Source organism: Microtus pennsylvanicus, chromosome 1 (assembly GCF_037038515.1).
Source record: "Microtus pennsylvanicus isolate mMicPen1 chromosome 1, mMicPen1.hap1, whole genome shotgun sequence".
In the NCBI taxonomy this organism is placed as follows: domain Eukaryota; kingdom Metazoa; phylum Chordata; class Mammalia; order Rodentia; family Cricetidae; genus Microtus; species Microtus pennsylvanicus.
This window is the reverse complement of record NC_134579.1, coordinates 85,880,653-86,007,373: the sequence shown is the minus strand read 5'-3', so window position 1 is coordinate 86,007,373 and position 126,721 is coordinate 85,880,653. Positions and strand designations below refer to the sequence as shown.

The window sequence follows — 126,721 nt, the reverse complement described above, 5'->3', positions numbered from 1 at the left end:
AGAAAGTGAGAGGCAGAATTCAACGCCATCGCTCTATTAGCTAGTCGCTTGAAGAGCAAGTATGGGGGCGGGGCAGGATCATTTGTGCCTTATATACTCTTCTGGGTTTCCGCCCTGAGGACTAACTCCACACACCAGAAATAGAAGCTCTTCTTCTCTTTGCTTTGTTTCACCAGCACGTGCAAGATAAAAGGAGCAGGCAGGAGAGTGAGTGGCCTGGGTCTTTTCTGAGTTCTTTTGCCAAATTGAAAACCCTTGTGCACAGACAGACTCTTGGAGTGTTGTTGGACCTGTTATGATAGGTTGTGGGTCTGGGATGGGATGTGTCCGCTAACTACAGATGTTCGCAGCCATGTACAGACACCTTTGTCGGGGTGGTACGTTGTGCGCTCTGAAGCAAGGGCGTGTTCACTTCTCCAACCGAATTAATCATTCACACAGGCAAGTGGGAGTGTTAAAATTTAAAAGAGAAACACCTTGGGGGTTCATTTTTCAAGAGGAAAGCAGACTGCCGCCTGCACGCAGCGTGGATGCACCTGGAATCTTGACGCTGGGCCTCCACCATCCTGGAGCTGCCTTGAGGTTCCCGCAGAAGAGTGCAGCTACTCACACACCTTGGGCCAAAGAGGAGTTCTCTGTCTATTCTCTTTGACCCAGTGTGCAGCTTTAGGAGTGGTGAGGGAGAAAGGGGACACCTCCTAGCCAGCCAGATCAACTCCAATCAGTGGGTGACAGGTGCTGCCTCACAGCCAAGATCTGTTCTTATCAAGCAAGTCAGGCTGTTTTTACCTTATTTGACCAAGAAAAATAAAATTCTTCCTTCCGGACACTCGAGAGACTTAACTACCTGCAGGGAGAGTCCCGTTTTGGCAGGCAGGGATGGATGCAATCACCGTTACTTGTCGAATGGAACATGGCTAGGATAAGGTGAGAAAGAAGTTACACCAAGCCACAAAAATCAAGATTCTGTATTTAAGTCCATGAGTCAAAGGAGAAATAGCACACAGGGAATTTCTTGCCAATCTGCAATGGTGCAGGGCTCTAAGATAGGTACAGGTGCCTTTTGGCTGCGCTGTGTCAGGAAAAAGAGTAGCGTTGAAAGGAAGCCAATCGAGAGGAATAAAGCTTGGCAATGCATGCACATCTTCAACCTCCGGGGCGAAGTTACTAGGCCAGGTGCAGTGGCACATGCCTGTAATCCCTACACTTGGATGGTAGAAGCAGGAGAAGCAAGAGTTCAAGGTTATCCTTAACTGCAGAGTTCTAAACCAGCCCCAGCTATATGAGGTCCCATCTCAAATATAAACCAATATAAAGATTTGTGCAAAAAGATGTGCTCTTTGTGCAACTCGGCTCACAGTGCTCAGTGTGAGTGCTGATACATATAAGATTATGATGCTCAGAGCAGTGGCGGTGTCGATAATGGGGCTGCTTTGAAGAATGAAGAGTTGATAGTGGGGCAGCGGTGGCGCACGCCTTTCATCCCAGCACTCAGGAGGCAGAGCCAGGCGGATCTCTAGAGTCCGAGGCCAGCCTGGTCTACAGCATGAGTTCCAGGACAGCCAAGGCTACACAGAGAAACCCTGCCTCAAAAACACAAGGGAAAAAAAAAGGAAGACTCTAGGGGCCCTTAGATGGCGTAGTGGTTTAAGAGTTCTTGCCGCTCTGGCAGAGGATCTGGGTTTGGTTCCCAGCTCCCAGGACTTCGTGCATGGTACACAAGCATGGTACCAACTGAGCTACATTCCCCACCACACGTTTGTTCTTGAAGAGACTCCAAACTCCCCGGGGGCAGAGTAGTGTGTTGTGGGAAGGGGGCTGAGGGGTGCATCAGGAATGGTGAGCAGGGCACAATGATGGGGTAGAGATGTCCCTTTGCTGGGAAAGAAATGGCAGTGGGAGGCTCAGTCCACTGTGGATGACCACACCTACAATCAGGAAACAAGCAGACATTCAGAAGTGGGGACAGGGCTCAAGACCCCACCTTGATCAAGTTCCTACAGTGAACTTCCACCTCCTAAAGATTCTGCAGCCTTCCCAAACAGCACCTGCGGAGGCATTTCATACGCAAATCACAGCATTGCAGATTGCCATGAAATTCATCATAACAAAATCAATATAGTCAAACTTTTATGACTTCCAATTCATCTGTATGGTTTGTATAATGAAACTGCCTATTAACCTTCAATTTAAAATGTGTTTTCCCTAACAAATTGTATTAGTCTGTTTTTGTTAATAATCAAAATACCTCTCCCACACATATGTATGTGTGTCTGTCTGTAAGTATAGTGGGATAATCTTTTTGTACACTGTAAAGATGTGCTTCTGCCTAAGGTACCTTCTGATTGGTTTAATAAAGAGCTGAATGTCCAATAGCTAAGCAGGAGAGAATAGGCAGGACTTCCAGGAAAAGAACTCAGGGAGAGGAATCTAGGCACACAGATTTTCCCGGCAGACTCGGAGCAAGTCAGATGGACGTGCCACACTAAGAAAAGGCAAAGAGCTCTGTGGCAGAATGCAGACTAAAAATATGGGTTAGTTAAGTTCTAAGAGCTAGTTGGGAAAAAGCCTAAGCTAAAGGTCCAATTTTCCTAATTAATAGTAACTCTCTGTGTTATTATTTGGGGGCTGGTGGTCACATAGAGAAAAGTCTGACCACACACACACACACACACACACACACACACACACTATACACACACACATATGAAAGAAGAGGTGTGTTTATGAGATGGCTCAGTGGGTAAAAAGCATTTGTTAACCTTGGCTTTGTTTTGCCTTTTCAGTTTTGTTTAATTTTTTTGAGTCAGGGTCCCTCCCTGTAGCCCAGGCTGGCCTCACACTCACTACATAGCCCAGGCTGGCCTTGAACTTACTGTTCCCCACCTGCCTCAGCCCCCAGACTGCTAGCACACCTGGCAAGACCTTGTGTCCGGAATTCTATGATGAAGGGCTGGCCTAGTAGGCTTTCTATTGATACGGTGAACACCATGACCAAAAGCGACTTGGGGAAGAAAGGGTTTATTTCATATTAGTGCTACAGTCTATCCAAAAGGGAAGTCAAGGCAGGAACTCCAGGTGGGGAGCTGGAAGCAGGAACTGAAGCAGAGGTCACAGAGGAACGCTGCCACTGGCTTGCTCCCCGTGGCTCACACAGCTGAGTTTTTCTATACCCCACAATCACCTTGCCAGTAATGGCACTGTCCACACTGGGCACTCAGGCACACACGCATACACATAGAATAAAACAAATCTTTTTAAAGGGCATGTCTGTTTTACTATTTTGCACATAATTCCAAATACTTTCCGTTGCACAAGATTACCAAGCATATTCTGCGTAACTCGGGTTTTAGCTGTAACGTGCAAAGGGTTATCTTTACCCTCTGCCTGTTTCAATGACATTGCTCTTATGGCCCTATTTTCAGTATTATCTTAAAAGGCATTCTGTAGCTGGGCAGCGGTGGCACACACCTTTAATCCCAGCACTTGGGAGGCAGAAGCAGGAGGATCTTGGTGAGTTCAAGGCCAGCCTGGTCTAGAGAGTGAGTTCCAGGACAGTCCGAGCTACACAGACAAACCCTGTCTCTGGGAATAAAAACAAAACAAAATAAAACACATCCATTATGCATGCGCCCTGTGGATGGTAAGCTGCACTGACATCATAAACTTTTCCAAAAGAATGTTGTATCATAGGTGAATGAGCCAGCCGCCCTCTCTCATCAGCCAGCCCTGGAAGTTTCCTGAGTTTATTCATTCACAGAGCTAATGCCTGTGGAATTCCTCCCACGAACAGGCACTCTGAAAAAGTGTTAGCAGCCGTCCAAAGGTCGTCCATGGCAACACTGTAAAGTCGGCTGCCTGCTGGGGTAAGAGATGGAAAGATGCAGTGTAGAGCTGGCGGGTGACTTGGTGGTAGAAGACTTCGCGGCTGTAGGCTTGATGCCCTGCAGCAAAAAAGGTAGCATCGTCAGATAACGAGCGAAATTACAAGTAGATGCGAAGGGAAGCTGGTGGCCCAGGGACTAGAGAGGTCAGCTAGCTTTGATGGAGTCTGACTCACCTCCATCATTTTCAGCTCTAAAGTGAGCATCCTCCCTCATCCACTCAGCAACCGTGTCCACTTTGTCCTAGGTACACGCCACTGCCATTTACTTGGGCTCATTTAAAAAAAATCCTTACCCCAGCACTCTAAGGCTTCAGAGGGTGTGTAGGAGTGCCGAGGGTCTCTTTGCATGGGCAGGAAATCCCCAGGGAATAACCACGATAAACTAAAGCCAACAAGACACAAGGAATGTGGACAAGCCTTTATTTCAAACAGCCCTGAAAGATTATACCATGAAGAAGCTTATTTCCTTCCTTCCTTCTTCTCTCCTTCCCTTCCTCCCTCCTTCCCTCCCTTTCTTCCTCCCTCCTTCCCTCCCTTTCTTCTTTCTTTCTTTCTTTCTTTCTTTCTTTCTTTCTTTCTTTCTTTCTTTCTTTCTTTCTTTCTTTCTTTCTTTCTTTCTTATTTGCCAGTTCCTCCCAGAGTAATCTAGAAGAAGTCTGTTCCCCTGTTGGAGTCTGGGCTGGTGTCTGTAGCTGGCTGGCCCAACCTTGTTGTCATGCCAACATGGTGCTTTTTTTTTTTTTCAACTGCTTGTGGAGAAGGGTGACCCCCTGTCCCCTGCTTCAAGCCACTTGCCATACCTTTGACCCTCACCCAATGGCCACCCCAAAGCAAGAACAGGGAGAAGCTGTGACCAGCTTGGAAAGACCCCCAACCACAACTGAGAACAGACTGACCTGAAAAACAAATTTCTATCAAAGCACTCACGGGCTGAGGACAGACTCGGCTCCTCCGGAGACCGGAGAGCAGGGGAGTAAATAAATTGTGAAAACAAGCATCGAGCATCCGTGTGCAGAGAGCTGGAATCCTGGAGACGTGAATTTATTTTCTTTGCCACTCAGGGGAGCCAGAGACTCATGAACATCACGCACAAGCTGCCAAAGAGGCGGGTGGGGAGAAGCAGTGTTTCGCTTTGGACTTAGTCACAGGCGATAAAGAAAAAATAAAAAAACAAAAAACCAAGCAAGCAAAGAAACAAAACAAAGCAAAATACAACACTAGCAATAACAACAACAAAAACCATAACGATAGAAAAGAAAGGCATTAATCCACATGCCAGGAACTCCCAGGGAGCTTATGGTTTATTCTCGGTCTTGGCTATCCAGGGGCTCAGGGCTTGCTCGGCTCTCTCTGTGTCCACTTCTTCTCTGAGGTCTGCTTTTCTGGATTCATTCCCAAGATCTCCAGAGTAATACTCTTATAGCCTGGAAGACAGGACCAAGCAGGTGTCATCTGCCTCCCTCATGTGTCCTTCCAGTCAGCTCCCAAATAATGACCCAGAGACTTCTTATTCATTATGAAAGCTCAGCCTGTATCTTAGGCTTGTTCTTAACTAGCTCTTATAACTTAAATTAACCAATTTATATTAATCTACATTCTAACATGTGACTTTTTAACCTCTCTTCCATCTTGCACCTCCTGTTTCCTCTCCGTGTCTCCTGGTGTCCCTGCCTTTCTTCTTCCCAGAGTCCTCTCTGTCTCTGAAAGTCCCGCCTAACCTCTTCCTACCTCTGTAATGGCCTTTCAGCTTTTTATTATACCAGTCACAGGAAGCACATCTTCACACAATGTACAAATATTCCACGACAGGCAGGGGCACTGGGCCTCTACCGGTGCAGGAGTGTTAACCCCAGAGGGCCTCAGGACTCCTGAAGAATGGGCAGGAGTGTTGTCACCGATGTAAAGAATAAAGCCCTGGGTGACTGACGTGAGAGAAACGGTAGCTTCCCAGCCCACTGCTGGGTACCAAGCCTGCGTTTTTGGATATCCTTTCAGGAGCCCTCATAGACAGATGCCTGCCATGCTCAACTCTGTTTTACACCTGAGAGTGAAGAGCTTCAGAAATGCCGGCAAGAGGTTGGGTCAAGTTTGAACTCCTTGCTTGATCAAAGGGGAGCGACAGAGAGTGGATGAGGACTGGGGCAGGCAGGTGTGGGGAGTGAGAGGAAGTGCCTTTGAGGAATGGTTACCCTGTCTTTAGGCACACTTAAGCCCCCCAGGCCCCCCCCTTCCAGACAGGTAAATTCAGAAGGACGTGGCACTTAGGTTTGCATTAGCATCAGAAAGTAGTGGGGCTGATGATATAGGACAAAACTTTGAGTCTAGGTGGGGTCTCACCACAGAACAAAAGGTGGCTCATCCTGCAGACAGCCCTAGAGTAGCCTGGAGGCAGCTATTAGAAGATAAGTCCAAATCCCAGGAGGCTCCTTATCCACTGGGGGCTTTAGTCTCATTCCTCATTCTCCCTGTTAATTAGACCAAGTTAGTAACCCTTACAGGGGGATTGTACAGAGCCCCGTGGGGGACAGGGGCTTAGCACAGATGTCTTAGAAGGCAGCTGGGATGGAGGAGCCGGATTAGCCAGGAGGAAAGCAGTTCACTGTTCTTAGTGTTTGATTAGAAGCAATGAGCTAAAGGGCCCTGGCAAACGAGGGACTGCAACAAGAAAGCTGGTGTCCCAGTTTCTCCGTGAACGGAGGAGAATGTTCCAGGGCACCTGTGCGTGGGAAATGAGATAACCGTGAGCCTGTGCGACCTGGAGACAGACAGAAGCTGCAGCCAGAGGAACCCTGGCCTCACTCATAAAAATTTAATCAATTTCTGACTTGACTCTAGTTCTTGCCGGACCATAGCCTGGCTCCATGGTAATTGCTTTTATGCTGTTCGTATGCCTTAGCTGTCTTTGGATTTTGCTTAAGAATTGTGAAATAGCAAATACTGTTTCAGCTGTTATAAAGAGAGTACAAAGAAAAGGTGGCTGAATGACTTTTATAAATTGTATGGGGTTGATGGCTTTTCGGTGGCACCGAGCACCCCAGAGGCCAGCCTTGGGACAGCCACCTCTATTAGTTTCCATAGAGCGCAAAGTCAGGCACTAGCACTCCATTCTGTGAGACTGTTACTTTGGATTGCAGAGTGGATGTCTTGTATGGCAGTCGAGGGGGTCCTAACTAGGTTAGCAGCTTCTTGCCCTTGTGTCTGCAAGCGTTTACCGCTCTCCTGTCAGCATACCACAGTCATTGAGTGTCCAGCAAGTGCCTGCTCAGAGCCAAGCATTGTTGATGAACTGGCTCTCTAGTGGTAAACAGTGTAGACAAAATGTTTGCCCCTTGTGAATATTACAGGAAAATGAAGGAACAGCTTATGGTAAGTGTCATGAAGAAACTAAAGTGGAATAATGGGGAGCTGTATGTGTGCGCGCGTGTGTGTGTGTGTGTGTGTGCGTGTGTGTGTGCGTGTGTGTGTGTGTGTGTGTGTGTGTGCATGGGCGCATGCGCGCGCACTCGCACCTTGTGTATCACTGTGTGCACTCCCTGCTTTAAATAAGCAGGTACCAAATGAGCAGAGACCTGAGGAAGTGAGGGATGATGCCCTGGTATCTAAAGAAAGGAAGTCTTAGCATTAAGGAACCACTCAAAGTCCCAGATGTTGTGGTGTTTCCCCACTAGCAAGGTCAGTCTACTCTGCATAGAAAGGCTACCACACTGGTGATTGGGATGGGTTAGAGAGGCATCTAGGATCATCTAAGCCACTGGAGGCCCGAAGGGCCCCACAATAAGATACTTTATTGCCTGTGAGTAAAATACCAAGCCATTGGAGGGCCTAAACAGAAGCATGACATGACATGATTCTCAAAGGCTCCAATCCTACATGATGTCTTTGGTTTGTTTGTTTGTCCTTGGTTTTTGAGACAGGGTTTCACTCTGTGGAACTGGCTGGCCTGGAACTCATGCTGTAGACCGAGCTGACCTGAGAGTGTCACTAGCCTCTGCCCCTCAATACTGGGATTAAAGGTGGGTGCCATCTATGCATACCACCATGCCTGGCTTGCATGAAGTCTTGAGGAACAATGGCTGATGGAAACATAATTTGAGGCTCAGGGAGATGGCTCAGTCGGTAAAGGGCTTGCTGCATAAGTGTGGGACTTGAGTTCAAGTCCCCAACACTTGCATGAAAAGATAGGTGTAGTGGCTCAAGCCTGCAGTCCCAGCACTGGGGAGGTAGAGGCAGGAGGATCCCTGGGCTTGCTGGGCTCAAGACCACCCAACTCAGTGAGCTCCAGCTTCAGTGAGAGATCCTGCCTCAAAAGATAATGCATGGGGCAATGGATGAAGACCTTTGCTGTTAACCTCTGGCCTCCCAATGTAAGATAAAGTACACACATACTTTATCTCAGTTCCTTTTTTATTGCTGTGCTAGGACACCATGATCAAGGCAACTCATAGAGGAGTTTATTGGAAGCTTATACTTTCAGTGGGTTAGAGTAACAACTCAAAGCAATGTAAGTTATTATAGTATGAGTTTGTATATTGTTTTAAATACATGGCATTCTTGAAACCTGTGTATTTTTGTCTTGTAGAGCATCGTAAGTGTTCTGTGTGGCTTATAGATGGTACAGGTCCACACTTTAGGGGGAGGGTGGAAGTGAGGTCAGCGGGGAGAATGTTCTCAGAAGTGTTTAGAATGACAAGGCAAGGCAAGGCTAGGGCAGAAGTAGCACGGGGAGGGCTGACCCGGAATCATGGTGTCTGCCTGCTAATGTCCAGTGTGGAATTGTGGACTCACTTCAGCTTCTTGAGGGAATGGAAACCTCAATGGAGAATTATTCCAGGCTCCACAGGACAGCTGCTTGGAAGAAAATAATCCGGATGGAAATCTCTTCCTGGCTTTGCTAGTGCTTAAAACTGTCCTTATCAGGTCCCCACCCAGTGCCCAGAAAGCTCCGCCAGCATCCAGGAGCCTTCCCTAGCATCCTCAAGTTTTCTCCAGCATCCAGGAGCCTTCCCTAGCCTCCTCAAGGTTTCTCCAGCATCCAGGAGCCTTCCCTAGCATCCTCAAGGTTTCTCCAGCATCCAGGAGCCTTCCCTTGCACCAAACAGGTTTCCCCAACACCTGGGAGCCTTCCCTGACATCCTACAGGTTTCCCTAGCACCTAGGGAACCACTCCCCCGCGCCCCCCGCCCCCCGGCAGAACCTAGGAGCTTCTCAACATTTGGGAAACTAGATCAGAACCCTGGGGCTTCCTGAGACACTTAGGAGGGCCCCTGAGCACCCAGAAGCCTCCTCCACCTCTCTACCCCAGATTCTTATGTAAAACTTGGCTATCCTTACCAATGCTCTTGCCCAGGGTTCCTGGGGTGGGGGCCTGAGGGAGCACCATCTGTCCCCGGAAGCCAGAGTTTTCTCTGTTCTGGCCTTGAAAGTGCGTTTCTGGTGATTAGGAAAAGTCAACCATTTTTCCTTTGCCTTTCCGAGGGGAAGTTAAAGACTGAATGCCCTTTAAAAGCATGTGGCGAGACTTTAGGGCCTTAGCTACCCCTGCCTCCATAGACCCTTCCTCTCACCACACAAAGAACAGCAATAAAATAAACGTTCACACATATTCACACATGTATGTAGGCCAAAGATGAATATATTAATAGCATATTTAATGCTTTTCTTCAACAAAGTTTCCCCCTGATTTTGAGGAAATACCAAACAATGTCATAAGCCTCCTAAAAAGTACTGTGAACCCTGTTGGGTTTAATGGGGAACTCGGCCCTTGCTCCATTACAGGATTATTGTATCTACCCTTTCTCCCTCTTCAATCAGTAAGACGGTTGTCTGAGCCTCCCAGAGCTTCTGTGAACGTTAGATGTGTCTCCACAGGCCTCCAAGAAAGGACATTCATCATAACACTAAATGTCATACTCCGCAGTAGGCTGCGCGTCACCAGTGATGTCTTTCAAAACCCAACCAAGTGGAGGATGGCAGGTTTGGTAGTTTAGATGAGCAGTGTCCCCCAGACACTCAGGTATTTGGATGTTTTGTCCCCAGCTGGTGATGCTGTTTGGGAAGAGGCCTTGCTGGACAAAGTGTGTCATTGGCAGTGAGCTTTGAGTATTTATAGCCTCGCCCCGCTTCTATTTCACTCTGTAGTTGAAGGTGATCTCTCGGCTTCCTTTTCCAGCCGCCTGCTGCTGTGTGTCCCCCCCAATTGTTATGGAATCTCTCTCGGAGATCATAAATCCAATGAACACTTCCTTCCGTATGCTTCCTTGGTTGTGGCATTTTACCCCAGCAATAGAAAGGTAACTACTTTACATTGATACATAAAATTCTGAGACTCTATGAAATGGCTCCTTTCACGTATTTGCTTCCTTTTCTTTTTGTGTACACACTCACTCTGGGCAGAGCAGTGTCAGGTGCCTGGTAGATCCTGGATCGTTTATTCCTGAGGTGGCTGCCCCTTCACCTTATGCAACACGTCGAAAATCTTGGCTAACTTTCCTGTAAATTGGTAGATAGAGCATTTGCTTTTTAATTTGTGCATTACTCCATGACCTGCTTTAGAGAGCACAGAATGAAAGTGGAAGTATTTTGTGTCTCCTCATGGCAAAAGTCTTGAAGACACTGGGTATGCACCTTTCTTTACTCTGCCTGCTGTGGGTCCCTTAGGTCAGAGATGGTAGATGGTAGAGCCTGTGTCTATGAGGGTGTTGGAACAGCGCCTCCTAATGGCCCGAAAGGATAATTACCAGGAGCAAAATGGGCCTGCCAGCTCCCTTGCTTCCTTTCTTTCCTCTCCCTTCCTCCTTCTCTCCCTCTCTCCCTCTCTCCTTCTCTCCCTCCTTTTCTTTATCATTTTAAGGGTTATCTCATAAACGGGCATTGCCTACTGCTACATGTTCTTGTTGCATTTCTTCAGGTTCAGGTAACTCTCACGTTTCACTTTTCTAAGTTCTTGGAGGTCAAACTGAAACCTAAGGCTGGAACAGAATGAGCCAGATTCTAATATTGTTTATTCATGGTAGGGGCCCTGTTTGTTTCCACCTAGAAGATGCAACAGCCACCCACCCCCTCAGCTTTGGTTTGAATGTGTCCCCTAAAAGCTCCTATCTGAGAAACTAAGTCCCAGCACTCGGGAGGCAGAGGCAGGCGGATCTCTGTGAGTTCGAGACCAGCCTGGTCTACAGAGCTAGTTCCAGGACAGGCTCCAAAGCCACAGAGAAACCCTGTCTCGAAAAAAAAAAAAGAAAAGAGTGTGAATGTGAAGTGGCCTCTGTAGAACACTTGGCCACCAGTTGGTGGCGCCTTTTGAGAGGCTATGGGTGGCACTGGAGGCAGCAGAAGTGAGTCACTGGGAGCAGGCCCTAAGGTGGTATCTTCTGGGGTTCCCAAGCAAGCTGTCTGGTACTCCTGGACCTGTAAAGATGTGGTCAAGTGTCTTAAGAGAGACTTGAGGCTGCAAGATCACGCTGTCGTACCATGCGACGCCCTCTGCCGTGTTAATCGTGGAGCAGCAGGAAGACTTGTCATGGCTGAGCTAGACACTGTCATCACACACTCGGATCCCCGGCTTCCGGAAATGTGAGGAAAGAAGTCTAGATAAAAAACAAACCAAACAACAGGTTACTCACTAAGCTGAATTCTGCTGCAACGCTGGGATGAAAGACTCTTTCTGCTGAACTTATACTTGGTTGTGCAAATGATTTGAACAGTGAAATTGTTTGAAAATGGTGTGTGGTGGTTCTGGGGTTCTTCCCTCTCCAGGACAAGTTTTAAAGTCCCAGGAAGAGGCTTCTCTGGCATTCTAATGGGTCTGAGAGTGAAGAGCTACATTCTTAACACATATACCCTGGAAGACAGAAACAAACCCTTATTATGGGAGTCCCTGAGCACTTAGGGATCATTTATCATCGCAGCATAGTGTAGACAGATACATTGCACAGCTTCAAGTCCACATGATTTCAAAGTCCCAAATAAACCCCAGAATCAAAGATCACTATTAAAGGAGGAAACACATCGTTAGACCTTTGTATCGTCTAGATTCCTCTCCCTTCAGTGGGTGGAATGTGTTAGCCCATCTGTTTCTCACTCATTCATTTTTATCAAGACTGATTAGCCTCAAGAACTCTGCTGACCCAGGCCCTGCTGCCTGTCTAAGAGGTCGGAACCAACAGGGGGAGCACCCTCTTTTCACTTCCCACAATCCACTGCTAAGGACGCCTATCGCTCCTCGCTGTTTGCTGTTTGTAGGCAGGTGCATGGGCGCTGCCCTCTATAGTCAGCGTGCTCAGACCTGGAAGGAAGAAGCAGAAAGCAAGAGGCCATCCTTAAGAGCCAATGGTACTTCCGCAACGTCCTAGATGAGCATTGTGGGTAGTTAGTAGTATACCGGCTTCTGTCCCTGTCTGTAGATGCATGACATTTAGGAATATATCCTATAAGGAAGGACGGACGAGTGGTTTCATTTTCTGAAAACCCTTCGAGCCTCATCTCATAGGAGAGTTCAGACATCCCCTCTGAAGTTTCAATCTTTTTTTATTAGCTAACTAGACAGCTTCACCGGAGAAATAAGAACTAGTTACGCACACTATGCTGGATGGTTTTATTTCAACTTGACACAAACTAGAGCATCAGAGAAGAGGGAGCCTCAACTGAGAATATTACTCCATAAGATCAGGCTGTAGGGCATTTTCTCAATGAGTGATCAATGCCGGAGGGCCCGAGTCCATGGTGGGCGGGGCCATCTCTGGGCTGGGGGTCCCGGGTTCTGTAAGAAAGCAGGCTGAGCGAGCCTTGGGGAGCAAGCCAGAAAGCAGCACTTCTCCATGGTCTCCGCATCAGCTCCTGCCTCCAGGTTCCTGACTTCTTTCAGTGATGGACTGTGATGTGGAAGTGTAAATAATAAATAAACTGAAAAAATAAACAAGCTGAAGAAGCCCTTTCCTTCCCAACTTGCTTTTAGTCTTGGTGTTTCATCAGAGCTAAAGAAATTCTGACTAGGACACCCAAGAACCATTTAATACACAAAAAGTCAAAGGGGGAACCAAAAGGATGAAGCCTACATACTCTCTTCCTAGGCGACAGAGAAGGGTGGGGCCCGCTGGTGATTTAGAGCAACAGTTCTCAACCTGTGGGTCGCCATCTCTTTGGGGGTCATGTACCAGATATCCTGCATATCAGATATCTACATTACTATTAACGGAACAGTAGCAAAATTAAAGCCATGAAATAGCAAGGAAAATCATTTTGTGGTTGGGGGTCAGCACAACATGAGGAACTGTATGAAAGGGTGGCAGCATCAGGAAGGTCGAGAGCCATGGCTGCGGAGGGATGGGACACGATTTGAGGATGAATGAGTCTGGAGACCACACAATGGCCTGAGGGAAAGGTCCCTCGGGCTCCAGTGTCATGTCGGATTTTCAGTCTCTTCTTCAGTGAGATGAATTTAATCTTCCTCCATTAATGAAATTTCAGCCAGAAGATTGAAACAGCAATCGGGGCTCTCCTGAGTGTATCTGGTCTTTAGATAGATAAGAGAACCCAGAGGAGGCTTCCTCTGCATCTGCTCATCCCCGGACCCTTCCTTTTATGTCCACGTCATTGCTTCTTTGGAGCGTTGCTTTCTGAGCCATAAGGCTTTAAGCACATTTAATCTGTCCATCCACTTCCACCAAAGCAAAGAGGCTTCTGGACTGCAGCCCCTGTACCTACCCAGGTTGTCTTCCTCCGCTAGACTGTGGCAGAAACTCAAAGCTGTCCTCGGGAGCAAGTAATCGGGAAAACAACACTAAGAATTAAACACTAGGTCAAGACCCTTGGCAGATCTTGTCCAAACTAGTTTTGCTTTCAAATTTAAAGGGCTACGTTTGAGAAACCTAGGAGGGAGATGAAACTGACGAAATTACAAAGCTTCACACAGAGTAAGCACAGAGTGCCCCTCCACCAGCGGTCGCACCAGCACCACACCCTAACATCGTGACACTGTGAGCAGGCAGATACGGGCACAGTTAGAGCACACGCCCAGCTAATTATTGACATAATGCATTCACCCCCATAGTTCTGCCACCAACCAAACAACTTCAGCAAGTACAGGGGACGTTGCAGGGGACCTCAACACGCAGTACTTTTTAGAGATTCTATTTTCTGTAGAATTGCACAGCTGGATAGTTCTCATAAGCGAAACCACTGAGCCTTGAATGGCCAAACTGAATAGAATTTTCTGAATTGTGAGCATTTAAAGTATATTTCTATTGTTCTCCCTGCCCTGCTTCGAGACCTCTACACATAACTGGGCTTTTGGCTTGTTTGGGGGAAATACTTTCAAGTGTAGAAATGAATGGCCCAGTCTTAAACGAATATGTCAAATATGTTGTTTGGAAAAATGGTATCTCCCTATTTTAATCTTAGAACCTTAGATTGTCTATTATTAGAACCTCTATTTGAACCTCGACTATAACCTTAGGTTGTGGATAGAGTTTGTAATTCATTTGTGCCTTTGTGAGTCAAACTGAGACTAAAAGAGAAAAAGAGGAACGGGTGAGCATGGAGAGATTAATGTCATTAACTTGACTTTGAAACTTCATTTCCTCAGATGAGGCAGCCCAGAACACCGAGTCCCGAGTCCCTCCTTACTGAGAAAAATCACAGGAACTTGAAGCCATATATATAAAACCCATAAGCTGGTTTTATGTGAAAGCATGTTCCGGAGCAGCAGAGGTGGTTCTGCAGTTAAACACACTCCCTACTCTTCCAGAGGACCCAGGTTTGATTCCAAGCACCCACATGGCAGCTCACAACCACCTGTAACTCCAGTTTCAGGGGACCCAATGCCCTCTTCTGGCCTCCTTGAGCACTGCACTCACGTGGTGCACATACAGGCATGCAGACAAAATACTAGTGCACATAAAAAGTCTCTAAAAACACTGTGTGCTAGGCAGTCAGATACAAAGACAAATTAGTGTACTGACACAGGAATATCCCGGTTGTGAGCGATGCCGCAAACATGACAGATAGATACAGAGTGAGTGTACCTAGCTTCAGGCAGAAAAAAAAAATAGAATTCTTTATACTATTTGCCAGGCATTCTTTTTCTGTGTGCTTTAACATATAGACAATTAATACAACAATATATTTATGATATGTGACTAGATATAAGTAGATATTGTCCATATCCAACAGTCTAGAGCAGTAGTTCTCAACCATTCCAATGCTGTGACCCTTAAATACAGTTTCTTATGTTGTGGTGTTGAAAAATTATTTTTGTTGCGACTTCGTAAATGCAATTTTGCTACTGCTATGATTCATAATGTAGATATCTGTGCTTCCCAATGACTTTAGGTGACCCCTGTGAGAGGGTTGTTCGACCCCCAAAGGAGTTGCAACCCACATTTTGAGAATGGCTAGTCTAAAGAGTATTGCCGAATGGTACCAGAAACCATAACATAGTGATGCCCCATACTAGTGAGAAGATCAATTACCTGACTTCAACACTTCAAGCCCATTAAGTGGAAACTTCCAGAAAAACAGTTAATGCTACATTGCATACCACTCTGAGATTATGATGAAGGATCTACCACTGTGTTCTGTCCCACCTGGATGTGAAGCACCCTTTTGTCCAACACATGCACACTATACGGGCCACTGACGTCATGATCAGTTCATAGCCCATCTCCATGACATAGCAGACTTACATCTGAGTAAAACATAATTTACTGTAAAATGTCTCCAAAGTATCACACCACAGTAGTGATGCTCACGATTTTTTTCTCTTTTCCTATTTTTCTCCCGGCCTATTTTGTTTGAGATGGTGTCTCACCATGTATGCCAGACTGTCTTTGAACTTACCATATAGCCCAGGATGATCTCAGTCTTATGATCTCCTTACCTTAGCCTCAAGTACTGAAATCACAGGCATATGCAACTATACCCAGCATAGCAGCTATTTTCTTAACATTGTATCATTATGCTCATCTATTTTATTGTTAGTTATGCTAATATCTTTATTACCTATTTTTCATATGTAATAGAGTAGATGAACAACATACTACATAGGGATTAGTATTACACAGGGTTTTAGGTACCTCTTGGGGGGTGACTTTGGACTGTATTCCCCACGGACAAAGGGCTACATGGCAAAAATAGAAACCCTGCACTATTTCTCTCATGGGCAAGAGAGACTGACACATGTGTGCCCAGAGAGTCCTGAAGCCCTGGTGGGGCACGTGAAGGACAAAAGAGGCAGAGATAAAGGGGGTGAGGAATTTGGCTTGCCACACACATTTTATGCCACTGGGTGGGGCAGGGGGAGGGGGCTGCAGAAGAACATGGTGGGCTTGTGGCTTACTGTAGCTCTCCACTGTCATTTGTCCAATACTTAGAGGAGTTCTTCTGTCTGTTAGAGCAAGAACAAAGAATTAACAGTAAGACAGCCCTCTCGTTTTAAAAAGATTTTTAATTTTTTTTGTTGCTGTTTTTGTTTTTTCCAGGACAGGGTTTCTCTATGTGGCCTTGATTGTCGTAGATCTGGCTCTGTAGACCAGGCTGGCCTCAGACTCACAGAGTTCTGCCTGCCTCTGTCCTCTTCCCCCGAGTTCTGGGGTTCAAGGTGTATGCTACTACACCCAGCTATTTTTAAATTTTACATGCATGGGTATTTTGCTTGCATGTGTGTGCACCATGGACATGCAGTGCCTGAGAAGGCCAGAAGAGGGAGTCATATCCCCTGGAACTGTTATTACAGATGACATTGAGCTATCACATGGGTGCTGGGACCTGAGCCCAAGTCCTCTGCAAGAGCAGCCAGTGCTCTTAACTACCGACCGAGCCATCCCTCCAGTCCCAGGTCCTCACAATTTTAAATAAATCATTTGTAAATAGCCTTTCTGCACCTGCTATCAAATCTTTAGTGTTGCTTGGAGCAGCCTTAATTTCAGACATGTGATTAGACAGGTTTTGAATTGGCTTTCCTTCCTACTCCAGGTATGAATTTATTCCAGCTGCTGGACACCTGCCTAAAGTCACAACTAAACAAACTGCCAAAGCAAATGCTCCACTGAGCAGTACTGCTCTTCCCATGATTGACAGCCTGGACAATAGAAATGACTGGCTGCTTTACGCAGGAAAGAAAATGAAAGCTCTGACCCAGTTCTGATCATCTGGGGCAGTAGGCACCGAGTTTGGCCAACTGGAACCCAGAAAACTAAGAAAAAACCTACAAATTACTGTAGGGATGGACCCAGGGGCTCTTCTGCCAGCCCTTCAGGTTGGAGCATACGTGGTTGGAGGCACCTGTTCCTGCTGTCATCACTTGGGGGTGGGGTGTACCCTGTAGCATCCTTTGCTTCTCACTCAGAACCAGAGCATTTGCGCTGATTACTAAAGTCTCTGCCCCTGCTGCTTGGTTGCAGGTGGGGCTGGGAAAGTTATCAGCTTCTGCCTAACAAGACGAGGAATTCTCTAAACTAGCAACGGGTCTCAGATATTGAGGTCCAAAGAGAAAGTCAAAATGCGCTCCTCTGAGCGGCTTTCGCCACGTTCCCATGACACTGCTGGTCCTGGCTCCCTGCACCACTCTGCTGCTTGCTTTTCTCCTGGCTTCTTTTTCTAGCTAGAATAGTACCTGGGACAACACAGAATGGTATTTAGGCTGCGTTTCTCATTCCTAGTGCAGCGCTCCCTCCCCAAATCCTTGGAAATTCTGGAGTGATATTGGTCTTGAGAGCCCATTTGGTTCTAATGAGGCCATTTGTGGTGGGCCCCTGAGTAGCTTCAGGATGAAGGCTGGTAAACCAGGAAGGCCAGGCTCGATTAAAAGCTTAGGCCTTGCAGCCTGTCCCCACTCCCTCTGACGAGGGGAGAAGGAGGATAGATGAGTTCACCATCAGTGACCAATTATTTAATCAACTCTGCCTAAGGCGTGATTAAAGGATGGGGTTTGGAGAGCGTCTGAGTTGGCAAACACATGCACGCACTGTGTAAAACTTGCTTGTGTCAAGATGGAGTTGCTTGTGTCAACATTTATTAAATAAATAAAGCCAATAAATTTTTAAAGGAGGCCTTTTGTGCATGGTTGCCTGATAGTAACTGTCACAACAGGCCACCAGCAACACGGACCCGCCGAGCATGAAAGCCCCAGCAACCTTGTCCAGAAAAAGCCTCCGAGAGTGCTTCTTTACCACCTGCCTGCTCAACCTCGGCCTGACATCAATCTTGGATGAACTACTGTGACGGGAGCTTGTTTCAAAATCCACTGCATAGGTGCGGTGCTGGTGATTCAGGGAGTGGCGTGCACAGCTACCTTCCAAAGTACGTGTCTGATTCTTCCTTTTCTCTCTAAAGACTTCCCCTGGTCTCCATGTCTTTGAAGGCACCCACAGTTCACCACAGCATCTATGTTCTTGTGGTGATGCCCTGCGTTCCCGCTGCCGTGCTGTTACCAAATAAATCTAGATTTCTCTGGCTTCGGCTCGAATTTCTTTGTGTTTTTCTTGATTGGCAGCCGGGAGGACAGCATATGCCGACTCGATGGGGACATTGTTTCTCTGCTCAGGACTCTGCTGGATCCCATTCTGTGCACTGTTTGCCCTGGCGGTTCATGGTAAAACAATAAGCACACATCATAGCCCCTGCCTGAGCCCCCGAGGCATTCTTTAAAATTATTGAACCAGAGGAGAGGGTGATGGGAATTCCCAAGTTATAGCCCCTGTGAGAACTGCAGGTGACCTGGGACTTAGGAAGGGCACTAATGTAGGACTGAGCTGTGTCATCTGTGGGATCTGATGGCGTCAGGATTACTCTGGATCGTTAAATACCCAGTTCATGTCAGAGAGTTGGAGAAATCATGGAATAAATATCAAATATTAGTTGTAAAAAGGAAAACAAAACCGAACAAAGTCCATCCGTCCCAACACTCTTGCAACTTTTTTCTTTCCCCTAATCTGGCATTCTGTCTTTCCCTAACTCCTCTTCCTCTACCTCCCCGCTTAAAACAATAGTTTATTTTTACTTACGTGTATGTATTAGTTTAAGAGCACCACTTGCATTCAGTACCTGCAGAGGCCAGAGGAGGCACCAGATTCCCTGGAGCCGGGGTTACGGGCAGCTGTGAGCCACCTGCCTGGGTGCTGGGATCTGAACCCAGGTCCTCTGGAAGAGCAGCCAATGCTCTTAACCGCTGAGTTAATTCTCCAGCCCTGCACCATTCTCTTTTAATCCCCACTGTTTGCCATAGTTTCTTTTCCTGTTCTTTCATGGGTAATGTCAAACCTGCGATCCATTTACTCTTCTGCATGCTGCGGTCCTAAGTTACCCCAATTCCTGAACACTTAACACCCAGACGCCCCACCTTCACTCCAAATGCAGTTGTCCAACACAGAAAGGCAGACCATTTCAAGTGTGTGAGCCACTTCCCTTATATAGCTAATCTTGTGGCTTGGCCATTCAGATGCCAAGGCGGACAGCTGCCTCTTAGTCCTTCCTGGTTAATCCTGTGTGATATCATTGATCTTTGCCTTGAATGTGTTTCTCTAATGCTGTATGCACCTCTCTAGTTCAGCTCCTTGTTGGCTTATGCAACTTTTCGGGCTGTTGCAATAGTCATAGGCCAGGCTAACAGGCTTCTGACTAGACTTTTCCCTGGCGCGATCTGCACTCTGCCTCAGAGTCTTCATGAAGGCATGCTTTTGTGAGTGTTCTGCTCTCAAAGCATGGTGGCAGTCAGCTTTCCATCGCTGTAACAAGTGGCGGAGATGATCCCCTTACCGTCGAGGCTTACTTGGGCTCAAGTGTTGGAAATTACAATCCACATTCCACTGGCCTCGCTGCTCTGTGCTGAGGCCATGCACGAAGGACAACCTCAGGGCATGGTGGAGCAAAACCGCTCATCTCACGGACAAGATGAAGAGGAGGAAATCTCAGGGTTCTCCAATCCCCTTGGAGAGCACGCTCCCAGAGATCCAATTTCCTTCGCTTAGGCTTGTCCTCCCAAGGGTTCTACCACAGCTCAATGTGCCACAGTCTGGGGACTGTACCTGGAACACTTGGGCCTTTGGGGGACATTCCAGATCCAAGTGACAGTGATATGGGAGGTGGTACAATCTTGTAAGCCTGCCTGCAAGACCTTGAGAATCTGCCCTGGTTCCCTTGTTTGTACCTATTGTGTCAAATACTTAAACAAAAGGGGATTGTGTTGTGTGCACCATAGATGGTGATGTGTTGATTCCAGCCCTTTGAAAGGTCTTTAAATCCTGCTGCTGGGAGCTCTCCCTGGCAGTCTCATCCTGTCTATGCTCACACCCCTATTTGGGCCTTTTTCTTTGCTTTTGTCTTAACATTGCTACATTTATTTATTTATGTATTACTTTCACACACACACACACACACACACACACACACACACACACACACGCATGTGGACAGCAGACAAATTGTGGAAGATGGTTTTCTCTTTCCACCACATGGGTCCTGGAGATCAATCTCAGATAGTCAAGCTTGGTGGCAAGTACCATCGCCCCTGAGCCATCTCGCCAGACCGGCTTCTTTCTTTTTGTTATTGGCCCCACACCCTTCAATAAATTGTGGTGGCTTTCCCAAATGGACATATCATATGTGCCCCAACATTCAGGTTTTCCTTTCTCCTTTCTCCTCTGCTCTTCCAAAGACAGATACTAATGCACAAAGCAGGCACACACAGTTGAGGACATGCCCACTCCCACTTGAGATCTAACACACAACAATTTGATTTAAGCAAGATGCTTCCAACATCTGCTTGACTTAATGCTTAGAAAATGCTATTTCTGAAAATGATGTTTTTGTTTGTGTAAGACTATTATGCCACAGCTATTTTATTGTTATTGAAGTTGAGGAATTATGAAGAAAATACATTTTTAGGAAAAGGGGGAAAAAAAGAGACATAAAGCAAGCTTTGGCTTGAGTTTTCAATTAAAATAAACGATGCCCGTATCTCTCATCCTAATGTTTCTCTTGTGGACAAATAAGTGGCTGTCAGATCCCTGTGGCTGCCATCTCTCTGGTCTACTTGTTTGCATGCTGTTCCTCTGGCTGGGATGTGGGGCCTCCCCAGGCTGATGTCTTCTATCCCCAGCGTCACCCCTGAGTACAAGCAGAGCTTTCCTGGCGTGACTAATTGCAGCCACACTGGTCTAGCCACAGGCTCACGAATCTCTCTCCCCTCAGCGCCTGTAATGTCTCGTCATTCTTCTCTGCCGGTCTGGATGCTCCCGGCATGTGATGACCTCTGTTCTGAGGCCATGCTCTCCTCGGAACTGTCCTGCTAGGTCTAGAGGTTTCTTTCTCCTGTGACCACCCAGGGCTGCTCTGGTCACCTGGAGTCCTAGTCCTGCTTTGTCGACAGCCGTCTGTGTGTTTTCCAGGTAGACAGTTCACAAAGTAGTATTCTATCTTCTTAAGTGTTTTCGGGTTCCTGAAGGCTACATTCCCAATCTTGTTTTATTTCCCAAGATTTATTTAGCATGGTATCTTTTCAGAGAGACGATCATTTTCAATTGTACTCTTAGGGCTTTGCTCTTGATTAGTTTACTTTGGTTTTGGTGCCAGGGATGCTATCCAGGGCCTTACCCACAATCACCAGGCAAGTGCTTGCCCACTGAACTACAACCACAGCCCCTGCACGTTAAGTGTAGCCCAAAAGCCCGTATGTGAAAGGTTTGACTCCCAGCATGCAGCCACTGGAAGGCGGTCGAGTCTTTAAGAGGTAGAAGGAAGTTAGGTCACCGGCGGCATGCTCCTGAAGGAGGTTGTAAGAGCCAACCCAGTCTGTCAGTCCATCTGTCTGTCTATCTTTCCATGTGAAATGGGGCACAGTGAGATATGGACTGGAGCCTCAGAAAACTGTGAGCCCAATGAGCTTTCATCTTTGCAGTTGATTGCCTCGGGGATCTCATGAGAGCGAAGGAACACTGACTTAGCTGCTTGGCAGGGAGAGAAGACATGGGCGTTTGGCAGTGTCGTGTTTACCAGCAGCAGGCTTCCCCATGCGACTCTGGGCTATTGGCAGCGCCTTCTCATTCTTCAAGACAACGGAGTCTGAAGTGACTATGGCATTCTCACTGGTAGCTTTTGATTGTTGAGGCTTGGCTCTTCAGTATCTCTTTCCATGCTGCAGTGATGGCAAAAGACGCAGCTGACATGGCTGTCAGCCTGGTCCCTAACAACAGGTGATGGTTGGCTAGAAGGTCACCATGGCAGCCGACTTAGCATTACTGAGACAGCTTCTGTTATGTGGGATTGTTATCTCGGTATAACTTTGCCCATTTAACAGTTTGCTGTTATCTTAACTCTGTAGTGACTGGGACTTTAACTGAGTGGCCATGAGCCAAAGTAAGTTTGTGGGAACCACGTCCCTCAAACACAACAGATCTGAAACTGAGTCTGGTGTAGCCCAGTTCCACGAGGGAGAGAAAGGACTTGGAGTGGATCTAGATCCACTTCATCAACTTCTAAACTATGCCTCCTGAATTGGCCCTTCCAGATAAAGAAGGTTTTCATCTCAAAACCCTCTTTATATTCTGAAACAAACAAACAAACAAACAAACCTGAGGATCCTAAAGGGAGTTTGCTTAAGTGTTCTGTTTCTGGGAATATTTACTGTTAGATGCAAACTCAGAAATTTAAATATGTTCATCAAATCACCCAAAGTTAAATGAACAAATGCATCGTATAAGTACATTTTATTTTTATGAAAAATAGTCTTTCATAAAGAGGTAAAGTTAGTGAGATAGTGTAGTGTGAATTCTAATTGGTCTTAGTAATAAGAACCAGGAGTCAGATATTAGGGGTGAAAGTTGAAAGATTACAGAGTAGCCAGCTACTAGTTCTTACCTCTACAAAATCCTCAGACCAAAAAGGGGCCAAGCTCCTGTCTTCTCCCACCTATATTCCCCTCTCTGCCCAGTATATCACTTCCTGTCTCCTCCTCCCTAGTGCTGGGATTAAAGGCAAGTACTTCCCAAGTACTGGGATCAAAGGCATGAGATCCCAAGTGCTGGCATCAAAGGTGTGTGCCACCACTGCCTGGCCTCTATGGTTATGTCGGTTATGGTTATGGCTAGTTCTACTGTCTGATCATCAGGCAAGCTTTATTTGTTAGAGTACAAACAAGATATCACCACAAGAAAGTCCATTGATTTACAGTTTGTAACTCTCTTCAGTGTCTGATTTACTAGACATTCTCAAGCTGGTCTTTCACCTGCTGAGCTATATTATTTTAGATGAAGTAAATGAAGAAAAAGTCCTGCTTTATGCAGACATGCAGTTGAGAGAAGTTGAACATGTTTTATCAATCTTTTCTATGGTGATGAGTATCCTTTGATTTGACATCCAAACTTGAGACAATTGAAAATTTCAGGCTTATTACAATGTATAGTATGAAACTGTTATTATTTCTTGTTGTTTATCTTACAGTCCATTTATCTCTCTTATAACTGAATCTAAATCTTATCTGTGCATGCTTTTATAGCTCATTTGGATATTAGCATCTCAACAAGTGTTGTGAGAAATTTCCCCTGAGAAACTTTCCATTTTAGAGGGAATCTTGTAAAGTCTGGGAAGTAGACAACTTAAAGGTTTCAGGAAGTTCCTGAAACTGACCAGATTCACAGGGCTCCTCCACAAGTCCATATAAGCAGTACGTACTGCTGCAGAGACACTCTTAGACCAGCAGAGGGCTACCTAGAAAACCCTTAGATAAGCCAGACTGCCTAGAGCAGTGGTTCTCAACCTGTGAGTCACACTCCCTTTGGGGGGTTGAATGACCCTTTCACAAGGGTCTCCTAAGACCACAGAAAACACAGCTATTAGGGGGCTGGAGAGATGACTCAGAGGTTCAGAGCATTGGCTATTTTTTTCAGAGAACCTGGGTTCAGTTCCCAGCATTCATATGGCAGTTCACAATTATCTCTAACTCCAGTTCCAGGGGATCTGACACCCTCATACAGACACACATGAAAGCAAAACACCTATGCACATAAAATAAGAATAAATAAATCATTAAAATGCTTTTTAAAAAGAAAACAGATATTTATGATTCATAACAGTAGCAAAATTGCAGTTATGACGTAGCAACAAAAATAATTGAATTAGTTGGGGTCACCTCAACATGAGGAACTGTATAAAAGGGTCACAGCCTTAGGAAGGATGACAATTACTGGCCTAGCAGCTCAGATCAGCAGAATTAACGGAAAGGGACAGAGACCAGTCAAGCAGCCTGCAAGAGCCTCAGGCCACCTGAGCCACCTGAAAGAGACGTCCCCACCCAAGGAGCTGCCTGCAGGCTGTGCAGTGCTCTCCAGGTTTCCTGTTGTTATCTGTCCTTGGCTGGGCTCTGGTGATACAGCTGTCTTGAGCTGTTTCTGTTCCTGTAAGGAACACCTCACCTGTATCCTGTAAGTAACCCCAATAAAACTCATTGGTTCACCGAGTTGGGCTTTGGTGGTATGGGTACTTTGATTTGCCATGAGTTTCCTATATGGGGTGAGTAGGTGTGTGTTCACACCTCCCTAGGAGCAGAGTCACACAGCGCTGAAGCATGGTGTTTGTTCAGACGTTGATGCTTTTCACAGTGAAGAGTTCAGTTGGTTTTTGTTGTTTTTTTTTTTTTTTTTTTTAACTCAGCCACTGGTCCCATTACAAGGTCTTTAAGGATTGGGAAGGTGTTGCATTCTCAGCAGCAGATATACAAGTTTCTCAGAACTCTAATTTTGCACCAAGACTTGTGTTTTATCACTGGCAACAAATTTTACCAAGAGTTTTCCTTGCAATGACAGGCTCGCTTTATTTGCTGAGCATGTAAATGTTTGGCTAGGCCCTAAGCCCAAGCAACTTCTGTTTTTGGCCTTTCTCTCAGTCATACCCAACTTTCCCAGAAATAAGCAGCTAGCTGAGCTTGTAATTCAAGGAGGTGTGCAAGTGTTTCTTCAAGGGACCTCATGTTATCTGTGACATGCGAGGACTTTCATGTTTACCTCTCAACTTGTCGCACAAACTACAAGGGAAAAAATGTGTATTCCAGGGTGTAATTTAATAAACCAGGTAGTTTCCACTGCTTGTCAAGGACCTACAACTTGGCTCCCCAGCCCTTTCATGGTCCAGCCTGGTGTCACTCTGGTCAAAATGCTTTCATTTGTGGTGGCTTCTGTGCCGTTACTAGGAAAGTCTGCATAGAACAAGCTAACATTTTTGCATTGATATAAAAAAAAATAGTTTGCACTTTGCAAACCCAGATACTCTGAGGTGATTTCAGGAATCCCCTTAGGAAATTATTCAATCATCCCAGGTGTGTTTCTGTTGCTGTGATAAAACACCCTGACAAAAAGCAGCTTAGGAAGAAAGTTTATTTGGCTGACAGGTTATGGTCCACCACTGTGGGGAGGTCAAGCAGGACTGTGGTATTACAACCACAGTCAAAAGAAGAGAGAACGTACGCATGCATACTAGCGTTTAAAGCCCCTTCCTGTTCTTACACAGTCCATGACCCACACTCTGAGGATGGTGCTGCCCACAGAGAACTGGGTCCCCACCTCAATTAATGTAATCAAGGCAGTCACTTGCTGTTGGTTGTTTTTACTCTTTACCCTTTGGCGGTCTGCCACCCAGCTCCCAAATAATTACATGGAGTCTTATTCTTAGTTATCATTGCCCAGCCTTAGTTTGACTTGTTTCTAGCCAGCTTTTCTTAAATTATTTCATCTCTCTTTTGTCTCTGGGCTTTTACCTTTCTCTATTTCTGCCTATCTTTATTTCTTTCTAACTCCGTTGCTGGCTGTGTAGCTGGGTGGCCAGCCCCTGATGTCCACCTCTCCTTCTCCTTTTCTTGCTCCTTACCTCCTCCCAAATTTCTCTGCCCGACAGCCCTGCCTGTCCTTTCTCCTGCCTTGCTTTTGGCTCTTCAGCTCTTCATTAGACCATCAGGTGTTTTAGACAGGCAAAGTAACACAACTTCACAGAGCTAAACAAAAGCAATTTTATAAAACGCAATATATCTTTGCATCATTAAACACATGTTCCATGACATAAACAAATGTAAAGCATTTAAAATAATATTCCACAACAGTAACGCGCAGGCTTGTCCACAGGCTAGCCTGAGCTGCATACTTCCTCAGAGACTCTCCTCCCTGGTGAGTCTGGATTTCTTTAACAATGAAAACCAACCACCACACTACCCACCTTAGACAACCTGACAATAGTAATAAAACTGTTTGGAGAATTGAATGGCAGCTTAGTAAAAGAACACATAACACGATTAGGCTGCTGCCTGGCATAGAGAAGCCCCCAGAGCATCACCATACACCAACTGGTGCTGGGAAGGCATCCTGTTCGTGTGCTGGTGTTGACTGTAACCTTTCACTCTTCTCCATAAACTCATCCTTCTGGCAGATACCCACTTTAATTAATTGCTCCGTCGGTCCCCTTCTGTGTGCTCTTTCTTAGCGCCAGCCAGTATCCACTCACAAGTACAATTGGTCTGACCTCTGTCACACTGTCAGTGATGTCTTCCTTCCATTTCACAGTTGCAGTCACAGGCAGCTTTGGCTTCTGTTGTTAGACCCTCTTGAGATTCATTTACTAATCTAGAGAATGGACGTCTGTCTGAGGTAGATGGACTGAGAGTTCCCAGGAGGCCTGGGACACATACATAATAAGACCCCATCTCAAAGGAAAACTTGAGAAAAAAAAAGAATAATCATTTTATGTCTTTGGGATTTTCATTGGAGGAGGTAAAGGTTAAATGAAATAATATACTTAAAAGCAACTTCCAGAGTGCTTACCTGTGGCATATATTTCTCATATGTATCAGGCTTTTTTTCTCTTCAGCTCTGTCTCGTCCCCCATAACATCACCACTGAATTGATTTTCTCATGTATTGTTCATTCACATGGGCATCATCTGTGACTTCATCACCTCATGAAATATTTAGTCATCGCTTCTCTGAGAGAGGCTGTACTTAGGACACAAGACAGACATCAAGAACTATGGACCAGCCGGGCGGTGGTGGCGCACTCCTGTAATCCCAGCACTTGGGAGGCAGAGACAGGCAGATCTCTGTGAGTTCGAGGCCAGCCTGGTCTACCAAGGGAGTTCCAGGACAGGCTCCAAAGCTACAGAGAAACCCTGTCTCGAAAAACCAAAAAAAAAAAAAAGAAAAGAAAAGAAAAAAGAACTATGGACCCACGTTGGAAGCTGTGTTCTTGTTGGCAGCCAATACAGCTTCTCTGACAGCCTCCTTGCCCTTCCATGAAGGTCAGCCTCCTTGGCAAGGCAGCCAGGATGTGGCCCTAGCCAGCTTCCCTTTGATGTTCCTTATGAGATCACTCAACTCCTGTCTCTGGATGGTTCCAGTGTCCAGCATACAGCCAATGCCTGCCTGTCCCCTCTGTTTGGAATGCCTTTCTTTATCTGCCACAGCTTGCTGGTAACTGTGCCATCCATGAAAGCCCTTCCCCGACCCTTGCTCCATTACTTCCCTTCTCTCTTGCCCTTCCATCTCATTCTGTGTCCAGGCTTCTCAAAAGATGTGTGCTCAAACATGAGCTCATGGTCACTCTGTGTGTCTTGGTCCTCCTGATAGGGTATGATACACCAGGACAGAACTTCCCCTCCCACTGTCATGCCATAGAAGAGTCTGGAATATGTAGTTCCTCCATGAGTGTTTGTCTCTGGATGCGTGGAAATACTTCCCACTAATTTTGGCCAGATTATTTAGTCAAAATCCTACATCTGCAAGCAGTTGATATAAATGACCAGCTAGTTTCTAGCAATAGCATAGAATTTCACACTGACTGTGCAATAAGTGGACCACACACCTCACTTGCTGATGCTCCTGCCTTTCATGATAGATTCTTGGTCTTTATATTCATGGGAATGGGGAGGAGGTCTGACTCTGGGAAGGAGAACAACATAGCAAAGTGGGTCATTTAAGTGATCATGAGAAGGCCTAGGAGGTAGCTCCTCTGTGGACAGACAACTTTATACTTCTGGGACATCAAGAGACTAGAGAATCAGATGTCAAATAACTTCATATTTCTGGGGCTTGTTTGGGATGTCTCTAGAGGTAAGATGGTGACCTGGGTTGTATTTCTTGGCTCTGGGTTTGGAGTTGGTAGGCTGTGAATATACTTTGGTGAAACCTCTTTGGGTGAAACTCTTGGCTGAGTGTTTGGTTTGGCAGAAGGTGTCTGCCTATGAATTTTAAATGATGTTTGAAATAAAGTGAGACAAGACTCTTGTGCTTGCAGACATCATTTAGGTCATCCAAGTAATTTTCATGAGCACTTGCTGTGGGCTGTGCTCACAGGATGAAACATTTTGTTGGCAAAGTTAGCCACTAGGCAAGAAATTGCCCTTGCCTTGACTGCTGACAGTATGTTGTACAAACTAGACAAACAGGACACAAAAGAAGGTGACTGCCAAACTTTGCCAAGACAAGGTCAGATAGTCCTTCAAAATTCCTGCTTCACAGAAAAGTTTGTCAGATATTCTAGGCCTGTAGGCTGAAGATAGATGCCCCAACAATGCAGAAGAGCCTTGGGTGACTGTCCAGGCAGCTAGGTGTTTCTGTCATTTCTGTCAGTTTTGGAAATTTCTTGCTCTGCACTTTCTGTTTACTGAGACAATATTATCTCGTTCTTGGGTCTTTGTGGGGTTGAAGACCAGATAGTTATAGTTACAGTTTTCCTTGTTACCAAATTCAGTAAAGAAACTCACAAAAGAGGTAAAGTTTATAAGGTTGAGAGACATAAAAGCTTAAGTTGTTTATTTAAGAAAATGTTTTAAGTTCTAAAAAGATATTTTTAGGATGGTAATACAAGTTATGATAAAAAATGGCTTAGGTATTAGTTTAGGTATAAAACTTTAGACTCATCAAGATAGGATAGATAATAAGGTAACTTCTCTAAATTTGTCAAATACAAATGAACCAGACATTGTGAATATAATTCTTACTTGATAATTGTTCTTATTGTATATAGTGTTGCTGTGTTAGAGTTCAAACCGTTTCTTTTTATTTAGTCAAAAGGGGAAAACTGTATATTTTTGTACATATTTGTACACTGCATGAAGATGCATTGCTGTGATTGGTGTAATACAAAGCTGAAAGCCAAAGCTAGGCAGGAGGGATGGGCGGGACTTCCGGGCAGAGAGAGAACTCTGGGAAGAAGAAAGGCGGAGTCACCAGCCAGACATGAAGAGGAAACAGGAGGTGCAAGATGGAAGAGAGATAATGAACCCCATGGCAGAATGTAGATTAGTATAAATGGGTCAATTTAAGCTATAAGAGCTCATGGAGACATGTCTAAGCTAAAGGCCAAACTTTCACAATTATCAATGTCTCCACATCATTATCTGAGGGCTGGCAGTTCCGGTGGAAAGTACTGCACTGGTCAGTGGTTAAGGTATTACAGTATGGGTCTGACTTAATGATCTGAAGTCCTAAAGAACTACTTCTTGCCTTTCCAGTCCTCCGTCAGATTCCAGGCCTGGTTTTAGTTTGGGAAACACCCCCTCATAATTCAGAAAGGCACTTCCTGGTCTGGGAAAGGAATGGACCTCCTGGAATGTGCTGGTTACTAATTTGTTGCAGGCCTGAAACTAGGTCTGGAGGGAACAGCAAGAATCTGAACCTGTCCAGTAACCTTCACCAAACAGGAATGGGAGGCCAGAGGGCCCATCAGATTCATGGGAGAGAGAGGCAGCACTGGAGGGAGCCCAGCAGGAAGTCTTTCCCCTCGTCCATCATATGGCTGTTGATTGATCAGCCACATGCATGCCATACCTCTGCCTAGGACCAAATCCCCCAGTCCCTCGGCTTGGAGACTTGCTATTTATCCTTTAAGAAGTTACTCAAAAGTCATTTCTGCTTTTATGATCAGTTCCAAAGGGCTTGATAGATGTCATCTACTCCTTTGTGTTCCAGCATGTTCCTGCCATCTGCCTGGGCTGCAGCATCTCCTGCATGGCAGGTTACGGACATTCTGTCTCCCTAACTGGACTAGGGAGTGCTTGGGCTCAGTGCCAAGTACATGTCTCAGGGCTTAGCAAAGGCCCATCAGCCAATAGTACACTGTCATTTGAACGAAGAGTATTGCCTTAGGAGCCTGGCATTGCTCTGAGATCAACCATCCAGAGAGAATCAGTAATTTACAGTTTAATTAAACTTTGGTTACCAATGACTTTATGAATATGTATTTACATTCTTTTCCTTAGGTATTTATACAGGTTGCTTTAAATTACTTCAATTTTAATGATTTTACAAACCATCATTCTTTTCCAATCATGTGTCTGTAGGGTCCTCGAGAAGAGATGGCCTGTGCTAGCTTGTGTTTCTCAGCCTGTCCTCCAACAAGGGCAGCGGGACAATCCCAGAAGCCAGCATGGAGGTGACAGCAGAAGGAGGTGAGAGAATCCCAAGCCAACAGAGCTATGGCCCGCTCTTCTCCAGGTCACTATATTGGAGTTCAGGAGATTTATTTTTTTTCCCTGTGGAGAACTGTCCCTTCACAGTGTCTCATCATGTGTCTGTTGGTACCACTGTGAGCAGGTTTCCTCTGGGAGTCTTTCTGTTAGTGATCAGGAGACAACTTCCAGGGAGTCTATTTATCACATGACCAGAGTCTCTGAAAGGTAATCCTTTTCCAAACGTGAGTTATGGAGCTGTGCAACAGGCCATTTATCATTGTCCTCTGTGAGGAGGCAGAAGATGGGCAAGTTCATGTCTTAAAGGATGTTCTCTTGTTCTCAGGGCCCAATTCCCCAAGCTTGTCCTGGAATGCAATAATGTTGTATCACAATTAGGTTTTTAAATTAAAATTCTGCATTTTCTTGATTTTAGTTACACGTACCTGTGTAAGTCTGTCGGCATGTGTGTATGAGCTTGCTGGTGGAGCCAGAGGTATCAGATCATCCCGGAGTTTGACTGACAGGCAGTTAGGAGCCAACAGATGTGGGTGTTGGGAAGAGAACTCAGGTACTCTGGGAGAGTAGTACATGCTCTTAAACACTGGGCCACGTTATGAGATACTTGTTTACGGTGTGGAGCTATATTGCTGTGACCGGTATCATAAAAGCTGAACGGCCACTAGATAGAAAGACATTAGGTGGAAATTCTGGGGGCAGAGAGGACTCTGGGAAGAAGGGTGGAGTGGCCAAGTTGATGGAGAAGTAACAGGAGGTGCAAGATGAAAGAGGCACGTGACAGAACGGAGATGACTATAAATGGTTAATTTAAGTTATAGGAGCTAGTTGAGACAAACCTAAGCTAAAAGCCCAACTTTCATAATTAACAGGAAGTCTCCATGTGGCTGGCTGTGCGAGAGGAAGTCCATCCACAGATCAATCTCCCCAGCCTCTCAGGTTCAGTTTCGATGGCCACTCTGATCCACTAAGCTCCCAAAGTTGTCTGCCACCAAAGCAGAGTCGAGTTACTCAGCTGCTAGACTCTTTCTCAATTTACATCTTCTTTATATCATGTGGTGTCTAACATAGGGATGGAATATTTGCTGTGGAGAAAGCCAGACGACTTTGGAAATGGGAAACAATCTAGACGTTTTAGAACTTTCCAGGAAGGGTCAAGGAGTCAAAACAAGTCAGTCAAGAATTTAGAAAAAAAGTCTACTGCTGGTCTTCATTAAATGTAAGCTCTCAGTCAAGAGATTGGCATTGGGCACCAAGAGTTGAGTTGCAGACACTTCGAAACTAAAAAAATGTGCTGTTAAAGTCCTTATGAGGAGGCGTCCTCTGAGACTCTACCTGTGATTCGACGAGAATGTCCATTGGTCATCTGTCCTATGACCAGACTCTGAAAGGCCATCCTAGCCTGCCTCCAGACCTGCACGGTCTAAACTTAAGCCGGGGAGGCGCACTGGGTCGTATTCACGTCCTTAGACACTCAAGGGAAAAGCTGTGTTTCTGGGAAGGGTTCGACCTTCTTCAGTCCAGTACAATGTGATTGGCTAAGCCTGTAACGCAGCAACACTTCCTACGTGGGAAGGAGACTCTTCATGGTTCTGTGCTAGAAGGGACTCTGTCTAGGGAGCCTTTCCCACATCGCTACACTCCTGTATTTTTAATTGACTTATTTTCATCAGGTATTTTGAATCAAAGTGTACCCCCCTTTCCATCATGGTGAACACTCAAAATTACATTTATAAAAAATTACCTTTACATCAACATCTATTAAGAACAAAACTCCGAGCCAAAGCTATTGATCAAATAAGTAAATTAGTTGAGCTGATTAAAAACACCTTCATCAAAGTGGAACATCGGTGCCAACGATATTAAGAGTTGAATTATCGATTTTGCTTTTTATAAAAACAGATTATAGTCCATTAACAGGGAGGACAAACGATCCTTCCTCCTTCACTTTGGGCACAATAAGGGAAGTGAGAGATCTGTTGCTGGGGATGGGGAAGGAAGTACGGGGGAGGGAAGTGTATGAAGGCAGAAAGGAGGCCCCAGGTCAGAAGCCCAGAGGAGGGCGCGGTCCAGCTGGGCAGCAGGACCACCTACAACCACAGCTGCTGCGAGCGCACACTGGGGCGCTCCCGCTCCCGGCCGCCAGAGGGCGCAGCCCGAGCCGGCGCGGTGCCGGGAAGGAGGAGGGGAGCGCAAGAAGGGTCAGGCGCGCAGGGCGTCCGCGCAGCTCTGCTCCGGGAAGGGCGCGCAGCCTCCACCGCCGGGATGCGGCCGCCCGCGCTGCTGGCGCTGCTCAGCTGCTCCGCGGGTAAGTAGCGCGCGGTCGGGGCGCGGCGTGGGGAGGGAGTCCGGGGCTGCCGGCCGCCCCCGCGCAGTTCCGGCTGCCGCCCGCCCCGTCCCGCCCCGTCCCGCCCCGTCCCGGCCGCAGCGCCCTCTAGCGGCGCCACCCCTGGCCCGCGCCCTCTCCGTCTCCGCCTTCTTCCGCCGGGCCAAGCGGGCTGGTGGGGAGGGCGCGGCCGGGTCGGGAGGCTGCTTCGCGCAACTGCTAGAAACTTTGCAAGAGGTCGCGCGGTGCCCGCCCCTGCCCGCTTCCCGCACGCCTTGCCGTGCACACCCTGCGCCCCACTGTGTGCACCCCGCCCCGTGCGTCCCCACCGCCCCGGCGTGTGCACCGCGCGTCCCTCTGAGTGCAGCACTCCGCACCCCACCGTATCTACCTTGAGCTCCACCGCTTGCATGCCACAGCCCGCTGTGGGCACTCTGCGCCCCACTACGTGCACCTACTCCTCACTTTGTGCGCCCCATTCTCTACCTTGTGCACCTCCCGTTCCTCACAGCTATTCACTCATGGGCCCTACAATGTGCACCACATCCTCCTTGATGTGCACCCCTTCGCTCAACCACATCCCGTGTATTCCTGGTACCCCGCCGTGCATATCCCGGGTCCTACCTTGTTCTACCCCTCCCGATCCTATGCATCCCGCCCCCCCCCCCCCGCCAACGCCTCATGGTGCACACCCCGCATTCCACTGTGTGCACCTTGTTCACCCCCTGCGTCCGGCCCTGTGCACCCCGTTCCTCCGGTTGTGTGCAACCTGAGCACGGCCACGGGCATCCCCCTTCCCATGTTCAACTGTGTGCACCCTGGATTCCCAGCTGTGCTTGACCTGTGTCCCACTCTGTTCCTACCAAGTCCCCAGCCATCACATTCTGTCCTGCCTTGAGTACCCCACACGCCCCGCCGTGTGTTCCTTGCGACCCCACCCAACCTTATACAACCTTCATCCAGCCCTTAGCACACTCTGTACCCTACTGTGACCCCTGTGTCCCTGTTCCCCCCATCCTATACCCCTAATACCCCTAGCCCTTTTAATTTCCTGGGACTCCACCCCCCCTCCCCGCCACCGGCCTTCTTTCTAATACATTTGGGCGAGGAGGGGAGGGGAGAGCCCTGCTGGGGAGAGCCCTGCTGAGCCTCGGGGCTTGGGGAGGATTCCCTGGGAAAATCAGAGAACTGATCTGAGGCAGTCCCGCTGCTGCCCATTCCTTCTTTCCCGTTTTCCTGAAGGCGTCCCCCCCCCCCCCCCCCCCGTTAGCTCAGATGATGTGAGAAAAAGTTAAAAAGTCACTGGGAATGACTTTTTATGATATTTGTTCAAGTTTGAAAGCGTGGGTAAAAAAGAAAAAGCACTCCTCAGCTTGTCATTATAATACTTTCTCTAACCCTGACTTGCCTGTGCTTCCCCTTTCTGAAAAGGCAGAATTTCAGAGTTTTAGAAATGGCAGAACAGTGCCGTTTAGGGAAAGACGGTCCACGAGAGCCTTGGCAGCTTGTTTTTATTTGGATTTTTGCTTTCCGAATAGGGACATTTTTTTATTTTGCTTCTGAATACCCCTGGCATTTCTTCAGGTGCTCACTAAGTGTGCGAAAATTGAGCTAGATTAGCTCATAATTAATTGTTCACTCACATGATTAACTTGGCAACACTGTAATTTAAAATGCTGGGGCACCTTGGACCCAGAAAGTGACAATTGACCATGGGGAATTTGGCCAGAGATCATTAACTGAAGAAAGTATTGTGGAGCCTGGCAGAGGGCAGGCAGGAGGGTGGGAAGCTGGGTGACTGTGGCTGTCTGCCTTATCGCCTGAAGGTTTCACAGCTAACGGAATGGGTGGGTGGTGACTGAAATTAGCCTTCTATTTGCGGCATGTATTTAATAGTAATATTTGTATCTCACAGATGCAGTATATAGGCTGAAAGCTGGGCTAGTTATTTTTGCATCTACTTTTTAATACCTGTAAGGGGAGATTTGGTTTGATAATACAGGAAAGGATATTTCAAATGAACTAAAATGTCAACACATTTTTAGAGATGCCGCCGAACCTCGTGAAGTTGTTAGATAAGCACAGTAAAGGAAACAGAAAATTCCTTAAAAGGTTTCTATGGGAGGCTGGAGAGATGGCTCAGTGGTTAGAGCACTGGCTGCTCCAGCAGACGACTTGAGTTCAGTTCTCAGACCCACGTGGCAGCTCACCACCGTCTGTAACTCCAGTTCCTGGCTTTCTGATGCCTTTTTCTGGCCTCCATGGGTACCAGACACACATGCGATACCCTTACATACTACATGCGGGCAAATTATTTATATATGTGTAATAAAAATAAAGTAACCTTAAAACAATCCCCGTGAGACTCTTGGGTCTTGTGAGCTGGCTCCTGTGAGCTGGTACAGGAACGAGAATTCTTTCTTTCAGGCCTGGTGTTTATTGTTTGATTCTTTGATATCAGGGGAGGGACATCGAAATGTCTAAAGATGTGCCCCCACCCCAGTTAGGAATCTATTGAAAGAGAAAATGTGACATGCGCCTGGAGTCATTGAATAATTCTGGTGGTTTAGAAGTATATTGTATCCCACCCCCACCCCTTTTTGATTTTCTTGATTGGGTTTCTCTGTATAATACTTGCTGTCCTGGAACTCCCTGTATAGACCATGCTGGCCTCGAACACAGAGAGACCCGCCTGCCTCTGCCTCCTGAGTGCTGTGATTAAAGGTGTGCGCCACCACCTTCCGGTTTACACACCCCCTTTTAGAAGTGGTCCGACAGGCAGTTTTCTCGCACACTACCAGAGTTTTTTCTTTTTGAGGAAAGTCCATACAGAGATTTTGTTTTCATCCTCTGTGTATGCAGACAGTTCACGGCTGATTCAGTTCTAGGGTCTGGAATGAGTTCCAGAGTGAGATTTACAACCTCTTGGTTGCCATTCATTAGCTGTATGGCTTTTAGTGGCTTTGAACCTTCATTATTTTATATAGAACTTGAGTCACGGACTTGGCAGACCCCTGGAAATTTTGCTGTCTCCTACAGTTTGAACATACAGAATCCATCATAGAAGAGGCGACTGTCTACCTTGTAGACGTTGGCTCATCTTTCTCTAGCCAGGTTTATTTGTATTACAAAGGATTTAAAAGGATGGCGGGGAGGGGGTGGTGATGATGTTGCTATGAGATATTTCTTAGTGGCTTTTGTAAATGGGGTGATCAAGGAGCTATCTGTGAGGATTATGGGGATATTCACTTAAAGTGGCCGGGGAAGCCAGGGTATAGCGCTTTGGGGCTTGTATTTTTTTTGTCTTTCTCATTGATTTTTTTTTTTTTTTTGTTTTTCGAGACAGGGTTTCTCCGTAGCTTTTGGTTCCTGTCCTGGAACTAGCTCTTGTAGACCAGGCTGGCCTCGAGCTCACAGAGATCCCGCCTGCCTCTGCCTCCCGAGTGCTGGGATTAAAGGCGTGCGCCACCACCGCCCAGCGTTTCTCATTGATTTTGAGTGGACCTGATGGCTTGAACTCTGAAGGTCACGTTGTGGCCATGAGGTTACCTTGAAAATGGGGGACAGGTAGAGGGAAGGAAGCAGCTGGATACCAGATGGATGCAGAGCGCTACGCCGGCCCTGTCTGTCACCTACTTGCGGCCTTGTATCGCTGGAGATTATATGCAGCCAAGCCCACTCTTAATTGATACCTCTGCGGAGAAGACGATCTGAACCAATGGTGAAATAATAGCTATTAGCGTTTTTCTTTCACATCCCTGTCTGTTCTCTGAGTGAGCCAAGATTCTATTTCTTAGCACCTGCCAAATTGGAATGATTTCTTTTTCTTCTGAGCCAAGTCTTGCTCAGATTCTTCTCATTATGGTGAGTCAGAAATTTTAAGACAGAGTCAAACCTAACTCTGAGTTGTTTTCTGTTGGGCTTTTTTTTTTCTTTTTGATTTTGCAAATTCCCCTGTTGTTTCTTAAAGCCGCGTGTAGCTATTGATGACAGTGGTTTTAATTCTCCAGATAGATTTGTTGTCATTTGGGACCCACCCCTAGCAAGTTGGCATAATCTACTTGGTCATGAACTTGACCCTGTAGCTCAGTCAAATCCTATAACCATGACGTCAAAGTTCTTCCCAGCCCCCCAACGAAACCACATTCACTGGAGGAATACATTTGAATTGCTAGATAGAGTTGATTTCAAAATCATTAAAAAAATTATTAAACTGAAAGACTATTTGGATTCATTATTCAAAGGCAACTTTTGAGGACCTACTATGTGTTGGGTACTGAGCTGTCCCAGGAACAAGACCGCTAGCTCCACCCTTGTGGAGGTGGCTGTGTAGGAGGGAAAGCAACATTCAGTAATTAAACCAGAACCCAGCTGCATCCTGCTAAGTTCTGGACACTTTGAGAAGGTGTGGCAGGGAGGTCCTTGCCTCTGTCTGCTCAGGTACAGCAACACTTGTTAAAGATGCCACTGGGTCACCCATGTAGCATTGATAGCCAGGGATATTGTGAAGTAGTGGTTCTCAAACTTTCTAATGCTGTGACCCTTTAATACAGTTCCTCATGTGTGGTGACCACCCCCCCCCCACACCATAAAGTTATTTTAGTTGCTACTTCATAGCTGTAATTTGCTTCTCTTGCGAATCGTAACGTGTGTGTGTGTGTGTGTTCTGATGCTCTTAGGTGATGCCTGTGAAGGGGTCTTTCGACCCCTGGGGGTCGCCACCACGGGCTGAACACTACTTTTATAAAGCATCCTACAAGCCATAGACATAGGACCGCCCTGCTGCCATTAGACAGCTTAGTTATCGGGCTCCAAATGTCAGTAGTGTTGCGCTTTGAGAAACTGGTAGATCCATGAAGGCTTCCTGGAGAAAGTGGTGGCCGCTGTAAGCTCAACCCTGAAGGGGAAGTAGAAAGCAGACAACTGGGAGGGAGGAGCAAGCATGCCAGTGGGGGGGGGGGATTCAAGTAGAGAAATAGCAACCTGGAGAGTTTAAGAAAAGAGGCAGAAAGGTGTTGGGGCCAGGTGAGGTGGGCCCTGCATATAAGGTCGCAGACTCCTGAGTGGCCTTGTGGAAGGGCTTGTGCGTGATGCTCGTTCTGGCTGTTCTGTGAGACAGGGATATGAAGGTTCACGTAGACCTGGGGAAAAGTAAGCAGAGAGCGGGGTAATGACCCATGGGTATGAAGACACCATAATGAGACACATTGCTTCGTACAGTAATTTTAAAAACTCTTTTTAAACAACGAGAGAAGCTTCCAGACTCCATGATTGATTGGGACCGTGGGCTGAGAGTGGAGCGGGGTAAGAACGAATCATTGTTTCATCTTTTTGTTTTTGTTTTTCACCGGGAGATGAGACCCGGGGGTCTTCACACTGGAGAGATGGCTCAGGGTTTAAGAGCACTTGCTGCTCTTCCAGAGGACCAGAGTGCGGTTCCCAGCACCCACGTCAGCCAGCTCACTACCATCTGTAACTCCAGCCTCCCCACCTCCAATCTTTTCAAACAAAAATCCAGGGTCTTTGTGCACAGTAGGCGTGTGCGCTGTCGCTGAGCTACACCCATGCTCTGAAATAAATACCGCTCTCTGTAAGAAACGGGCCAGAGGCTAGTGTCTGGGTTCTGATGTGGGTGTTTAGAGGAGGGCCAGAATTAATTTTTTTTATTATGGTTAAGTATGTATGATAGAAAATCCATTAAGTATATTTTGAGTATATATATATATATAGCACCTATATATATATATGTTTATATATCTATGTACACACACACACACACACACACACACATATATACCTATTGAGGTATATAGTTCTGTGGGGTTACATAGCTTGACTTTTAATTTTCAGGGGGCTGGGAGGTGAGGGTGATGAGTTCTGGACAAGTTGAATTTAGGGTGCATGTAAATTGTTCAGATCTGGTTAGAAATCTGGGTCAGAGCAGGGCATGGTGGCACATGCCTTTAATCCCAGCACTCTGGAGGCAGAGGCAGGTGGTCTCTGTGAGTTCCAGGACAGCCAGGGCTGAAACCCCATCTCCAAACAAACAAACAATAAACACAAATGTAAATTAAAAAATAATTTGGGTCAGGAGCTTACCTACTTGACAAACTTGAGGGGCTGTTTTTGTAGGTGGCATTTTGAGCAGTTTGTGCATATATATATATGTTATATATATTACTTTTTTAAGGAAGAAAGGCTTTGGCAAAATAATTCTTTTGTGCTTCGCTTCAACTGTATGCATGCTAGAGACGTTTCGACTTTTGGGAAGACAGCCGTCTTTGTAAATATGAAACTGTGGGTTTAGGTGAAAGAGTAGAAGTCTCATTAGAGGGAATTTGCATATATCAGATATGACAGCACCGGTTTCTCCGAGGGGTGTGGCTTATCTGCACTTCTAATAGAATCTGCTGGCAAAGGGAAAAGGTGATCTATTGCTGTTTGCATTATTGCTTGCTGTGAGAAGCTCAAGGCTTCTCATACTTCACGTTGAATTTATCTTCTGCAGATCCTTGAGGGTGGTTATGCACGAGTTTGTGTATCGTTTATGAAATGAATGAAGGGAAGAGTTTGAAAAGGACAAGGTCGTTATGGAAATCCCCCATGTAGCTCGCTAGCTCCCTTGAGTTCTTGGGTAGCTGTCTGTCCCGATGTGTGTCAGGCTTTAGTATACGTGATAGTCATACCAACATTCCCAAACGCCTCCGTCTGTTCAAATGGAGATTCCAGGTAACTTAGTCTGTAGGATAATGCAGTCTACATGAAGCTGGGGTAAAGACAGCTCTCGAAGCTGAACAATGGTGGCGGGTGGTGGGTGTGGCAGGAGTGCGCACAGGCGTGTACGGAAGGGGCACACGGGGTTGCCTGTTATGTCACAACCCAGATCCAGTACCTAGAGGCCTGGGCTGCTTCCAAGTGAGGAGTACTGACCCCTTCTTCGGGGTCAGTGCCTCCTGACTGACCATCTCTCACTAGGCCTCGCCAGTCTTCAGTGCTCGAGTATAAGCAACTGTACACTGTTGTAGGAGAGGCTGCTTGTTCATCCTGGCTGCCCGGCTAGCTTAGCCCCGAAATAACCACACAGAAATTGTATTAATTAAAACACTGTTTGGCCCATTGGCTTTAGCCTCTTATTGGCTAACTCTCACATCTTGATTTAACCCGTTTCTATTAATTTGTATATTGCCACATGGCAGTGGCTTACTGGGAGAGATTCCAACCGGCATCTGTCTCAGGCAGAAGATCCATGGCTTCTCTGACTCTGCCGTTCTTCCTCCCAGCATTCAGTTCTGTTTTCTCCGCCTACCTATGTTCCACCCTATCAACTAGGCCAAGGCAGTTTCTTTATTCATCAACCAATGAAAGCAACACACAAACAGAAGGACCTCCTACACCAGTACATGCTAGTAGTTTTTTGTCCACCTGACACAAGCCAAGTCATTTGGGAGGAGGGAGCCTTGGTTAAGAAAGGGCCCCCAGCAGATGAGTTTATGAGCAAGCCTGTGGGGCATTTTCTAGGTGATGGATGTGGGAGGGCTCAGGTGACTGTGGGTGGTGCCACCCTGGGCGCTGTAAGAAAGCAGGCCAAGCAAGCCACGAGGAACAAGCCAGTAAGCAGTGTTCCTCCATGGCCTCTGCATCAGCTCCTGGTTGATGTACTATAAGCTGAAATAAACCCTTTCCTCCCCAAGTTGCTTTTGGTCATGGGTGTTTTATTACAGCAGTAGAAACCGAACGGGCAGCAACCAAACCTCCAGTGTATTAGCCTTGGAGGCCAACCTTCTCCAAACTTCCCTTCTAGAAAGCTGATTTTTTGAGCTCTATTTCAAGTGAGGCTTGCATATGTGTATTTTTAACAAGGGGCCCAGGTTATCTGTGTGCACAACCAGGTATGGGAATGCCGTGGATCAGTCCTTTTCTACACTAGGAATATGTCTTACTCTCCTTGGTTAATAAAAAGCTACCGGTAGCTGAACAGGAAGTTAGTTGGGAAAGCCAAACTGAGGATGAGAAGGAGGGCAGAGTCAGAAGAGGCACCACTCAGCCACCCCAGGAGCCAGACATGCTAGAGGACAGGTAAAGCCAAGAGTCATGTGGCGATACATAGATGAATAGAAATGGGTTAATTTAAGTGTAAGAGATAGCCCGAGCTATCAGCCAAGCATTTATAATTCATATAAACCTCTGTGTGGTAATTTGGGAAGCAGCTGCTGGGTATTTGGGAACGGGTGGTCAGAGAAAGTGTCCATTTACATGGGAGCTCTTCCTGGTCCATTTAGGCTCAGGTATCAACTGTGACCATTACTGGGTGACTTTCATGAACATCTGTAAAATGTAGAGATGTCTCGGAACTGCCCTGCCTTGAAGATGAGCTGGGTAAATTTTATGGAACAGAACCCCAGCTCGTATCGGTCAAGGGGGTTTCTCTACTAAGGAAAGAAGTAGAAACCCCAGAACTCAGACCAAGAAGTCTTCTCTGGTTCCAGCACCATGTCCTAGTTGGCTTCCTATTGCCATGATAAGCACCATGACCAAAATCAACTTGGGGAGGAGAGGGTTTGGCTCACAGGTTATTGTCCATTATGGAGTCGGGGCAGGAACTCAAGGCAGGAACTGCAGCAGGAAGCATGAAGGAATGCTGCTTACAGACTTGCTCTGTGTGGCTTGCTCAGCCTGCTCTCTTATACCACCCAGGACTGCCTGCCTGGGGTGGCCCCACCCACAGTGAGCCGGGCCCTCCTACATCAGTCATAGCCCCATTAGCTGACCGGATGGAGGCATTTTCTCATTTGAGGTTCCTTCTTCCCAAATGACTCCAGCTCGGGTCAAGCAGACAGAAATATAACCAGTGTATATAATTTGGCAGATTTTTGTATCCTTCTGAAGAGACTGCCATGATTTTAAAAAGCACTAGAGCCGTGAGTTGTTCTAGCGAAGCCTTGTAGAGCAGGCACAAGGAAGTCTCTGGGCTTAGACTCTCTCAGATTGCATACAGCATGGATTGCTGCTGGTGGGGACTTTCCATCTGCTTTTTCTTGTGAGGGACAAGCTGCCCGTCAGTTAATTGCCCATTGTGTTTTTCTAGAGTAAGCCTGGCAGTTATCATTCAACAATATGATTGCTATTTAAAGGTGTTTTTACGAAGAGCTAATTTCCTGTGTTTGCATATTTGCTCTGTGTTCTACTGCAGTGTGTTTTGGAGAGGGCTGTGTGAGCAGGGATTTTTTTTTCCGATTCTGTTTCAGACCATGGAACATCCTTATAAAGATAGGTTTTGAATCTCAAACCATTGGAGTGAAATTTTTGCTTTTCCCCCCCATCTTGACTGACTTCTTTAATCAAGATGTAAATCAGAGAGGCGAATTCTCTTGCTTTGTAAATGTATGTGGTTATTCCCATTTCTGTCCCATGTGCTGTGCTTGTAAATTTAATTATCTTCCAGCTCACAGGGTCTCTGGGCCAGGCTGTCTTTCTTCCTTGTCTCATGCTTCTTTTTATAGTCACGCAATGCTGGGGCCTCAGGTCTCCTCCACCACAGCTCCTTTCTCTTGTCAATTTGAAGGACATGGATCTTTTAAAGAACTCTGTAAAAATTTCTCTTAAAGGGTACGAGAGAGGTGGCTCCATGGTTAAGAGTACTTACTGCTCTTGCAGAGGACCTGAGTTCAATTCTCGGCATCCATGTCCAGAGACCCACAATTGCCTGTAACATCAACTCAAGGGATTCTGATGCCCTCTTTGGGTCTCCTTGGGCACTACGTGTGCATGTGCGTGCGTGCGTGCGTGTGTGTTTCAGGGGTTGCCTGGAAGGGACCAGAGTCTTGACCGCATGTCCAGTACTGAGTGGGCAGGCTGTGGCTTCAGTCTCCTTGCACTATGGAGACCCCGGCAGTGCCGGTCTCTCTGACTCCACGCTGTGTACTGTTCCATGCAGAGGAAGCTGCTTTTGGAGTCTTGTGCTTAATTCGTTCAGTGTCCAGGAGCTGGCTTCCCTCATATCTGCTCACCCCATGGCCTATTCTTCCTGCCAAGTCCCGAAGGTGGGGTCATGTGCTCTGTTCTTCTGCACGGCCTTTTGACTTGTCCCTCCCAACTGTAGCAGCTTGCATATCTGCCTCTAAGGTTATCTTTGACGGATATCTTCTGTCCCCTCAGCCTGACAGCCTAAGGTGCTGCCTTGCAGTTCCCCTATCCTGACTGAGGCCCAGAGATAGTCTTGGGCCAGTAGCCTCCCAGCTGGCACGTGTGTGCCCGTTCTTATCCCCTGAACACTCGTTCCGTTCACTGTCTTGAGAAGTCTATCTAGAAAACATAGCTCCATATTGCATTTCCTTCCTCAAGATGCTTTCATGCCCAAGGTGGGGGGGGGGGAAATGGGGGGGTGGGGGAGGAGACTAGGTTCTTAAGGCTCCCCTTCATTGTATTCACCTGCCCCATAACTCCTGCCCTCCAGGTGCTCCCCCATCAGACTTCACTCTTCCCAGCCATTAACCCCTAAGTGCCCCTACTCCATCAACTCTACCCTCTCAGGTATGCCCACCCCAGCCATCCTCCCAGGTGTCTCTGCCTTGGCATCCCCCTTAAGCCAAGTGTCCCCTCTCCAGCTAATGCCTAGTCACCCCCTAGGTGTTTCCACCTCAATCACACCCCAAGTTCCTCACCCAGTCAGTTCCCCTGCATAGGTGATTCCTCCGCAGTCACCAGGTATCCCCAACACAGGTACTTCCCCTACCAGTCACCCCCTCTCACAAGTTTGTTTCAGCTGCTGTTACCCCTTCCCCTCGGTGTCCTAGCCCTCTCATTCCCTCCCTCAGTGCCCCTGCCCAGCCTCTCTCCTGCACTTTCTGTCATCCCTTGGGTGTCCAGGCACTAGGCGTCTGGGCCTGTGTGTGTGGGAAGTCTGTTTCTAGGCCACTGTGGTACCTTACCACATGCCCTCTGGGCGGGGGCCACCTCCAAGCTTCAGGACTCTTGACAGACTCTGCTGGAGACTGTGGGCTCTTCTGGGAGACAGGGCCTTCATCTTTAGCATAACCTGGCACAGACAGACAGACTTCTTGTCTTTTGAACAAAGGAAAATCTGAGCGAGTGAGGTTGAAGAAGATGGTTGCTAACACCTGCACACATGCCAGGGCCTCTTGCAGAAGACGACCGCCTCGGTCCCTCAGGGACCACTGGTTCAGGCCCTTCACCCTGTGGGTTGGCAGTGCCGGCTAGAGCTGCTTCCCAATGTGTCAGCGACTGGGGTTGATGCGTCTGTCCAGGGAGGGTAAGGAAGAGGAGGGTTCTGTTGTGCCTACGGCCTTTCCCTGGGCCGAGTCTGCTGGACTCGGGATTGCTTTTGCTTCTCTGCCCTCAGTGGAGTGGGTTACCCTCAAAGCTTTCATTAGAACAAACCGCAAAGGGGCCTTGAGCTGTGGTCCTGTGGTGAAAGGCTCCCTCCCACCTGGGACCCGCAGGGAAATTCAGAAAGCTCAGGGGAAGGAAGGGTCAGCCTCTAGAGGCCAGAGCTGCCCGGGGAAAGGAAATGTTTGGTAAGTAGGGGCACAGGGAAGAAAGAAAGAAAGCCACAAGGCTTTTTCTACCACAGGGTGGTAGAAGCCAACAACCCAGGTGGGTTGGTGACTGCATCAGATTTTCTGCCTCCCTCCTGGCTTCTGGGCAGGACTTGCACCCACCCGACAGATAGATGGACAGTCTGCGTTGTCTTGATTAGTGACACAACTTGCACGTTGCAGGATGTTTTTGTTTGTGTTGTTTTGGAGACCGCGTCTCTGTAGCCCAAGCTAACCTTGAACACATGACCTTCCTGCCTCCAGCGCCCGAGTGCTGCGATTACGGGTGTGTGCCACCACGTTTAGCTTCCCTGAGGTGGGAAACTGGATGCAGAGCATGTTACTGTTTTCTGTGGTTTTCAGTTTTGTTTGGTTTCTCTGATGGACGTTTCTGGAAAACTTGGGAATTAGGAGGCACGAGCACGTTCCCTGCATGGAGGCAGGGTCCTCCATCCACTCCCAGAACCCAGACCAGCCAGGTGGTGCATACTACACACACTGCAGTTAACTCCTTCGGGTTTCTTAAGCATTGGGGCTTCATCTAGCCCATAAAACTGCATCCCAGGCTACTTGTAAGATCTCGATTTTTCTTTCCGCTATAGGTGTGCTCACACATCAGTTGGCCTGAATTATTTAACGTTATCGTGGAAAAGGCCTGATTTCTATCGCCTGCCCTGATTTGCACTTTAAATATAGTTCCCTGTCTCAGTTCACCAGAACTCGTGTTGAAAATAGAAGAGAGAAAATGACTCTTAAACAGCAGTTTGGCATGTAAAAGCGTGATTTACCTTGGAATACTTCTCCTACTCCACGTTAAGGCACTAACGCCACATTTTCAGAAATGCTTTCCCCTGCCAAACCTAGGAGTCATGACGCCTGAAAGGAAAACAGTGGCCAGTGAGCCCCAGGTGGCCATTCCCGGCGCCCCTTTGGCTGGCAGGGTATGTGTTGGAGAGGGTCCCTCATCTCCTTCTCCCTCTCATTCCTCCCCACCTCTGAGATCGCCAGACCTTAATATTAAATCAAAAGCAACTCAACCATGAACATTAGAAATACAGGACATCTCATGTAGATCCAAAGCCCGACGGCAACTTGGGGGACTTTGCGTCAGTACAGCACACTCCGCGTGCAGTGCACAGAGCCCGTCATTTTCCACTGAGAATTATTCGGCCTCTGTTTATATTTGTGTTTTCTATATTCTGCTTGCTCCTCTGATTAGCATACCCCAAATCTGCAGTGCGTCAAAATGCTGAAATTAAAAATAAAAAAGAAAAGGAAAAACAAAAGCAAACATTGACCTGTCTCCTCTCACTTGTGAAAATGAGATGCTGGGTTCTATTAATATCGAGATCTAATTTAAGACAAAAAGTAGTTTAAGAGTTTTACACTTAAGCTATTGGGAAATTATCTTTGCTTCGGTAATACAAAGTCAGTGTTTGTTAGAACTGCTGGAGTAAATGGACAGATTTTTAAGCCTTATTTACTCTGTTTTCTCGCTCTTTTAACCCATTTACACCCCTCTTTCATCATCTTTTCCCAAGAAAGCTGGGTTTTGTTGGGAGGAATTCTGCAAATGACTCATCATTCTTTGCTTTGATTTATTATGTGCCTATGGAATACATTTGGTGCCTGCATGGTTTTGTTTGTTCGGTTTAGGTGATAGAAGACAATCAGGATGAGGGAGAGATGGAGAGCGATGGCCATACTCACGGTGTCGCTTTAAATATTATGTCATCTTTGCTGTGGAAAAAAGATTTTAATTTCACAGTAGAGTGATGGAGACGATGACAGGGTTTTTATTTTTAAAGGATTTTTTTTTAAAAAAAATGTCTAGATCTGTGTATTTTGGGATAGAGATAGACACAAGCAGTAAGCCTTGTCTGCATGAAGGCCTGGCATCTCCTTCTCAGCAGACAGCATCTGTGGGGCTCGCTTGACTTATTGGCGGTGTGTTCCTTGGTGTGTAGATCTTCTTTACACAGCGACACTGGGAAGTAGTAGCTGCCTTTTAAAAGGAGAGGCTGCACCTTGGTGCCTCCTGGAGCCCATGCAGAAAGGGACCGTCCCTCAGTCTGCTCCCCCTTCTTAGCAGGCACAGCCCCACGAGTCATAGCCCTTCGGCTTTGCAGGCAAGTCAGCTGAAAGAAAATTCCAGATGTTAGATGGTGCCATTGGACCTTTTAAATGAGAAAGGTACTTTATTTAATAACAGAGGAAATGATAACCAAGAGACCTTAGATGATCTAGGTTTGAAATAAGAACTGACTGGAAGGAAGGGAGTTTTTTTTTTTCTTCCAGTGCTGGGGATCAGCCGAGTTCTGCATGTTAGGCAAATATTCTGCCACTGAGCTCCATCCTTGGCAAGATGGATCTCTGAATGGAAAAGCGCCTTGGCATTGCTCCTCGGATGTGAGGCCATACTGCTCACCATGCAGCTGAAAGCCCAGGAGACAGACATTCATGGGTGGAAACAGGCTTGTTCAAAACCCATCCTAAAGAAGACAGAGGCAACTCTCAGCCTCAGATGTCCATCTCTAGGTGTTTAAGGGGGCAGAGAGCTTTTATGGGGTGAAGACAGGGAGTTATGAATAGATAGTGAGTAAGAGAGCTTGTGTGCTGGCTAGTGTCTAGTGTCTTTTCTCTTCTTTGGGATGACTTTTCTTCCTTCCACAAAAGGATTAAGGGGAGGGAAGGTAAAAGAAGAAGAGGAGCACTGGATTATTTATTAATTTTTAAAGATTATTTTGTTTTATGTGTATGAGTGTTTGTCTTCATGTATGTATGTGCTCCATTTGTGTGCAGTACCTGAAGAGGCCAGAAGAGGGCGATGGATCACCCTGTAATTGGAGTTACAGATGATTGTAAACTGCCAAGTGGGTGCTGGGAACTCAACCTGGGTCCTCTGCAAGAGCAGCCAGTGCTATTAACTGCTGAGCTAGCTTTCCACCTCTCCCATACTATATGTCAGTCCGTCCATCCATCCATCCATCCATCCATCCATCCAGGATCTCCCTATGTAGCCCTGGTTGGCCTAGAACTCTATATAGATCATATTGACCTCAATCTGCCGAGATCTACCTTACTCTTCTCCTTGAATCCTGAGATCAAAGGTGTATGTCATCATACCCCAGCAAAGGACAATTTAAAATAAACTGCTATAGCTTGACCACAGTTTTTCTAGCCTGTAAGTTCTCAGCATGTTTATTTTCCAGAAGCCAGTGCTGCCAACTGATGTTAACATGTCACCATGATGTTTATTTCTTCCCTATTTTAGGTTAAACTCATAACTTTGCACATGCAAAACACATCCTCTCCACTGTGCTGTAATCCCAGCATCTATATTTAATTAGTAATTCTGGTTTTGGTATCTCCTTGAGAGTTTAATTAATTAATTAAACTATTTAATTTTTCTTCTAATTATGTGTATATGTTTGTGTCTGTGTGTGGGTTTGTGCCAGTGGGGACCAGAAGAGGGCGTCAGATCCCTTGAAGCCGAGTAACAGGTGGTTGTGAGCCCTCTGACAGGGGTGCTGGGAATTGTGTCCTCTTTAGGAACAGTAAATGCTCTTAACTGATGAGCCATCTCTCCAGTCTCCTCCCTGACTTTCTAATGTCTCTTGGGAGCAAATGAAGTAAGACAAACCCCAAATATTAAGTACCCAGAAACAGGACTGAATGACATTTGGGTTAAATGTCTGATTTATTAATGATTTGAGCCTTGATGTGTGTGTGTGTGTGTGTGTGTGTGTATGTGTGAAGCATGGAAACATAGATCATATCATGGTGAAAATAGTTGGGCATGGGCAATAGGCTCTCTTCTGCTGGATTAGATGGGTGTTGCTGGTAAGGGAAGCCTTTCAGTGAGGGGACCCCATGGCCGACACATACCTCAGTGTGCTGTTCGCATCCTAGTTAGCCAATAAAATTATATTTCTGTGTGTGAAGCTTGTAATAAGAGTCTTTTAGTAGTGGTCCCCAAATACGTATTTCCAGCTGGTGCCGAGTTCTCTAATGAATGGGCGGGCCGAGTGGGGAGGACTGAGGCGGGTGTACCGTCTAGGTAGTCGCGGGACCTCGTTCGCTGTTTGCTCTTATCTAAATTCCACATCCCGAGGTTCCTTTGGCTCGCGCTTCAGTTTCAACCCTGCCGTTTGAAATGTCATTCTGGAAATGGAAACGATGAAACCGTGGTAGTCATTTACTTTTTAGTGTGGACAAGTTGTAGAGGACTTCTTATGGGCAAATGTTAATGGGTGATGTGAGGCAGTGGATGTCTGGGGGTGTACTGGGGGAGGGGACGGGCTAGACGGGGGTGGGGATGTAGTGGGGGGAGACCCGAATGGTTGGGTTGTTTCCTGCTTGTCAGTGGCATTCTCCAAGGACCCTCCCATGATGCTTCTTAAACGTCATTATTGTCTTGGTGTCCTAGAACACTCTATGCCATGTGCCTGCCCTGGTGCAGTGCCCACTTCCTCTGGGAATGCTGCCTGGAGGACCCGAGTCCCCAGCCTGCAATGCTGTTCTCCTTTAACTCCTTCGGAGAAACTCATTGTGCAGTTAGTGCTTATGTCCCTTGCCCTTCCTGACACGTTGTCTTTAGCATTTTGCTTCATATTTTCAGTGCTGTCTTGCATTGTCGTTGTTATTATTTTTAATGCTCAGCCTAAGTGTGCCTCTAAGGAGATCTTTGCCTATTTATGACTTGAACTGAAACGTTCCGTCGTTCTGAATGGAGGGTGATTTCTCATTCCTTCAGTCTCCCGCCCTAGAATTTCAGTAGGATCCGCGTCTTCTCCCTCTGGCTTGTCAACAGCAGCATCTGCGATTCTAACCCTGAAGCCCCGAACAACAAATGCACCCCAAAGATAGTTCTGTTGCTTTGGCAGGGAAGATGGAGGTAGGAATTCATACCACCAACCCCTGCATTCTCAGGATTTTTTTCCATGTTAAGAAGGTATCTAAATCAAGAGTTTAAGGAGATATCTTTCTACATTTTTTGGTTGTTTGTAAAGGTTTTAATTACTCTGTTTTTTTCTTCTTTGCTTGGTAACCCGATCTCATTAACTTTACAGAGATAGTAATTTCAGGTCTAAGATAGAGAAAACCTGGGATCCTTGTTTGTAGTGATACGGCTGTTTAAAAATGAGCAAATGTGTCTCGTTAGAATATTCCTCCCCCCTATTTTCAGCAGAATTATTAAGTGTGCGAATGAACCCAGATTGCTAATCTTAATGGAACCATGTTTCTCTTTTCCCTCCTAGCTTTTGCCGTGGTGTCTGAGGAGATAAAAGAAAAGGCCACGCCTTCCCAGGTACAGTCTGACCACTCTCCTGACATTCTTTTAGATTTAATGAGAAGTGTAAAGATTTTGTCCTTAACAGTTAACTTTATTTTTTGCTGTTGTATGAGCAATTGTTCAATATCTGTTTCTGTTTCTGTATGTGTATGCTTGTGTGGGGGTACTTGTGTAAGTGTTGTGAGTGTGAAGGCAGAGGTGAGCTTTGTCTGTTGTTCCTCAGGCTCAGCCTGTGTGTGTGTGTGTGTGTGTGTGTGTTTGGATGTATTCCCCGTATATGCATGAGGAAGCCAGCAGAGGACATCAGGTGTCCTGCGCTGTCACCCCCCACCTTATTCCTTGGAGGCAGGGTCTCTCTCTGAACCTGGGGCCTGGTGGGCAGCCGGCAAGCCCCAGCCGTCCTTCTGTTTCTGCCCCCTGGCAGCTCTAAGGTTACAGGCACACATCCCTACACCTGGATTTGTAGATAGCTTCTGGAGATTTGAACTCAGGTCCTCACGCTTGGGTGACTAGTGCTTTACCAACGGAGCCATCTCTCTGGCTATCAATATGAATTTCGATGCCCTAACAACCTGTGAATAAATTTGATTGTTTTTGTTGTGTGGGGGCGCATGTGTGTTGTATGAATGCTCACATGTATGTGTGTACGTGTGTGCGTGTGTTCCTCCATGACTCTCCACCGTTTGTACCGAGGCAGGGTCTCTTACTGTTTCAGCGAGTCTGGCTAGTCAGCTTGCCCTGGGGATGGTTTATCTTTTCCTCTCCATGCTGCACCCCCAGCTTTTCTGGTCTCTGGCCATCTGTGCTCTGTAAGCCCCATGCTTGTGCTTTTGCCCACTGAGTCGTGTCCTCAGCCCCAGATTTGTTCTGAAAAGTATGATTTAATAGTTCCAACCATTTTAGGACAAAGGGTTTTTGATACAGAGATAGATCTCTGAGAAGCCCTACCTGGGTAGCTTTGTTTTGCCCCAGTCTCCGACTATCCTCCCCTTGGCTTCATCTTCCAGTCTGTGGAAGGATTCTTGGGGAGAGGGCAAAACCTGATCACTGTTGCCTTGAAGATGGAGCCTTGTGGGGAACATCCTGAGGACAGGATGAAGGGCTCCACAGGTGTCCAGGCTGCTGGGTTCCTTGGACACTCAGAACCCGAAACCAAGCCCGGGGGCTGGGCAGAGTAGGTCATACTTTTCCAAAATCTCTGAGCCACCTCCATTTTTGATCACTGATGATGTTGGAGAATTTCATATATATATATATCTCCACTTGAGCTTTGCCTGGGCTTAGTTTAACAGGTGAGCAAGAACAGTGTTTAAAAACTGCGACTCATTTTGCCATGGTAATTAGGGCTCCATTGAGCCGACATTTTACTCTACAATTGGTGTAAAGTCTTTTGAATAGAATATTTCTTTGATCAACAGAGCATTATCTAACTGTGCCCTGGGATCCCTCCAAAGGGGAAATGATGCTAATCATTTCTTATCACGTTAGGACTCTTTAGGCCTAATAAAAGCAGTTGAACACATTTTATTTAATTTGATCTTCTCAGTGGCGCTGGTATTGCTAAGCAAAAAAAAAAAAAATATTCCCAGTTAAACAGAGGAAATTCAGCCTGAAAGAAATTATGTGATTTTACCAAGGACATAGGATTATTAGAAGTCCAAGTTAAATGTTCTAAAGTCTGTATTTTCAGCCTGTACTCCATTTTAATTATAATGTGTGTGTTGGGCAGGATTGAGGCCTGCTCCTAAAGAGTTTAATGTGCTGCGCAACGGTTATTAGCAGAGAATTAGAATTTTGTTTAATGAATTTAGAAATTATGCATACTTAAAAATGTTAAGATGATTTTTAAATTTTATTTTTATGTGTATGAATGTTTTGCCTATATGTATGTATTTTCACCACATGTGTGCAGGTGCCCGTAGAGGCCAGAGGAGGGTGTCCGATACCCTGGAATTACAGATGATTGGGAGCTGCCGTGTGGGTGCTGGGAACTAAAGTCAGGTCCTCTGCAAGAGCACCCAGGGCTCTTCACTGCTGAGCCTCTCCTATGTGAAAAATTTGCAAACTAAGCATTGCAAATTTGAATTGTCACTGTTCAAACCTCTGTGGCATAAGACAATGGAGCCCAGGTAGAAAGGCCGACTTGGTCTTGTCGGCATGTCTGAGTTGGGGATAGATGCGCTAATAACAGGTCTCTTTCTTGTCTGGTGGTCGGTGTGCAACCTTCACAGCAGCATGTTTTTGATTACTAAGAATAGTGGCAGAAACCTGTAGCATCAGAGATCATAAACAAGCCCTGAGCCTTCCTCCTCGGAAAAGCGGAAGGCAGGGTTTTCAGTGTTCTGTCGTTCCTTCATTTAGCCCAGTTTTCTTTCTCAAAGGGGAAATTACTCAGGACTGTGTTGGTTCCTTGGGCATTTTATTTTTTACAGTTTACCAGTTGGGTTGTTTGAGAAAGCTAATCATTTCCCTAGCTTTGTGTCAGCCAGTCTGAGCTACAGGGCTTAATACCAAATAAGAGGATCCGTGATCCGGGTCGGTCTTCTTTGATGTCGCGAAGATGCGTGGTTGCAAGTGCAGCAGGTGTCCAGGGCTGTTGAAATGACGCTGACTGGAGGCCCTGGGTCTGGCTGGTTTTCATCTTTCCCTGTGTGGGAGGTGATTCCAGTTATGCATAAATGTGTGTTGTATTGATTGTTTTTCTGAAGACCTGCAGGCTGGTGCTGCGGGGAAGAAAGGACTAAGAAGACCCAGACCTACATCCCGGGTTCATGGCCAAGGATTATTGAACCCTGGGAAGTTCCTTTTTGTGTCCTGAGAGGAATGGTTGTCTCATTTGGAAGAGGGGAACATTGGCTGTAATCATCTCTGATGTTTCTTCATCTAAATGTTCTGTTTTCCCATGAACCACACAGCAGCTGGTTTGGTGGCTTAAGGAGAAGGATCAGGTACCTCAGGTACCTTAGGTAGGGGACAGGGAGCAGCCCTGGTGGGACCCATTGGTGGCCTTGTGCCCGGCACAGCTGCACTGTGGGCGGGTCCCCTGATCAGGTGCAGCCTCTTAATGTCTGCGCAGGCCAGCTTGGCGTGCTGACCCGGCTTGAAAGAACACCTTCAGAGGAGGAGTCAAGCTTTCCAGTCTTAGAGGTTTCTTCCAAAGTTAATTGCTTCATCAGGATTTAATGGTTGTTTGTCCCAGGGACCAACAGAGCAGTGTCCAGCGGTGGCATAGTCTCTACTCAAGCGGCCTTTCTGCTCTAGGGGCAAGGACAGTTTCATAAGATGCAACCCATCAAGTCACAGCCCTGCCTTCAGCTCTGTCACTGCCTCGTCTCACGGACCCTTTGGCATCCTTTGAGGACCTTCCTCTTGTGGCTTTGTCTGAGCTTTGTTGGTAAAGGCTCACAACTGTGTTTTTTATTTCAGCCCGTAGGAAAATCGAAGGCTATTGGTGGTGGCTAATTGCTGTAATTATAGTGTAGAGCTACCAGAAATGAAAAACGAGCGCTTAGGAAGAAAACATTGTCCTCGTCTGAAGGGAAGGTCTTGGAGGTGGCAGGTTGAGCTGTTGACCCAACGAATTGCCAGAGAAGCCGTGAGTCTCCAGTGAGTTACCCAGACTCTGAATCAAGTTATCTCTGTGCCTGTGTCTGGATCTGTGTGGTGGGGCTCACCAGCCCTGAGGCGCCCTTTTGTGCCCAAGAGTTCTAGTGACTGCATGTTACTGTAACAAAATGCCTGAGACTGGGTGGGTGCTTTATAAATAACTGGCATTTATTTCCTATAGTTCTAGAGTCTGGGAGTCCAAGGTATAAGAGTGGAGGCCTTTTGTACGGGATCATTCTGGAGCAGAAAGCAGAAGGGCATGGCGGATGTGCCAGACAGAAAGAGAGGGCTGGACTTGGATTTATAATAGATCCATGCTTGATAGTGAACTCACTGCCCCAATAGCCCGGTGCATCTGTTACCTCGTGAGGGTTGCACCTCAACATTGTGGAGTTGGGGATGATATTTCCTCCCTTCCCTTCCCTCCCCTCCCCTTCCCTTCCCTTCCTCCCTTCCTCTCTCTTTCTTTCTTTCCTTCTTTCATTCATGTGTATGAATGTTGTCTGTATGTATGTGTGGTGTGTGGTGGCAGTGCCCATGATGTCCAGAAGAGGACATCAAGTCCCTTGAAACTGGACTGAACAGATGGTTGTGAGCTGCCATGTGGGTACTGGAAACTGAACCTGGGTCCTCTGCAAGAATATTATATTCTCTTAATAAGTGAATCACCTCTCTAGACTCAGGGATGGCCTTTTCTTTTCTTTCTTTTCTTTTTCTCCTCCCTGAGATAGGGTTTCTCTGTATAGCCCTAGCAGTCCTGGGACTCACTCCATAGACTAGGCTATCTTTGAATTCAGAGATCTGTCTGCCTCTGCCTCCCTAGTGCTGGGTCTGAAGTTTGTGTGCCACCACGCCTGGCTTGGGATGTCATTTTCAACACATTTTGAGAGACATGTTCAAGCTGTAGCAGTTGCCATCTGCCCTCCAAGGCTCTTTGGGGACCTTAGGGGTGCTTCTCAGACAAGAAAGACATGTTAATGGTCTTTTAAAGATGACATTTTAATTCATTGTGCATTGGTATTTTGCCTGGAAGTATGTCTGTGTGAGCTGGCGTTACAGACAGCTGTGAGCTGCCATGTGGGTGCTGGGAATTGAACCTGGGTCTTCTGGAAGAAGAACCAGTGTGCCTAACCACTGAGTCATCTCCAGCCCCATGTATTAACATTCTTTATGACATTGTGTCTTAGATACTTCTCTATGTGATGACAAAACACCATGATCAAGGCATCTTATGAAGGAAAGCATTTTATTTGGGGCTCACGGTCCAGAGTCTGTGACCATCGTGGTGGCGAGCATAGCAGCAGTCAGGCTGGCGTCGTGGTGGAGCAGTAGCTATGAGTTCACATCTGTTCCACAAGCACAAGTCAGAGAGACATAGGAAGGATTTTTGAAACCTGCAAGGTCATCCACAGTGACACACCTCTTCCAACAAGGCCACCTCTCGTGATCTTCCCAGCAGTTCCACCAACTGGGGGCCAAGCTTTCAAATATGTGAGCCTATGATGACCATTCTCATTCCAGCCTCCATACATGATGTCTGAGCTTCACAGATAAAGATGATAGCTGGGGGGCTGGAGAGATGGCTCAGGGGCTAAGAGCACTGGCTGCTCTTCCAGAAGACCTGGGTTCAATTCTCAGCACCCATTAAAAAAAAAAGATAATAGCTGGGAGCCCTTTCCATCCTGAGGCGAGTCCTTCCAGCATCTGGACTACGTCTGGTATTCATAAAGCATTTTAGAGTTGACAAGGTCTTTAGAATCAACTTTTCACAAAATGTAATTTTATACAGGAGGAATAAGTTTTTTAATCCAAATAAATGACTTGCCTAAAATCACATGCAAAGGACACAACTCATGCTGGAGAGATGGCTCAGGGGCTAAGAGCACTGGCTGCTCTTGCAGAGAATCTGGCTTTGATTCTCAGCACTTGCATGGTAGGTCGTGAACATCTGTAATTCAATTCTAGGGGATCTCATGCCCTCTGCTGGGCACAGTGGGTACTGCACACACATGGTGCACATACCTACGTGCAAGCACTCACACATAAAATAAAGAGAAAGCAATCAAAGGCACAACCTTGTTGCAGATTCTAGAGCAATGCAGGCGCTCATGGTTCCTGCTTTGCCCCCTTTCGACCTAGCCTCCTTACTATAGGGAAGCATTTAGCTCCATCCTCAAGTCTGGTCACCACGTGTTAATCCATATTATTCATCTTTATTCACTGTGTTGCTAGTTCAGTTGAATGATGGAATTCATCTTTGCCTCTTTCATTTTAAACACAGGATTCGGAGCAGAGTAGTCTATCAAGGAAGCGTGACATAGGTAAGTGATGAACTTTTGTTCCTTTTACATCCGTGTGGTATGGCGAGTGTGCATATGTATATTTGCATGTGTATGGGTGCACGTGTGTATGCACATGGATGTGTGTGTGCAAGGGATGGAGGCCATCTCGTGTCTTTCTCATTTGCTCTCCTTTTTATGCACTGGAACAGGGTTTCTCCCTGAACTGGTAGCTCCACCGATTTGGCAAGCCTACTTGTCTATCTTGCCCCAGGCTTTTCTGTCTCTGCCTAATGAGTCTCGTTTTTAAGTGGGTTCTGGGGATCCAGACTCAAGCCCTGTACTTGCTCAGCCCACCCTTAATCCTCTGAATCATCACTAAGAAAGATTTTTTTTTATTAGCCAGAGGCCATACTTTATTAGCTCCTGAGCTTTAGTTCCCCTTCTCCCGTACAGTTTTGGTTCCGTATTGTCATCTAGTCTGGCCAGCAGCAACAAGACCCACTTTGCCCCCAGCAGGGCTATCTCTATGGAGAGTGGAGGGTTTGCCAATGTGCTGGCAGTTCACACCTCTGAGGGCTGCACCACAGGATTCATGGCCACATCCCGTACTTGTGGCCAGAAGTTCCTCTTGGCCTTGTACTTGTCGTAGTAGGCACGGCCAGCCTTTAAGAGAGGTTTGTCAGCCCTGTGCACTCTTTGCTGCCGAAAACTAGATCTCTGGAGTGTGTTGGAACCAAGGAGCACGTCAATAATCTGCCATTCAGTATTCTCCCTCAGCTCTACCACCCAGACCCAGATAACTCCACCAAACGGATCCTGTCCCCAGGACAGTTCCTATAGTCCCCTCTGTGGAAAGGCCATGATGCCTCAGGTTTTATTTGACTCCTAGTACCATTTACACTTTGAAGGCAGTTAGTCCATAGTCTAAGCATCTGGGCACTATATGTCTTTTTACAGAATGTTTCTTCTATGGGGAAGCTACAGAGATACGGTTGACTGTGGGCTCTAGGGTAACCCCACTTCTTCCTCGACTACTGTATACAGGGGTATACCGTGATCTAGTGTTGAAAGCTGCAGCCCTTCCAAAAAAATCCAGCAGATCCTCTGTGAGCAGCCCCACTGCCTGCCCTGTTCCCACATCACCCCATGGTCGCCTCTGACTCTCTGTCCAGTTCGGTGTTCCCAGGTCCTGGCACTGGACTGGGCTCTGATGCGTCCACACTGCCTCTGAGCAGGTTACTGACGATGTCTGCAGATGGAGTGTGTAGCCTACATGATTGTAGTGCACAGACAAGGAAGGGCCAGTATGATCCCAGCTATGTGAAGAAGCAAGGGGCGAACATGATTAACACGATGAAGATGCCTGAGAGGGGAAGAGTTTACTTTTGTTTTCCTCCAGTAGTCTCTTCCCTGCATTGAGGATCTGTTGTCTTAGTGAGAAGATCAATGGGAGCTTTGCTGCACCAGCAGAGGCAGCAGGTCTTGCTTGCTATGGTGAGCAGAGGATTAGCCTTTTGACAGGTGGATTCCTGCAATAAAGAGTTCATCAGGAAATGATCTGGATTTAGGAGATGCTATAAGGGTTAACGCAAAGAACGCCTGTGTATCCACAGCCCAGGTTAAGAAGTAAAACATTACTGAGAGTCCATATCACGAGTTATGTTTATTGCTCATGGAAGCTTTGACACTTTTAAGGGACATATGCATAGTGTGTATACTGTGTTGGGGACCAGCCTTGACAAAATATCACTTGCCAGGGTAGGGGTATGGGGATCAGAAAAATTAGTAAAGAATATGAAAATGTGAGTAAAAATAATAAGACAGAAACATAGGATAGTATTGGGAGGGCATTCCAGTGAATACCCAAGTTGCCTGTGTTTAATTTTCCTTACACTTTTATACTCCTGTACCAAAGGGGGAAGAGGGCAACAAAAGACTTCTTTAACATGATACAAAGGACAGCTCGAACAGTTAATTAGTTCAACACTTTGAGACATCAAGTCATTAGCATTCTGTTGTTTAGGCAGTGAAGCCACACTAGACACTGAAGGCAGCCAGGTTAAACTTCCTGTTAACAAAAGAAGGAGCAGAAGTACACGTATCCTGACCGTCTGTCAGGGTGGAGTGGATCTCCCTGTGTGTGCCATCTGAATGTCAGAAGAACCAAGTGACCACGTCCTGGGTCAGGATGTGTATGTAGCCCTGGTTGGTGTCAACAATTTTGAACAACCCCAAACTCTTTGACCTTCAGACAAGGTGGACATAGGCTCATATTTTTGGGCCTCCACAATACTGGGTAGTTTTTATTGTAAACTTTGCACAAACTAGAGATGTCTAGAGAGAATAAACATCAGTTGAAGAATTGCCTTCATCAGCTGGGCTCATGGGCACATCTGCAGGGCTTTTTCTTGACTACTAACTAATGGAGAAATGCCTTGCCCACTGTGGGCAGTGCCATACTTAGGCAGGTGGATCTGGACTGTATAAGAAACCAGCTTGAGCAAGCCAGGGAGAGCAAGCCACTAAGCAGCATCCCTCCGTGGTCTCTTCATCAGTTCCTGCTTCAGGCTCCTGCCTTGAATTCCTGCCTTGGCTTCCCTGGACGCTGGTCTGTAACCAAATCAACCCTTTCCTCTGTAGGCTGTCTTTAGTCATGGTGTTTATCACAGTAACAGAATAAATCAGAGCAATATTATCTACTCAATGGATATTTCTGCTTATGTTTTGTAAATTACTGATTTATACAGTTTTTTTCCTTCTCTTTTTGTGTCTTGTCAGTATTACAGCATTCTACCCATGAGATTTATCTAGAGTATCTTGATTTAGACATGTTGTCTTAGCTACTGTTTTAATTAATTAGTCGTAGTTAATTTAAACCATGCTAATCAATTTTTATTGCTGTATAGTATTCTGATTTATTTATATTGCTGGTGAATAGTCTGGTTGCTTCCATTTTTTTTCTTTCCATGTGCTTTCTTAAGGGTGACTAAAAGGGTAGGATTCTGGGTCACTAAGAAAAATACATCTTTACAGGAAGTGATGGCATACTCTTTTAATCCCAGCACTTGGGAGGCAGAGGCAGGTGGAGCTCTGAGTTTAAGGCAAGCCTGGTCTACAAGAGCTAGTTCCAGGATAGGCACCACAGCTACAGAGAAACTTTGTCTTGAAAAACAACAACAAAAACAAAAAGAGAAGAAGAAGACATCTTCAATTTAGTTAAAATTTGAAAGCATATCAATCCCCTAAGCTTATTTATTCCATTTCCTGTTTTAGTATTTTTAAAGTATTTATTTTATGTTAATGAATGTTTTGCCTGCCTCTATATTTGTTTACCATGTATGTTCTGGGGCCAAATCCCTCACAACTAGAGTTACAGATATTTTTGAGCTTCTGTGTGGGTGCTGAGAACTAAACCCTAGCTGTGCAAGAGTAATAAGTGCTCTTAACCGCTGAGCCATCTCTAGCTTCTATTTCATGTTTAACAAAAGCCACCTTTACAACTTGGCTTTGCTATGTTGGTTTCTATCAGTGATTCTCAACCTGTGGGTCGCGATCCCTCAGGGGCAAATGACCCTTTCACAAGGATCTCATAGCAGATACCCTTCATGTTAGATAATTACATTGCAATTCACAACAGCAGCAAATTATAATTATAAAGTGGCAAAGAGGTAATTTTATGGTTGGGACTCAGCACAGCATGGACTAAGGGTCGCGGCCTCAGGGAGGTTGAGAAGCACTGGTTTATATCAATGTTTCAGGGGGAGCCGCTCACAGGTAGTGTTTGCCTGAGATGGGAAATGCCCCTTAAGCCCTACTCCGTGCTCAGTGTATGGAGCCAGGAAACCAGCTTAAAATAGAGTATATCCGTGGACCATTCCCGTTCATACCGACCGGGAAATGAGGTTGGCCATATTCAGTAGGTTGCCCAGAATTTCCTTTTAAAATTTTTATTGAGTTTTATTTAGCCAAAGAGCATTTCTGGTTATTTTTAGGCCCTAGATGGCTCACTGTGGAACTATCAGTTGCGTGACTATTTAGACAAATAAATGAATGGAACTCCAGAACCAAATGGAACAATAAAACATAATAGAATACAATTAAAGTCCAATTAGCATCCTTGAGCTGAAATGTCGAAGATGGAGGCTTCTGGTGGGAGGAAGGCCCTCATGTCGATTTGCCATAAACCAGGCTGAAGGCCACAAGTGACATCTCGTCGTACCCTGGCACTGTTGTTTCGACTCTGTTTATTTCATTGTAAGTTCAGAATCTGAGGCGGTCTTATCCGCCTCTGCGACACATGACCTGAGCAGCCCCATTGGTTTTGGGGGTTTTCCGGAGATAGTTGGAGGCTTGCTCCCTGCTCACTGTTGTAAAGCTGAGCGTACTGAGGCAAGTCCTGCCGTCAGCGTGGCGTGTGCCGTCAGCGTGCCGTGCGTGTGCCGTGCGTGCACCGTGCTCAGCGTGCCGTGTACCATGCGCTGTGCACTCTTGTGCGCTGCTTGCTACCAGCCCGATTCTGTGGGATGGTCATGGCTGGTTTCCTGGAGATAGCACCCAATCTTGGCTAGGTGCCTTGCGAATGAGGGTAGGGATTATTGCCTTGATTATTTGAAAATCCTTGTGACCTCACGGGATGTAGACCGCCACTTTTAAGTACCACAGTAAAAGGCCGCCTGGAACATTCTTGCATATTGCTTATTAGTTTGCCAAGGTTGCTGTAGTTTAAATATGACGTGTTCTCGCAAAAGCTGTATGTTGAAGGCTTGGTCGCTAGCCCACAGCACCACCTGGAATTGTGACACATTGAAGAGGGGAGAAGCTAGGTGACTGGGGCAAGGTCCTTGAAGGGGACATTGGGATCCTGGCTTCTTCCTGGCTTTCTGTTTCCTGGGCTTCAGTGAGGTAAATAGGCCCAGTGTTTGTTGTTTTGTGCCCCTGTGACCACAGTCCCTGGCAGAGATGGCTTATAGGAGGGAAGGTTTATCTGGGCTCCCGATTTCAGAGCGTTTCAGTCAGTGGGGAAGTCCGTAGTACTGGGACTGTGCAGGTCACAGCCAATCTGGAAGCAGAGTGTGAGCCAGGAACCAGGGATGGGGTTAACTGCCAAAGGCTCTCCCTAGTAACCTACTTCTGCAGGAGGCTCCACATGGTCATGAAGGTTCCACAGCCTCTCACAGTAGCAGTGGCAGGTGGGCCCAAGCTTTCAGAATGAGCCTGGGAGGGACATTCCAAATTTGAATCCCAACGGGCACCACACACTCCGCATTCCCTTCCACGACACGCCGTGTTGCGGTCTCAAAATCAAGACCATGTGAGCATGTGTGGGGACCACCAAAACTTGAGCCAAAGGAAACTTCTGCTTTCTATAAATTTGCCTGTGTCCGTCTTTTGTTATCTCAGAATTTTGGAGGCTAAAATCCGCAGTGAAGCTGTCTGCGTGGTTGGCTCCCGAGGGCTGTGGTTCTTTCTTGGCTTACAGATAACCATGCCTGTGTTTTCACACCATCTTTCCCCTGCGGTGTGAGTGTCCCTTCCCCCTCTCTGTAAGGACAGAGTCATACCAGGTAAGGAGCCTCAGTTTGGCCTGATGACTCTTGAACACCCAACGCCAAATGGGATCGTCTTGTGAAGTCTAGAACTCAGAACGTGCCTTTTGGAGGGGACACAGTTCACGCCATAGCACAGTGTAGGGTTATGTTGGGACCATTGGAAGGTCCCTGGGTGGTGTGGCAGGTTTGTTTTGCAGATCCAGAGTTGTCGTTTGTTCCCCAAGGCTCCATCTAATGCAGTGAGCTTGTTTGTTTGACACTTCTAGGAAGGAAGTTTTGGACGTTGCTTTAAGAGCGGAGGAGATTTTGGTTCTAGAGTTATATAAATGAAAGATTTCCAGGACTGGGGGAATGACTCACTGGCTGCCCTTGCAGAAGACCTGGGTTCAGTTCCCAGTACCCACGGGGCAGCTCACAGCTGCTGTAATTCCAGTTTCAGGGTATCTGATGCCCCCTTCTGGCCTCTATGGGCACTGCATGCATGCACATGGTGCACATACACACATGTAGGCAAAACACCTCTACAGGTAAAAATTTAAAAAGTGTAGAATTTTCCCATCAGAGTTGATTGCTTGTATGCTTGCTTTAAAACTGCACTCTTACACTTACGTTCAAGTTCATTTTAATCAAGGTTGAAAAAAAAATAACTTGCGAACTTTTTGTTTGTTTGTTTTAGATTTAAAAGAAATTGTGTTTGTCATCCAGAGTCAAAGTAATTCTTTTCACGCCAAGAGAGCAGAAGAGCTGAAAAGGAGCATCTTAAAGCAGGCTGCAAATCTGACACAGGTATGCAGAGAAGATCCGGGGTATGTAGGGGTCATTATGTATGCATTGAGATAGTTATGTTTTCCTAAATCTGTAGAAAATCAATTTTATTTAGATGAGAACAACTCTTTGGACTCATTGTACTAATTTCATGTTGAATATTGCTGAAAATGTTCTCTCATGGTATGTGTATACTTAATTACAAGAGTTCTGTAATTCTATGGGACTACCATGGCTTTGTCATGGAAGAAATAGCATTTTTTTTTTAAAGAAATAGAGATAATTAACATGCAAACTTTTGGCAATAAGTTCTAAGGCAATTTTCATGTTGAAATAACATTTTCATTAATCTTACTGTAGCACTCCCTCTATGAGTCTCTTCCTCTGTGGTTTTTAATTGGATGCTATTAATTGAACCTTTGATCTGATTTATAGTGTAATACCCCAGGATTATGGAGAGAAAAATATACACACGCAGCTCCATTTTAATGACATTTAAAAGAAGTGTGAACTGAATCTCAGGTTCTTCTGAATAATGTAGGTGTTTTGAACAAACTCTACCTTCTTGTAGGTCATTTCCTTTGTTTGATGAGGACACAGTTCAAGCCTCCTAGTGGATATCTGAAGCCACAGACGGACCCAGATTATTCTATTTTCCATGTTTTACACACACACACACACACACACACACACACACACACACACACAAGAATACACACATACACACTCACACCCCTTTGTTACCTAAGGTAAAATTAATTTATAAACTAAGCACAATAAGAGATTAGCAGTACCTAAAAGCAGGGTGGTTAGAACAGTATGTTCTCAGCCCATTGCCGACGATGCTTTGGACGAGGACCAGGGGGCACTTGAATGACAGTAGTCAGCTCTGTATCACGTGACTGACTGTCACCAGGGGGTGAGCATAAACTGTGAGGATGTGCTGGATGCCTGATGGGTGTCTGGCAGGGTATTGAGACAGCACAGTATTTTACTGTATGTATCAGAATATCACACAGTTTTAAGGCTGACAGTTATGTATGGTATTTTTCATGTATTTTTCAACCACAGTTGACCCTGGGGAGCCGAGACTGAAGATAAGGAAGTCTGCTGTCCTGTCTCTGGACGCTTTCTTCTTTCTCTCTCTCCTCTTCTTTCCCTTGTCCCTTTCCCACTTCCTTCTCTTCCTCTCCTTCTTCCTTCCCTTCTTCCTCCATCTCCCACCTCATCCCCTTCTTCTCCCTTCTCCATTTCCCTCTCTTCCTTCTTCTCTTCCTCCTTCTATCTTTTCTCCTTCTTCTTGCTTTGAGACAGGGTCTCACTATGTAGCCATGGCTGACTTGGAACTTGTTATGTAGATCAGGCTGGTCTTGAACTCACAGAAATCTGCACGCCTCTGCCTCCCGACTCTGGGATTAAAAACAGGTACCAACATGTCTGGCAGACATTTTCTTCTTTAAGAAGCCCAGAAACACACATGCATGCCCGCACGCACACACCCCTCCAAGTCCTCTGTCTGCATGGTTGCCTTGGCCCTCAAGTCTGCCCATCTGTGCTCTCTCTTGCTTCTTATCGTGTTCTGCTCCACTCTGCTGCACTGGAGAAGCTGCTGAGATGCAGTGTAGGGTACCACAGGGAGAAGGGGACACTAGTGGCCTGAATGATCACTCTTGGGTTCAGGCAACCATGGCCTGAATGAACTCCCCCAGTGAGACCTTGTGTAGTTAGTGATGACTTCAGACACACCGAGACTGGATCGCTTACTCTCGTGGGAACCACGGGCACACTTTACCTTCCCCTTCATAGAAGCAGTTTCCTGTGTTTATGTGATCATTCTCTGTTTAAACGGTGCTATGGTTCTTGTCAATCATGTGGCTGTCAAACATTAGTCTGTGCCAGCCAAGCCTAGGTGGTTGAATTCACTCTGTATTTTCTCTTCTGTACGTTCACCCCACCCTTTTGTTCTTTCTCTTCATGTCCTGATGTGTGTGTGTGTGTACGTGGATGCATGTGTGTATGTGCACACATGTGCATCCGGCAGTCTCCTTGGCACTTTGGCAGTGCTCCTCGGACTGGGCTCATAGTGGTGATGAGACCTCTGGGTATTTGTTGATGGGAAGCAATAGGAATTGTAAAATTTCCTCCTTTATACCATACACACACACACACACACACACACACACACACACACACACACACATATATGGAAGTGCTGTTTGGGAGTGGCTGTGCCTGTTTCCTTTGGGGTCTTGGTTACTGGATACTTAACATTGATTCTAGGCTCTGGGAGAGGGTGGCTTGAGGTTCCCACCAAAGCGAGACCCAGTAGTTGTGATTAGGAATAGAGAATGTGTGCCCCTTTTTGTCTCCAGTAGTTTCGTTTTGTTTCTGGGAGTTGAGTGTTAGCTTCCTGCACACGGGACACATACCTGCTCTACTGCTGAGCTTCACTCCCAGCTCCTCCAAAGAGAGGGAGTGGCTCCAGCAAAACAGTGGTGACCTTCAATAGTTCCTGTGTGTGTGCGAGTGAGTGTGTATGTGTATATGTATGTATATATGTTTGTGTGTACATATGTGTGCATATATGTTTGTGTTTATATGTGTATGTACATATAGGTGTGTATACATGTGTGTATATGTTTGTGTGTATATATGTGTGTATATGATTATGTATATATGTGTTTGTATATATAGGTGTGTGTAAATATGTGTATGTCTATATATATTATGTAAATGGAGACTGTGCTTTCATTTCCTGGCCACCCAGACCTGAATAATCACACAAAACTATATTAATTACAACTGTTTGGTCAACGGCTCAAGTGTATTCCTAGCTAGCTCTTATATCTTAAATTAACCCATTTCTATTATTTTAAATTTTACCACGAGGCTCATGGTTTGTTGTCTCACATCTTGCTTCTTGGGCAGTTGGTCTGACTCTGCCTTCTTTCTCCCTGCATTCAATTTAGTTTTCCTGCCTAGTTAGATTTTGCCCTGCCATAAGCCAAAGCAGCTTCTTATTTATTTATTTATTTATTACCATTGGGTAATAAAACATGTTCATACCATATAGAGGGGAATCCCACATCATATATGTGTATGTATATGTGTCCATATGTGTAGGTGTGTGTATATGTGTGTGTATGTGTGTGCATGCATATACATATGGGCCTGTGCATGTGTGTATGCCAGTAGACAACCTTGGTGCAGTTCTTAAGCAAGCTTCCCTCCCACCCTGCTTTCTTCTCTCCTTCCCTCCCAATCTCCCTTCCTCCCTCCTTCCCTCCCTTCTTTCCTTTCTTTTTTGAGACAGAATCACTCACTGGCCTGGAACTTATCCAATAGGCCCAAGAAGGCTAAACTAACTGCCTTAGCCTCAGAATCCACTCATTCCTAGCCTTCTTCCTGGCCTTGGGGTTTTAGATGCATCCTGCCATACATGCCCAGCTTTTATTTGGGTGCTGTGGACCCGAAGTCAGGTCCTCCTGCTTGAATAACAAGCATTTTTAAACAGCTCCAGCTTCAGGGGGATCTGATGCTATCTTCTGGCCTCAGAGGGTGACTGTGCTAGCGTGCACATAATCCACATATGTGCACACATTGGTGGTATGGTGATCCTGTGATTACGAGCAGGAGCCACCATGCCTGGATTCTCTGTACCAGCCTGACCCACAGCGTAAGTCACTCCTTGCTGGCCCCACATCTGTGTCATGTACAAACCCATTGTATTCTTTCCAGTGTGTGCTATTGCTTGTTACCTAGTTATCTTTCACTCCCACAGACTTTGAAAGCAGAGAACAGGTTGAATCACATTAACTTTTGATTACTCAGAACCAAGCGGTTCTCTGGGTTACTCTGACTTCCCCAGATTCATTCCCTTCTTTGAGTTGTGTTCTTTTTGTTGTAATAAATGTTTCTTTTCTTTTCAAAGCAATTGTAAAAGGATTCATTTACTTTATTTTAGGTGTATGAATATTTTGTCTACATGTCTGCCTGTGCACCACTTACACACAATGAAGAGGCCAGAAAAGGGTGTCAGGTCCCTGGAAACTGGAGTTACAGATGGTAGTGAGCCCCCATTTGGGTGCTGGGAACCAAACCCGGGTCTTCTGCAAGAGCAGCCAATGTACTTAATGGCCGAGCCATCTCTCCAGCCCACAAATGAACGTCCCAAGGGCACAGTTCAGTATATTTCTGTTGGCAGTATATCTCCAGAGACCCTTTATTCCACAAAACCAATACTGTGAACTCTAAACATCTTCCTGCTCCCCTCTCCTGCAGCCCCCAGTAACCTTCATTTAACTTCTAGTCTCTGAATGCGAATGGTATGGCTGTCCTAGAAGGGGTGGGGGGAGTCTTGGAGGAATAGTCCTTTAGGAGGGACAAGCTTGTTTCGCTTACTCGTGTTTTTAAGGCTCCTTTTTCCCCCCAAGAAGAATGGCTGGGAGCTGGAGAGATGTCTCAGTGGTTAGAGCACTGACTGCTCTTCCAGAGGACCTGGGTCTGGTTCCCCACCCACATGGAGGCTCACAGCCACCTGAAACTCTGTTCTCAGGAGGTTCTGACACCTACTTCTGGCCTCTGTGGACACTACATGTACGTGATTCATAGATACAAGGCAGGAAAACCACACATATACATCCGAATAAATGAAAAAAACAGCTGTCAGTGTTTGCTGAGGCTAGTGCCTTCAGTCCGGTGCGATGGAGATTTTCATCTGTAGATGCTTTGTTCCTGCTGTCTGACTGGCATCCCGCCAAGGCCTCTTCATGGTACCTCTTGTCCTGGTGTCTCTCTGTCCTCTGTTCAGATACAGGGTAAGGCAGGACCCACCTCTACTTTTCTTGTGTGTATCCCCCCACCACCCCACACCTACTGGCATGCCAAATACAATATTAGAGACCACGTTCCCATTGATGTTTGTCTCAGCTTTTAAATCTTGGAAGCAGACCCATTTGTTTGAAGCGTTAGACTCTTTTAGCTCTTTGCTTCTCTTTAGTTATAAAATTTGTATTTAATTTTTATTGTCTTTTCATTTACATCCTCAGTGAGTTAGGACACTGGTTGCCACTAGGTGGCGATATTGGTTTTACATTTAAAGAGGTGTAATTAAGTAATGCCCATTAAGTACCCCCGGCCCCCAGCGTTTAATTTCTGTGGTAGTAAAATAGAATCTAAAGTGATAAAGAGATCCCCCCTCCTAATTATAAGATCAATTGTTACTGTTACCCTGACATTACATCCCCGGGTAATGTAGAGAGGACAGATTTGTGATGCTCAGATTTAATTTGCCGAGGAGCACTGGAGTGTGCTGTATGTGCCTTAGGCAGGTTCAAATGCGGATTAACAAGGCTTTTGTTAGTCAAAAGATTGCAGAATTTGCAGCTATGCTCAGTCCTGGATCCTTTCCTCTTTATGCAGCTTTTTATCTCTCATATGGGATTAAAACTTTGGTTCAATTCCATGAATGGCACTTTGGAGATTTTCAAATAGTTGACAGCTAGTACCTGATCTGTAGACAGCTCTCGGGGTGGAGCCGGGTACAGTGATGAGATACTTAGCTTTGGGACTCTATGAGCACTTGAGAAAGGTCATTTTCTGAGAATTAATTGTCAAGCTGTACCAACCAAGCAAGGAAACCACGTCTTCCAAAGCAGGAATGCTCCCTAGTCGCAGTCAAACTGGAAAACAGTGTCAAGGAATTGACATACGTTTGGGAACATGTTGACAGCTCAGCCTGCCTCAGAGCTGGGATGGGAAGTGGGACGTGCAAGGGCCGCAGATACGGGGGCCATGGCGACCACAGTGTGTGCGGGACAGTGATGGATGCTGTGATGGACAGGTTGGGGGCACTCTCCCAGGACCTGAGCATGAAGCAATCCTTCAGCTTACAATAACCAGTCTCTCAGAATGCCTTCTGAGATCATTCCTGAAAGTCCTCCTGGGAGGGGCAATCAGCGGTTAACTTTTTATCACTTGAATATTTATCTGATAGCTCGAAATACCTGTGCCTCCCACGGCAGCAGATCCCCAGAACTGCTGTTTGTTTATTCCTCATTCCTGTCAGGTGGCAGGCACGCTGCACTGCAGCCTGCCAAAGAATCGAGGCGCAGCAATGGAATCAGCTCTGTGATTACACTCTCCCTCCAGCTGCTCTCTTTGAGTAGGCGGGGCCATTACCTGGGCCGGCTTTGCCTCAAGGTGCTGAAACATGGTCTTATTAAAACCACAGACATTTCTCGTTATTACAGTGTGACTAAGAACTAGGCGCCTGCACTAACTCTGTGAAATTTAGTAGTGTGCTCCTACTGGTTGCTGGAGTGACGAGACTATTTTCCTCGTGTTCTAGAATATTCCTGCTTGAAGCATGGCGAGCAGTTTATAGTCGCTTTGACATTTCTAATATATATATATATATATATATATATATATATATATATATATATATAATTTTATTTGGTTTTTTGAGACAGGGTTTCTCTGTGGCTTTGGAGTCTGTCCTGGAACTAGCTCTGTAGACCAGGCTGGTCTCAAACTCACAGAGATCCGCCTGCCTCTGCCTCCCTCCCGAGTGCTGGGATTAAAGACATGCGCCACCATTGCCCGGCATTCTAATATATATATTTTTTATTTTGTTTTGTTTTGTTTTTTTGAGACAGGGTTTCTTTGTGGAGCCCTGGCTGTCCTGAAACTCGCTCTGTAGAGGAGACTGGCCTCGAACTCACAGAGATCCACCTGCCTCTGCCTCCTGAGTGCTGGGGTTAAAGGCGTGGGCTACCACCATCCAGCTGAAGTTTATAACTTTTAGCATCTTTTTTGTTTTTTTTTTCGGTCTAATCAATGAATTACCAGGTTTTGCCCACTGCTGATTGCAGCTGTAGGTTGCTCTGGTGTGGAAGGTTACAGAGGAGTCTTATAAAAGGGGCATTCTGATTTTTGACTTACGTTTAAGGCAGGTGGTAACTGTTTCCTACTGTGCATGATGTCATTAGGTAGAGATTGGGCGTACAGAGCACACATGCTACTCTACCTGTGTAGTGGGCATCTGTAGCTTCATTAGGTCTGCCTGTCTGTATGGAAAGGAGATGTTAGCCCACCCACGGGCTTGGGGAAACCGTGATGCCAGGGCCCGGTGTAGAGAGTGAGATGGTTTGTACCAGTTTTGCATTTGGGGCTGGAGCCGATGGAGGGGCGAGAGTCTGTGAAATTAGGTGGCAGACGGAAAAGCAGCCGAAGGATGTGGATTTAGATCGCAGATCTGGGAGGTAACCACGTGGATTTGCACAAAGCTATCCTCTGGGCTGCCTCGCGGGTTCTGGCATTTGTACAGCCATCCGCGGGATGGAGCAGGCACGTGCTGGGGGCAAAATCAGTTCCTTTCAGGTTAGAATGGAGGGAGGAGGATGCCAGGGCAGTGGGGACCATGGCTGATGAAATATGAAGTCCCCAACTTTGAGGGAGACGGATGCAGATTCCGAAGGAATGCCATTTCCCCTACAGACTTCTCTCTTTTTTCTTTCCCTGCTCTACAGCTGGAGAAGGGATGTGAAATGGTAAGATTGTTGTCTCTCTCAAGAGGCATGCAGAGCTAAGTGAGGAAGGGCCCTGGGGAAGCACTTCTTTGGTGCCTTCCCAATAAATCAGGACCGGAGATGGAGATGACTTCTGTTTAAATACACGTTAGGTCCGCGGCATCTGGCGCCAATTATGATTTGAATTTTGGTTCTTTACCCCAGCACAATTCCTTCTCAAAGGAATTGCTTGTGCGAGGCTCCTTTTCGTGTTTGTTACAGCTATGTTGGGACACAGAAAAAGGCTGTCACCTGAGTCCCCCATTTTTGGTAACCTTCCCGAATGTGGCATCTAGTTACCAAGTGGAGCTGCCTAAGATGACGGGGACTGAAGGGTTTGTTTCACTGTAAGAACAAAGGAAAGGAGACGTGAAGCTTACTGACATCGTGTGTTGTCCAGGCGTCCTGGAAGGCGCTGTGATGAGAATGTCCGTTATGTGTAGCGTAATGAAAAAGTCACTGTAGGTGGGGGTCAAGGAAGAAAGTGATTGTAAGAGGACTGGGTAGGTGGGGGTGGGGGAGCAGAGACAAAGTCTAGAATGATGCCACTGGCTAAAGAACGGTTGAGCGGTGGACAAAGTAGACTTTCCTTTCTCCAGGCAATCTACCAGTAGAGAAAACACACTGCAAGCAAGAGATGCTTGATTTGGGTCCGGGCAGATCATTCTGCTTCGGGCCACAGCTGGTCTGTGCCAGCTCTGTTAGAACCCTCTCCCCTGCTCCACTTCTACCCATATAGCTTCTAATTTCACTGCCTTTATTGTGAGGAAACTCTAAGGCTTATTTAAAACCTGGCAGAACCTCAGCCTTGCCAATAAATTATTCCTTTTGCCTCTTCACGGAAAGTTGTGGAAATTGCCATTTTCTGGAGCCGTGTTAGTTGGGCTCTGGCTCATTAGATTAAAACAACCCCAGCTCCATAAAACCAGCCGGGTGAGCTGGCAGAGTCTGGCTCCGAGAGCCTGGAGAAGGACGGCCTCACACTTTGGAATTTTAGAGCTTTATTTTATTGGCAGGGAGACAGTGTGAGGCACTTCATTAGAAGATTAGTGTTGAACATCAGCAGTGCGATTTTATTGCCTTAGTTTTTTTCTCTTTCTGTTTTTTTTTCTCCTTTAGATACAGTCTTTTCTGTGTAGTCCTGGCTGGTGTGGAACTCACTTTGTAGACCAGGCTGACTTTGAACTCAGAGAACTACCTGCCCGTGCCTCTTGGTGCTGGGATTAAAGGTGTGCGCCACCATGCCTGGTTTGGCTCAGCTTTCTGATGCTATCACTATACTTGACTTTTGAGATGGGTGCTTCATTACTTAGGACCCTTTCTTTTGGGTTGAGATTGATGGGTGTTAATTTGTCATATAAGGTCTTTTTTTATTATACTGAAGACTTATTACACTGCTGTTAAATTATCCATCCTTTCATTTTCTGGATGTCTAGTATTCAGTTTATGAATAAATATTAATAAATATTTATTTTATACAATAATATAACAATATTACATACAATGAAAAATATATAATAAGTATTATTATTAATAAGTATTTTTTTAAATATCTGGGCAAAATATTGCAGGAGAAAAATAGTTTTTTAAAAAATAAATTCACTAAAATATTTTTTAAAAATTCACAACTATGATTTTTTTTAATTTTTATTTTTCCATTTAATTATTTACACTTCCTTCCCTCCTTCCAATTCCCTCCCACTCCCCTACACTCCCTCCTTCCTCTCCTGCCCTGCTTGAGAGAGGGCCAGGAATCCTGTCCTGTGGGAAGTTCAAGGCCCTCCCCCCTACATCCAGGCCTAGGAAGCTGTGCATCCACATAGACTAGGGTCCCAAAAAGCCAGAACATGCCATAAAAACAAGTCCCAGTGCCTTTATCAATGGCTTTTCAGTCAGCCCCCATTGTCAGCCACAATCAGAGAGTCCGGGTTGGTCACATGCTCATTCAGACCCGGTCCAGCTGGATTGGTGAACTCCCATTAGAACAGGCACACTGCCTCAGTTGGTGGACCAACCCCTCGCTGTCCTGACTTCCTTGTTCCTCTTCTCCCTCCTTCTGCTCTTCAACTGGACCTTGGAAGCTCAGTCCGTTGCTCTGATGAGGGTCTCTGTCTCTATCTCCATCTGTCATCGGACTAAGATTCTATGGTGATATTCGAGATAATCATCAGCGTGATAGTGGGGCAAGGACAGTTCAGGCCCCTCTCCTCTGCTGTCCAAGGACCTAGCTGGAGACATCCTGTGGACACCTGGGATCCCCTCTAGAGCCAAGTCTCTTGCCAACCCTAAAATGGATCCCTTACTGTAGGCATCTTCTTCCCTGCTCCTATATCTGCCCTTCCTCCATCTCCACTCCCACTCCCCCAAGCTCTTGCCAGACATTCCCTTCTCCCTTCTCTCTCCCCCTCTCCCCTTCCACCAAACTCACCCCCACCCCTACCCCCACCCCCATGCTCACAGCTTTTGCCCTGCAATCTTGTTTGCTTCCAATTTCCAGGAGGATCTGTATATGGTTTTTTTTGGGTTCACCTTGTTATTTGACTTCTCTGGGCTTGTGGACTATGGGCTTAATGACCTTGGTTTGTGGCTAGAGTCCACAAATGAGTGAGTACATACCAAATTCATCTTTTTGGGTCTGGGTTATCTCACTCAGGATAGTATTTTCTATTTCCATCCATTTGCATGCAAAATTCAAGATGTCATTGTTTTTTACTGCGTATGTATTCCACACTTTCTTTATCCATTCTTCCATTGAGGAGCATCTAGGTTGTTTCCAGGTTCTGGCTATTACAAATAATGCTGCTATGAACATAGTTGAACAAATGCTTTTGTAGTATGATTGGGCATCTCTTGGGTATATTCCCAGGAGTGGTATTGCTGGATCCTGAGGTAGGTTGATTCTGAATTTCCTGAGAAACCGTCACACTGATTTACAAAATGGTTGCACAAGTTTACATTCCCACAAGCAATGGATGAGTGTACCCCTTACTCCACATCCTCTCCAGCAAAGGCTATCATTGGTGTTTTTGATTTTAGCCATTCTGACAGGTGTAAGATGGTATCTCAAAGTTGTTTTGATTTGCATTTCCCTGATCGCTAAGGAAATTGAACATGACCTTAAGTGTCTTTTGGCCATTTGGACTTCTTCTGTTGAGAATTCTCTGTTCAGTTCAGTGCCCCATTTTTTAATTGGGTTAGTTAGAATTTTAAAGTCTAGTTTCTTGAGTTCTTTATATATTTTGGAGATCAGACCTTTGTCTGATGCGGGGTTGGTGAAGATCTCCCGTTCAGTAGGATGCCTTTTTGTCTTAATGACAGTGTCCTTTGCTTTACAAAAGCTTCTCAGTTTTAGGAGGTCCCACAACTATAATTCTTAAAGGCATCATTTATTCATTTTAATGCTTTAAGATGTCATTATATATTTATTATTTTGTGCTTTGTTTCTGATGCATTCCTGCCATGCTGTGTGCACATGGGACTCAGAGGGCAACTTGCTGGACTCAGTTGTCTCCTTCCATAGTGTGGGTCCCAGGGATCTATCTCAGGCCATCTTGCTTGGTGCCCGACTCAGAAACATCTGTATACACACATGCCTTTACCTAGTGCATTCCGTGCAGCCCAGGAATAGAACCCTGTGACTCCAGGTGGGGGTTGCCCAGCAGCAGTGACGTCTTCTTCTGGTTGAGAAGCCATCTCGTTAATGTTGACTGTCTGCTTTTGGATGGCCAGTACCTCAAGTATTTACTGTCCTAGATACTGGTAACATACTTCCTCCTGCAAGGCCACACCTCCTAGATCTCCCCAAACAGTGAACAGTGCTGTGAACAAGGGAGGACCAAGTGTTCAGATACATGAGTACATACATGAGCACGTAGGGACAGCCTCATCTCATTCAAGCCAGCATCCCTGGTGCATAGTAGACACTCAAAACCCACTGTCAAACAACAATAATATTAACAGTTACTTAATTCCCCGTCTGTCGTGTTAGCTCATCACAGGAGACAATAGGCCCACAGCTAGTGCAGGGAACTTACTGAAGGTCACATGGCTGAGAGGGGAAAAAACGCTAAGATTCAGATGGAAATACTTGGCTTCCAAAAATCGGGTCTTTAAACACCAAGGTTTACTGCTTTTATGAGGAAATGATTAGTTAAATATATATGTGCTATAAAAGTATATTTAGTAGTTCAGTTCAAAGTACATGGCTTATAAATAAAATTTATAACGCTATAATACATTTTCTTTCTGGAAAACAGTTAATGATTAAGACAGGTATATGGAGGAGATATATATATATACACACACACATATATATATATACATATACTTGGAAAGAATATTAGTATACTGTCACTCATAATGTTCTAACCTATAAATGAACACTATATTTTAAAGAGTATAAATCTGTCTCATATATGTTCCAAGAAGCATATCATACAGCCCCATTATGACAATAAGTATATATCTCTTACAGAAGGAGTTGTAATAATAAGCAGATGTGGATTTTTATTATAGTTTACTTGTTGATCTGTCAGCTCAGTTCAGTGCCCCAGGGCTATACGAGAGTTGGGCTTAGATATTGGGATCTTAGCCTCTTTACCTAATACCTACAAATGTCTTGGCATCTGCTGTCTGGTCTAGCTCTCAGGTCTGCATCGTGGGGTGAGGGAACCATAAAGTTTTGTTCTTCAAAGCTTAGGCCAGTGAAGGAAGGTAAGGGCAAATCACAAAGACTGAGAACTATCTATGGACAAAGAGAGACCAGGGGCTGGAAAGCTGGCTCAGCATGTAAGAGCATTGGCTACTGTTGCAGAGGACCTGGGTTCAGTTCCCAGCATCCACACTAGGGATCACATCCAGTTCCAGGGGATCCAACGCCCTCTTCTGGCCGATGAGGTCTCCTGCATGCATATGGTGCACATACATACTTGTAGGCACAAACAGAAACATACAAAATAAATTTTTGAATGGAGAGATAAGCAATTGAGTTAAATCATTGAATTTTTTTTTCCAGACAGAGGCAGGAAGATGAAGGTGGTACAAAGCTAAATCTATGAAAGGTTAAAATTATTGACAACCGTTTAAATTTTCATTTGCCTTGATGTATTTTCACATATTAGCCTCTTTATTTGTTCCATTAATATCTCCAGATATGAAATCTTCATGGCTCCCCTCTATGTTAAGAGTAGTGGTCACCGGGCGGTGGTGGCTCACACCTTTAATCCCAGCACTCGGGAGGCAGAGGCAGGCGGATCTCTGTGAGTTCGAGGCCAGCCTGGTCTACAGAGCTAGTTCCAGGACAGGCTCCAAAGCTACAGAGAAACCCTGTCTCGAAAATAAAAAAAAAACAAAACAAAGAAAAAAAAAGAGTAGTGGTCTTGGGCTGGATATAGCTTAGTGGTAGGGTACTTGCTCCATGTGTACAAAGTCCCAGGTCTGATCCCCAGTGCCACCAAACAAAATCAAGCAGATGAATAAGTCATTTCTCTACTGTGACACTGACCTCAAGGCCCCTTTCCAAATGAGGAAGATGAAAAGGTGTGTGTCCTGGGGCCCACCAGGGAGTTAGAGCCCTGGCTTTACAGTTGTTTGCTTTCAGTAATCATTGCCTGCTTTAAGCATGAGCCTGTTCCTTGGGACAGATGAGTTCAAAGGAAGAGCGGCGGCATCATCTCGGGGACTGTCTTCACAGAGATGGTGACACCCAGGAGGTACCACTGAGGCAGAAGTGGGCTTTGGTTCAAACACAGCAATCTTATTGACAGGTTAAAAGTCTCTGTGGTTCCCCTACCCTTTGATTCACCCACATTTGATCAGCGGCATTCCTCATCCCTTTGTGCTGCTTCTGCTCGAGCCTCAGCTCTCTCTCCACACATTTGTGTAGTCTCTTAGATTTGAAATAGTGGCATGCGAGGGGCAGGTGGCCTTAGATTGTGGGAGTCCCTCTACTGTCCTCAGAATAACCATACACAGCATTTTCTTTTCATGATTTTTTTATTTGGAAACTCTCTTCTGCCTCCCTCCTTCTTCCTCCTCCTTATCTTCTCATAGACTTGGTACTCACAGTGTAACCCGGGCTGGGCTTGAATTGGCAGTAGTCCTCCTGCCTCAGCTTCTTGTAAGCTAGGATTGCAGGCACGAGCCATGAGTGGCTCTCTACAATGAATTTTCTTTTCTTTTTGGGAGCATGTGTGTGCATGTGCATGTTTGTGGGTCTGTGTATATGGGTCTGTGTGCGCATGTGTGAGTGTCTGGGTGTGTGTTTATGGGTGCACACACCTGTGTAAGCCAAAGGAAGGTGTGAGGTCCTGCCCTCTCTCTCTGTTTTATTCCTCGGAGACAGGGTCTCTCACTGAACCTGGCGCTTGCTGTTTCTTCTGTTAGGCTGGATAGGCAGCAGACTCCTCTCTGCTTTCCACACATAGTTGGGGTGACAGCCATGCTCGGCTTTTATGAGTATGCTGTGGAATTAAGATCAGGGTCTCATGTTTCTTCAGTGAGCACTCTTACCCACTAGGCCTTATCCCTAGCACCTCTTTTTAATTTTACTTTTTCTTCTAATTTTACTTTTCAGTGCTGGAGATCAAATCCAGGGTCTTGGTTATAGTAGGCAAGCGTTCTACCTTTCTGTTGCTTCTCTGTCTGCAAAAAAATGCTCTCTGTCCAATGGCTTGTTAAAACCATTTGTTTTGTGTCTCTAGGTGCCTAGAGCTGGCGACCTAACACCTTTAAAGGCGGTCAAAATCTTGTAGTGATGGATTAAACACAGATTGAATCATTTGATAGAAAATCTTATTGTGACCTTTTAAAACAATTCATTTGATATAATTGTACCTGCTCATGTGTGTGTGCAGGGGGTATCACACTTGTTAGTATGTGTGTATGGAGGTCAGCAGACAATTTTATGGAGTTGGTTCTTTTCTTCTACCTTTATGTAGGTTCTGGGGATTGAATTCTGATTGTCAGGGTTGAGCAGCAAACACCTTTACCCACTGAGCTCCCTCCCCAGCCCCTTTTGTGACTTTTGATTATTAGAAGCTGTGTATATCTGCTTCTGTCATATATGATGATGATATATCTGAGTATGTGACAAAAATAAAAGCTCTTGGACTTTTTGACTAGAGTAGACTAAACCTTCTTTATAATTAAGATGAGCTTGCCTTCCTGTCACAGCACTCAGGACGAGGTTTATAGTGTGGCAGCTGGAGCCTGCTTGTCACTCTTGAGTGCATAGTCGGGGACTGTAATCCACAAGACACGTGTTTATTAAATACGTCTTAGAGATACATGGCCACAAAACAAAGCCTGACCCTTCTTGCAGTAACAAATAGAAGTAGATAAGAGGCATATCAGACGATTTAGTGAATTAAAAATAATGAAGTCAGGAGTTGGTTTAGTTCACTGTTAATCCATAGAATCCATTTCAGAAGAGGATTTGACTGCTGTTTTGTGCTGAGCAAACTCTTGCTGAATTTGTATTGTGGTAGAAGTCATTTACAAGCTGGTGTCTAGCTTCTACCAGCAAAGTGGTCTTGCCGTTGGCGGGGAAGCCTAGGTCTACATGTTAATACCGTACATGTCCCATAACTGGGATGTGGAATCATTTTTGGGTGAAAACGTGAGGAATGGCCTATTCCTCTGATGGTTTGGATGAGAATGGCACCCATAGGCTCATATATTTGAATAATGGGTCCCTCGTTGATGGAACTCTTTGGGAAAGATTGGGAGGTGTGATCTTGTTGGAGGAGGTGTGACATTGAGGGTAGCTATAAGTTTCAGAAGCCCACTCCACTGCCTGTTAGCTTTTTCTGCCTCATGATTTTGTCTCAAGATGTGACCTCTCAACTGCCGCCCAAGTGTCTTGCCTTCCTGCTTCCTGCCACACTCCCAGCCATGATTGTTGTGGACGCTAACCCTTTAAAATTTGTGAGCCCTAAATAAATGCTTTCTTCTATAAGTTGCCTTGGTCATGGTGTCTTATCATAGCCATACAAAAGCAATGAAGACAGAAGTCAGTACCAGGAGTGGGGTTTAAACCCATACAGACATGCCCATTGAATACTGTAAGCCCAAATTAAGCATTTTCTTTTATAAGTTGTCTTGGTCATGTTGTTATCACAGCAATAGAAAAGTAAGACACATCTCAATTTACAAAAAAGTATAATCATATGCCAAGTTTACTGAAGCCTTTGGAAACACTTAGCTCATCCTCATGGCATGACAAAACAAACTTTGTCACTTCCTGGTTCCTTCAATTCCTGCTCACACAGGAAGTTGCTTTATTATAGGATTCATACAGTTTCTCTATTTGTCATTAAGATGCTTCCATTGTTATAATGCTTGTATCATAATTTTATTTTGTTTTGCTTTTCAAGACAGAGTTTCTCTGTGTAGCTCTGACTGTCCTGGAATTCACTCTGTAGACCAGGCTGGCCTCAAACTCAGAGATCCATCTGCCTCTGCCTCCCTAGTGCTGGAATTAAAGGCGTGTGCCACCACCACCTGGCTAACTTTTGTCATAATTTTAATGGCTACTTTGTGACTCATTAGCACTTGCTTTCCAGCTTAAGATTTTAACAGATTTCTATACTTCTTACTTAGTTTATATTACCATTCACATATAATTATTTTAGTATTATGCAAATATTAATATCATTAGTTTATACATGATTTTTGCTCTTGTATATGAATTTATATGCATATGTGCATACATTACAATTTTTAAAAGGTGATGGAAATTTGTGCATAATTCAGAAGCAACAGAAGAGAGGCCTTGAATTATTGATTTTGTTCTATCTTAGATAACTGTTAATTCAGCCTTTAGGCTTGCTTTTTTTCTGAACATGTCATATCGTGTGTCTGATCTAGCTTTTGATTGTGTTTTTTTTAAATTTGTACATGAAAATTGAAACAAATACTACATAGAAGAAGGAAATGAGGTGAATTTGATATCCAGTGGCAGCAATTTATTTTAAAAGCTATGTCTTCTTCAATAATAAATTTATATGTACTGGAAGAAGAGTGGCATGGAATTGAAATTGTTTTGCTGCCCTGCGTCTCCAGGGCGGCGTGTATGGGCGGTGCAGTCATGGTGCAGTTGCCCCCCTAGCACTCCAGGTGTTTAGGAATTCATCCTTAAAGTCTTTGTCGGGCATGGATTCATTTTATATCTAATGCAGTTGGAGACACAATAGCGTGTGCTGGGGGAGAAGGCTCAAGCATGTGAGATAAGAAATTCTGACTGTTGGCTTTCCCAACTACTTGAGATACAGCAAATGGTAGTGAAATTTCAAGTTACCATGCACAGCCTTGAGTTCATTACGCTTTGTCTGTATCCATGTATATTTATGGAGCCATGGTGCGTTATTTTAGGCTCTTTTAGTTCTGTCTGTGTTTATCAATTTGTAGGTCGAAATTTCAGTAAGCCATTCCTACTGCCTGGGTAATTAAGGTTGATATTGCTGGTATTTAGACTCAGAGTGGTGTTCCTATGGTGCTAAACATCTTTAGGGGCATTTTGGGTACTTTAAGCGAGAAGTTGGCATGCGATTGATGGGACGGTGCATCTTTTTGCTCAGACAGAGACTTCATAGGACAAGCTTTACTTCCATGTGTGTAAAGGTTTGTTCCCGTGCCCCGGAGACAAACAACCCTGGGGGCTTCCCTCTCTGATTACACTTACTAATCTCCAGTTAGCACCATGAACACTCTTGGGGTCTGGGCGAGGGGAGGGGGCTAAGTTGGTTGATCTCCTCTGAGACGCATCACTGCTGTAGCACCTGAAGCAAATCAGGAAGCAGAATGCTGCTCAGGATAGCATGCCAGCTCTTGGGACCACAGCACCGTTTGGCATTTTTCAAAGGGCTGTTGTAATCTTACTTTTCCTCTTTGATTGTTATGTTTTCAGGATCTTCCCAGAGTCCTCCTTCTCCATCAGCTGGCGAAGCAGGAAGGTGCTTGGACCATCCTTCCCTTGTTACCGCAGTAGGTACCTTTAACTTAAACAGTTTCAGTCATTGGCATTTGGGCCACCACACTCTTGTACTCCTTAGTAAGGTTTTTCAAGTTAAGAGGTGGTTTGTTTCCTGAGGGGCTAAGTGAAGTCAATTTGAGTTTTATATTTTGTGATCACTGAATTAAGTAGATGTTTTTCAATGATTGGTTCTTTATCATAGTTTGTTTTTGCTTATTTTCTTTTAAAAAATGATTTACTTTAGTTTATATGCATGAATGTTTGCCTGTGTGTGGGTATGTGCACTACCTGCTTGCAGTATCCACAGAGGCCAGAAGAGGGCATTGGATCCCCTGAAGCTGGTGTTACAGACGGTTGAGAGCAGCCATGTAGATGCTGGGACTCAAACCCAGGTCCTCTGCTATAGCAACCAGTGCATTTGACTGCTGAGTCATCTCTCCAGCCCCATAGTTTTTAATTTTGGGTGTGTTTCTTTCTTAAATGATGCAATACTTCAAATTCATGTTTGAAATTGTAATTCTAAACTGATGTTGTTATGGGCAGAATGAATTGTAAGCATTTTCTCCTTCTGGGGTCCTTTAGTCCCTGGCTTGCTTTGCAGTCAAAGCTAAGACACAAAGCTAAGATACAAGGGGACTGTGCGGAGAACAGGACAGTCTAGACACCTTGTCTTCCCCTTCACCCATTTCCTAGAGCCAGGTGGTTGTGGCGCACACCTTTAATCCCAGCACTGAAGAGGCAGACTCAGGTGGGTCTCTGAGTTCAAGGCCAGCCTGGTCTACAGAGTGAGTTCCAGGACAGCCAGGACTGTTACACAGAGAAATCCTGTTTTGAAAAACAAAAACCAAAACAAACAAAATCTTACTGTAATTCATTCTGTATACTATACAGTATCTACACCATGACTCCATGGGCCTTAACCTGTTTCTTCCCATCAGCTTTTCTGTAACATATAGCAAGAATTCAGCATGGATCTTCTTCTGTGAAGAAGAGACGAGAATACAAATCCACAGACTCCTAGAAACACTCAGGCGATATGACCCATCTAAGGTGCGCAAACTTCAAAACTATGTTTGACTTGGGCGGGAACAATAATTCAGGGTAAATGTGATTTTGGTTAAGAGGTATTGGAAATAATAGCTTGATTTCTGAAAACTGTGTTGTAAAATTCTCTGAGGTTTATAGCGTATGGAGAACATAAAAGGAGCCATTTTATGTGAGAAATCTACATCTATATGTCTTGACAGCATAAGGAAGTTAAAAACAACAACCCCTTTTTAGTGTTACCCACCCAGTTTCCATAGGAGTATAATTAAATAAGTTATTTTTCCCCATCAGGAAAGGACACACATATAACATACAGAAGAATTTTATTTATTTTTTATTTTATCTTGTGTGTAGGGATGTTTTGTCTACGTGTGTGTGTGTGTGTGTGTGTATTTGTGTGTGCACCATGTGCAAGCAGTGCCCATAGAGGCCAGAAGAGAGCACTGGAACCCCTGGAGCTGGAGTTACAGATGATTGTGAGACATCACATGGGTGCTGGGAACTATGCCTAGGTCCTCTGTAGCAGAAAGAAGTGCTTTTAACCACCGAGCCATCTCTCCAACTCTCAAACTGATTATTTTGATGTCTTGAGGTCCTGGGTCTGATATCTACATCCTCAGCTCACAATCTGATCACTTGGGGTAAGAGGACTTGGAACCTTCCTGGTATTCTTAGGACTGGCTCCATCCAGACTGGAGTGTGGGGATTGAATGTCTGGGAAATGCAGGTCGTGTGTTTCCCAAACACTGCATTACTGCCATGAAAATCACTGAGTTTGGAGGCTTTTAAGTGTTGGAAGGACCCATTAGGATTTCTTTCTGCTGTTGATTTCTGAGAAGCCACGGATAAGCCTGCATGGGAAGGCCATTAGGGGAGAGAAGGATTAGGAGCATGTTTGGTCCAGCCCTTCCGAATGATGCTATTCCCCAGCTATGGGCCTCACTGCAAACGCAAACCATCTGTGAGACTTTTGTTTCCTTCTGACTTGAATGTTGGGGTTCCAGCCTCTTCCCCGCTGTTCATATCACCTGGAGACTCTTGCCCTGTTACCCATGGTTCTGATTCCGTGGGGAGATGGTGACTCACAGTGTCTTTTTAATGAAAATGAGAGTAAAAAATGGAAAAAGTTCAAAGCGAGTTCACGAGAAGCAAGTTCAGAACCGAGGCAAGGGGAGACCTTGCCCTTCCTTTCTGAACTCTGCATTGTGGAGAGAAGAAAACGCTAAGATTTATTTCTTTTGAAAGTAGCAGGACCGAATATAGATGACATAATGTTGAGGTCATTTCAAACCAGTGGGGCCTTTTTCCTCTACTGTTTGAAATCTTTGGAGGGAAAAAAAAGCCGATACCGACACAAATAAGCCATATCAAAATAACTGTCGCGTGTGGGGGCCTGGGCATTTTGATTCCGGCACTGTTTTCACTGTTATCTCCGAGTCATTCTTACAAATGCAAACGTAGGCTCTTGTTCAGTGTTTTAAATGTATAAGTTTAATAGCTATCAACGTTAAAGTGCCTCCCCTTTATTGTTTGAACCCTGTCTTTTCCGCTCCGTAGCATGCCTTTAATATCAGTGTGTCTGATGAGGCGTATTAACTTTGATTTATTTTTAACAGCAATGAGGCGTGGTGCTGGTTAAAAGCGATCCTAGCAGAATATCATCAGTTATCTTTCCAGTTTTCTCTGTTTTACTATTGTTCTTTCTATAAAGCCACTAAGAAAGCCATTCGCCAGGAAGGAAGATGTATGGCTCTTCCCATAGTCTCCATGAGTCCTTCCTAAGATAATTTATCACCTCAATAAAAATACTCGTAGACTAACGTATGCGCTTTGTAATAGCTGGGCGTTGTAATGAGGAGATAAAGTATGATGCTATGTTTTATGTAAAGCATCAGTGTTGTCATGGAGATCTAGTAGTGACAGCTCAGTGTGGGGAGAGGGTCCTGACAGCGTGGCTTCCAGGCCTGGGAGCGGCTCTTCCTGTCTGTCCCACCTGACAGTGTTGTCTGCACATCCCATTGCCCGCTGGACGCGTGCCTCCTGTGTTTCGTTTTTCTCAGTGGCTGTGGAGGTCTGAGCCAGGTCATCTTGTTGTGGCTGGATGTGGAAGTTCTTCATTGCTCTTGAACGCGATGAACCCAGCCCAGCCCAGCTGCCTCTTTCCTATCAGGTTCCCCACACCTGCTCTGTGCCAGGTGCCGGGAGCGGGTGGGGAGGGGGAGGGTCTTATCGTTCCAGGGACTTCACCCTGACAACATTTACTGTTCTTTTTCAGGTTCTTCTTCTTACCATGGGCTTTTGGATGTTATTTCACTATTGTTTGTTTGTCGTAAGAGGTTTCCTTCTCTTTCCAGGGCAGCCCCACCCCACCAGCTATTGCGCTTTCTCTAATGTCTCTTCCTTCTGTATTGCAAGTGCATCCCTGCTGTTGTGGGTTCCTGATCCATGCTGAGTGAATGAATGAATGAATGAATGAATGAATATGATTCTGGGAGGAAGTTTTCAAAGATTTGTTGAAAACCCTTTATGGCTGGGGCTGGAGAGATGGCTCAGTGGTTAAGAGCTCTCTCTGTTCTTGCAGAGGACCCACGTTGGAATCCCAGCATCCACTGGCTCACAGGCTTTTGTAACTCCAGTTCTAGGAGATCTGACGCCCTCTTCTGGCCTCTATGGGCACTGCATGCATGTGGTGCATAGATAAACACAAGCAAAAGACTCGTTCACATAAAAGAAAACTAATTAAATCTTTTATATTCGTATGCAGGATATTGTATAATATACCACTCAGGCTGGCAAAACAGCCCAGGGGTAAAGGCACCTCTAGCCAAGACTGACTGTCTACGTTTGAGTGCAAGGACCCACAGTTGTTCTATGATTACCACATGCGCGCGCGCACACACACACACACACACACAATCTAAATAAATAAGGCAATTTAAAATTAAAACATTCTTATATTTATGGCACACATGTATGCACACAAAAATTTAGGCAACAAGACAGTTTTTGAAAATTAAAAAAATCTTGTATTTATAGTATAACGATGGCTAATATTTTTCACACCAATGACCTGATCCTGAGTTATTTTAGCTATAAAGAGTGTGATATATTTATTATCATACTTGTATTAATTATACTTTTATTTGGATTCTATAGAAATACATAATTTATCCTAACTTCATCTGCCAAGATATTTAGTTAACTAAATAGTTTAGCTTTAATATTTTAGTTAACTAATTCAGGTGCTGTAATTTTGCTTTCAGTCTGAACATTAAATGGCTTGTCAAAAGTGATGATGTTTTAACTTTTTATTTAACAGGAGTGGTTTTTAGGAAAAGCTTTGCATGATGAAGAATCAACGATCGTTCACCATTACGCCTTCTCTGAGAACCCTACAGCCTTTAAATATCCCGACTTCGCTGCTGGCTGGGCCCTTAGCATTCCACTTGTAAATAAGTAAGAGCTTATTAGACATTTTGGGGTGTGTGTGTTGTGTCACCGAGTTTTGTTACTGGTGAATCGTAGGTTCTCACATGAGTTTTTCAGCCTGAGGTGTTCCATGGGAGGGGAAAAAAGCGAAGGACAGGGGGGTCTTGCCTCAGCTGGGTCCCTTACGAAGCCCTGGAGATACATCACACCCCTCCTCTCTGCTTCCTCGTAATTTCTGGCAAAATAAAGTGACTAATAAATCTGGGTAGCAAAGGGCCAGAGAACACGGAGGAAGCATGACCTTTGTGCAAGGACTTCATTTGTGACCATGCACCTTTGATCACCAGTAAGAAGAAACTGTGACTGCAGGGATTGGAGAGGATGCCAATTAAGGGAACGGATATGTAGATGCTGCGTGGGCAGACTCAGGCCAGCTCCCGAAGGCGCCCTGGGCAATCTTGTCTCAGGCCAGGCAATCATGTCTCAGGCCAGCTCCTGAAGGCGCCCTGGGCAATCTTGTCTCAGGCCAGCTCCTGAAGGCGCCCTGGGCAATCTTGTCTCAGGCCAGCTCCTGAAGGCGCCCTGGGCAATCTTGTCTCAGGCCAGCTTCCAAAGGCGCCCTGGGCAATCATATCTGGCTGTTTGTGTGCTTCGCTGCAGCAAGACACTTCCCAGTGTGGCATGGAGAGTGAAGGTGACTGAATTCAATCAAGGAGAAATGTGGTTGTCTTTAGGTCTTTGTTGGTTTATATTAATTATGCACCTTTATTGGAAGATGGAAAATGGCCTTTGTTATCATCAGAGATGGAAGGGTTTCTCTAATTTTTCATTGCATGTCCTATTTCTAGGATTTGGGTCCTTGAAAGTGTTTTGGGCCATTGTAGAGGAACACATACGTGTGAATTTGCAGCTGTACTAAACACCTGCCTGACGCAATTCACGGTTGGTAGTTTTGTACACTGTAGCTCTCCTCTGTCCCAGTATAGACTCCACAGCTGCCCCTTTCTACAGGGGTGTAGCTCCGTGGCGGGCGATTATCCAGCCTGTACGATTTTAATTTAAATTGGAGTTGGTTGGCCACTTTTCACTGTGGCAAAGAACAAATGACACCGAATGCGGAAAATTATCTGGCACTGTGTTTCTCCATTTTCTTGGAGTAATGTGAGAAATTCCTGAACTGCTGTTGATTGTCACTAGAGGTTTTTAATTCAGTTAGTTTTTAAGTGACACATATTCACACCGATGGCCACGTACAGTGCTTCAGTGTGCGCAGAGGCTGTAATGTTTCAGCAGGGCTGTACGTGCGCTGGAGAGATGGTTTGGACGCTAAGAGCACTGTCTGTTCTCGCAGAAGACCCAGGTTCGGTTCCCAGCACCCACGTGTAGGCTCATAACCACCTGTAACTCCAGTTCCTGGGGCTCAAATGTCCTTTTCTGGCCTCCTTAGGTACTCAATGTACACACATGGTTTACTTAACATCCATGCACACAAAATACTCGTACACACGAAGTAAAAATGAATATACAAGCTAGGGTATGCATATTTGTCTTCTAAAATATTATCATTTATGGTAAGGGCATTCAAAACCCTTTCTTCTGAGCTTTTTAAATGATTGCAGTATGTAATTATTAGTTTTTGTTTTATTTCTTTTTTATTGTGTTTTTAGAAGGTTTTGCATGTGTGTATAATGAATGTGTGATTGTGTGTGCACACACATGCATGTGGGTACATGGAGCCCATTGAACTCATTTGTGGATGGGGGAGACTGCCAGGTGCACCTTCTAGAGTGTCTCCCATCTTCTCTTCTGGCCAAGTGTAAGCACAGGTCTTGCTGAGATGGGGAGAACTCAGGGTTTTATTGTGGTAGCTGGGTGTGTAGGTATCTTGGCCTGGACTGCTATAACAGAATACCACAAGCCAGGTCATTTGTGAGAAAGAAAGGTGTATGTCTGTAAGTTCAGATGTAGACAGATTTTTCTTTGGGCTGCCAGTTCACACACCCAAAAGAGCAACACAGGAACTTATTATTAATTATGAACGCTCAGCCTATAGCTTGGGCTTGCCCCACTAGCTTTTATAACTTATTTAACCCATTTATATTAGTCTATGTTTTGCCTCGTGGCTTTTTACCTCTCTTCCATCTTGTACCTCCTGGCCGCGTGGTGGTGGCGCACGCCTTTAATCCCAGCACTTGGGAGGCAGAGGCAGGCGGATCTCTGAGTTCGAGACCAGCCTGGTCTACAAGAGCTAGTTCCAGGACAGGCTCCAAAAAAAAAAAAAAAACACAGAGAAACCCTGTTTCAAAAAAACAAACAAACAAAAAACCATCTTGCACCTCCTGTTTCCTCTCCGAGTCCTCCGGCATCTCCTTAATCTTTTCTCTTAACTTCCAGCCTAACTATTGGCCATTCAGCTCTTTATCAAACCAATCAGAAGGTGCCTTTCAAAGACACATCTTCACAGTAGAAAAAGATTATTCCACAGTATTTGGAGGCTGGGAAGTTCATGATAAAGGAATTTACAGTTTCAGTAGCTGGCAATGTCTCCCCTGTAGTTTAGCGCTAACACCCCTCACTGTGACCTCTAAAGAGAATGTTGTGCCCAGATTACGACCCCCAGGGAGACCACCAGAGAGGCCCAGTGAGGTAGAGAGGAGTTGTAGCTCCTCCATAGGGTAGGCTTTTAAAGGTGTAGCTACAAAGAGGCCTTTTGAAGCTGCTTTGGCACGGGTGCAAGGACTTTTGCTCTGTCCCATCCTGCTGTGTCAGCTAATTCTGTGTTCTTCAAGCAGGGCCACCCTGTTCCTGAGTCAGGCCATCTTTATCAGCCTGTACCAGGTGGCTGGCTGGGCTGAGCTGAGTGTCCTTGCGCTTGGAATCTCCCAGGTGGGAGAGGGAAGGAAAGTGCTGTCTTTCTGAGAACGTGAGGCTAGTCCGTGTTTCTAATTTTAAAACATTCTGCCAGGAAATTCCTTCTTGTCCCTTTGAGAATAAGGGGTGAGTGTCCCACAGAGAACACATCTCCTTTGGGCTTCTTTTAGATGGCTACAAACCCCTTTGTGATGGCTACTGACCTCCCCAAAGATGAAAGCCCCTCCTCCTAAGAGGAGTTTTATAACAGGACACAAACGTTCATCGGAAGCTACAGTAAATTACGGCTGATGGGATTCGGGTCAAGAGCCTGATTTTTTTTTTTTTTTACACAGAGTTCAGAAAGCTCCCAGCATGCCCCCGTAATGCTGGCACGGTAGAGAAACGTGCACCCGGTGACCTCAGCATTCAGTGTCATCGGCTCCTTACCACACTGAGTGCTGACAGCGAATGAGAGCTGTCATCCATAACCGTGCTCTCTCCCTTCTCCCGCCTTTTCTCCTGTCAGCAAAACAATCAAGTAAAAAAAAAAAAAGTAGACTCTACCACAGCAACAAACCCAAACTCTGGTCCTATTTTGCTTCTTCTTGATGTAGACAAGGAATAAAAAAAATAATAAGATAATGTAGCCCCATCTAGTATTGCAAACTCTCTGTGGCAAGATTTATTAAACTATTATTATCAAAGCTTGTTCCTTCCCTTCCCTTTCTTCCTTTCCAACCCTCCGTGAGCGTTTGCACACACACACACACACACACACACACACACACACACACACATACACACGTGTATGTGTTGATCACTCACTGAAAGCAGCTAATAGTTTGAAAGCAACCATAAAGGAAACGGCTGTTCATCATAAATGTTGGAAGCAGCATGCGGATATAGGTTGATAGCATCTGTTTGTGATATTGCATTCTATTGTGGGTCAGAAAATTCTTTCCTAATAAACTCTGGTAAAATTTGATTAAAGGCCTGGAGAGAAGCCTCATTAGTTAAGAGCACTGGCTGCTCTTCCAGAGGACCCTGGTTTGGTCCCAGCGCCCACATACCGTCTCATAACTACATGTTATTGCAAGGGATTCAATGCCCCCTTCTGGCCTCTATGGGCACTGCATGCAAGGGTACACAGACATACCTGCTGGCAAAACATCCATATAAATAAAATAAATACGAATTTAAAAAATTAAGTTGAGATGTTCTTCATCCCTTTCCCTGCAATGTCCTTTGCTAGAGAGAGGCAGGCAGCACAGTGAGAGAAGTGGAGAATTTATTTGCCTTGCTCTTGGTCTGAATTATGCGAAGAGGAGGAGTCTTGTTTTCCCTCTGATGTGGTACTGTCACACTCGGGGATCAGGGCAGTGTTTGTGCTGATAGCCTTCCAGGGATGGTTGCTTAGGCTTGGTCTTAAAAACAAAATGGTTACTCAGTGAAGGCTGGATGTAGTAGACTGGATGGGGCAGGGAGGGGTGTGGTCCAGGGAGCATGGGGAGGTTAAGACTCTGGATGCTGGTGGATGCAGAGCCCCCCAGGCCAGGCAGAAGTGTGGGACTTTATTCCTTGTGGGAAAGGAACCTTGGAGACGTTTTTTTTTTTTAAAGTGACCTGAAAGAAAACCAGTATTTTCCTTCCAAACCCATACATGTTCTTAAAATTTTTATCTGTTTTTTAAAAAATCTCTTTTCAACTATTAGAATTGATTATTTCTAAAAAAAATATCATATGTCTCTTTTTCTAGGCTTACCAAGAAGTTAAAGAGCGAGCCCCTGAAGTCTGACTTCACCATAGATTTAAAGCATGAGGTATGTCATGACTTGACCAAGTCTTAGTGATCATTACGTCACCCCTTTTGTTGGGGGCAGAGTTCAATGATTGCACATGCACCCCGGTTGGAAAAGTCATGACTCTTGCCACCGACTCTGTACCAAAGAGAAAATAGTCATGTATTTGGATGCAAAAGTTGTGTTTTAAATTTTATATTCGCTAACGGTTGTGGATTTTTTATTTTATTATACCCTAATATACCTTTCCCTACACACACTCATGTTCTCCCCACTGAGGTAATTTCACAGCAGTAGGTGGAGAAGTGGGGGGGGGGAGGTTGACTCTCATGAGTCATATTCCTTGCTTTTTTAGGTAAGTAGATGGGTCCAGAGGTGAACGTTTAAATGCGTGCCAAAACATCATTGAAAATATCTCTATATTGCTTGGTGCTTAGGTACTTTTGCACCCTTCTGGACTTCGTGGCAGTGGAATTGTACCAGGAACATTGCTGTAACTGAAAACATATATATATATGTTGGTGTATCACTCTGGTGCTCTCTGTCTCTTTTTTTTTAAGATTGATTTATTTTTACCGTATGTATAGTGTTTGTGTGTATGCATGTGCACTGTGTGTGTAGTACCCACAGAGGCCAGAAGGGGGCATCAGATCTCCTGGCACTGGAACTACAGGCAGGTCTGAGCCACCGTGAGGGTGCAGTGAACTGAATCAGGGTCCTCTGTAAGAGCAGAAAGTGCATGGAACTGCTGAACCACCTCTCTAGCCCCATATAGTGGTCTTTTGTATTAGCATACTATTATTCCCTCTTGATAGTGTTTACATGGCTCCTGGTTGTTAACTATGGCAGTCATTGTTTCTATGAATATTTTTGGCATGTACACAATTATCTGTGAGTGTTTCTCTATTGCAAAATAATATAAAACTGTTATGACTATAACATACTTTAAACAATACATGTTTTTCTAATAGGTTGGGCAGGTGGCTTAGTTGGTACAGTGTTCATTGTATAAGCATGTGGGTTGAGTTCTGATCTCCAGCACACTGACACACATAAAGAGCCTGGTACAGTAGCCCAGCTGTCATCCCAGTGCCTGGAGGCAGAGACAGGCAGATTCCTGGAGCTCATCTCTAACCAGGCCACACCCCCAATCCTTCCCAAGCAGTTCCACCCACTGGGGTGCAAGCATCCTAGCATACAGCCTGTGGGGACCATTCTCATTCACTGCACCTCGGGTGTTTCCAGCAAGCCAGCTGCTGGTGGTTCCTCACCCCAGACTGCACTTCCTCAGACTCCTTCCTGTCGTCTGTGTGATTTTTTTTTTGGCATGGTTCCTGGTTCACTGTTTATTGCTTATAAATGATCAGATCAATCAGTGTGGCATTATCATTTTTTAAAATAAATCTGCGGGGAAAATTCTGTTGAATATTAACATATTGGCATTGTTCAACCTAGTGGTCTTTTTAGAAGGTGTATCCTGCTGTCCTTGGGCATTTCGTACCTTCCTGTATTTGTAGTTTTTGTTGAGCTCTCTCCTCTCTGCCACTCTCTTGTCTTGCGACAGATTGCCCTCTACATCTGGGACAAGGGCGGAGGACCTCCTCTCACTTCCGTGCCTGAGTTTTGTACAGCCGAGGCTGGCTCCCACTGTGCCACCACGTTCCATTCCTTCCTACCACTCTGTGTAAGTAACAGCGGCAATACTTCCTTGCGGATCAAAGGAGAATGCATATATTGTGTGTATAACATTTTACATTGTGGACATAACATTTTCCTAGTAATTCACTTACTTAAAAATAAATCAGCGTTTGCTCCGGGGAAGGCTACAGCCATATGCCTGATAGGTAAGCACGGTTGCTGTTCCCCTGTTTTAGGATGAGAGGTGCATGGAGAGTTAGGGTTCCTGGACCCGGTCCATCTGCTCATTACTTGACAGCCAGTGCTGGGGAGATGGCAGCTGACAGGGGACAAGTGGGTTATTCAAGGGCTGGCGTACTGGAAGATGGGAAGTGTTCCCAAAGGGACCTGTCTTACAGAATGCAAATATGTGAAGAGGCTTTTGTTGGTAGGAAAAGGAGGTGCAGTGGGCGATGGGCAGGAAGAGGAGATGCAGTGGGCGATGGGCAGGGAGAGGAGGTGCAGTGGGCGATGGGCAGGAAGAGTATGTGTGCTGTGTAGTTGGTGTTTTGTCGGGAAAGGCCTGCCACTCAAGGCACTAAGAGCATCACAGAGCAAACGGGTTGTTTGTTTAGAAAGGGTATTTGCCCTTTGGGACCTGCAAACATTACAAGTCTCCTCTATTGTCACACTGTGTGTGTGTGTATTTGTGTGCCTACCATGAACCTGAAGACTCTGAAACTTACTGTTAATTTCTTTTCTTGTCAGGGAAAATAGATTCAACACCCTCATACAGTGTGTGTTGTTCTCAGACCAGTTATGGAGAAGGCTGTGTGTACTATCTTAAAAGTTACACACATACACACACAATTACACACAGACATGGACATGACGGATGTGGACACACACAGACACCCCCACACATACAACACAGTGTATCAATAGAGGGGACTTGTAGTGTTTGCAGTTCCCAATGGGCAACTGTTCTTTCTAGACATCAAACCTGTTTGCTCTGTGATGCTCTTGGTGCCTTGAGTAGTAGGACAGAGCTAGGGGACATCACTGTGAACCAATCCCAACCGCAAAGTGCTGACATCACCATGACTGTTCTACAGGCTGAAGACAGATAAGAGGGGGTGAAGCAAATGCATCTGGTGGGGGAACGCGAATCAAATAATCCCACACCAGCTCCGAATAGGGTATACTAAGGTTTTTCTTTATTAAAAGGAAAACTCACAGATCACAACGATGAAATAGGGATGGGATCCAACATCCAGGTGTGGCGCGAATGAGGAAGAGGGGCGAGGGGACGGGACCGCGGCGTTTTTGGCAGCCAGAGCTGCACTCCACCTGGTCCTGCCTCTCAAAGGCCATTGACTGAAGGAGGTTCTCCATCAAGGGAGTGTTTAATTGCTGTGATAAACCGTGATCAAAAGAAAGTTGGGGAGTTAAGGTGGATTTGGCTCACACGTCCTGATCACAGTCACCATTGATGGTAGGACATGATGAAACTGCCCACTGGCCTGCTCCCCATGGCCTGCTCAGCCTGCTTTCTTATAGAACACAGGGCCACCTGCCCAGGGAGGACGCCACCCACGGTGGACTGGTCCCTCCCCCATCGATCTTTAATCAAGAGAATGTCCCACAGGCCAGCCTGATGGAAGCAATTCCTCAGTTGAGAGCTCCCCTTCCCAGGTGACTCTCGTTTGTGTCACATGGATGAAAAGTTTAACCAATAAGTGGAGTCGGCATGCCTGTCCCCAGGAAGCAGCCGAAGTCCTCAGCTGTCATGTGCACTGTCATCAGATTCCCCTGGGCCTGCTTCCCACCTGTGTGGTTTCCCTCCCACCAGGGGATTGAAGCAGTTCTCTCCTTAGCAAGGACAGAGCATCTGTGGCCCAGACTTGAGTGAACAAGAAAGAGGTCACCCATGACTTTAGTATGGCCAGACCCAGAGAAGCATTTATCTCCCACTTCTGCATGAAATCATCCTCTAGTCTTCTCCCTTTGTCAAAATCTCCACCCTCTGAGAAAACGAAAGGGGAGTAACTAGCATTTATTAATCATCTGCCATGTACTTGGTTAGTAGTTGTGGTGCCTGCACCACCTGGAACCGCTATCGGGCAAGGGCCTGGGGATTAAAGAACACACAGAGACATGGGTCACTCTTGAAGCAAGAATGCCAATTTTATTGTGTTTCAGGACAGTTTATATAGTGCTCTCCTTGACTAAAGGCCATGCCCTAGTTCTTGGGATTTTTCACCTGTAAGCCCACCAAAAACCATTCCCTTGTTATCAGAAACTCATGAGGGTCTCGTGCTCAGAGCAGCTGCAAGCATAGGAAAACAAGTTGTTTACTCTGGCAGTCAAGAGGTCATAAAAAGTTCAGGGTCTGAGGGTCTGCAGTCCCCAACCAGTACTGACAGCAGCTTCTGATGCTTCTCAGTCCTGCTTTCTAAGTGGCCAGACAGAAGTTCAGAGAGTTTGAGGGATGTGTTAATATGACTTGTGGTCCACAACTATTAAGCTGGGGTACAGGACCAGGGCTGAGCTGGGGTACAGGACCAGGGCTGAGCCTGGGGTACAGGACCAGGGCTGAACTGGGGTGCAGGACCAGGGCTGAGCCTGGGGTACAGGACCAGGGCTGAGCTGGGGTACAGGACCAGGGCTGAGCTGGGGTACAGGACCAGGGCTGAGCTGGGGTACAGGACCAGGGCTGAGCTGGGGTACAGGACCAGGGCTGAGCTGGGGTACAGGACCAGGGCTGAACTGGGGTGCAGGACCAGGGCTGAGCTGGGGTACAGGACCAGGGCTGAGTTGGGGATACAGGATCAGTACTGGCTCAGGGTACAGGCCCAGGGCTAAGATAGGGTACAGGTTCAAAGCTGAGCTGGGGTACAGGCCCATGACTGAGCTGGGATGCAGGACCAGGGCTGATCTGGGATGTAGGTCCAGGGCCCAAGGTTGATCTGGAGTACAGCTCCCGAGCTGACCTGGGGGTACAGTTTCAGGGATGAGATGGGGTACATGTCCATGGCTGAGCTGGGGTAGAGGTTCAGGGCTGAGCTGGGATACAGGTCCAGGGCTGAGCTGGGTACAGAACCAGGGTTGAGCTGGGAGTACAGTTTCAGGGCTGAGCTGAGGTGGAGGTTCAGGGCTGAGCTGGTTTGCAAATGTAGGGTTGGACTGGGAGATTGGTTCAGGGCTGGACTCCATGTAGGTCCAGGACCAAGCTGGGAAGCACTTTCTATGTTGGTTGACTCTAGCGCCGTCACTGTTAGTTTCCATATGTCCTCTTTCCTCCCTAAAACTATCACAGATAGGATAGCTATGGCACGGATTAATTTGTGCTAAAATGTAAGATCTACTATGAGCATGAAGTCTAGGTAATACTGACCCGCAAATGTATATAATTTTTCTCTTTTCTTTCTTCCCCCCTTTCAGGGAACACCAGTGGAGAAGGCGGCAATTTTTGTTGCAGTGAAAACATGCAAGAAATTTCATGGCGATAGAAGTATGTTTTGGGCTATTCATTTCCCTTGAACTTTCAAGATCCAAAATGTCTTCCTTTGAGACAGTGCAAGCCAGGTGCAAATTCAAGATGGGAGATTATGATAGTGGATGCCGTAGGAAAAGTGGCTGTTTAATCAGGGTTCCTCGCTGGGCCACTCCAGTCCCTGAGAGATCACTTAGAAGAGGCAATTTTGTATTGATGCATGAGTGGAATGGTTATAGCTCTTCTAAATACTGTTGAGATCAGTACCTTAAATTGAAAATGGGAAACTCAGCTGTGGCAGCCTTGGGGATGGCATGTGGGTGATAGTCTGTTCTGTAAAGGGTCCCACTGTGTGCAGGCCCAGTGTCCAAACCATAGGAGACTACCAGAGGGGCTTCTGAGGTAATACAATCCCAACGAGTTTATTTCACTTGTACGTATTGGTACTTTTTAAATGAAGATCCACAGGTTTGCTCATTGGTTATTTATATTGGAAAATTGAAAAAAATACTTACCTAAGAAACAGTGGCCTGATGTATGGAAACTCTGGTGTGCAGATAAACATTGTTTTGTCCATTTCTGCTGTTTCATTATAGAATTTTGCTAGTTCCAGTGACAATGTTAAAAGGAAAGAGCCAACCTAAATATAATTGGCACAATTCCCTCTTATTTTGTTCCATTTGAATCAGCACTCTCTCATGCTGAGAAGCAAGCATTCTTTGGCATGATCTAATTTTAGCATATTTTATGAAGACTGCACAAGGTATCGTGTATATGTAGAAAGCTTCCTAACACAGCCTCATGATCATGGGATTTGAGCTTTGGGAACTTTATACATATTTTTATGCAATAATGCAATCCATACAAGTTATATTTTAAGGGAGAAGACAGTTTTAAATGAAAAAATATACTAATTGGGGTTTATAGTGTGATCTATGGCATCGTCACCAGTTAAAAACTAGGAAAAGTGGTCATGTTTTTAGACAGTAGGCATGTCCTTCGACTTGCCTGAATTTGTCATGCCAAATCCCAAATCTGTTAAATCTGACTGAGTAACACATTTATTATACAAGGAGGCCCATGGTACTGTTAAGAATCAATAAAGGAGTTGAAACAAGACTTTTACTATCATAAATTTAACCTAAATTTAATATCTGAAAGGGTTCTGTGAGGCAGTTTTGAAAAATATCTGATGGGCTGGAGTGGTTAAGAGCACTGGCTGCTCTTCCAGAGGACCAGGTTCAGTTTTCAATACCTGCATAGCAATTCACTACTATCTGTAATTCTAGTTCCAGGGAATCCGGCTCCCTCTTCTGGCCTCTGTGGGCACTGCACACACATGATGCACAGACATGCTTGTACACATACACTAAAAATAAATCTTTCAAAAAATTGAAGAAAAGGTGATAGATAAAATGCGCTAGATTTTTTTTAAAAAAATTTGCTGGAAAATATTTACATCAATTTAATTGATTTTGAAGGTGCCCTCAGAATAGTGATTATTTTTGCAATATTGATGTTAAGAATAATGTGCTAGTTAGAGATGACACCGTAATTTTTGCTTTAAAGCATATTTTTCAGATGATAATGAAACAAAAATTAAAGGTCTCACCTGTTATATTTTTCATAATCTACAGATTATGAATGTTTGTTCATTTTGAGTTATGAATTTGAATAATTTAGTTTTCTTATTTCTTTAAGATTGAGATCATTTTTTCAGATGTCTATGAAATTCTTTTCTACTTGGATTTGGAGTTTAAACATTTTTTAAAATTATAAAAATCTTAAGATTCTTTTCTGGATCTGTGGTGCCTGAGACACAAGTTCTAAGTGTGAAGCTTTCGCACGTGAGTTCTGTAGTGCGCTATCTTTAAACTCCGTGCTGTGGTTTGTGAAGACAGTTTTGTGCGGGTGTTGGTTCCCCCTTTTGCTGGGTGGAAACAAGGGCTGTCTGGCCACTGGGCTCTGCCCAGTCTCCTGTAAACGTCTAGTCCAGACTGGAGAGGTGACTCAGGTTAAAAGCATGTCCTGCTCTCCCAGAGGACTTGCACATCCCCAGCACCCATGTCGGTCAGCTCACAGTCGCCCAAAACCCCCAGCTCCCCGAGATTTGATACCTTTGGCACTCATGTACATCTACCCACATTCAGGTACACACACACACACACACACACACACACACACACACAATTTAAAAATAATAAAACTAACTTTGTTAAAAAGTCTCATCTACCACCAGTTGGCTCACAGACTGACCAGTTATCTTGTCAGTGTAGACAATGCTCTAACGGCTATGGTTTCTCTCTCTCTCTCTCTCTCTCTCTCTCTCTCTCTCTCTCTCTCTCTCTCTCTCTCTGTCTCTGTCTCTCTCTGTGTGTGTGTTACAGCCACACCCTAATGTGATCTTTTGTTGGCAGTTCTTAATGCTGTGGCAATAGCTGTGATACCCTTGAGTTTGTGGAGACAGGCGATCCACATTGCACAGCCTCTTGTTACCAGAAATGTGGGGAGTCCTGCTACAGTAACCACATGTTACCAGGGCAATCAGGGTCCCCTCTTGGGGTTCTTGTCTCATTAATAAAGAATTTAAGGACAGACTTAAGCAGCTTACAGCTTAAACTTTAGCATTTAAAAAAAAAAATTCCAAAGTAGGCAAGCTGTAAGTCTTCTTGGCAACTGCTTGGATGTGGGAGAGAGTGAAGAGGCCATGGCATTTGAGTTGAGTGGGCATGGAGGTCAGCCACACGATGGACAAGGAGCCATGCCAGGGAGGGTGCTTTAGATGTGTGAGAAACGCAGAGTCCCAGCGAATGCACACTTGGGCTCCCGCCAGCATCTGGAGAAAGGAGAGAAATAGGAAGAGGAGAAGTCGCCCTTTTCTGAAGGTGGGCAGACCCAGCAGAAGCTCTGGGAGCAGGGGATGGGTGGGTGGGTGGGGAGACAGGAGGGCTGTAATGGCTGTCCAGGGGCAGGAATTCTGGAAAGGAAGAGTACTTTGTCATATTAAAGGGATAATGATCCCCACCTCTTTAGCATGATTGCAGGTGAACCTGTCTTCCTGAGGGGAAGTGAAGGAGACAATGGCATGTCTCCATCCAGGGGTTGAGTCTATGATTTATTTACTTTGTGCCCAGTGCCTGTGGAGGTAAGAAGAGGGCATCTGGAACTGGAGTTAGAAGGGTTGTGAGCCACCGTGTGGGTGCTAGGAATCGAACACAGTCAACAGCAACAAGTCCTGTGAACTGCTGAGCGTCCCTCCAGCCCAGATATTCCCTCCAGCCCTGGGTATTCTCTCCAGCCCAGGTATTCCCTCCAGCCCAGGTATTCCCTCCAGCCCCAGATATACTCCATTCTTTTGGCTCAGAGGTAGCAGCCTCCTCTTAGGGAACCTCAAGGCTACTCTCCTACCATTGAGAACAGGAGGCAGGTAGAACCTGGACTTTATGCTCTAGCCTGACCATACTCTTTGGATATATTACAAACCTCACTTTGATATTCATGTTGATGCCTGGCCGTGCTCAAGCGCAGTCAGGGGTTGGACAGAAACTGTGCAAGCAGGCTTTTCCTTTGTAGTGACAAAGAGGAAGAACAGCCAGAAACTGGAGATGCTAGGTGACCTCTAGCATGCATTAGGGCCCCGCCAAAGCGTATTACTGTCCAAGTGTAATGCGGCTGTGGACTAGTCTTCCTCTTTCCCTCCTCTCTGGGGTAGAAGTCCTTGAAGAAGCAAAGGCCAAAGATGACAGTGAAAAGGAGAAAAAAAAAACGATAAGAAAGTATAGTTTTGAAAAACTGAGACTGGGCCATGCTGCAGGCCCACCTGCTTCTTGATCTCCCATCACCTCCGTGGAAGATGATGAGGGACAGAATGGCAAGGGTTAATGTGCATGGAATTTATATTTTTACATCAGTCTGATGAACTGATAACAAGACCAAGTTCAAATATCTAATGATTTTACTTGTATCCCTAACTGTTGCAAAAGCTATTGAATTCGCATGGATTCTGACAGGAATAGAATAGAAAATTCTCAGAACATAGCAAAAAGTATTTTTTTTTGGCTCCAAGGAGTAATATATGTTGACACCATTTGAAGCGTGTGAGTAGGGAAAAGACCCCTGAGTCTTAATATGAATCTCAATGATTTCCTCTTGTGTTAAGGGATCTTCACTGTGAGGTGTGAGCTGTCAGAAGCCCTTAAGTGTTTTCTCTTTGCCGTTAGTTCTTCTTGTCTCGTGTTCCTGGAGTAGGCAGTTTTTGTTCATCACATTAGAGAGGGTGTGACGTAGTCTCCTGTGGGCTCTAATTACAAAGGTTAAGTACCATTTCCTTAGCCATTAATCCTTTTTACAGCTTTCCCTAGATCTTAAAAACGAACACTATTGCTTTCAGACTTTAAAAAAAAAATACCCCACTACCACCACCAAAACATCTGCTATCTTTCCTGCTGTGGTCTTGTCCAGGGGAGGCAAATGGGGGTGGCTTTATTAGACAGTGTTGTGGGTGCCCCTTCTCATGAAAGAGGCTGGAGGCACAGTAGCAAAACCCACTTCCTTACGAGGTGCATTAAAATGCCTCCAGATGGAAGGCCACGCCAATCAGACAAGGTGATTGTGACTTGGCTGAGGGGAGTCACGTGTTGTCTGACTCTGCGTGGCTGTGAATGGCTGAGATGTTCCAGGTGTTGTTTTTGATCTGCTGGGAGGGATGGTTTTCCAGCATAGGGCCATTCAAGTCTTCAAACACGAGGAACTGGCACACCTGTGTGTCCCTAACACACCACTAGGACTAACCTTTGGCGGGCACTGACTTGCACCTGGAGAAGAAAAGGTCCGTTTGCTGGTTGATAATCATGAATTTCTCAGAATCGGAGCAGCCCTTCCCTCTTGGCTGTGTGGTACATTCACATTTGATGGCTTGAATGCTTACAAAATGTTCCAATGTCACTTGTCACATGAGGCAATTTTGCAAGTTAATTCATAGGGGTAAAATGGGTTATTCTGATGTCCCTTACAGTGAGATATGTCTTCCACTGCCTCTAGGAAGATTTATACTATCTGTACTACTGGGATTTCTTCTTTTTTTTTTGAATAATAAATTTTGAATACTAAATCTTTGCCTTGTTCCAATTTAAAATAACTCCATGGCAAGCTTCCCTGATTCGCTTTGATTTTATTCTGTAGTGCAAAGTTTGGATGTGCAGTGTTCCCCCATAGGCTCGTGTGTTTGAACGTGTGGCCTAGCTGAGCAGCGCGAGCTCCACGCTCAGTGAGAGACCCTGCCTCAGAAAACACAAGGCAGATAGTGATAGCGGAGAGCACCCCAAGCCCTCCTCTCGCCTCTGGACTGACAGATGCATACACGCACAAACAAGCATGTAGATAAACCTCATATACATGCGTGTACATACATACACACAAAATCCATTTCACTTTTATTTGATTTTATGTGTGTTAATGCTTTGCCTGCACGGATGGATGTGGACCTGGTGCCCAAGGAGGCAAAAAGAGGGTATCAGATCTCCTGTAACTAGAGCTACAGACAGCTATGAGCCACCATGTAGGTGCCAAGACCTGAACCCTGGTCCTCTATAAGAGCAGCCAGTACTCTTAACCACTGAGCCTCTCTCCAGTCTCCAGAAATATCTTGAGAATCCATTTATGGATGAGGTAAATGAAATAGCCTTTTGGGAGAAGAGAAGTGATTCACAATCCACCTGAGCAAGGCAGTGTATCCGTGTTTTACTGCACGGAGGTGAAATGGATGTGCACGTGAGGAGCCATCATCAGTTCTTCACGCAGAGTGTCCTGTGGTCATCAGCAGATGACACTGACGTTCCCTGGGGTGCAGAGTAGACACCACGTCTTGGAACACTAAGGAAGCTTGGCTGCTTCTCAGTAGGGTCCTGCCGCCCTTTGAACTTTCCTTTCTCTCTGTGTCATGCCTGTGACGGTCCCCTCTGTTGTGTTTCCAGTCCCCATCGTAAAGAAGACATGGGCAGCACAGGCAAGCCTTCTCGAGTACTACAGTGACCACGCCGAAAGTGCCATTCCTACAGTGGACCTGGGAGTCCCCAATACGGACAGAGGTGGGTCCTGGCTTTACTGTCCGCTTGGAGTGCAATCCCCAGGCTGTGTAAATTCTGCAAGTCAGGATAAGCGGACATCTAAGGACTGGGGCTTCTTATGTTAGTTTTTTTCTCTCTGTTTCCACGGAGCACCTTTCCCTGTAGATATGTCCTGGCTCTCGCACGGAACTTCAAGTGCGGACAGAAGCGCCGTCTTTCTGGTAGGATGTGCTCACCCTAGCACCGAGCACCTGGCGGTCACGATACAGTGGAGCAGTAGTGTTTTCCCAGGTCCACGGTTCATCGTGGCGAGACTAGGAGGTGCCAAGTTAATCTGCCATCTTCTCGCACAAAGCTTGTGTCCTCCCAAGTTATGGTCTAGTTCATACTTTGAATCTCAGAGCGCCTGGCACATTCCATAGTGCTCAGACATACAGTGAGCAGTGTTATAGTATTAATATTTTGATTAGAAAGGGGTCGCGGCTCTACCAGGTTTTCTTTCTAGATGGGAGAGTTCACTAATGAAAAACATTTTAGACAGAGTCTCATGTAGCCCAGGGTGGCCTTTAAAGCCACTGTGCTGGTCTTGAATTAACGATCCTCCTGTATCCACCTCCCAAGTGCTAAGATTATAAGCATTGCCTTATTTAGCGCTTCCGTTGCCGTGATAAAACACCAGGTCCAAAAGCACCTTAGGGAGGAAAGGGCTTAATTCGGCTTACATGAGAATTAGGGAAGACTAATTTCTGGAAACGTTCCAAGTTATTATTGTACCATTAGGCTCTTCTATCACTTTAAAGCTAAAATAAATAAATAAATAAAACGTATGCTACATATTTAAAGCGAATAATACATTACAGTTTTCTTCTTCCCTCTTCTAGGTCACTGTGGAAAAACTTTTGCCATTTTGGAAAGGTTTTTGAATCGCAGCCATGACAAAATAGCGTGGTTGGTGATTGTGGACGATGACACATTGATCAGGTAGGAGCCCTTCTCATCCTGGGGCGGGCTCAGGCGGCTGTGTAGGCATGTCTGCGTCCGGTGATGCTAGAGAAGATACAGGTCACTGCCGCGCTGACTGCCTTCTGACCATGCTCAGTCATTGCTGCGGGAGAAGACACCAGCTGGAGCCTACACACAGCTTATGTTAAAGGGTGTAACTGAGAGGCTCAGGGGACCAAGGCTGTTAGAGTTTTCAGGACCTGGATCTAGAAAAGAGACAGATGTCCAAAAAGACAACCCTGGGCATCTGCAGAGGGCCCTCCTCAAGTGTTCAGTAGAGTAGGGTGTCTGTGTGAGGAAACTTCTAGATGCTGGGACAGAACCTGCCAGACTGTCAGAGGGAATGATGGGCACGCACGGGGGACTGGGCATGGTCTCCATTCCCAGAGGGCAGAATGAGGTACCATAGCCCAGTGACACTGTCCCAGAGTTGATAGTATTAGCATCTGTTATTATATTGTTATTAAATAACCATCACGGCTATTTCATATGTTCAAAGGAGATGCATGGGTGAAATAATAGTCTTATAGACATTTTATCAGGGATTTTAAAAAGCCTTTTGAGCAAGGTTAACAGCAAGGTAAACATTGCAGAAGAAAAATAGAGGAATTAAACAGTATGGTAATAATTACTGGCCAAAGAAAAACACAAGGCAGAGGGGGGTAAAGTGCTATAAATGACATTATTGCACCAATTCATAAAAATTAGAATTATTAGTTAGCTTAGATACATTGTTTCAGTGTTTTGATTTCAACTTATTATAATTAAAGCTATTTAATTATAATTAATAAAAATTATATATATATATATACATATCTTTTTCGAGTCAGGGTTTCTCTGTGGTTTTGGAGCCTTTCCTGGAACTAGCTCTTGTAGACCAGGCTGGTCTCGAACTCACAGAGATCTGCCTGCCTCTGCCTCCCAAGTGCTGGGATTAAAGGTGTGCGCCACCACCACCCGGCTATATATAATTTTTTAAAAGATTTATTTATCTTATTTTATGCTCTAGTGTTTTGCCTGTATCTATGTATATGTACCACATGTGTGTAGTGCCCATGGAGTCCAGAAGAGGGCGTCAGATCCCTTGGACCTGTAGTTAGAGATGTTTGTGAATCACTCCGTGGGTGCTGGGACTCAAACCCTAGTCCTCTGCAGGTGCAGCCAGTGCGTTTAACTCTGCACCATTGCTCTAGCCCCTACTGTGTATTTCCACACAGAGTCACAGTGTAGTCTTGATTTCTTTCTCTTGGTTAAGCACATAGGAGCAGAATGGCTGATCTCTGTCAATGTTAAATTTCCTGAAGTCGAGGACTTTTTCTGCCCTTAGGAAATAAACAGTGGGTTGGTTGGGGACGGTCTAACGTATGCACTTTCAGGAAAAAAAAAAAGCCCATATTGTGTGTGACTGTGTTGGTTTTTTCTATTCTCGGAGGAGAGCCCGTGAATGAGACACTAGAGTAAATGGGATAATTGGGAAATCTGGGGAAAGGCTGTTTGAGGCTTTCATCCCATTTTTGTAACTTTTGTATAATTATAAAGTGCAATACCATAATAGGCCAGAACGGAGCATTCCCTGGCATCGAGAGGTTGGTGTTCTGCCGGTGAAGCTCGCCTGCACTGCCAAGCTGTGCTCATCCGGCACGGGCAGTACTTGCTAGAGAGCCCGGGCGTGCTGTTTGCCTTCACGTCTAGGGCTCAGCAATGCCTGAAATGGGAACAGATTGTTAAGTGCAATGCTTTCCCTGGGCCAAATCCCCATAGATGGAGCTGAAATCTCTCTGCTTCATCCACGTCCTTACTCTTTAGTGAACGCGAAGAGGTGATAATTATCAGACTTCATTTGTGGTCTCCGAGCCCTGTTGAAGATGTTCCATGGTATAAGAAAAGGAAGCCCAGAGAAATCTTAAATTACTTTAACCTTAAAATACTGAATGTCGTAGGTGGAATTGATAATTTCACAATATGTGGGAAGAAGAGAAAAACAATTCTCTCTCCCTTTTTAAATTTTTACTATTTAAAATTTTTTATGTCTATGAGCGCTTTGCCCCCATGTATGTATGTATGTGTATCACATGCATGCAGTGCCTGCCAATGTCAGAAGAGGGCGCTGAATCCTCTGGACCTGGGGTTAGTGGTTGGGAGTCCTCATTTGGTTGCTGCGAACCAAGCCTAGGTCTCTGCAAGAGCAGCCAGTGCTCAGCTGCTGAACCACCTCTCCAGCCCTCTGTCTGTTTAAGCTCAAGAAATACCCCTGTGCTGCCCTAGGAAATTTGGGGATTTTGGTCATTTACAAACTGAACCCTTAGGAAATCCCAAGCATGAATCCTCTGTCAGCAAATACAGTCAGCCTCCTCGTACAAATTAATTTCTCAGACGGCTTCTTCACGGCAGATTCCGAATGAGGTGCTTAGGATATGTAACCCTAGTGCCGGGAAACAGAATGTGGAAGGATAGTGCTTTATACTCACTCAGAAACTGCCCAGGTCAGCAAAGCCCTCGGCCCCCAGACATTCTAAACCTGCCTGTCAACCTGTAAGCCCCTGGAACACACACTCGTGTGGAGGGCTTGCTGCTGCTTTTATCAGTAAAGTCGTGTTCCCTGCTCTTGGTTTCACCATTTGCTTTATTTAATTGTTTGTTTATATTTTTTGGTGTCTAGAAAGGGTGATGGACCAATCACTCTTGTATGTATGACCTCCTCCTTGTCACCTCCATTCCCCCCAGCGAGGGACCCTGCATGTCTGGGACACTGGCTGCCCCTGTACTCTCGTCCCAGTGTTAGGATGCCCCCCAGAGCGCATGCCACCCACCCAGGAGCCCTCGAGCTCATGGATCAGGGCCTCGGAGGCAACTTGAAGCTTAGCCCTTTCACATTTTAACCCAAAGTTACAGGCTATTGGGAAAGTTGTTCTAAGGATCTCTGGTCAGTGTTATAAGGGACGGTTAAGACTTGATGGTGGGTGACCGGAAAATCTCTAAAGTAGAGGAGGCCTCTGGAAGGCGTTCCTAAATGTTATCATTGGTCTCCTTTTCTCTTCCTCGCCCTCTCCCCTCATCTATCTTTGTCTGTCTGTCCCTCCTTCCCTCCTTCCTTAGCTCCCTCCTTCCCTACTTCCTTTCTTCCCCTCCCTCCTTCCCTCCTTCCCTCCCTCCCTCTTTTCCTTTCTTTTCTTTTTTCTCTCTCCTTCCTTCCTTCCTTCCTTCCTTCCTTCCTTCCTTCCTTCCTTCCTTCCTTCCTTCCTTCCTTCCTTCCTTCCTTCCTTCCTAACCTAGAACTTGTTGTGTAGACCAGGCTGGCCTCAAACTCTCAAGAGATCTGCCTATTTCCTGCTCACAACTGTTGAGATTAAAAGCATGGCCCTCCCACCCAGCTCAAAATGGTCTAATGCTTTGTTCTATCGACCTGTATGCTGGCTTTTAAAATGACTTTTCTATCTTCTTTTCCCATGGTCTGGTTTATTCACCTTGTTGCAGCCGTGCTTGTGGTTGTGGGCATCCACACTGGCCTCCGTCAGCTGCCATCCTTGGCACTGTGCAAGGACAGGTGGGCCCCCAAAATATTTAAAGGATACACACGTATACCTTAGTTCATTTCCTGGGAAGCCTTGTTGAGGAAAGGCAGTACAATTCGAGGATTTGTGGGGGAACCCGTGTAACCTCTCTCTCTTCCCCACTTGCTAGCCTCTGCCTGATAGGAAACCCCAAGCCCGCTTGCCCGGAAGCTCTTTTTTGCCCATCAGGAGTTAAAACAACCTTGTCCATTTGAGAAGAGAAGAGATTTGAGTGACGCTCATACGGGAAGAGCCTGGGAGAGATTTACAGCCATCTGACCACCTGTGGGCAGTCATTCCTCTGCCACCCCACTGCCCCAAGGGGGAGGCTCCTGTCCCTGGCAGGGCTGAGTTCAAGTTGGATGGAGGGTACCTCTGATGTCTGGCCTTCTCTTCTAATGGGCAGTGTTCTTATTTGGGGGGGGACTTTTAAAATTCATTTATTCTACACTTGAATTTCACTTCAAAATGATTTATTCTGAAGCCACGTTAGAGTTAAATAAAACCTCTTTTTGCATTTCAGCATTCCCAGGCTCCGACATTTGCTTAGCTGCTATAACTCCAGTGATCCTGTGTTTCTGGGTGAGCGCTATGGCTACGGCCTGGGCACAGGCGGCTACAGCTACGTCACAGGAGGAGGCGGGTGAGTGAGCAGAGTGGTCTTGCCTCCCTGTATCTCTGCTAATCCCTGAAGGGTAGGGTCCAGGAACCCCTGCAGGCACTCAAGGCCTTTAGATAAAATGTGACATTGGTGTATGACTGTGCCCACACCTGTGCCAACTTTAAATCTGTTCCCGATCACTTCTAATACATACCACAACATAAATGCTGCAGAATTCCCTCTTTTGAGGAGAGGATCTGATTGGGTGGCTTCAGCGAGCCTAGAAGGCCTCCTTCCTCTGCCTCCAGGGGGATGAGAGACTTGCAAGCCTGTGCCACTCTGCCTAGCTGGAAATAGGTTTTATGGTGTGTTCTTTACGGGATGATGAAAGACTAAAACTCAATGAATGGTTTTTTCATCCATGGTGGGGAGAGCCCATGGATGCGGAGCCCATGGGTGCGGAGAGGACCATTGTAGATGTTAGATTTTCTTTCCACGCAGGCAGGAATGGTCTGCAGTGCTGAGCCTGTTCTGACACATGGGTCCTTCCAATGGTGGTTGCTCCTATAACAGAAATGTAAACATTATATTTGAGAAATGCGAGCAGAACGCACAGTGAAGAGCTGCTTCTCCTTTGAAGGAGGAATGTGTAATTCGGGTCAACGTACTTGGTAGGAATCTCCCTGGAATTAATGCTCGATTCTAGACAGCCAACTAGTTTTGACTGTCTTTTTAGATGGACAAAAAATGCTTAGAGACTTTAATTCCAGAAAAAGTCATTAAAATTTTAAATTATCTAGTGCCTAATAAATCATATTTGATGAAAGAAGAATATAAAGTCTTAGACTTAGGCAATTAAATAGTATTTGTGTAGGATTCATAGGTTTTAAATAATAGCTAAAAAAATCAATCGTTTTAAATGAAGCACCTGCCTGCACTCTATGGGGAAAGATTTTAATTTGATTTTTTTATGGGTAAATCAATCAAGCAGTTAATCTTTTCTGCTATTGCTGCAGTCTTTACTATTCAGTGTTAAGGGGGGGCTTTAGCTGGTTATCAGCCGCAGGCATTTATGTTTACTGTGTGCCAAGCAGAATTATATAAAGTGTCTGAATTATTATAAAGTGTTGGACCAGGGCCTTTTCTTCTATGCTCTAGTGCCTGGGTTTGGAATGCTTCTGTATTAGACCATTTTACCTGCCGCTGTAACAAAAGACTTGAGCCTGGGTAACTTTTAACAAGAAGAAAGTTCTCTAGTTCACAGAGTTAGAAGTCCAAAGTGTGGCCCTGACTTCTGCTCAGCCTTGGTGGCAGCCCTCTGGTGACATCACACAGGATGGCTTCACGACTGGAGCCCACGCATGAGAAACTGTGCTGAGACAGGAAGCAAGAGAGGTCGAAGGGACGACTTCTTCCTCCTGATAACCCGGGAGGCAGCGGAGAGGAAGCTTCCTGCTCCATACTGACTTGATTTCCCCATGGCCTATGACCAGAATGTAAAGCCCACCACTTACCAAGGTTCTTGAGGCCCCTCGTGGCTTGGCATGTGTCCTTTGGACCTTCTAGCCCGATCTGTCTGTGTTCTCATCCTAGTGGATCCATGTTGAACTTGTTTCCTTTCCTCTCTGAACACGGTCCCCTGAAGCACCGTTCCCCACCCCAGCTTTCTACGTCACCAGTTCTCCTCACAGACTTCGGTTGCTGTCATTTGCCACTCCCCTTCACCAGCAGTGCAGCCTGCCTAGTCCCCGTAGTCACGGCTGGGCGCCTTTCTGGTGCATTTGCGCTGTACGTTCTGCAATCCGTTACCATCTAATTGCCTCGTTACTCTCCCATTTCCCACTTAGGTTATGAATTATTCCTAGACAGCACCTGTGTCCTCCTTCTCATTACGGCCCCACTTCGTAGCTAAGGGACTCATTGCTTTTCAAGGTACAGAGAGCAAGTAAATAAAGAAACGCATAAGCGCTGGCATTTAATTTCCCCATCGTTGACGTGACTCATGCAAGGTTTGTTTTTGTTTTTTTAAAGTTCCTTCATTGAGATGCAGAAGTAATCTTTGTGAGACAATCCCTTCAGTCAGTCTTTGATAAAATATACAAACAATATTGTGTACTCTGTCCAGAGCCGCTTAGGATTTCCTAACGATTTGGCTGAAGAGTGAATGAGGTCAGGGGCTGGAGAGATGGGTGAAAGAGCACTGGCTGCTCTGCAGAGGACCCGGTTCAGCTCCCAGCACCCACATGATTGTTGATCTGTTACTTCAGTTCTGGGCATATGATGCCCTCTTCTGGCCTCACTGGGTACACATAGATCCATGCAGGCGAATACTCAAACATACACATAGAATAAAAATAAAAATAACTACTGAGGCATCTTCCCAGCACCCACAGTTTTTAGTATTTGAAAGTTGGCAGGTAGAACCCTCAAGTCTTCTTTCCTACCAAGCTGGGATTGGTCACTTTCCCTGTGGGCGGTCAACTTTATTCAGAAAGAACTTGTGAAGAGTACTACTAACTAAATTTTGCTAAAGCCTGTGTGTACGTGGTGTATGTACTGTGTAAAGTTGCTCAGTGTGTGTTGTCTAAAGTATAAAATTGTAGCTGATGGGAACTTAGATTTTACCTTCCCATGGAGTTGGTCTTCCAGAAGCCGACCGCAATGAAAGGCCTTATTTATTCCCATTCTACTGGAGCTGGCAAAAGAAAACGAGGAAGTATTTGGTGGATGCTTTTCCCTTCCACAAACCCCTCCTTCAGGGTTGGGGGGGGGAGGGCAGTTGTAGCTAGCTGACTCTGCTGGAGTCCGATGGGGACCAGAAAGCATGTGGACCTGGGTCAAATCTGTAAGAAAGATCTTTGCAGTTGGCAAACTTGCTGTTTCGTACAATTGTGTTTCCTTATAGATCAGCTATAAAGGGCTTCTGTTTCCATTGTTGTTGAGTCTCATGTGGCATTTTAGCAAGACCAGGAGCACTGTCCATCCCCGGCGTTTGATTGGTCATCCCTGGTGTTTGCACCGTCTTCCCTGGTGTTTGCACTGCTGTCCCCCGTGCTTGTACTGTTGTTCCTGGTGTTTGCACCGCCGTCCCCGGCGTTTGCACTGTCATCCCTGGCGTTTGCACCATCGTCCCTGGCGTTTGCACGGTCGTCCCTGGTGTTTGCACCGCCATCCCCGATGTTTGCACCGCCATCCCCGATGTTTGCATCGTCGTCCCTGGCATTTGCACCATCGTCCTTGGTGTTTGCACCTCCATCCCCTGTGTTTGCATCATCGTCCCCGGTGTTTGCACTGTTGTCCATGATGTTTTTACTGTCGTCCCCTGGTGTTTGCACCGCCATCCCCGGTATTTGCACCGCCATCCCCAGTGTTTGCGTCGTCGTTCCTGGCATTTGCACCATCATCCCTGGTGTTTGCACCACCATCCCCGGTGTTTGCACCGCCACCCCCAGTGTTTGCATTGTCGTCCCTGGTGTTTACATTGTCCATGATGTTTGCACTGTTGTCCCCTGGTGTTTGCACTGCCATCCACGGCCTTTGCACTGTCGTCCTGGGCGTTTGCACCGTCGCTCCCCAAGTTTCTCTCTGGTGTGTAACTGCATCCAGCAGACCCCAGTGTGGTGGGGAATTACCATTTTAAATCAGCATCTTCAGACTCCTCCTCCAGTGCTCTGTCCTGCTGGGTGGACTCGGGAAGATCTTTGCAAAGGAAGCTTTCTGGGTTGTTTTATACACTGAGCTTGTTTGATGCCTACTGTGTGCATGCTCTGGGTTGTGGGAAGATGTGTGTGGATTTTAGTTCATCTGTGTCCCCTCTGAGGTTGTGTGATCTAAGGAGGACTTTTATTGCTCTGGGACCAGAAAGGAAGCCAGAGATGTGTTTCCCAGCCTTTGAGAACTGCTGCAGCCAGGGGTGGGTGCTTTCATTCCGCCCACGGCTGCTGCGGGATCTCCATGCTCAGAAACTCATTTAAGGATCGCCTAGGGAATGGCTCCCTAGACACTAAGAATGTGGCTGCCCTTGCTGCACAGGCCAACACGTGGTGGGGGCAGCAGCTAACTGTCTTTCCTCAGTCTTAGGCCCCCTTCTGTCAGATGAACCAGGGGCCCAGCTGTCAAGGGAAGCCCAAGAGGGTTGTATGAAAGGAGTTGGCTGCCTGGGATGCTGAGGGAAGCATAGAAAGGCCAGAACGGGGATGGAGCTTCCCCCAGGAAGTAAGGCCTCGCATCCCAGGCCAGATAGTGTCACTGATCAAGACGGGTCACGGTCTGTCCACCCTTGTGTTACTTTTCTGTTGCTGAGACAAACACCATGGCCAAAAGCGACTTGGGGAGCAAAGGGTTGATTTCATCTTATGGCTTGTAGTCCATCACGAAGGGAGGTCAAGGCAAGAGCAGGGGCAGAGACCATGAAGGAGAGCTGACTTGTTCCCCATGGCTTTCTGGGACTGCTCAGAGCTGTCACTGCCCACGGGGCTGAACCCTCCCATAGCAATTATTAATCAAGAAAATGTCCACAGACTCGCCTGCAGGCCAGTCTGATAGAGACATTTTCTCAAGTGAGGTTCCTTTTCTAGATGATTCTAGTCTGTATCAAGGTGACAAAAAATGAAGACCGTAATGTTGGAAAAATAACATCATATAGTGTTTGCTTATAGGAGATATGCATACAATTGTCTGTTAGGTAGGTAAACATCTCCTAAGGTGATTTCACTTTCGTATAAGTGTAAAACCATCGTTTCCAGTGTGGTCAATGGAAGTGTGCCCATGTGAATAACCTGCACAGTTCTCAGGAGCGCAACCCCTAAGCAGAAGCCCTCCGTTCAGGTGAACTGCTCCACCGTTCCACTCCTCACTCCCTTTCCTGTCTGCTCTCCCCAGCATGGTCTTCAGCAGGGAAGCCATCCAGAGACTTCTGGCCAGCAGCTGCCGATGCTACAGCAATGACGCCCCCGACGACATGGTCCTGGGCATGTGCTTCAGCGGGTTGGGGGTCCCCGTGACACACAGTCCCCTCTTCCATCAGGTGAGGAAGCGCTTCTCTGCTGTCTCACTTCCAGTCTGTTTCTTTCTCCTCTCTGCTTTGGAAATGATCTTAAAGAGAATAGGGTAGGTTCCATGTGGGATGTTCTTTTCATATTTTATGCATGCATGTGTGTTTTGCCTGTGTGTATATATGTGTATCCTGAACCCACAGAGTCCAGCAGAGGGCATCCTAGTCCGTGAACCTGGAGCTAGCGATGGTTGGGAGCTGCCATGTGGGTGCTGGGAACTGAACTTGGGTCCTCTGAAAGAGCAGCTGGTGCTCTTAACCACTGAGCCATCTCTCCGGCCTTTCCTCCAGGGATGTCCTTACCAGATCTTGTACTTTTCATGTGCATTATAAAGAGAAGGAGACAACACTCAGAAAACCAAGTGATACTGGACCAGAGACCTTGCAAGCAGAACTAGGAAGCACACATCCCCTCCCCTCCTCTCCTATCTTTTCCCTCCCCTCCTGTCTTCTTTCCCTTCCCTTCTTTCCCCCCTCCCCTCCCTTCCCCACTGCTTCCCTCCCCTTCCCCTCTTCTCTCCCCTTACCTCTCCTGTACTCTTCTCTCCCCTCTTCTCTTCTCTTTGGGGAAGATAGACAGACATATTGTTTTGGGAGACAGGAAATGAAACCCCAAACTGCTGACCTTGATAGGAAACAAGAACCTGCGTCTTTATGGGCTTGAGGCCGTTGTTTAGATATGTTTATGGTATCCTCAGTTTTTACTTTGGCTTGTTGAGTTTTTCTGGGATGACTTTTAAACAGGTGACTAGAGTCCATTAAATTTCAAGGTGGTGTCTGGATGTATTTTCTAGATTATAGATAATCAATAAAACGATTACATTAGTCAATAAAAAGATAAGATGATGTTTATAGAGGTGATGGTTTTCATGTATTCTTGATATGAATTTCAGAGTTGGAAAAGGGAATTATTCCTATTAATTTTAGTAATATTTTAAGAACTAATGTTCTAAAAATAATAGCATATATGTCATTTTTAATTCACATCCATTTAATATACACATATCCTTTTTAAGAAATATGAAGCTTTTTGAAATTTGAATATGGATGCATGCATATTAAAGGGCCCACTATATATTCAAAACAGGGCTTCTATGCTTTTTAAATTATTTAAAATTATTGTTACTATTTTAATGTATATGGGTGTTTTGCCTACGGGTGCGTCTGTGCTCTACCTGTGTGCAGTACTCCCAGAGGCCAGAAGAGGGGACTGGATCTCCAGGAACTGGAGTTGCAGATGGTTGTGAACCACCATGTAGGTGCTGGGAACTGAACCCAGGCCCTCTGCAAGAGCAGCCAGTGCTCTTAACGGCTGAGCCGTCTCTTGGGCCCCTACCTCTGAGTCTTTCTTTCTTTTTTCTAAATCAGTAAGTAGCAAATGCTAGCACAGCAATATAGAAAATTGAGTATGGTAGAATTTCACTATAGAAAAACAGCTTTGAACAAAGCAAAGGAAGTGTAAACATTAGCAACAGAGATAAAACCGGTACCTGTGTCAGGGAAAGCACAGGGAAGTTAACAGGAAGCCTTTGTGAAAGGAAGCTCCTGGGAACCCTCTCTTCACCCTCACTCCTGACCCTGGGTGAAGGCACATGAAGCTCACAGGAACCCTCCTGACCCCGGGGGGTGGGGCGCACATGAAGCTCACGAGAACCCTCACCCCCCCCCCGAAGGCACACATGCACCCCAGCCTCCAGAGGGCTTTCCATTTTAAGCCTGTGTCTTATGCTATCTTTACGATAACTCAGAAAGTGAATTATTCTCTGTCCCTCCCTCTCAGAGGCTATGTTATGATGTTTTATGTCACAGTGTTTTACTCATGGAAAAATAATTAAAACTGTTTGTGTATAAGGAAAGCAATTTATCAAGATTAATTAGATTTTTCTATCTCAACCCCCTCCTCTTAGGATAAAATACATTAGTCAATAAAATGATGAAAGAGAAACGGAAAGATAACATAATCCTGAAGGGAAAGTCTTTTGAAGATAATTCAGAAATGATTGTGTTGTTCCTCATGGTGTTTTCCTTAATTCCTGTGGCAAACCTGAACCCCATGTGAATTCAGAGTGTGCTTGTCACCTGTGCCCCCAGCTGACCCTGCTGGATCTGCTGTCTTCAGCATCTTCTGGAGTGTGACTGGATTCGAGCAGGGCTTTACATGTGCTGTGTGGTGCTGGCGCCCAGTTCTCGACACTGTATCCGTGCCGAGAGGATGTGAGAGGTTTGCCATACCTCAGATCCCCGCTATGTGAAAGATGGAGGGGTCTTCGGGCGTTCTCGGGGCAGCATTGGCCGATTTCTGTCAGTTTTGGAAGGGAACTCTAAGGAATGTCTAGATCACCCCTTCCAAAATCCTACTTCACTAGTGGAAATGGATCTGCAATTACCAGTGAACTCTCTGCACAAAACACAAATATTAAACCGGACAAGGAATAAAAATAAAATAAAAATAGATAATGATGTCAGGACTCTGGACATCAAATGAAAACAATAGATTGAAAAGCATTGATTTAAAGAAAAACCCTGCTATATGAATTTTGAATATGAATAAGGGAATAGAAGTCCTTCCTGCCCAAAGTCACTCCCATTCTACCTGCTCCCTACCCTTTCAGCTTGGTTACAGAGAACATCATTTTTTACCTGATGTGCCTCATCACACAAAATAAAAAATAAAAGCTCTGCTTTCAGAAGAGATGACGTGGCGTGGGGAAGAAGAGATGAGAACATATAAATAAATCAGCCAAAATAGTCGGTTTAGATATGGAGCAAACAAAAATATAGGCCACATCTCCACTGCTGTCCCTATAGATCAGTGTTTCACTCAGCTCTCCTCAGAGAAGCTTCTCACTGTTCTTGTAGAGGACTCGGGTTCGGTTCCCAGCTGGCTCACAGTCATTTGTAGCTCGCATTGCAGGGCTCCAGTGCTGTCTCCTCACCTCTGCGGGCACTAGGCACTCATATGACACACATTCATACATGCAGACAGACACTCATAAAAGAATCTAAAAGGGTGTGTTACATATATTCACATGTATATTACATATACAAAACTGAGACAATTTTTATACCGTAAGCTAAATAATTTACTACATAAAACAAATCGCCATATAAATTTATAGGCAAATTAAGAACATTGACAGAAACCGAATGCTTTGGTTGGTGCCAACAAAACCATGCCTGGTTTCCATTTGCCTTTGATTCCTGGAGCTTTTGTCCCGAACCCTGTCATTAGAGGGCATGTCTAATTCTGCCTGTGTTTCATTTTCTGAGGTGCAGAGAATTTGAATGGCAATAGCACTAAACCCTTTTAGTCTTCCTTAGGTTTAGTCCTTGTTTTTGTTTGTCTTAGTACAGCTAGACCAGAATTACACTGCCTTTCCCTACAGTGAACTCATGTTTTCTTTCTTTGACAAAGCTGTCACCAGGCTATGTTGGGGCAATAGGTAGCCAGGACCTGAGAACACCTTGCCTCAGCTCTTATATAACCCATGCCTGGCAGTTTCTCTGAAGAAACCCAGTAAATAAGGTTTTTTTCCCTCTTCTTAAAAAATCAAATACCACACACCTCTGACTTAAATGAGTCATCAAGGAAACCTTTTGTGTTTATTACCATTCTGGAACAGTCTTCCAGAAGGGAAGTGTGGAACGCAGACGTAGAAGGTAGAACATTTGAGAAATTAAAGAAATTAAAGGCCATGGATAGGGAATTCAGGGGAAAATAGTGGAAAATGAGTTCCTTCTTACTTTAAGGCTCCTATAGTCACTATCACATGTTAAAGCAAAGTAGCTGCAATGTGGAACAGCATTTATCTTGGGCCATTTTAAATCCCAGCGTTCAGGAGGCAGAGGCAGGCGGATCTTTGAGTTCAAGGCCAGTCGGGCTGTGTAGAGAGATCCTGTCTCAAACAGCAAAACAAAATGTTATTCTGAAATAATAATGTAAAGATTTCAGTGTGCTTACTGTGTATGTGGCTGAAGGATGCCTTCACAGTGTGCATATGATTTCCAGATGCGCGAATCAGTTCTTCTTCCAATGTGTGGGCTCGAGAGATGGATCATCTTTTTAAACTGACAATAGATTTTTTTTCATACATTGCATTCTGAGTACAGTTCCTCCCAGATCCTCTCCACTTCCCTACCCACACTAATCCACACCCTTTCTTTCTCTCTTTAGAAAACCAACAGGGTTCTAAAAATACACAAACAAAAGATAAAGTAAAAACAGACAAACCAGAAAAGGACAAAATGAATAAATAGGAAAAAAAAAGACCCAAAGGAAAAGCACAAGAAACAGATGTGCAGATGCAGACACACACATTTGCACACACAGAAGTCTCCTAAAAACACAAGATCGAAAACATAAGGAAAAAAAAACCCAGACAAAGTATCGAGACAAAGACAAAACGAAAAAACCAACAGTAAAACCCCTCTAAAAATAGCGATGGCTCATTTTGTCTTGACCATCTACTGCTAAGCTTGGGCTCACCCTTAAGGGTGGTTTGTGTACCCAGTGAGGCTCCTTTGGAAAAAAAAATAAGTTTTCCTTTGCAAACAGTTGTCAGTTGGAGATAACTTCTGGGTTAGGGATGGGGGCCTATGTCCACTCCCTCCCCCCATCTGAGACCTACGCAGGTCCTGTGAGTGCGGCCACAGCCTCTGGGAGTTCCCTTGTGCCTTGGTCCTGCTGTGTTTAGACGGCCTTGTTGTTTCTTTGGTGTCTTCCATTCCCACTGGCTCTCTCCACTTTGTGTTCTACCGAGTTCCTTGAGCCCCGAGGGGAGGGATTTGAGGGAGATGTGATCTCTGAGTGTCGACCTCTGCCCTTGTTCCCATCACCGCAGGAGGAATGAGCCAGTCAGTCTTAATCCCTGGGAAGCCATAACACTGTGCTCTTTGTGCAGGCTCGGCCAGTGGATTACCCCAAGGACTACCTCTCCCATCAGATTCCTATATCGTTCCACAAACACTGGCACATTGACCCGGTGAAGGTGTATCTCACGTGGCTGGCACCCAGCGAGGAAGACGGCGCCACGCAGGAGACACAGAAGGATCCACGAGAAGAGTTATAGAACAGAACCTGGGAGGAGCCGAGAGAGAGTCACCCCGTGTGCCGAGCTGTGGTCCAGCTGCTTGGGTATGCCACACGAAACAGACACTTCTCAGCCTTCGTGGAGATAGGGTATTTTTTGATGGGTGGACTCGGGGGAACCTGGGGAATTCTTTGTTTTGAGTGATGTCATTATTGTAACACAGTGATTACTGTGCCTCTTTTTTTCTGGGCTGTGACTCAACAGCTTTGTGACTGTCACAGGAAATAAATGGTACCCGAAGTCCTTTTCTGTTCTCTTCGTCGTAACGGGGATTCTAATACAAGAATGTGACCAACTGTCATGCTATATAAACATTGAGTCTTTTGATATGGATAGTGCTAGTGGGATGAACCTTTAAGCCAGCAGTTCTCAACCTGTGGATTGCGACCCCTTTGGGGGTAAAATGACCCCTTTACAGGGGTCACCTAAGACTATCAGAAAAACACAGAGATTTACATTACAATTCAAAACAGTAGCAAAATTCCAGTTATGATGTAGCAACGAAAATAATTTTGTGGTTGGGGGGGGTCACCACAGTATGAGGAACCGTTTTAAAGGGTCTCAGCATTAGGAAGATTGAGAACCACTGCTTTAAAGGGTCCTGTTGATGATGGAAATTAGTTCCCGGGAACTCAGTAGGAATGAGGTACTAAGGCTGATTCATAAAACGTAAAAGTCATTGTGAAATCCTCTCGCTCGTACAATCATGGTTGCTGTGTGTTACCTCCTCTGCTGGTTACACCCCAGAAATAGAGACTCGAGAACAGCTACTGACGCTCTCCCGGAAGTCCTCTGCTGTAGCGAGTATCGAGTGTCGCCAGGAGTTCAGATGTCGGGCCCACAGGTCTCATCTGTGTCAGCAAACCCCGTGGTAGTCCGAGGATTCCGTGGGAGTCCGAGAATCCCGTGGGAGTCCCAGGACCCCGTGGGAGTCCGAAGATCCCGTGGGAGTCCCAGGATCCCGTGGAAGTCCGAGGATGTGAGCTGCACCGGGAGCTGGAGTCATGCGCGCTTTTCTCCGAGTCTTCCTTAATAACTTGCTTCTGGCTCAGGATCGACAGCATTCACTCTGGCCGCTGCAGCTTGGACCTCATGGAAGGGACAACACGGTGTTTGGCAATTTTCCTGGGTTCTTAAGGAATGAAATGGAATAGAATGTTTTGAAGCAGCCTTCATTTCCAAACCATAGCTTTTAAAATGTAGTAGTTTAACAATTCAGTATTGATGTATAAGAAACACTGCGTGTTAACATTTAAAGCGAGATGACTGTGTTATAAGAAGGTATTTGCACATTGATTTGATCTTGAGCTCCTAAGTTTTGTATATTGCAATGCTCTCCTTTCTGTTTTCAGTCCTCAGTTCATTAACCTTGCTTAGAAGGCTTCCAAACCCCACAGGTTTAAAGCCATACCACCAGAAGTTCCTGTGTGTTTATTTTTTTTTAATATTGTGTATTTCCCATGTAGCTTACCTTTGACTCGTGTCCAAGTTCCTGCAACAGTGTTTGTCCTTCTTCCCAGCATCATTAAGTATCGGGACTAGTGTATGGCAGCCCTGTACCTGCTCCTTCTGGTCTCTGGCGGAATGCACTGCGCTCTGTCTGTGAGAACCAACTTTGTGGTCCAGCCAGCAAGTGGACTGGGGTCAGTTGTGTGAACGTAAAGGACCGTCAGGGTTTCTGGGTATTGTGCTGAGGGTTCCAGCATCGTTGCTATCACGGCTGTGAGTGTGGCCATTGCTGCCATAGTACTTGACATTGCAATATTAGCAGTGGGGGACCTGACTGCTACTCCAGTGCAGTGCAGGGAAGTCCTCAGTCATCCCCACTCCTGTCTACCTCTGCTCATGCAATATCCCCAGCCAGAGAAGAGAGTTCCCTTTAACAGGACGGAAGCTGTGTGTCTGAACATGGAGACCTGAGTCAGCCTTTCCTCTCTGTTGTGACCTGTGCCTTCATCTGGCTCTGGAGATTCTTCCCTGGTATGTCTAGATAGGTGGTCAAATTTCTTTCCTCTTTGGAACCACAGAAGTCTAACCATGAATAAAACCTCTTCAGCTTACTTCTGATTTTGCATTTTTATCTATTAGTTGAGGTCAGAGGAGGAGCGGGGAGGAGTGTGCAGGACAGGCATTGAGAAATCGGGAGCACGTGCAGATCAGTAAGACAGTCAGTGCCAGCTAACCGCTTTAGGAAAAGGCAACAAAGTTAAAAACATGGCTATAAAGTTAGTGTGCTTGGATATATAGCAAATGACAAGACCTATTTGAGCACCAAGTGAGAATTGATGTCTAAAAAAAAAAAGCAACCTTAATCTCGAGCCTGGATTTTCCAGGGTACATACTATCCTCTTCGACATTCTTTTTCTCTTTAAGGATTTCTTTACCAGTGGATATTTTTATCCTGAGGATTTAGCACCGAGGATTTATGTGTGAATTACCTGGTAGGCCATTTTTCCTTTTAAGCCATTTCTCATGACCTAGCACATTGCCCGGCGGTGTAGGATTTTTTACATCTTACAGCTAAATCGGAAGTCGAGACTCAAAAATAACCTTTGTCGAATACTTGGAAACATAATCACGTGCCAGCCTGAGTAATGGTGCCATGCAGGGCGTGGAAATGCCAGTGTTCTCTGTGCGTCCCAATTTATTGAAGCCATTCAGCGCTTCTGCCTCCCTTGTTGTTATGGATGTGTGTGGAGAACTCAGATTCACAGTGCGGTAGACATTTGTAAGAATGCCTGTGGTGCTCGCATTCATAAAGATGTCATTTCTGCGGAAGAAAATCAATCATTACCCCATGAAGTACGCTGTAACAGACTTACAAGAGTGCCCTTTCCCCCACTCACTGCCTTGTTCCTGCCATCTCTGAATGACTGGCATGAAAAGGTGCTATGATTTACGTCCCCGAGCCCTCTAAACAAATCACCTGTTAAATGTGTTTTTCCTCCATTCTATAGAATAAAATAAAAAAGGCTTTGTTTGTCGTATGGTTTGGTCTGTGTTCTCTCTTTAAAGGCTTGGATATTCCAAGCGGGGGGAGGATGATGCTCAGGAATAAGGTTCGTTGACAAAAAGCTGGCTTCTGAGACAGTATCGCTGTAAACACCCTCACAGCCCAGGACTGGGGGGAGAGCTGAGCAGGCTGGGTGAGGCTTGGGGGTTCTGTGGGAGGGGGCAGTCGGAGGGTCTGTCTGAGAAGGTGACATTGGGGCAGAGATCTGAAAGACCAAGGCAGCTGAAATTTCACTTGTGGCTACAGTGTTATGAGCCAGGGGGACTAGGTACAGTGCAGGCCTCTGACATGGAAGCAAGTGGGGGCTGTTCCTCAGCCACCATTGCCGTGCCATGAAGGGCAGGTGATGGCCAGCCCTCAGTTGGATGTGGAAGTCTGGGGCTCAGTGAAGCCATTGAAAACCACAAGCCTTTTAAAAGTTCCTTTCTTTTTAAGTTATGTGTAGTGTGTGTCTGTGCACGTGGGTATGTGTGTGAGAGTGTAGCGCTCTCTCATGAAGGCCAAAGGCGTTAGATGCCCTGGAGCTAGAATTACGGACAGTTGTGAGCCTCCTGACATCAGTGCTGGGAACTGAACTCGGGTCATCTGGAAGAGCAGCTAGTGCTCTTAACCCCGAAGCCAGGTCTCCAGCTAGACCAGGAGCCTTTGAGAGGCTTTGCCATCTCAGGCGTGGATAGGATAGGCTGCAGAGAAAGCAGAGTGAAGGAAGGAGACACATTGTGTTTCTGTGATGTGGGTGCTGGATGCCAGGGGTGTGTGGTAAGGGAAGCCTTGGGAGGTATTTCAAGATGCAAATGTTCCTTTGCATTCAGGCTGCCAAGAGGTCCATTAAGAGGGGACAGAAGTGACTCTGAGTCAGTGGCTTGGAAGTCACTAGTGACTGGACACGCCTACTCCCAGACAGTGAGACAGGATGAGGAACAAACACAAGTTGAAGTTGGAAACAATTGTAAACCTCTCTGTCTCTCTCTCTCTCTGTCTCTCTCTCTCTGTCTCTCTCTCTCTGTCTCTCTCTCTCTCTCTCTCTCTCTCTCTCTCTCTCTCTCTCTCTCTCTCTCACACACACACACACACACACACACACACACACACACAGAATTCTGGGTTTGTTTAAAGTCAAGAGGACGAAGATGACTCAGGACATGAGGTTTTTGGAGTTTGGTTTTCTTGATGGAAAGTCCATGACAGTATTCCAGTAGAGGGTAAGGTTGACTTCCCCGGCCGTGTTAGTGAATGGAGCTGGAATTCGGGGCTCTGGGTTTGTGGGGATCTGGCTGCCAGGAGAATCTACTGAGCAGTGGAGAATGGCAGCAGATAGAGAAAGACTCACTGCAGTGACTGTGGGTCGTTACAGCTGTTCACGTCTGTCACATTTGAGACACGCCTCTGCTGTGTTTATTTTTGTAACGTGTGGTTTTGTGTAAAGCAGCCTTCTGAGTACTCCAAGGGAAACTGCCCCATATCACCGTCCCTTTACACATCACAGGCGTGCAGTCAGCAGCAAGTGGTGGAGCTAGGTTTGAATTAATTTTTATCTTATGTGGAGATGAGTATTTTGCCTACTTGGATATCTGTGTACCACATGTGTGCCTGGTTCCCCTGGAGGCCCAAAGAGGCCATCAGATCCCCTGGAACTGGAGTCACAGCTGATTGTGAGCTGCCATGTGGGTGCTGGCAACTGAACCCAGGTTCTCTGTGAGAGCAACCAGTGCTCTAACCACTGAGCAACCTCTCCAGACCCAGAGCTAGATTTTTTAACTTAGTCAGGCATTTCGGCTGCAGAGTGTTTGTGTTTAAATCCTGCAGTCTATCAAGAACGAGTAGACTTTCCAGACTGAATGTCTGCCTACTTCTAAATGCCAGCTCATGGGAAGATGAGGAAGAGATCACAAATTAACCCCACAGACTAGAGATGATTAAGCAAAGTATGAGTATTTATTGAATGAGTTGTAGGACTACTGTGTGCTGTCAGATTAAGACAATAAGATGCAAGCTCCTTGAGAATAGGAAACATTCGTTCTGCCACTGTGGTAAAGGCACACTGGAGGTGGGGAATGTGCTTGTCCCCCTTGACGCCACAGTTTCACTCTGTGTGTGCCTTCGTGAACTCAGTGTGCACACCAGGACCCAGGAACCTGAGTATTCAGAGTGGCGTTGGCTGTTTCTCAGGCTGGAAGCTGCATCTAGCCTATGTGTCTGTTGCTTTTAAAGAACAGGTAAATAAATTTGTGGCATATCTTTGTGACACCTGCACATCTTCACAGAGCAGGGACTCACATGAGTGACCTACGGGTACAGGAGACATCACCATGTAGGCCACATTAAACCATCAAAGAATAAGATTTACATAGGATTTCAGTGATGTAATTTGAAGTCACAAAAATGGAAAAAGTGAGCATCGTGGCACATGCATATCTTTAAGTATATATGCATATACATATATACATACATACATACATAACATTTGTACAAACAAAAACAAGAGAAAACATAAACATAGAGTTCAAGATGCTGGTTGCTCACGGGAAAGAAAGGGAGAAAAGCTAAGCACCGAGAGACACAAAGCGGGCTCGGAGGTAATGCCACTTCTGGTTGTTAAACACGTTGGTGTGTGCATCAGTTACTTTTCTGTTGCTGTAATGAAACCCCACATCCAAAAGTGGTTTCTAAAAGACGTTTATTTGGGCTTAAGGCTCCAAAGCGAGAGCTCACAATGGTGCGAGCAGCTTGGCAGCAGGCGGCCAGGGCAAAAAAGTTAAGAGATCACATGCTCAACAGCAGAGGTGAAGACTTTCTCCAGCAAGGCACCAGTCACCAAACTGTGCCACCAGTCTGGGACCTGGCCAAGGCAGTGGGTGGGTGGGCACAGGGACAGGATGGGGGGATGGGGACAGAGGGGGCAGGGAGACGACATTTCTCATTTGGGCTACCACAATATGTACACAAATGCTTGCCTCATAAATATTTTCTTTTTTTGAAATAACTTTTTATTTATTTTTATTGCTTATTTGAGAATCTCACATCATGCACCCCAGTCAAGTTCACCTCCCAGTCTTACCATGTCAGCCCCGGCTTCTCAGTGAACACCACTCCAACACCACCCTATCTCCCCCCCCCCCACACACACACACAAAAAAAGTCAATTTTGTATTGTCCGTATATTCACTTGAGCATGGTCAAATTCCTGGTGGCACTCCCCCCAAGGGAGAATGAATCTTTCCATCTGCATGCATGCCAGAAGCCCCAGCTGAGGAGAGCTGACTGGTGGGCTGAGTTGGGCGGGGCTAGTTCTCCCATGTCCTGGGACATTAACATGGCCTCAGGCAGCAGCCTGGACCACAGCAGGCATCCAAATGGGTTTCAGTGGTAACAGGGGCTGCAGATTTTACAAGGCCCTTACTGTAACTGTATCAAGATCACTGACCCACACATAACTCTCCACGGCTGTACAACCGTGAGCCTCAACATGGTCTCAGATACACATGCCACTCACGTCAGCATGGCTTCCTAAGACAGTAAAACCTGAGGACATCGCCAAGGCACTGGGCAACAGCACAGGACATACGTCCACATGGATCTCAAACCTCATCACGGTCTCGGGCAGCAGCCTGGACCACCAACACCAATATGGCCACAGTGGTCCTTCAAGGAGGTCCAAACCAGAAAGTGAATCTTTCCTCATCTCGGGACTCCATCGTTGCCCAGAGCCAGGAGGAATCCCGTGGCTGGGTGGCATGTTCCGAGACCTAGGTTTCATCTGCATGAGCTCCAGGCCAGTACACGCCACCCCACCGATCTTCCTGGGCAATGGCAACTTGTCGACCTCCGCCCTCTCTCACCCGGCACTGCCATCACGGCTCCAGTTCTGCCGCTCTCCCTAGTGCATATACTGCTCCGTTTTTCTGTCTTTCCCACCTCCTCATCACATACTTGTTTGTCCTAGTGGGCGGTTGTCGTAATGGGACCCACGAATCCACCTAGGGGGCACTTGGGTGCCTTCCACCCACCCCACCTTATAAATAGTTTTAATACTGAGTAAACAAAGTCCAGCCAGGGAAGCAGGTAGGCAAGCTACAGATCTTTACTCTGCCTCCTCTCCTCCAAATCCAACCGCCCAGTGTGGTGGTTTGAAAGAAAATAGCCCCCAAAGGGAGGCGTACCATTAGAAGGTTTGGCTTTTGTTGGAGTGGGTGTAGCCTTACTGGAGGACGGGTGCCACTGTTAGGGAGGGCTTTGAGGTCTCCTATGCGCAGGATCCCACATAGTGTCTCAGTTGGCTTCTTGTTGCCTGCGAGATGTAGGACTCTCAGCTCCTTCTCCAGCATCATGTCTTCCTGCACACCACCATGTCCCACCGTGATAATAATAGACTAAACCTCTGAACTGTAAGTCACCCCCAATTAAGTGGTTTCCTTTATAAGACTTGCTGCGTCTCTTCACAGCAGTAGAAACCCTGACCAAGACACCAGTCCCATCCTCATCTCTATGGTAAACTACCTGTTGTGGCTGGTCCTCACTCTCTGCCACCATTAGACTGGACCAGAAGAGAAAGTTCCCTTAGCATATAATGATCAAAACACCAAACTGAATAAAGAAATAATATTAAAAGCCACAGGGAAACAAGACCAAGTGACATATAAAGGCAGACTTATTGGAATTGCACCTGACTTCTCAAAGGAGAGTCTAAATGCCAAAAGGGCCTGGGCAGATATGTGGCAGACTCTAAGAGATCACAGATGCCAGACAAGGCTACTATACCCAGCAAAACTGTCAGTCGCATAGGAGAAAGAAATAAGACAGTCCATGATAAAACCAAATTTAAGCAATATTATTCTACAAATTCAGCTCTAAAGAAGGCACTAGAAGAAAAAAATTCCAACCTAAAGAGGTTAGCCACACCCAAGAAAGCACAAGGAATAAATAATCCCAGACCAGCAAATCAAAAGAGGGGAAACATACACACACACACACACACACACACACACACACACACACACATACACACCACTGCCACCACCACCACCACCACCACAACAACAACAATGATCAGAAAACACTGCTCATTGCTGTCTCTCAATGTCTGAAGGCGTAAGTCACAAACAACGCCACACCAGTTTGGAATTATGATTAATAGGGTGGTATTTATTTAAAGGGGAAAAAAACTTACAGATCACCATCCCAGCCCTCTGTGCAACCAGGAAGGGAGTCTAGTCGCCGGCAGAGCAGGAAGTGAAGAGAGAGAGGAGAGGGAAGTGGCCGCTTTTTTAAAGGGAGAAAGACCACGCCCCAATGGGCTGGTATTTCAGCAGCTATAGGTTGGAGGAGCAGGAGGACCTCCCGCAACAAATGTCAATGGTCTCGACTTTCTAGTGAAGACACAGACTTAGAGAGTGGATGTGAAAACAGGATTCATCCTTCTGCTGCATTCAAGAAACACACCTTAACATCAAGGATAGACACCAACTCAGAGTAAAAGGGTCGAAACAGATGATCTAAGCAAATGGACCTATGAAGCAGTCTGGGGTAGCCACTTTTAATATCTGATGAACAGACTTCAAACAAAAATTAATCAGAAGAGCTACGGAGGGACTCTACATACTCAGAGGAAGACTCCATCAAGATGTTGCAATTCTTAACATCTATGCGTCAAACACAAGGGTACCCAAGTTCATAAAAGAAACACACTACAGCTTAAAATTACAGATTGACCCTCACACATTGATAGCGGGAGAAGTCAATACCCCACTCTTGCCAAAAGACAGGCCATCTAAACAAAAATGTAAATATAGGCCGGGCGGTGGTGGCACATGCCTTTAATCCCAGCACTCGGGAGGCAGAGACAGGTGGATCTCTGTGAGTTCGAGGCCAGCCTGGTCTACAAGAGCTAGTTCCAGGACAGGAACCAAAAAGCTACGGAGAAACCCTGTCTCGAAAAATCAAAAAAAAAAAGTAAATATAAACACCAAGTCAGCCACAAACTCTTTGATTTACAATGGAGTTCTACTCGCAAGGTCAGCTTGGAGCAGTGGCGACACAAAGCTTGTGGGAGTAACCAATCAATAACTGATTTTCCTTAAGGTCCATTCCATGAGATGGAACCCATACCCAACACTGTTTGGGTGACCAAGAACCCAAAGAAAGCCCAGAGACCTAGGGTAAAACCAAACACTACTGTTCAAACAAACAAACAACCCAGAGCCGTGAAATGACTCCTAATGACGCTTTGCTATACCTACAGATCGGAGCCTTGCTCAGCCATCATCAGAGAAGCTTCCTTCTGTATCAGATGAATACAAATACACAGACCCATAGCCAGACAGGATGCAGAGAGTAAGAGACCTTGGAACACTCATCCATAAATGGGATGTCTTTATGAAATCCCCACCCCTGCAGGGCTCAGGGAACCCTGAGGAAGAGGAAGCAGAAAAAGCATAAGGGCCAGAGGGGATGGAGGACACCAAGAAAACAAGGCCCTCTAACTCTATAGGCTTGGTGCACATGCAAATCCAAGGAGACTGGGGTAGCAAGCTCAGGGTCTGCACAGGTCTGCACCTGAAGAGAGTCTAGAGCTGAAGGGAGAAGTGGGCACATACCTGCATCCCTAACCTAGATGCAATCTCCCATTGATGAGCACTTGGAAAACAAAATTTCCACCCAAGGACGTTCTATTGGGAAAACAAACTGCTCTTAAAGGTAGGCTGAATGTTCTGTAGTAGATGCCCAACAGAGAATGAACCCAACAGCATCTTCGGAGGAGGACCCTTGTCTCATAACGTCAGATTAGGGATTTTTCTTTTTTAAAATATATCATATATATATATATATGTGTGTGTGTGTGTGTGTGTGTGTGTGTGTGTGTGTGTGTGTATACATATATATATATCATATTATATTCCTCTCTCTTGTTTTTTGCCCTGTAAGTGCTTTGTATATATATGATTGCTTCCAGTTTAGTGTTTTTATTAAGATTCCTGAGTGTGTGACCCAGTGGGTCTCTGAGTCTATATATTTTTTCTTTTCTCTTTTCTTTTTTTTACTTTTTTTTAATTTATTCAATGTGTCTTTCACATCATGTTTTGTGATCCCATTCACTCCCCCATCCCTTTGCATCCTCTGCCCATGGAATCCCCTCAAATAAAACCAAATTTAAGACAAAAAAAGGAAAAATTAAAAATCTCATCATGAAAGCTGCAGTGTGACCCAGTGAGTCGTGCAGTAAAGCCCTTTGTCCATACGTCTTTACTTGCAAGTGTTCATTGCAAAGAGTCACGGGTCCGGTTCCAGACCTTAGGTTTCTACACTGTGCATGCTGGGACCTCACTGAGACTCTTCTCAGATATCCTGTTGTTGCCCTGTGTCGTGGAGATCCTGCAGCTTTGGGTCTGCGGGTCAGGCTCCTTCATGTGCTCCAGCAGATCACAGATGGGGTGGATGTTGGGGCGGGTCAAGTTATAACCTGGTTCTGGGCAAAGGCAGCTGTAGGGCTGGTCAGCCAGCCAGCTCTTCCCTGTCCTTACCACCAGGGGGAGCTCGCCCATGTTGCTCTGACCAGTTCACCCTCGCAGCAATGAGCAGTAGGGAGGGTGTTAGGAGGGCGGCTCTCCTGCTTTCATGTCCTCAAGATCTGCTCTCCCGACCTACACCATCAGGGCCAGCTCTACTGTGTTGCCTAGGCAAGGTATAGGTGCCTGTTGTTGTTTTTTGTTCTTTTGGTCCTTTGGCCCTTTGGTGGCCTGCCATCCAGCTCCCAAATAATACACAGTGGCTTATTCTTACATATAAATGCTCGGCCTTAGCTTGCCTTCTTACGAGTCAACTTTTCTTAAATTATTCTACCTTTTGCCTCTGTATTTTTAGCTTTCTCTATTTCTTTGTACCTTTTTTTTCTTTCTTCTTTCTCTGTGGCATGCTGTGTGGCTGGGTGATAGCCCTTGGAGTCTTCTTCCTCTCCTCTTTATCACTCAATCTTTTTTCTCTCTCTTTCTCCTTCTGCTTATTCTCTCTGCCTGCCAGCCCCACCTATCCCTTCTCCTGCATTGCTATCGGCCATTCAACTCTCCATTTGACCAATCCGGTTTTAAACAGGCACAGTAACACAGCTTCACGGAGTTAAACAAATGCAACATAAAAGAATGCAACATGTTCTTGCATCCTTAAACAAATGTCCCACAGCATAAACAAATGGAATACATCTTAAAATAATATTCTACAGCAGAGGCCACAATCCCGAGTGCTGCAGCTGGTGAGGGGCAGGGACAGCCTTCCTGTTCTTATGACCCCAAGGCCAGCTCCTCCTCCTACTTCAGGCATTGATGGAGTGGGGAGAGGATCTTTCTCCACCGGTGCCACCATAAGACTGATGAGTAGCGGGAACAGTTCTCCCATGCCCACAGCTTTGGGGCTGGCTCACCCACGCTCTGCCAACAGGGCTGGCTTTATTGTGCTGCCCTGGCAAGATGCAGAGCTTACTCTCTTCAATGTTGCAGCTGGTAGGGGTCAGGGAGGCCTCCCACCTGCCTTAGGCACTGATAGATGGGGGTGTTGTGGAAGAAGGGCAGGTCTCCCCAGCCCTTGCCACTATGTGGCGGATGAGAGGTCTCCCATGCTCCTGTTCCCAGGGTTGGCTCACCTGTGCCCTTATCAACAGGGTCAGCTCTACTGTGCTGCCCAGACGAAGTGCAGGGCTCACTTTCCCGAGTGTGGCAACTGGTACAGGGGTCGGTCAGCTCCCTCACCGGCTGGAGGTGGTAGGGGCAAGGGTGAAGGGCATCTTTACCACATCCCCACCACCTCACTGCAGATGAGGGAGGTGGTACCAGCTAAGTCCATCTTGAGCTCTCGGGACCCTGAGTACAGGATATGCTCT

At 45.8% G+C, this 126,721-nt stretch overlaps 1 protein-coding gene across 1 annotated transcript; it reads left to right on the top strand.

Moving 5' to 3' along the window:
* Nucleotides 1-32,373: 32,373 nt before the first annotated feature.
* B3glct (beta 3-glucosyltransferase) lies at nt 32,374-117,829 on the top strand. The gene is made up of 15 exons (XM_075971647.1): nt 32,374-32,624; nt 49,459-49,508; nt 55,381-55,420; nt 61,607-61,716; nt 79,174-79,250; nt 80,178-80,289; nt 83,606-83,742; nt 88,325-88,388; nt 89,932-90,051; nt 93,429-93,498; nt 99,453-99,566; nt 100,427-100,526; nt 104,622-104,741; nt 109,581-109,725; nt 114,654-117,829. Exons 1-15 carry the CDS (start codon nt 32,582-32,584, stop codon nt 114,819-114,821), a joined length of 1,470 nt encoding a protein of 489 aa, XP_075827762.1. The 5' UTR covers nt 32,374-32,581; the 3' UTR covers nt 114,822-117,829.
* Nucleotides 117,830-126,721: the final 8,892 nt, after the last annotated feature.

What these genes read in the sequence shown, in the direction of transcription:
- B3glct (XM_075971647.1), top strand. Translation starts at nt 32,582, where the DNA reads ATGCGGCCGCCCGCGCTGCTGGCGCTGCTCAGCTGCTCCGCGG. An exon ending in ATTCCTTCCTACCACTCTGT is followed by an intron (nt 90,052 to 93,428) that starts GTAAGTAACAGC and finishes CCCCCCTTTCAG; the next exon opens with GGAACACCAGTGGAGAAGGC. An exon ending in GACGATGACACATTGATCAG is followed by an intron (nt 100,527 to 104,621) that starts GTAGGAGCCCTT and finishes TTTGCATTTCAG; the next exon opens with CATTCCCAGGCTCCGACATT.